The sequence below is a fragment of the Mauremys reevesii genome, linkage group 1 (genome assembly GCF_016161935.1).
Source record: "Mauremys reevesii isolate NIE-2019 linkage group 1, ASM1616193v1, whole genome shotgun sequence".
In the NCBI taxonomy this organism is placed as follows: Eukaryota; Metazoa; Chordata; order Testudines; family Geoemydidae; genus Mauremys; species Mauremys reevesii.
In genome coordinates this window covers 224,912,007-225,013,749 of record NC_052623.1, presented here as the reverse complement: position 1 = coordinate 225,013,749, position 101,743 = coordinate 224,912,007, and the positions used below count along the sequence as shown (strand labels likewise).

The following is a 101,743-nucleotide window of genomic DNA, read 5'->3' as shown; positions in this document are numbered from 1 at the left end:
CACACACATGTGGTTGCTGGGTGGAGAGGGTCTATCATAAACTTGTGGACATGGGTCGGGAGCATCTGTCACACAGTGGGGTACAGCAGGTTTGGGAGTGGGATTGTCATCATGGGCATAAGGAATGTAGGGCAATGGGCTGGGTTTCTCCCAGGTCAGGTGGGAGTTGGATGGTGTGTCACATACGGGGGCACAGAATAACAGGCTGGTTGTGTCTCATGCATTGGAGAGGAGGTTACTGAGTTGAGTGTCATAAACAGGGGTGGCCAACCTGAGCCTGAGAAAGAGCCAGAATTTACCAATGTACATTGCCAAAGAGCCACAGTAATACATCAGCAGCCCCCCATCAGCTCCCGCCCATCAGCAGGCCCATTGATCAGCACCTCCCCCGCATCCCCGCACCTCCTGATCAGATGTTTTGTGGTGTGTAGGAGGCTCTGAGGGAGGAGCGAGGGCACTGCAGGCTCAGGGGAGGTGGCAAGAAGGGGTAGAGTGGGAGCAAGGCCTCTGAGCCAGGGGTTGAGCAGTGAGCACCCCCTGGCCCATTGGAAAGTTGGCTCCTGTAGCTCCAGTCCCAGAGTCAGTGCCTATACAAGGAGCCGCATATTAACTTCTGAAGAGTCGCATGTGGCTCTGGAGCCACAGGTTGGCCACCCCTGACTTTGAATGAGGATGCCTGGTGACTATTAGGGTGTGTCATAGCTGAGAGATACGGGCATACATGGATGGTACTGAACAGGGGCTTTTGCCTTGCCTTCTATTTCTTATTTATTATTGTGTCATCCAAACAGGCAAAAATAGTACTATGTTACTTAGGTGACCAACTGAATAGTTAAGGTAAACATTTAACAAGAAGCAACTCATAAGCTGAAATGTATTGGCATACACCTTTGGGCAAATACTTGTGAAAAACAAATGCATTCACCACAATCCAGATCGATTTGAAAAAGATTACTGAACAGACAAAGAAGCATTAATGTATTTCCAATTAACCGTTCCAACATTTCCATCTGTACCAGAATGTACAGACAGGAGTTTTCCACCCCATTTCTTATCAAAATCCCACACATCCAATGATACACACACAGAAAGAGTTTATATATGAAACCTTCTAGCCTTCTGACATACTAATCACACCCTCTACATTTTGGGACTAAGTTGTGTTCCAAAACCAAAGTGCTGTCTTGCATTTTTTGTGAGCCTAGTGTCAAGAGATGTTTCATGAAAGCAACTGTGAAATCTTATTTCAGATACATAGAGGTTCTGGAACAGTCCTTACATTATACATATCAGGCATTATACCACGTCTTGCTCTCAACATAAGCTGAGCAAGGGAAAAAGCAAAAAGGAAGGTGACCATGATGCTCACTCTGCAGTGGGGTCATTATTCATTAATTAGCTTTTGTTCAATTAAAGTTAATAATATTATATTGATTGTCCAAATTGTAAAGCTGACATCATTCTCTGGTGCATTAGCACAGAGGGCAAAGGTTACCATCAAATTTTCTGTTTGAATCATCACCATTTGTTTGACTTAGAACCAGGCCTGTAGTTGCTGAGAGAGACCTCACCTTCATCAGCCTAAAAAGCTTTGTTTTCCTCAAGAGGGAATGTACAACACCCCATCCAGTTCATCTGCCCAGCAGCACAGGAGCCACAAGGACTGAAATCTTCAGGGTCTGTCCATCTACTGCCATGTGTAGGGCCCTACCAAATTCAGGGTCCATTTTGGTCAATTTCACAGTCATAGGATTTTAAAAATCATAAATTTAATGATTTTAGCTATTTAAATCTGAACTTTCATGGTGTTGTAATTGTAGGGAACCTGACCTAAAAAGGAATTGTGTGGGGGAGGAAGGTTGCAAGGTTATTGTAGGGGGGGGGGGTATGATACTGCTACCCTTACACCTGCACTGCTGCTGGCGGCGGTGTTGCCTTCAGAGATGGGCAGTTGGACAGTAGTGGCTGCTGGCTGGGAGCCCAGTGCTGAAGGCAGAGCCACCACCAGCAGCAGCACAGAAGAGGATGTCATGGTATGGTTTTGCCACCCTTACTTCTGCGCTGCTGCCTGCAGAGCTGGGCCCTCAGTCAGCAGCTGCCATTCTCTGCCCGCCCAGCTCTGCAGGCAGCAGCGTAGAAGTAAGGGTGGCATGGTATAATATTGCCACTTTACTTTTGTGCTGCTGTTGGCAGGGTGCTGCCTTCCGAGATGGGCACCTGGCCAACAGCCGCTGCTCTCTAGCTGCCCAGCTCTGAAGGCAATGCAGAAATAAGGGTGGTGATACTGCTAACCCCCTGCAACTCCCTTTTGGGTCAGGACTCCCAATCTGAAAAAAAGCTGGTCTCCTCCATGAAACCTATATAATATAGGGTAAAAGCACACAAAAGATTAGATTTCATGGTCCATGACACGTTTTTCATGGCCATGAATTTGATAGGGCCCTAGCCATGTGCCAGGGAACAAGATTGTCAGATAGGACCCTCTGGCCTACCATCCTGACAAACAGCAGAAACACCCTAAGACTGTCTCCAGACAGGAGTTTAGATCCCAGATAGTGAAAAACACTCTCCTGAGGACAGACTACCTCAGCCCACCCCAGCACCAGAACAAGGTTGTCAGTCCAGCAATCAAGGACTGTATGTAAGAAAGTTCAATTCACCTCAAGTCTAGCAGCCAAACAACAGGTAATAAGTATCTCCATCTTAAGGCTACATCTCCCATTCCAGAGAGACAGGGAGGTAGGTGGTGGACGGATGGGCACAAGTTTAGTATCAGAACACAGCTTGTGGGTGATGTCCAGTAGTAACTCCCAGACTTGGGCTCTCACCTAAGGTCAGAAGACCAGACTGGGGGATCCCAGCAGGCTTGAGAGGGAGCTCAGCAGCTTTGTGTTCACCATACTGAGATTCTTTCCAATACTCAGAGCTCCTTCTCCTTCTCATACTCTTCATAAGCAAATTTACATACATATAGACAGAACTCCACATATTCCATGATTTCCTCACTGTGGAATTCATCCCTTGCCACAAAATTTTGCTCCAGGAGCTCAACTTTTATTTTTAAAACAAACATGGTTTTAGCCATTAGGATTGCAAAGACAACTTCAGAAATGTGAACCAAGTATGAATGGATGTAGTGACACCTGCCTTAGGGCTTATATACATGGAGAAATTTACTGGTGTAATTATACCACTACCAATACGGTAGAACCTCAGAGTTACAAACACCAGAGTTACAAACTGACGGGTCAACCACACATCTAATTTGGAACCGGAAGTACACAATCAGGCAGCAGCAGAGACAAAAACTATGTACAGTATTATGTTAAATGTAAACTATTAAAAAAATGAAGGGAAAGTTTAAAATAAAGATTTAACAAGGTAAGGAAACTTTCTGTGCTTGTTTGATTTAAATTAAGATAGTTAAAAGCAGCATTTTTCTTGTACATAGTAAAGTTTCAAAGCTGTGTTGTCAATTTTCAGTTGTTAACTTTTGAAAAAAACAGCCATAACCTTTTGTTCAGAGTTACGAACATTTCAGAGTTACGAACAACTTCCATTCCCAATGTGTTTGTAACTCTGAGGTTCTACTGTATAACCAGTAGAACTAGAGTGCTATAGTTATTTTTCCCAGTGTTGACAGGCCCTTAGACTGCAGACAGCCTGAAATGATAGCTCTGAGAGGTGTGAACTCAGTGCAGTGCTCAATTCCTAAAAACAGAAGTGCTGGAATGCACAAATTCATTACAGAGGCTGACTACGCATACTGCAAAATACAGAGGGAAATAAATAACCAATAGTCATTAGTTTACTTAAAATTCATCAGAAGCACGAATGCTGTTCCAGCTCCCCAAAAAAGTGCTTAGATGGCATCTGGAGCATTCCTGTATGCCTTGAACAGTGATTCAGTGCAATCATTAACTCTGTTTTTCCAAGATGCAACAGAATTCAGCAATTTTGTCACATAATTTGCCATTTTGTTGCAGCCAGGTGCCCAGCATTTTTGTTTTTGTTATTGTTTGTCTCCCTACCCTGCTGGGACTTGCCTGCAGCTGTCTTTTGCTCTTCAGCTTTCCCCACAGTGGTGAATTAAATGGATTATATAGTACATCTTTCCTGTACTGCTAAATGGAGCAAGGCAGCAGGATGCCATGGAGACAGAACTGGCATTCAATTTGCAGCCATGGAATAGGGGAAACTGGAAGTGTAGGCAGGCAACCTGGGCTGTCTGGAGGTTTGGAGAACAGTGCTTCAGATGAGGCCAGGGCAATTAGGGAGACAGGCCACTGAAGTCAACTAAGCTCCCCTCTTCTATGGCACACATTTGGAAGGAGGTTCTGAGCCAGATTGCTTGGACAATAAATAGCCTGGGAGTTGGGGAGTGGAGCCAGGCTGCTTCTGTGAGCCCAGCAAACAAACATCCTCAAAAAGTCACCCTTGAAAATAATCAACAATGTTTACATCAGTGAGTATTTTTAACTGTGAGACATACATCTGGCTGGGGGAGGCAGGGCAGAAGGGGAGGGGCTAGGAATAAAGGCTATTGCATGGTAGTAAAATAAATTTGCATTGCAGCAAAGTTAGGGGTTTCTGCCAGATAATTTGGGGGTTGCTGCTGCAGAAAATGGGCCCATTGTGCCACAGAGTACATCGGGGTTTTTTTGTATGGAATATGCATGACACACCCATATCCAGGCGATGCCTGAGGCTTCAGGATTCACAGCTGGACTGGCTCTGGGCGTGTCATATGTGCTGATGGTACGTGGAATGGGTTTTTCATCCATGGGGACATAGACAGCATCAGTCATTCACGTGGAAGAGCAGGGCACTTGCTTGAGATGGGTCTATCACATGCTTGGGAGGGGGAGAGAAGCAGGTTGGGCATGTTACATGCATGGTAGTGTGGCTGTTTGGGTGTATCACACATTGGGGACAAGGCATTGAGATAGGTATGTCACATTTGTGAATGCTAGAGATGGCAGGTTATGTGTGTTACATCTTTGGTGGAGCCAGGCAGGGATTGGGCATACTTGAGAAGGCACAAGTTGAGAGTATTACACATGCAGGCTGGTGGGTTGGGAATGTCACACATGAGAGCAAAGGGCGGTAAGTTGGGCACATCAGATGTGTGGTGATGAAGGTCTGCCATCTGGATATGTCACATGCAACGGTGTCCAGAGGTAGGTTGGTAGGAATGTTATCTCTGTGAGAATGTGGGGCCGTGGGACGGGTGTGCATGTCATGGTTTTGATAGTGTGTTAGATGTTAGACACGAGTGGCCAGTTAAGTGTATCATATACTCATTGTGATGCAGTGCAGTGTATTGGATGTTTCAGATGTGAGGCAGCATGGAACAGCTAATGTTTTGGGCATGTCACACATGTGAAGGGAAAGGAGGGCAGCATTTGTGTATTGGATGCATCACACATGGGATAAAAGGTATAAAGGAGGGATGATACATTTGTATGGATGGGCCTGGGACAGCATGCTGGGAGTATAGGTTGGTGCGAGCGGGAGTGCATGGGATAAGAGGCGATGCGTTAGGTGTGTCATGTGATGGCAAAAGGTATCTGGTGTATTTATGTTTGGGGATATGGGTCAGGACAGTCAGTATGTTAGGTGTGTTGTATGTATAGTGCATATAGGGCAGACAATTAGGTGTATCACAAGTGTGGGTATGAGGGGAAGCATGAGAGGCATCACACATATTGATGGGCAAAGGGTTGGCTGCTGTGTTGGGTGTGTCAGAACCATTTATTGCCAACAGTATTACTGTCTGACACATGGGGGAAGTGGGATGGGGTCAGTGTGTCACGCTCATGTCACCCAGTCTGGGTATGTGGTGGCAGGTGTATTGGGTATGTCACTCACATACGGGTAAAGGTGAGTGTGTGTGTCGTGTCAGGGCAGCAGGATGGGTGTCTCACACTTGTGTTGGCCATGCATGTTGGTGGGCTGGGAGTGCCCAGCACTCAGGGCAGTGGGATTAGTGTGTCAGGGGGGCAAGAGTGTCACACGCACTTTAGCCACGTGTCTCGGTTGAGTTGGGTCAGGCGTGTCCCACATGTGCAGGGCGTGCAGGGTAGCATGTCACACACACTTAGCCTGGCGCCTCACACTCAGAACAGGCCTGTGACGGACAAGCGGGGTGACCACGAATACCATGGGGCTACTCTGGGTTTGCAGCTGGTGCGAGGAGAGGGGAGGGGCAGGAGTGGGCACGGCACAGAGCGACGGTTATTCCCGCCCCCGGCTCTGTTGCCCTGGCGCACTTTGGCGCGTGGGCTGTTTGAGGCAGCGCGGGCTGGAGGAGGGGGGCGGGCCCCTCTGCGCGTCTCGCGCAACCCGAGGCAGCAGCAAGTCGCTGCTGCGCCGGAGGCGGGAGGGGGATTCTGCCCAGTGCGCGTGCTCGCCCGGCGGCCACCCCTTTCGTATGTCAGCGCTCGGGGCCTCGCGCACTCCCCCGGGCTGGCTCAGTCGGGCGGCAGCAGGCGCAGGAGGCGGCGGCGGCTCTGCGAGTGGAGCATCCGCAGCAAGGGGAGGGGGGCGCAGCAGGGAACAGCCGAGTCCGGGCTGCCTCCTCTCCCCGTCAGAGGGGGCCGAGGGCAGGGGCGACCGTCACCCCCTCATCCAGCGTCGCCGAGCGACTCCTGCTCGCGGGGGGCGGGGGAGTCTCCAGTGGGGCCCCTCCAGCAGCCCGGCCCCCGCGCCGCCCCCCAGCCCGGAGTGCGGGCTGGGCCGGGGGGCTCTTGGCGGGCGGTTATTGTTTTCAGCCCGGTTTCAGCGGGTGTGAAGGCCAGGGGCGTGTGTGGCGGGGAGCTCAACTGCTGACCAGATGGGGGACGTTTGAGGGGGTTGATTAGCTGCCCTAATTAGCATGAATAATTGGGGGGGCTGCCGTGGATAGCTATTGCTGGGGGCATGGTCGGGAGCCTCCTTTCCTGTGGGTGGGTTAATTAGTGGCCAATTTTCTCGGGATTATCCCTCTTGTCTCGCCATCCCCCCCTGGTTTCCACTGGTTTAGTTGGGTCCCATATGTATATTTTACACTGTCCCTGGCGGAGAAGGGGAGAATTTTAAACCCTCCATCCCCAACTTTCTAACCATCTCACACACTCCTGCCCGGGAGGACTGAAGCAGCGGTCAGGTTTGTGTCTTTAAAAAACACACGTTTCTTCTGGCTTGAATTTGAAATCGTGCTGTGTCCTTCACCCCAGACTCATGTCTGCTGTGATAATTCCGTATCTGTGTGGTATTTATTTGTGTACTTTAATATCTGCATTTACACGCTCGTGCTTGCGGGCGTCTGTGTATATTCAGATGCACCAACGTGTAAACAGATATTAAAACCTTTTTGGACATAAAGATATGCAAAAATCGGGGGTGCTTTTGTATGGTTTTAATATGTTTGTATTGTATCACATACTCCTAACAAAACCCTTTTAACTGGGTTTTTTTCTCTTTTGTTGCCTTTTTGATTTTTAAAAGGATAATTGTATATTGTTAACTTCTGCGATCAGGCATTTATGATATATAGTGCCAAGGACGACCAAAGTGCTGTACAATCATTAATTTTATAATAATTAAATGTATTACATCATGGAAGCAAACACCTTTTAGAAATGGATTTTATCTTTTGGTTATTTGCTTCTGTTTAGAAACCACTGGGCTTTAGGGGGCTGTGATTTCATTCACATGAGCATGCTTCTGACCTTAACCGTGGTTCTGTTAATCTCATTTTTGTCTTGACCGGGTTCACAATGTGATATTTAAAGTGTGTAGAATAAAATTTTATTCTTTTAAAGCATAGAATTTTCTGCCTGTATTAAGATACAGAGATTGACTTATCTGTATTAAACACACATTTGCCCAAGTGTAACGTCTTTTAAGACTTTTTCCTTTTAAGACTTCTAATTTCATATATTTTATGTAAATTATTTTGTTTTACTTACAGTCCCCCCCAAAATTATATCCATCTGATTTTTGCTCTGCTTTTTCTTAGTGTCTTGTGTGTCTCATTCTCTTTTCTCCAGGTTGCAATCTCATTCCCTGTTTAATAGGTTGGGTTTTTTAATGTCTAATATGTCTTTCTTTCCATAGGTGTTGGTGATTCCAGACTCAGACAGTTAGGGGTTCAGTTCTGAGGAAGCAGAGACTCGAGGGGCTTATTGGATTGAATCTATTTTGCGCAGGCTGCCACAGCTCTACATCAGTATCCTCACTTCTCTTCCCCACCCTCCTCTCCCCCGAGGGGGGGGAGGAGCTGGAATCACTTCTAATATCCCCCACCCCCTTCCCCAACACACCTTGGTCCCTGGGGGCACAAGCCAGGCATCACCCATTGTAGTACCCGCTCCTTTCCTGGCCTTGGGGGCTCCAGCAGGACTCTGCTCCCTCCCTTGGAGTGCAGATCAGAGAGGCCCTGAAAGGACTTCATTAGCACCCTCTTCTCAGGGGGCACCAAGGGTACCAGCAAGCCTTCACCTCACTGAGAGAGCCAGGACTGAAGCACCAGTTACTGGGGGCACTGAAAGAATCACCCGTCTTTGACATCCGTTCATCTCTTACCCCTTGGTCCCCAAGCCTCTGGTAAGTCATACCACATTCATTCATTCAATGCTTTTTTTCCCCTCCCCCACTGCTACAAGAGAGGCATGCACAGAGATTGAGAGCAGAGTGGGGGAAGGGATCTGAGAGAAGTGGCTATGTACATGGATCAGGAAAGGGGGGTTTATATCACACACCCACTCTGCGGGAGAGGGGGATAAGGACAGAGGCATGCTGGCCTCAGAGAAAGCAATAGGGAATTTATACATTATGTGCACACTAGAAAGGAGTGTAATAGCTGAGTCTGAGAGAAAGAAGATGGATGTAACATGTTTACAGATCAAGTGGTGGGGGGAGTTAATGTTGACCAATATCAGCTTTGTGAGGCAGGGGAATAGATTCCTCACTGGAGATCAGAAACTGGGATGTATGGGTGAAGAATGTTATCACCTACTTGCAAGCCTGGAGAGATGAGGAAAGAAAAGGGGCAGGGATGTCTGTGTCTGAGCGGGATTGTGGAGAAGGGCTGCTGGTATCTTTAAGATTACTCAGTTGAAGGGAAGAGATTGAGCAGATAAAAGAAAAAAGTAGTATGGGATTCAGTCAGAGGATCCATTTGAGTATTTGCCTATCTGCAGGAGAGGGCATACTGGGAAGGAATTGGGGGAGGGGGTGCAGAAGGAAGATGATTTTATTTTTTACCCTTCTGCAGTCTGTTTACCAATATGCTTAACATATTCCTTCCTCCCTTGACTGCAGTGGTCTCTACAAATATCCAAAGGGGACGGCGAAGAGGGGTGTGTGAATACAGTGCTTATGCTTTCAAAGAGGTGTGCTTTGGATTCACCTGCCTGCAGTGATTTTAAATTGTATAATGTGTGTATGGGGAAGGCAGATGACATGCAGGAGTGATGGACAGATTGCACTGCTGCTGTTCAGGATACCATAGCCTTTATTTTTTTTCCGATTCCATTGTTTTTGTAGTCTTTTGTTCTCTCTAAAGCCCTTGAAACAGTCATGTTTGTACATGACGTTCTTATAAAAACTACAAGTAATGGTCAAAAGCTTTCTTTTTAATAAGTCCTTATCTGTGTATATCTCTCTTATTGGATATACTCTTGATACATAACTATTTCTGTAATTTTTTTCTTAGATACCAAGGTAATCAGTGCCTATGTACAGAAGGCAGAATTAGCTGCGTTTTGTACTTCAGTTTAAAATTGTTTTTGATAGTGTTCTCTTTTCAGCATGACATAAGGAGCAGTTCTGGTTCTGTAATGTCAAATACCACTCTGCTCCCCTTGCACAATAACTGTAAAATTCAGTCACAGTCTGTCCACCAATGTATGATAGATGGTATTTTGCTAACTGCCCCACCCTATCTTATCCCTGACAGAGTCATAATAATTCTGATCAACCATGGGCTAACCATCTTCCTTACTGCTATTTATGACAGTCTCTCAAAGGTCCTTTGCTAGTCTTGTAGCTATTGATCCCACTGTCTTAAGGTGTGGCTTCCGAAATAGAGTTGCAGAAATTGCCATCATGGAACAGGCACTTGTTCTGTTTAAAGTGTAGTCCAGCATCAGCTAATTCATGATGATTTTGTGGAAAGTAAAATACCCTTCCTCTCCCCAATAATATTCCAACGAGAGCATAGGTGCTTTGTTACAAATCATAAACAAGAGTGCAATGCTGTACATAGTAAAGGGCGGTGAGTGGTTTTTTTTTTTCCTGATTACCTCCTCCTCGGGTTGATCAGATTTCCCCCCCCCCCCATTATTGATTAACATTGTATCCCTCAAATCTGAGCTGACAGGGATCAAACAGACCTGGAGATCTATTAAAAATTAGATTCTGCTCTCCAGTTATTAACTCTGGAGTTGCTTTGGATACATCGTGATGTAACTGAGACCGGGATCTAACCCAAAGACTAGAAAAGAGTTAACGAGAGAGATTGTCTCCAATATCTTGTGCCCCAGACCATTCTGTAATCAGTAGGAATATACGGTAACCGCAGATCACAAGCCAGATAATTGAGGCTAAATGACATGGAGTCTTAATGTTGTGAAACATCTGGAATTTCATTCAGCATTCCTGCAGGGAAGAAATTAAGTGTGGCTTTTTTTTAATGCAGCAGCTCTTGTGACAATGGCACTTTGAGGAAAAGGGCTATGGAACAGTTTACTTCTTCACTTAGACGACTGATTCTAATTCAGCCATTTGTCAGTAATACCTAAAGGAGTTACTAGTTTGACAGTTGTTCAGTTTGCACAATATAAAATGAGTTGTTGGATTCTCATCTTCTAAAGGAAAACTCTTCACATAAAAACAAACAAACAAAAAAACCCCACAATTGTCCCGTTTGTTGGCTGTCACTAGTCTGGAGACAAGGAATGAGTGGTCCATGGAGATTGAACTCCCCTCTCGCTCATGGAAGTACTACCTTATGTGCAGGGCAAGGGTGTATTGGTGGGGATAGGAAGCTTTTGCCGTATCTGTTCTGAGTGTAAACAGAGGACTTCGGGTTTCTAGGACCAGCCAGTCTGATCTGCCTACTTTCCCTTCATGCTTAGTGAATAAAACCTTATATGATTTGAGGCAGAATAGGTGTGTTCCACTAGACAGTTGCAGGGAACAAGATAACAACCAGGGCATGTTTACACAGCAATTAAATGCCTGCGATACAGTCTTTGGTCTTTTATTCCAATATAGAGATGTACCCTGAGGAAGACTGCAAATGAAGAGAAAAGGAGCTGGTATGGAGATGCTAGAGTGAAACCTAGCATCAGCAGTACTGCAGTACTAGAGCTAAAAGTTGAGATGGCACTTCCATTCCATCCATAATCAAGTCACTGGAGGGTTTGTGACTGATTTAATCTCTGAAGCAGATGCAATCCGTGATTGCAGGGGTAGTCTGACATTCATTTAGCTGTTGTCCTTGATGGTTTTTTTTGTTGTCACTTTTGATCAGGTAAGCGGGTTGAGCACCTGCTGAGAGATTGTTCCCAGTTTGGCCATTGTGGCTTTTAGTGCAAAGGCTTTTCAGCCCCTTCTGATCTCTGAAGATGTTTAAACATCTCCTGTTTCCCCTTCCCCCTCATGCATGCATGTTTTGGATTTGGTATTCCCATAGACGCTGCGGAAAATGTTTAACGCACACCCAGCATTGTCTCAGGCTGTGTGTCTGTTAGATCCAGGGGGGTGGGGTTAGTTTCTGGGGAGGAGTTCTGGAAGGCATATCCTACTTAAAAGCTGATGCTGCATGTAGCTGTCTGAAGCTTGGTCTACACTAGTAACTTATGTCAGTGTATAATAACTGTATTGCTCAGGGGAGTGGATTTTTCACAGTTATATGCAATTATAGTGGCCTAGTTCCTGGTATAGACAATGCTATATTGATGAGATGGCTTCTCCCCTCGACATAGCTGCTGCTGCCTCTCTGTGAGGTGGATTTCCTACACTGATGGGAGAAGCTCTCCCATTGGTGTAGGTAGCTTCTTCACTGAATCACTACGGCAGTGAAGCTGCATTAGTGCAGCATAGCTGCATCGGTGATGCGGCAGCCTTTTAAATGTAGACAAGCTCTGAGGCACATTTTCCTCAGAATATTTTTGAGAATATGGGCAGGACCCTTTAGATGCTGGCCTTAATAGAACAAATTATAATATTTTCAGTGTGTCCCTAATAACAAATTTTGACTGAGTGAAGAGTTCTAATGAGAGCTTGAAGCTGAATAGTCCAGACTGTCTTTCTGATCAGAATGCTAAAATAATGGTGATAAGATATCTTTACAACCCTGCCTGGCCTACTTAGGATGTGAAAGAGGGGGTGATCATGTGATATAGTGCTAGCAGAGCAGAGGACTGGGAGCTAGGATTTGTAAGTTCTGTTTCCCATCTCCGCTGGTGAATTGCTTTCTGGCCTTAGGCAAGCCACTTAACTTCTATGTCCCAGTCAGTAAAGTGGGGCTATGTTCTGCCTACCTTACAAGGATATGAGTCTTAATGTTTATAAATTTTATAAACCACTTTGAGATCTTCAGATGAAAGATAGTGTAGAAGGAGAAAGTATTATTTCTAGAAAGGCTGATCTATATTTGTGTAAACAATACTGCAAACTATAAGACATTTCTGATGTGAACATCATTTTTATATATAAGTGACAGTATCTAGATGGCTTTTCTTCCTGGTCATGTTGCAGCTCTGCATGAGAGCTTCTTCAGGGTTTTTTTTTTTCTCTGCCAGCTTCAGCCTTCTTGAGAAAGAAAGAAAGCTGAAATAATCAGGAAAGAGATGGCTGAGTGTCTGCAGCTTTCAAGGGTGGAAGGGGTGTTAGGTTGGGAAGAAGAGATTTGAGAAAGGGGAAGTGCAGGGAAGAGATTCATCTTGGCAGAGGAGCTGAGGGGCACGTTGGTGGCAAGAAGGAGTAGGAAACAAGCACAGGTGAGAGAACTTGACACTGGTTTTGATACTGGGGCAAGGGGATGAGACATAGGACATATATCTATGTAGGGAAAAAGAATGAAGTAGCTGGTGCATGTTAGATATTCTGTACTAACTTACTACGTGGACACTCTCACTGCACGAAGTGTTTTTGTGCATGTTAGTGTAATGCACTTTGGAAGTGTACTAAGCTAAACTGCCTGGGAGCACTCTTAGTGTGCAGTAAGTGTGTCCACATGAGGAATTAGTGTGGGAGTAACAAGTGCACTTTAAATTCACACCCTAGCTTAGCGTGCACTAACTTCCCTGTCTAGACAAGTCCATTGAAACACATGCTGAAGATCTGTAATGGCTTCTGATTGACATGGTCTTAAAAATCAAAACATTTGTCTGTTGTATTCTTTACACACTTAATGCTCTATGGCTGGATTTAAAATGAGATGGGTCTGCATTTCTAATGGACATAGCATGCTTTTGAGGAGAGAGACAGTAAGTAGTCGGTTTCTGTCTGTTGATAGTAAGGAGATGTTTGTAGGGAGCAGAAAGGAGGATAAATTGACTAGAAACCTTCTGAACTTGGCTTTTCCTTTGTTCTTATGTTCTGCTATTTCTGAACTAAGCACTGGAAGAGGATATATAGTTAAGTTCGTTGCCAGCAGAGCTTCAGTAACCTGCTAGCCATAGAAGGAAACCGCAACCTACTTCCTAGAGGCTAATATGAAAGATGAAGTAGGGCAGGGTTGGGGAATTGTGAGCCAGTGAGGCCCAGGCATAAGCCCAGACTTCCCCTGCCCCTTGCCACCTTTTGGTGCCTGGAAGAAGAAATTATTGTTACTGGGATGCAGTGGACATTGCTTTGGGACTTTTATATTGTAACTTCTATCTACCAGGGGTATAAAACTTGAATCCTGCCCCCTTCACTCCAAACACCTTTTCACTGCTGGAAGGAGAAGGTGCTCCCTCTCACACTTCTGCAAGACCTTCTTGTCTGCCACAGGGGGCAGGTCTGCTGCCTTTCTTCCCCTCCCCCAGCAGTTGGTTTTGTCCTTTCTCCTGCATAAAGAGCTCTGGTCCTGTGATGGTGCTGCTGCTCCTGGGTTTCCAAAGCAATAGCAATATTGTGATGTTGATATGGTTCTTGACAGTTTCCTTGCTGTCCCGCTGGGTTCCAAATAGAAGGTGAAGATGGCCAGTTTTAATTTCATCCTGCTGCTGGTTGGGAAAGCCTTTGAGTAGCAGCTTTACCTGTCTACACTTTGAGTGTCTACCAGTTACTGGCCACTGAAGGCTGTTTCCAGGGAAAATCTCAGCATAGGCAAGTCCTTGGGTAGCTAGTACCTGTTTCAGGTCATATTCTGAAGAGTTTTCTTTCTTTTTTTGGGGCAACCATGAGAACAGGAAACTTCATATTTAAACAAACGAAAGTCCAGGTTTTCGTGAATTCTGCTGCTTACCTCATGCTTCCTCATATTAATTAAGGAAGGTTTCTTACACACCAATGGAGTGGATTTTTCAGTCTGCATATCAGTCTTTCTTGATTGCTTTACAGTTTTTAATGATGTTGGCAGGTGGTAAAAGGTCACTAGAGACTGATGTCCTCTATATAGCCAAAGCATGGGGAGCAAAAACGATGCAAATCCATACAGCCTCACTGGTCACCTGGCAGGATCATCTCCACCAACAATGTTCAAATTCAGTACTTTATAGCACTTGTGGGAATGGGTTGGAATCTGCTGATATTTTCTGTGTATGAGGAAGGATGGCCTTGTGACTAAGGAACAGAACTGGGACTCAGACCTGAGTCCTGATTCTGACACAGGCTTGGTGAATTGCCTTAGGCAGGTTACTTCATCTCTGTATGCTTCAGTTTTTCCATCAGTAAATTGGGATAAGACTGAATGTCCTCACAAGGGAGATGTGAAGCTTAATTAATGTTTATAAGACATTAATTGTGTCCTTGAGATCCTTGGATAGGACATGCTATAGAGATTTTTTTTTTTCCTCCCCTCTGAACCAAGGACAGAGCTGTGTGTACAGGGAAGAGGTTTGAGGGGTGGTGGGAAGCATGTGGACAGAAACGTTTGTACTATGATTTCTTATCTTCTCCCTTACCTAGAGTTCCATTAAAAGGAGATCCCAGAGGTTGCAAGACTAGTCAAACAAGATGTGCAGCTCAGTTGCTCCCAGGCTGTGGTTCTTAACAGATCGTCGTATCAGGGAAGACTACCCTCAACAGGAGATCCTGAGGGCACTCAAGGCCAAGTGCTGTGAAGAGGAACTAGACTTTCGGGCCTTGGTGATGGATGAAGTGGTACTGACCATTGAGCATGGAAACCTGGGTGAGGATGAGGTCAAAGTTGGAGTGTGGGCTGGGGAGGGGATCTGACATGCAGATTGTAATGCAGGGGTGGCTAACCTTCGTGACAATGTAGTGCACATATGCCAGGATCAGGACACCTAATCTAAATTAATATTTCATATAAATGCATTGCTCTTGGGTACTTGATCATCAAATAGAAATTGTTGACTGGCAGTTGGATAAGCTTTGTTCTCCCTCTGCTGAATGAGGGGAGCAAGTCTGTTTTAGAGCCATGGGGTCATGCTTTGGCAACCCTGCCTTACTGTATGAGGGAGTTCTCTCCAAGAGACAATAATGAACTAATACAAGGTTAACTACCTCCAGGATTGCTGGGTTAAAGAGAATTGACTTCATTTAATTTTGTGTGGGCTTTGTAAGTTGATTACTTGTGTTTAGGGGAAGCTGTGAGGGTAACACATCAATATCTCTCTGCAGGTTGGATTCTGAACTCAGCCTAGATAGCCAAACAAGCAAGCAAACTGAAAGGGAATTTCAGAGAAGAGTAATATGAGTAGTCATGGGGTTGGAAGGATTGATTTATATTGTGATTAAAATAGTTGAATATCTCTAGCTTAATTAAAAGATGACTAAAGTGTGTCCTCTTCAGATATGATGAGTGTAAACACCAAAATGAAAAGGTATCTGGAAGAAGTAGTGAGTGGTCAGGAAATAAAATTTCAACAATGCACAGCTATTTAGGTTAGTCAAGACTGAGGAAGACAGGACTTAAAAAATAAAAAAAATTAGGTGAGTGGATGAAATTCAGTGAAGTAATGTGAAGTAATGCACATCAAAATAATTTGAACTACTGCTACACCTTAGTGGGTTCTGAATTAGCTGTAACACTTTGGGGAAAAGTTGTTGTTGATGTTGTGGACAATCAATGAATACCTCTTCCATAGTGATCAAAAGGAAAACACGATGTTAGGATGTATAAGGAATGGGTTGTAAAATAATATCGAAAATACAATGCCACTATTACAAGAGGAGCAATAGTGACACTTATGTAAAGTTGTCCAGGAGTTCCCATTATCAAAATCTTTCCAACCTTTAAGATTTCTAATGCTCCAAGATTCGTATGAGGAATGTGAAAGTTGTCAAGGAGATGGTCCTGTGGTCAAAGAGGTGTTTTGTGTTTTCCCCATGAAGTCTGTTCAGATTTGGCAGTTTTAAGTTGTTGATTAACATGTTATGAAAGCTGTGTTACTCCACAGCATTTATGAGAGTCTTACTGCTAAAATTTCAGAACATTCTATCTCCACTGAGCATGCTTCTCCACTGTCTCTGTGCCGGGCTAAGGCAACTACACAGAACCATAGGCACAGCTGCTGGGAAGGATGGACAGAGTGGGAAACATGTTCTGTCCCCCACTTTTTAACATTTTTACTTTGTTTTTCCTTGGTGATGCAAAATACCCTAAATAAGATTTTTATTTGTTTAAAGGAGTGGTATAAAATGTGCTGGAAGGGTGGGAAGAGAAATTTTCTTAGGGCTAGCCTTGTATGTCTAGCCTTCCTCTTCCTTCCTCCTCATTTTTGTCTTTTGCTGAACCACATTCTCCCTCCTGGTCGTCTCTTCCCCTTGCCTTGCAGGCTTTTTCCCTCCCTGTGGTTGCACCTATATATAGAACCAAATCTCCAGATGGGACACAGGCAAAATTAATCTGTTGTCTTCCACTGTTGCTTTTGCCTCTTTCTATCCATCCCCATCAAAATACCTTTTCGCTTAGGGGAAGGTGCACTGGAATAGATCCAGTATAAATGTATTCTGTCCTCATCTCTTATACCAACTGGTGTACAGGGTTGTGAAGGGCACAGAACTATTATTGAACAAGGCATCATACTCCACTAAGAAGCTACAGAAGGTCACTCTGGCAGCCTGGAATGGAATCCACATCTTTAATATGGCAAACCCAAGCTCATTCATTTTATCTCACTGCCTCTGAGAAAGAATCTGCCAGTGCTGTGTGCCTAACTACACTATCTGTAAAATGGGGCAACTCTATATCCTAGTAAAGAGGAGAGGATAGAAGTTGATAAAGTGTACAGGTAGGAGTTGAAGAGAAACAGTCAAATGAGAGTCCTATTCAATTAGATTACATGAAAGCAGGCAACTAAATATATACAAATTTTGTAAGTGCTCATATACAACTGCTAGAAGTACAAATATTCACCTAGGTGAACTTGAGCGCCTGGTGTTAAATGAGGCTATTGATATAATAGGCACCATAGAAACTTGGCGGAATGATGATATCAATGGGACATGGACATGGTAATACCGGTAAAATGTATAAGAATGACAGAATAGGTTGTGCAGGTGGGGGAATAGGACTATATGTGAAAGAAAGCATAGTCAAATATAGTAAAAATCTTAAATGACCCAAATTATACCATAGAATCTCTATGGATAGAAATTCCATGGTTTAATAATAAGAGTATAGCAGTAGAAATATACTACTGACCAAGATGGTGATGGTAATTGTGAAATGCTCAGGGAGAATGGAGAGGTTACAAAAATAGAAAACTCAATAATGGGGATTTCAACTATCATCCTATTGACTGGGTACATGCCACCTCACAATGGATGCAGAGATAACATTTCTGGATACCATTAATGACTGCTTCTTGAAACAGCTAATCTTGAAACTCACAAGGAGTGGGGAAGCAATTCTTGATTTAGTCCTGAGTGGCGCACGCGATCTGATCCAAGAGGTGAATGTAGCTGAACTGCTCAGTACTTGCGACCATAATGTAATTAAATTTAACATCCTTGTTGGGGAGAAAATACCAGAGAAGGCTACCAAAATATCATTTAACTTCAAAAAGGGGAACTACACAAAAATGAGGAAGGTCGTTAAATGGAAATTAAAAGGAACAGTCACAAGAGTGAAATACCTGCAAGTTTCATGGAAACTTATTAAAAACACCGTAATAGAGGCTCAAATTAAATGAATACCCCAAAATAATAATTAAAAAAATAGTAAGAGGGTTTAAAAAAAAGGCCACCATGACTAAACAGAGTAAAAGCATTGGGGCAAAAAGGTGTTCTTTAAAAATTGGAAGTAAAATCTTACTGAGGAAGATAGAAATGAGAGGGCAAGGAAGAAGAGAAGAGCAGCTAGCCTTATAAGAAGAGGGAAAGAGTCAATGGAGATAACACCAAACATGAGCCCCAGGAGGATACGGGATGGGTTGCGGAGGATTGCAAGGGTGAATAGGAATCGAGAGGACTTGCAGCCAGAGGGAACGGGATAGACTGGAGAATCGCACCGTCACCAGGAAAAGGCAGGTCTACGTGATTGGAGACTCCTTACTGAGAAGAATAGACAAGCCTATACCCAGAGCTGATCCAGAGAATAGAAGGGTGTGCTGTCTGCTCGGTGGTAAGATACGGGATGTGGACCTGAGGCTGAAGAGGATCCTGACGGAAGCGGGAAAGAATCTGCTGGTTGTCCTTCATGTGGGAACAAATGATATGGCTAGATTCTCGCTGGAACGTGTCAAGGGAGACTGCCAGGCTGGGGAAGACGCTTAAGAAAAAACGAGGCTCAGGTGATCTTCAGTGGGATTCTGCCTGTTCCTAGAGAAGGGCAACAAAGGTGCGACAAGATTATGACAATCAACAGATGGCTCAGGCAGTGGTGCTATAAGGAGGGCTTTGGGATGTATGGCCACTGGGAGGCATTCATGGACAGAGGACTGTTCTCTCGGGATGGACTTCACCTGAGTAGGGAGGGAAATAGCCTTCTAGGATGGAGGCTGGCACAACCGATTAAGAGAGCTTTAAACTAGGAATTGAGGGGAGATGGTTGGGAGATGTCCAGTTAATCTCCACGCCGGATTTTAACATTGAGAGGGAAGAAAATGAAGAAAGGATACAGCATTGGGTAGGAGAATGGACATAAGGAGAAAGGGTAGTGTAGATATCAGTCTAATAGGTGATACTGGTGGTAGAATGTCTGGGCCTAATCTGGTAAAGAATGTGAGTGAAGCCAAACAGCAAGAATTAAGATGTTTGTACACCAATGCGAGGAGCCTAGGTAACAAAATGGAGGAACTAGAGTTACTGGTGCAGGAAGTGAAACTGGATATTATAGGGATAACAGAAACATGGTGGAATAGTAATCATGACTGGAGTACAGGTATTGAAGGCTATGTGCTGTTTAGGAAAGACAGAAATAAAGGCAAAGGTGGTGGAGTAGCATTGTATATCAATGATGAGGTAGACTGTAAAGAAATAAGAAGGGATGGAATGGATAAGACAGTGTCTGTCTGGCAAAAATCACATTGGGGAAGAAAGCTACTAGAGCCTCCCCTGAGATAGCGTTTGGGGTGTGCTGTAGATCACCGGGATCTGATTTAGATATGGATAGAGACTTTTAAAATGTTTTTAATGAAGTAAATACTAATAGGAATTGTGAGATCATGGGAGACTTTAACTTCCCAGATATAGACTGGAAGACAAGTGCTAGTAATAATAGGGCTCAGATTTTCCTAGATGTGATAGCTGATGGATTTCTTCACCAAGTAGTTGCTGAACCAACAAGAGGGGATGCCATTTTAGATTTGGTTTTGGTGAGTAGTGAGGACCTCATAGAAGAAATGGTTGTAGGGGACAACCTTGGTTCGAGGAATTATAGGATATCAAGGTTGGAAGGGACCTCAGGAGGTCATGTAGTCCAACCCCCTGCTCAAACAGGACCAATCCCCATACAGATTTTTACCCCAATTCCCTAAATGGCCCCCTCAAGGATTGAACTCTCAACCCTGGGTTTAGCAGGCCAATGCTCAACCCACTGAGCTATCCCACCCCCAATGAGGTGAGCTAATTCAGTTTAAATTAAATGGAAGGATAAACAAAAATAGATCTGTGACTAGGGTTTTTGATTTCAAAAGGGGTAACTTAAAAAAATTAAGGAAATTAGGGGAGTGGATTGGACTGAAGAACTTGGGGATCTAAAGGTGGAGGAGGCCTGGAATTACTTCAAGTCAGAGTTTCAGAAACTATCAGAAACCTGCATCCCAAGAAAGGGGAAAATAATCATAGGCAGGAGTTGTAGACCAAGCTGGATGAGCAAGCATCTCAGAGAGGTGATTAAGAAAAAGCCTACAAGGAGTAGAAGATGGGAGTGATCAGCAAGGAAAGCTACCTTATTGAGGTCAGAACATGTAGGGATAAAGTGAGAAAGGCCAAAAGCCATGTAGAGTTGGACCTTGCAAAGGGAATTAAAACCAATAGTAAAAGGTTTATAAATAAATAGCCATATAAATAAAAAGAAAACAGAAAGAAGTGGGACCGCTAAACAGTGAGGATGGAGTGGAGGTTAAGGATAATCTAGGCATGGCCCAATATCTAAACAAATACTTTGCCTCAATCTTTAATGAGGCTAATGAGGAGCTTGGGGATAATGGTAGGATGACAAATGGGAATGAGGATATGGAGGTAGATATTACCACATCCGAGGTAGAAGCCAGACTCGAACAGCTTAATGGGACTAAATCAGGAGGCCCAGATAATTTTCATCCAAGAATATTAAAGGAACTGGCACATGAAATTGCAAGTCCATTAGCAAGAATTTTTAATGAATCTGTAAACTCAGGGGTTGTACCATATGACTGGAAAATTGCTAACATAGTTCCTACCTTTAAGAAAGGGGGAAAAAAAGTGATCCGGGCAGCTACAGGCCTGTTAGTTTGACATCTGTAGTATGCAAGGTCTTGGAAAAATTTTTGAAGAAGAAAGTAGTTAAGGACAGTGAGGTCAACAGTAATTGGGACAAATTACAACATGGTTTTACAAAAGGTAGATCATGCCAAACCAACCTGATCTCCTTCTTTGAGAAGGTACCAGATTTTTTAGACAAAGGAAACGCAGTGGATCTAATTTACCTGGATATCAGTAAGGCATTCGATACGGTTCCACATGAGGATTTATTAACTAAATTGGAAAAGATGGGGATCAATATGAAAATTGAAAGGTGGATAAGGAACTGGTTAAAGGGGAGACTACAAGGAGTCGTACTGAAAAGTGAACTGTCAGGCTGGAGGGAGGTTACTAGTGGAATTCCTCAGGCATCGGTTTTGGGACCAATCTTATTTAATCTTTTTATTACTGGGCAGAAAGTGGGAATGTGCTAATAAAGTTTGCGGATGACACAAAGATGGTGTTGCCAATACAGAGAAGGACCGGGATGTCATACAGGAAGATCTGGATGACCTCATAAACTGGAGTAATAGGATGAAATTTAATAGTGAAAAGTGCAAGGTCATGCATTTAGGGATTAATAACAAGAATTATTGTTATAAGCTGGGGACGCATCAGTTGAAAGTAATAGGAGGAGGAGAAGGACCTTGGAGTATTGGTTGATCACAGGATGATTATGAGCCGCCAATGTGATATGGCCGTGAAAAAAGCTAATGCGGACTTGGGATGCATCTGGCGAGGTATTTCCAGTAGAGAGGAGGTGTTAATACCGTTATATGAGGCACTGGTGAGACCTCATCTGGAATACTGTGTGCAGTTCTGGTCTCCCATGTTTAAGAAGGATGAATTCAAACTGGAACAGGTACAGAGAAGGGCTATAAGGATTCGAGGAATGGAAAACCTGTCTTATGAAAGGAGAATCAAAGAGCTTGGCTTGTTTAGTCTAACCAAAAGAAGGCTGAGGGGAGATATGATTACTCTCTACCAATATATCAGAGGAATAAATACCAGGGAGGGAGAGGAGTTATTTAAGCTCAGTACCAATGTGGACACAAGAACAAATGGATATAAACTGCTCATCAGGAAGTTTAGACTTGAAATTAGACACAGGTTTCTAACCATCAGAGAAGTGAAGTTCTGGAACAGCCTTCCAAGGGGAGCAGTGGGGGCAAAAGACATATCTGGCTTCAAGACTAAGCTTGATAAGCTTATGGAGGGGATGCTATAATGAGATTGGTCTTTGACTATTAGCGGTAAATATGTCCAATGGCTTGTGATGGGATGTTAGATGGGGTGGGATCTGAATTACTACAGAGAATTCTTTCCTGGGTGTCTGGCTGGTGAGTCTTGTCCACATGCTCAGGGGTTTAGCTGATCACCATATTTGGGGCCAGGAAGGAATTTTCCTCCAGGGCAGATTGGCAGAGGCCCTGGGGTTTTTTCACCTTCTTTTGCAGCGTGGGGCACGGGTCACTTGCTGAAAGATTCTCTGCACCTTGAAGTCTTTAAACCATGATTTGAGGACTTCAGTGGCTCACAGGTTTGATACAGGAGTGGGTGGGTGAGATTCTGTAGCCTGCATTGTGCAGGAGGTCAGACCAGATGATCATAATGGTCCCTTCTGACCTTAAAGTCTGTGATTATGTGATTCTATAAACTCTGGCATGTCAAGTTTAAAAATATAATTAGGCAAGCCAACCAAGAATTTGAAGAGTAGCTACCAAAAGACACAATTTTCTTTTTAAGTATGTCAGAAGCAGGAAACCTGTCAAACAATCAGTGGGACCCCACTGAATGATAGAGGTGCTAAAGGAACACTCAAGGAAGACAAGACCGTTGCAGAGAAACTAAATCAATTATTTGCATTAGTCTTCTCTGCAGAGGATGTGAGGGAGATTCCTACATTGGAGCCATACAATGTAGGTGACAAATCTGAGGAACTGTCCTAGATTGAGGTGTCAATAGAGGTAGTTTTGGAACAAATTGATAAATAAAACAGTAACAGTTCACCAGGACTAGATGGTACTCACCCAAGAGTTCTGAATGGACTGAAATACAAAATTATAGAACTACTAACTGTGGTATGTAACCTATCACTTAAATCAGCCTCTGTACCAGATGACTGGAGGATAGCTAATGTAACGACAATTCTGAAAAAATGGGTACAGAGGTGATCCTGGCAATTACAAGCTGGAAAGCCTAACTTCAGTACCAGGCAAATTGCTTGGAATTGTAGTAAGGAACAGAATTATCAGACACACAGGCGAACATGATATGTTGGGGAAGAGCCAACGCAGCTTTTGTAAAGCGAAATCATGCCTCACCAGTCTATTAGAATTCTTTGAGGGAGGTCAAACAAACATGGGCAAGGGTGATCCAGTCATATTGGGGTACTTGGATTTTCAGAATGTCTTTGACAAGGGCCCTCACTAAAGGCTCTTAATCAAAGGGAGCAGTCATGGTATCAGAGGGAAGGTCCGCTCATGAATCAGTAACTGGTTAAAAGATAGGATAGAAAGGGTAGGAATAAGTGATCAGATTTTAGAATGGAGAGTGGTAAATAATGGGGTCCCCCCAGGGTCTGTACTGGGCTCAGTGCTGTTCAACATATTCATAAATGATCTGGAAAAGGGAAAAAAAGTGAAGTGGCAAAATTTGCAGATGATTCAGAATTACTCAAGATGATATCTATAGCAGACCGTGAGAGTTAAAAAGGGATTTCACAAGACTGGGTGACAAAATGATAGATGAAATTCAGTGTTGATAAATGCAAAATAATGCACATTGGAAAGCATAATCGTAACAATACATATGAAATGATGGGGTCTAAATTAGCTGTTACGACTCAGGAAAGAGATCTAGGAGTCATTGTTGACAGTTCTCTGAAAACATCCCATCAGTGTGTGGTGGCAGTCAAACTAACAATGTTAAGAACCATTTGGAAAGGGATAGGTAATGCCACTTATATGAATCCATGGTACGGCTGTACCTTGAATACTGCATGCAGTTCTGTTTTCCCTGCCACTTTGTACTTTTTCTAATTGTAATATCTTTTTTGAAAGCCAACAAAAATGATTAGGGATATGGAACAGCTTCTCTATGAGGAGAGATTAAAAAGACTGGGACTGTCAAGTTTGGAAAAGTGACGATTAAGGGAGGATGTGATAGAAATCTATAAAATCATGAGTGGCATGGAGAAAGGGAATAAGGAAGTGTTATTTACCCCCTCGTATAACACAGGAAGCAGGAGTTGTCCAATGAAATTAATAGGCATCGGGTTTAAAACTAAACAAAAGGAAGTATTTCTTCACACAACACACAGTCAACCTGTGGATGTCATTGCCAGAGGTTGTTGGGAAGGTCAAAAGTATAACTAGGTTCAAAAAAGAATTAGATAAGTTCATGGATAGGTCCTTCAATGGCTATTAGCCAAGATGGTCAGGAACACAACCCCATGCTGTGGATGTCCATAGGCCTCTGACTGTTAGAAGCTGGGCCTGGATGACAGGGGGATGGATCACTCAATAACTGCCCGGTTCTGTTAATTGCCTCTGAAGTATCTAGCATCAGCCACTGTCAGAGGAAAAGATACTGAGCTAGATTAACCCAGTATAGCCATTCTTATGTTCTTCCTCCCTGCAGATACAATCCACTGTTTCTTCTCAAGTGACTGGTCCACAGAGGATAATGACCTACTGCTGCTGCCAGCTCATATTATTTTAGCGCAAATCATAGATGTCTATTGCAGGGCTGGAGGTGTAGGGTTCAAATGCTGCTAACAATGCATGGTGTGGGGAAGGTGATGGTTACAATTGTATTTAATGGCATTTGTTTGCATTTTTCTTTGTTAAAAACATAAGACATTACATTTGAAAAGTCAAGAACCCACAAGTTAGGAAGTGCCAGAATTAAGGTTGCAACTTTAAAAAAAAAATTCTTTCAGCATGTTATTTTGTATAATCAGTGGCACATTTTCACTCTGCTTGTGCGCAGTTGTAGTTGTCCTGTCTCAAAAATCTGGCAGAAACAGCAGAAGTTCAGAGAAAAATGATCAGCAACAAGAAAAAACTTGCATATGATGAGATTAAAAAGACTAGAACTGGTTGGGGTCAGGAAGGAATTTTCCTCCAGGGAAGATTGGCAGAGGCCCTGGGGTTTTTTAGCCTTCCTCTGCAGCGTGGGGCACGGTGTCACTTGCTGGAGGATTTTCTGCACCTTGAAGTCTTTAAACCATGATGTGAGGACTTCAGTAGCTCAGACATAGGTTAGGGATTTGATACAGGAGTGGATGGGTGAGATTCTGTGGCCTGTGTTGTGCAGGAGGTCAGACTAGACGATCATAATGGTCCCTTCTGACCTTAAAGTCTATGATTCTATGAAGAGATGAGTAACAGAGGATATAATAAGCTGTCATACAAAATAATGAATGCTACACAGAAAGTAGATTGGACCCTTCTGTTCACCATTTCTCACAAAACAAGAACAATGGAGCATTAAATGAGATTGAAAGGCAGCAAGTTGAAAACTGATAAAAGGAAATACATTATCTGTTTACGCAGTGCACTAACTGGAACTCCTTGCCATAAAATACCACTCAGGTCAAAAAGTTACTAGGACTCAAACCAGGATTGTATATTTATATGGAAATTGAGAACATTCAGAATTACTGTAATAAAGTTTTTTTTAATGTTTGGAAGGGATAGAAACTTTTCATGAGTTGGGGCATAAACCACACTATAAAGGAAACAGAGGATGATTTTTTTCCCTATGGGCAGGATACTCCATAACTTGCAACTTCAGGGTTCTTGTACCCTACATGGAAGCATCTGCTGCTGGCCACTGTTGGAGATAGGGTACTGCATTATTAAACTAGATGGACTACTGAGCTGATCTGGTATGGCAATTGCTGTGCTCCTCTGAAAGTGATTAGAAGTATATGGGATGAAATTGAGCAAAGCTGTGTGACTTTAGTCTGGGTATTAGAAAATCTTTGCTAACACTAAGAGTTCTGTTAAACTATGGAATAGTCTTACCCAAGGGTAATGACGGAACATTCCTCATGCCCAGTTTGTCCCTCTTTCGTTTGGCTGGGACCTTTAAAACTAGACTAAACAAAGCCCTGAAGAATAGACTATAGGGAAAACAATTTTGCTATGAGTGGAAGCGGGAGATGGACAAAGATATATAACCCAACAATTATCTGTATAGAATTGAGTAGGTTTTTGTCCCTTGCCTGTGTATAGGTCTTGCATGACTACTACTTTAATTTATTTTTTTTAAGAAAGAGGCTGGCCAGCAGAGAAATGGAGCATAGGACCTAGATGCTGGTAAGAGCATCACTAAGGAACTCTGAATCCCTCTTCCACCAAAATTGTTCACCTGAACATCCATCTTTGAAAATCTTGCTCTGTATTTATTAGCAGTTTGATAGGAGTAGCTCCTCCTTGCCTCTGATATTGGAGGAGAGAGGTTGTGAGGTAGACCAGAGAGGCTCTTTCATGAGCTTTTCATCAGTTAGAGCTGTTGGATTGAATGGAGGTGGTGTGTCCTAAAAAGTGTTTGGTCATAAAACTAAGACTGCAGTCTTTAGAAGATCTTCTGGGCTCCTGCACAATTGGGGATGCAAAAATGAATGAGAACCAGGATTGGGGATTACAGGAAGGGAGAGTAGTGGTATGTGCATAAGTGAAAAGATCCAACCTGTGGTTAGCTAGCCTATTTGTTGCCAGGTGGCTGATGTCTGGGAAATGGCTAAGGGTTTTTATTTCTATATTTTGAAAGGGAGATATTAATAAAACGGAGATGTTGGGTTGCAGAGAATGGCTTGTCCCTACAGTCAATAGAAGATGCTGATCCAAGCATCTGAGGTTTCTTTGAGAGCTGCGACCAGGAAGGATGAAGTCTAGTGCAAGTCCACCCTGACCTACCTCTCCACCACATCCTGGGACCTGATTCATTTCCCCTCATGCAACCTGTCCCTTGTTACTGAGTCAGCCATTGAATTGGAAACCAGTAGTTGAGGTCCTGTCTCGCCAAGTTCCTGTGGTGGCGGGTGAAGATGCTAAAGGGAATAATGAGACCAGGACATGTGGGCATATCTTCAGGTTGAGAGAACTGGAAGGAACAATGAGGATTAGAGGATGACTATCCTCCTTTTCAGTACAACATAAGGGGTGGCCTTGGATCATCTCTGGTGGAAAGATGTTTTCTTGTTGTGTTTTAAAGAGCTGCCATTAAATCTACCAAGAGGTGTTTTCATTTCTGCCTCTTTTTCAGTTAGCTCGATGTCCAGATGTTTTGCTACTGCTCCGTTCAGCATCTTTCTGGTATTAGTCATACAGCTCTGTTTGAGAGCCCTCCCTATAATATGCAGCAAATGGCTCTGGAAATGATGGAACGGAGGCCAGCAGCCTTGTCCAGCCTTGCCCAGCACTGCAGAATTGGCATGTCTCCTGCTGCTGGCAGCAGCCATCACAAACTGTCTTCTTGATGATGTGTGGATGATGTAACTTCACACTAGAGACTGGAGAGAAAATTGCAATGAGCACAAAATACCAAACAGTGACTAGAAATTAGGTGAATTTAGTGCTCATGAAATGTGCTGAGATTGGGTGCCTATTAGAGCTGCTGTGGTCTTTATTCCATGAGCAAGAACAGCAAAGGTGCAAGAGTTCTTGTCCTCTTCCTGGCGTGCCTCAAATTTGACTAGTCAGGGCCATCTCTAGGAGGAAAAGCAAGGTTAATCTGTGGTTTATTCAATCCTTGGTTTCCCTGCTGACATTACCAATGTTTAAAAATTCAATTAAAAATTACAGGAGTACTTGTGGCACCTTAGAGACTAACAAATGTATTTGAGCATAAGCTTTCGTGGGCTACAGCCCACTTCATCGGACACATAGAATGGAACATATAGTGAGGAGATATATATACATACAGAGAACATGAAAAGGTGGGAGTTGCCCAACCAACTCTGAGGCTAATCTTTGCTTACCTGATGAAACCTGGTATTTGCTTTCCTGACAACTATATCTCAGAATTGGATAATTAGTAAAGCAGTGCATTGGAGAGCAGGTTCCTTTGCTGCTTGTTACATTAGCAGTTGTGCAAGACACTTGTAACTACTGACTTGGGTCTTGGCAAATAAAAAAGCCGTTTGTTTGCCTTTTAGTAGTGTGGCAAACCCAGGACTAATAGCTACCAAGGGAGGGGTAGTAATTAGTCACAGAGGGGTTAAAAGGCCTCTCCCTATTCATTGAGGAGAGATAGCCGTGGAGAAATAAGGTTCAGCTGGAACAGGGGTTACCAGGGAACTAACTAGGTTCAGCTGGCCCCAATTGCTGGAGACCTTTTTAAACCCTCCCTGGCAGGGAAGCAGGGGGGGAGTGAGAGAAGCTGCCAGCGAGTAGGTGCAGCAAGACTCTGAACTCTTCCAGCAAGGAAGACTGCACCCTGTCCCCAGAAGGGGAGAAAAACAGCAAGGGACTGACTGAGAAAAGGATCAGCCAGACCCTGTGCGACCGGGAAGGACTTTGCTTTGCCCAAGCCTGTGTCTCCAAGGCAAAAAGGGACTGAGCCAGTCAAGGAGAAGCAGGTACTTTGCCACACGTGGTGTTAGAAGTGGGATGTCATAGTGAGTGAGGCTCTGTGGCAAGCTATCTCAGGGCAAGGTAAAATAACAAAAAAAAAAAAAGATGGAGGACGTAGTGAAGGCGTTGATACAGGCCACTGCGGCTCAACAAGAGGCTACCAGAGTACAGGTGGCGGCCCAGCAAGAGTCAGTACGTGTCCAACAGGAGACAAACCAGCTGCTGATGAGCCAGGTGGCCCAAGATCGAGCCACCCTGAATGAAGTAGTGAACCAGTTGAAAGCCCTGACCACGCTGATGCACGGGGCCCGGCTGCTACGGGCGAGCAACTATTTACAGAAAATGACAACAGACGACGATATAGAGGCATATCTCCTTGCATTCGAGAGGACGGCACTGCGGGAGGCCTGGCTCCAAGACCAGTGGGCAGGCCTCCTGGCTCCATTCCTGTGTGGGGAGGCCCAGAAAGCCTACTTTGACATGACCACAGAAGCAGCTATGGATTACCCCCAGCTGAAGGCGGAAATCTTGGCGAGGACAGGTGTGACGCAAGCCATAAGGGCCCAGCGCTTCCATGAGTGGAAGTACCGGGATGACAAAGCGCCAAGGTCCCAGCTATTTGACTTGATATACCTCGCTCGGAAGTGGCTCCGCCCCGAGACCCATGGGCCAATGAAGGTAGTGGAAATCCTGGTATGGACAGGTAAATGAGGGGGTTGCCACCGGACATACGAGGGTGGGTCCGCCAAAATGATCCCTCCTCTTATGATGATCTAGTTGCTCTTGTGGAGAGACACTTAGCAGCCCAAGAACTTTCTCGGACCACCGGGGAAGGAAGGCGCCAGGAGACCAGTCTCTGCGCTGAGGCCCCGGTTTGCCCTAGCGCCAGGCCGGACAATGGAGGGGAGGAAGGAGGCGGAAGAGCAGCTGGCAGTCCCGGAGAGACTGGAGGAGAAAGACTCGGGGGATAAATCCCAGCAGCCCAAAAAATAGGGGGCTGCCCCGAGCAGGGTACCGATGTTATGCCTGTGGCAAACTGGGGCATATTGCTGCCCAATGCCCAAATCTAGGAGAGCCTATGCAATGTGAACTGGGAGATATAGGGGGACCATGCGATCTAATAAGTCTAGTCGGGGTTGCGATGGTCCCTCATAGATACACTAGGCCCGTTAAGATGAACGGTATAGAGACCACAGCATTAATAGTCTCGGGAAGTGCAATCACATTAGTCTCAGGGAAGCTGGTCAGGCCGGGCCAACTATCCCAGGCCAAACGCTCGGGAATATCCTGTGTGCATGGGGATGTCAACTATTATCCGACCATCCCCGTAAGCATAGAAGTTCTCGGAAACCCCACTAAGCTGACGGTGGGAGTCGTTCCGAAACTCCCCTACCCTGTCCTTATTGGACGAGACTTCCCGGGGTTTGATGACCTACTCCCCGGGGATGAGGTAGAAGAAAATAATGACCCTGGGATCCAAGGTGTGGCCCAGATAGGTGACCCTCCCCCCGCCTTCCATGAGTTTAGCCGGAATTTGTTCTCCCTGCCGGGGAAGTCCAGGAAGACTCGGAGGGAATGGAGGGCAGATAAAAGGAGGGGGACGAGGATCCTGACCCAGTACCTGAAGTCTACGCTGGCAGGGGAAAGAAGGGTCTTAGCTGACAGCAGGATTGGGTTGGCCATCAACAACTCTATTGTTGGACCTGGTTCCCCAGGGGCTTTCCCCGAGGGGGAGACGGAGGTAGACCCCCCGAATTTGGACAAATGGGGACTGCACGCGGGAATTTTGGTCAGGATCAGGCCAATGATCCCATATACCACAATATTCATAAGGAAGTAGTTGAGGTAAATGGGGTCCCAGTGGAGGGGAGAGTTAAGGGCCATGGGGCATATTATATGATTAAGAAGGATCTGCTATATAGAGTAGTTCGCATCCAAGAGCAAATCATAGAACAATTCTTGGTCCCCCGGAAGCATCGGAGAGCGGTAATGGATCTGGCCCACAGTCATCTGTTCGGGGCCCATCTAGGGGTAGATAAGACCCTCGATCGGATTCTACAGAGGTTTTTTTGGCCTGGCATTTATGCGGCTGTCTGGCGATATTGTACCTCCTGTCTGGAATGCCAAATACATGGGCCCCAACCATACTTAAGGGCCCTTCTGGTACCTCTGCCAATTATTGAGGTTCCGTTTGAGCGAATAGCTATGGACATAGTAGGGCCCGGGGCCATCAGTACATTCTAGTGGTATTAGATTATGCCACCCGATACCCTGAGGCCATTCCCCTGAGGAATACCATGTCCAAGACCATAGCCAAAGAATTAGTCCAGATTTTTTCCAGAGTAGGAATACCTAAAGAGATCCTGACGGACCAAGGGACCCCCTTTGTGTCTAAACTAATGAAGGACTTATGTACCATGCTCCACATACGGACCCTTAGAACATCGGTCTACCATCCCCAGACCGATGGCCTCATTGAACGTTTGAATAGGACATTGAAAAACATGTTATGGAAGGTGATTAGTCATGACGGGAAAGACTGGGATGTCCTGCTGCCTTATGTACTGTCTGCCGTACGGGAAGTTCCTCAGGCTTCCACTGGATTCTCCCCCTTTGAGCTGTTATATGTCGACACCCCAGGGGCATACTGGACCTGGCTAAAGAAAACTGGGAAGAACAGCCGAACCCGGGGAGAAACGTTGTGGAACATGTGCTGCAGATGAAAGACCAAATAGCCTGAGTTGCCCCCCTTGTGCGCGAACACATGGAGAAGGCCCAAGGGGGCATAACGGACATACTACAATCGTCAAGCAATGACCTGGAAGTTTCAGGTAGGGGACCGGGTGATGGTGTTCATACCCACAGCGGAGAGCAAGCTCCTGGCCAGGTGGCAGGGGCCATATGAGGTAATAGAAGCTATAGGAGAAGTCGACTATAAGGTCCGGCAGCCAGGTTGCCGGAAGCTGGAGCAGATCTACCATATAAATCTGCTGAAACCTTGGCAGGATAGAAAAGCTCCAGTGGTTGCGCTGGGGGCACCATCCCCTAAAGGCTATCAGCCCAACCTGGTGGGAATATCCCCGGAGTTGACTCTGGAACAATGATCAGAAGTGATCAGCCTGATCAAACGCAACCAGGGTGTGTTCTCGGAAAAGCCAGGCAGGACTACTGAGGTTCACCATCGCATCTTCACAGAGCCTGGAGTGAAGGTGAACATCAAGCCATACCGGATCCCGGAGGCCAAGAGAGAGGAGATTAGGAAAGGTCAGGAAGATGCTGGCCTTAGGAGTCATCGAAGAATCTCATAGCCAATGGTCCAGTCCCGTGGTTTTAGTGCCTAAGCCGGATGGCAGTATGAGGTTCTGCAATGACTTCCGCAAGCTGAATGAGGTGTCCCAATTTGATGCATACCCTATACTCAGGATAGATGAACTGATTGACAGACTGGGAAAGGCACGGTTTAGGTCTACCCTTGACCTTACTAAGGGCTATTGGCAGATCCCCCTGGTGAAGGCCGACAAGGAGAAGACGGCCTTTGCAACTCCAGAAGGACTATATCAGTACACTGTTCTCCCCTTTGGGTTGCATGGGGCCCCCGCTACATTACAACGGCTAATGGACAAACTGTTACGACCCCATGGAAAGTACGTGGCTGCCTATTTCGATGATGTCATCATATATAGCCCCGACTGGGAGACGCACATGGAGAAGGTAGAAGCAGTCCTAGACACCTTGAGGAAGGCAGGACTGACTGCAAATCTCTCCAAATGTTCGATCGGGTTAGCTGAGGCCAAGTACCTTGGGTATATAGTGAGAAGGGGCGTGGTGAAGCCCCAGCTCAACAAGTTAGAAGCTATACAGAAGTGGCCCCGACCACTCCGGAAAAAACAGGTCAGAGCCTTCCTGGGACTAGTGGGGTACTATAGACGGTTCATTCCCCACTTCGCCACCAGGGCATGCCCATTAATGGACCTAACCAAAGCTCGGGGCCCAGACATAGTAAAATGGTCTGCTGCAGCCGAAGCCGCTTTTGCAGATCTGAGGACGGCCCTCTGCACAGACCCCGTACTAGTAGCCCCAGACTGGGGGAAGGAGTTTATCCTACAAACAGACGCCTCTGAAGTAGGGCTGGGGGCGGTGCTTTCACAAATGGTCGGAGATGACGAACACCCCGTCCTCTTCCTCAGTAGGAAGCTCCTACCTAGGGAACGGAAATACGCCATAGTGGAGAAGGAATGCCTGGCAGTAAAATGGGCCATAGAAAGCCTCCGCTACTATCTACTTGGACGGAGGTTTACCCTGGTCACGGACCATGCCCTTTGCAGTGGATGCACCAAAACAAGGACAAAAATGCGAGAGTAACAAGATGGTTTCTGTCGCTTCAACCCTTCCACTTCACAGTACGACATAGGTCTGGAACCCAACATGGCAATGCGGATGGCCTGTCGAGGGTGCACTGCTTTCTGACCCAAGTAGCCCAACCCTGTAGTGTTGGGGGGGGGGGGGGGAAGATATGTGGCAAACCCAGGACTAATAGCTACCAAGGGAGGGGTAGTAGTTTAGTTCCAGAGGGGTTAAAAGGCCTCTCCCTATTCATTGAGGAGAGAGAGCCATGGAGAAATAAGGTTCAGCTGGAACAGGGGTTACCAGGGAACTAATTAGGTTCAGCTGGCCCCAATTGCTGGAGACCTTTTTAAACCCTCCCTGGCAGGGAAGCAGAGGGAGAGTGAGAGAAGCAGAGAAGCTGCCAGCGAGTAGGTGCAGCAAGGCTCTGAACTCTTCCAGCAAGGAAGACTGCACTCTGTCCCCAGAAGGGGAGAAAAACAGCAAGGGACTGACTGAGAAAAGGATCAGCCAGACCCTGTGTGACCGGGAAGGACTTTGCTTTGCCCAAGCCTGTGTCTCCAAGGCAAAAAGGGACTGAACCAGCCGAGGAGAAGCAGGTACTTTGCCACAGTAGTAACCAATTAACTTCTAGCCCATTAACTTTGAATCTCTTACTCCCTGTAATCTGAATTTCCAAGGACTTGCCAAATTGATTCAGGTTGAACCCTAGGGGTGATTGTCATTACTTGGCAACTATGGACCACAAGTAGTGGGGTTTGTAATAGTAGCTGCTGAGTATAGGCATGAGATTATGTAACAGCAGCAAACTTTAGGTGCCAGGGCCTGAATGACCAAAGAAGTCCTCCATTATTATATCAGGTACATTTTTTAATAGCTGCCACATGAAGCGGTGAACATTGCCGTTTCTCTGCTTGCTTTCATCATCATGGCATTGAACATAAACTTTCCCACGCTGAACATAGAGACAAGAGAGCCTTAAGTTGTGTGCCAGAATGTTGCTGTGGTTGACAGTTTCCTTACTTGCAGGTATTGGAGCTCACAAATGTGGTATTCTGTTGGGGCTAATTCCACATAATGACGGCTAAAAGTGTGCATAGCTATTTTAAAGTTCTTCAGTCACTCCAGAGGATCTCAATAATATTCCACCAATAGTAGAACTGGCCTCACCCTAGAGTATCATCTGTGCATGATTCAGTTAAGCAAGTTAGAAGGACAAGAATCTGTGTGGGGAGTTTTTTCTTCATACATCACTTCAGAAATGCTCTTAGAAGTCAGGCCGTTCTGTTTTACTCACCTTTTAGACCATTGAGCAAGAAAGTCAGAACTAAAGGAAACTGTATCTCGAACCTCCAAACAGGTCACTGTTTGAAAATGCTGAAGAACGTGGCTGAATTTTGGGATCACTGCACGGAATTCCAAGGCTGGGTGTATTGGGGAAAACAATCTTGTGTCAAAATGGATCAAACCTGGATCAAGGATGCTTATCTATGTCATATGCAGAGGGTTGAATTTAAGCATCTCACTAGATTTGATCAGAAAACAACTCTACCCCCAGTCCCTTCAGGGAATGACAGTGGGGTATCTTGGATTTACTTTCACCTTTCCCTAGAGCAGTGCTAGAGGTCATCAGTTCATGAATAATACACATCATTTGATTACGACGTGGAATTGTGGGTGTGGAGGACGGTGGATATTAAGATATCTTGGTTAGGTGGAATACGGTGAAACAAGGTCATTTAGTGCTTAAAGCACAGGATTGGACATTAGGAGACATGGGTTCTATTCCTAGAAGTTCCACTGACTCACTGACTGTGGACAAGTCACTTAGCCTTTTTGTGCTTCAGTTTCCCCATAAGTAAAACGGGGCCAAAATTCTGACTGACCTCGTAAGGTTGTTATGAGGTTTAAAGGGATCTTAGGGCTGGTCTACACTGGGTGGGGGGATCGATCTAAGATACGCAACTTCAGCTACGTGAATAGCGTAGCTGAAGTCGAAGTATCTTAGATCGATTTACCCCCTTGTCCTCACGGCACGGGATCGATGTCCACGGCTCCCCCTGTTGACTCCGCTACCGCCGTTTGCACTGGTGGAGTTCCGGAGTCAACGGGAGCGCTTTCGGGGATCGATATATCGCATCTAGATGAGACGCGATATATCGATCCCCGAGAAATCGATCGTTACCCGCCGATATGGCAGGTAGTCTAGACGTACCCTTAATCTCGTTAATTTCAAAGGCTGAATTAAAAATAGCTTGAGATCTGGCACCTGCTCCTGAGTCACTGTCAATTTTTGTTTTTATAATAACATTTTCCTTTAATTTATTTCCCCATTATAAATAAGGGAAACTGACTATAAGGGGGAAGACTGAAATTGACTAGACTACTGTCAAGTACGCAAACTAGTATATATGTATTTTTTTGCTTTTATCTCTTTCAGCTAGATATTGCAAGTGGTAATAGCATGTACAACATTTTCAGACAGTTGAGATTTTTTTTTAACTTGACAGTGCCTGTAAACGGGTCAGACTCACCCCTGTGGCGCCTCCAGCTGGTGACTCTGGGAATTAGCTCTGTTTGATCTCTGACAGTAACCCCTTTTCTCTCAGGGCTTCCCCTTCTCAGGGAACCCCCTCCCTCTATCCCTACCTTGCCTCAGTGTATGGCCACTGCCAGTCATTGTCTAGTCCCACGTCCTGGGGCAGACTGCAGTATCAGCCAACTCATCACTGGCAAGGAGGGTTTGGACCTGCTGCTTTGGCCTACCCCTGGGCTGCCCTCTGCAACCCCCAGTACCTGTTAGCCCTCTGCTAGGCCGCAGCCTGGGGCTTTCCAGACTGGAGCTCCCCAGCTCCTCAGCCTTTCCCCAGCCCTGCTCCACTCAGGTATCCAGTCTCTAGCTTCCTGCAGCCAGGCCCTTCTCTCTCTGAAGACAGAGAGAGACTGACTGTACTTCTGGCTTCCCTGGCCTTTTATAGGGCCAGCTGTGGCCTGATTGGGGTGTGGCCCAGCTGCAGCCACTTCCCCAATCAGCCCAGCTTTTAGAGCCACCGCTCTCAAGCCCTGCCAGGCCGCTTTTAAACCCCTCCGGGCAGGAGCAGGGATCCACCCTGCTACAGTGCCCTTTTAATGTTTGCACAGCATGTAGAGCTTGGATGGAAGCCACTTTCTAAACATCATGATAGGCAAAATGTACTAATGTTACCTGAGGATGGGAGGAGAAATAGTCTGCTCTCAGTGATCAAGAAAACTGTGCTTGATTACCCTCATTACTGGAATTGTTTCAGCCATAATGTGGAAAAGGCCTCTGACTCAATCACCTCCACTACAGACACAGCCATTCTTGCCATATATTGCAGATAGTGGATTGAAACCAAACTCTGGTTTAGAAGAGAGAGACAGACTCATGCATTCTTAAAATGTGCAAGTCATTGGAATGAATGGGGAATTCTAGTGTGTGCTTGCTTTGTAACTGTATGTTTTATATCCTTAGGGCAAAATTAATCCCTGGTTTAACTCCTTTGAATTGAATGGAGTTGCACCAATAGTGAATTTGGCCCCTAAATTCCAGATCCATGTGTTCACTGACAGATTGGAGGGTAAGAGGAGAGTGTTCCTTTTGAAGGCAAGATGAGAGCTAATCAAATCTCATGCTTCAGCTGGTCACTTGCATGAAGAAACTCCTTCCTCTTCATATACACACTCTCCATCACCTAATTATACGGTGTTACACAATATATCCAAGTGTAGTATGGATTCCCCCCCCCCTCCTTTTACTAAAAATATCCAGCAGAGATTGGATACTGGACTAGACGAATCAGTGGTTTGATCCATTATAGCAGGAAGTGGCATACTAGGACTAGATGGACCAATGCACTCCTCTGGCTGCTGCATCGAGAAGGTAAGAAACTGGATTAGATAGGCATCGTGCTTCTCTAGATCAAGGTCTGGAACAAGCTAGTGGTGTTCTTTGAGTGTGATGGTCCCTATTGTATTCCACTGAGGGTTATACACATGTGCCATGTGTCTGGAGCCGGACAGTTTGAAATTAGTAGCTTCCGTTGAGCCATGCATGTGCCCTTGTTCCACCTCATGGTTTCGACTGAGGCAATAAAGGGTGTGGTGGACAAACTGCACCCTCAGTTTCTTCTCACCACTCTCCAAGTTGGAGTTTCTGCTGTTCTGTCATCCCTTGTGATGCACTTTCCACGTTTCATTGAAAAGGCTTTTATTCTTGTCATCTTTGGCTATCCCTTGATGCGATGATGATGTCTGCTAAGGGGGTTCATTGATGAGTTTTTAAGTGGCTGAGCAGCCCAATTCTTGCCCTGCAGATTTTACCACAAAAGTGACAGTTGTAATCTTGGAGGAGATATAGTAGTTTGGCTGGAGTGTTGTGCCCTTTCTTTGTTCCTTTGTTGCTTCTCTGTCGCATGAGCACATCTGTTCTCAAAGTGAGCTGTGGCTTGGTGTATGGTGCGGCGCCACTGTGTTCTGTTCCGTGCCCAGTCCTCCTAGTTTGTTGGGTTGATGCCTCCCTTTTTAAGATGTACTTTCAGTATGTCTTTGAAATTCTTCTGCTGCCCTCCGTGAGCCCTTCTTCCCTGACTTAACTGAGAGAAGACTACTTGCTTTGGGAGGCAAGTGTCAGGTATATGTACACAATGGCCAGTCCAGCAGAGTTGGTGTTTCATGACCTGCACTTTTATACTGCTGATGTTGGCTGCAGAGAGAACCCTAATGTTAGTGCATTGGTTTTCCCAGCTGATCCTGAGAATCCTCCTGAGGCAGTGCTGTTTGAACCACTCCAGCTGTTTGAGATGTCATCTGTAGGTCACCCAGGTCTCACACCCATAGAGAAGGGTGGGGATGACAACTGCCTTGTAACCCAAGATCTTGGTACCTGTTTGTAGATCCCTATAACTGAAGACTCGTTTGAGTAGTCTTCCAAAAGATGTTCTGGCACAGTGGATCCTATATTCAATTTCTGTGTCAGTGCTGGCTGTTTGGGAGATGTGGCTGCCAACATATGGAAAATGGTCCACATTTTTCCAGGGGTTCTCCACTGATGGTGATTTGTGGAGAGCAAAAAGTAATTTCTGCTGGTGAGGGCTGGTAGAGTACCTTGGTTTTCCCGATGTTGAGAGAGAGACGCTCAGGCTGTGATAGGCATCTTCAAAAAGATTTAGGGTGCTTTGCAGGTCGGCCTCTGTGTGCTAGAATGTCACAGTCATCTGCATACTGAAGGTCAATGATGCCAATTCTCATGATCTTAGATTTTCTTTGGAGACGCTGAAGATTGAGGAGTCAGCCATCCATATGATGATCTTGTATATAAACATTTTATTGTCTTTTGTAGTAGGTTTTAGTGTTAGTTGAGTTTTCGTAGGATTTAAGGACTTAGGGATGTTGGTTTGGCAATTTCCCACCTACCAGTCCCTTCCCTCCCCCCCCGGCACCCACGCATGGGTACTGGATTATGCTGAAGATCTGCGCTTCCTGCCCTTGTTTTCAATCAGCGACAAGTACCAATGCTGCCTTTACTGCTTGGAGGAAGCCGATGTTGCATGCAGGTGCAATATCTGCCTCTCCTTCTCTGCCTATACCTGGGAACGCCGGGCTCTCTGCCTCAAGAAGCACCTCATGGAGTTCACCAGGAGGCTGCTGTTGGATCCAGGCTGGAGAATCCCCCTATACATCGACCTGAGCAGTCAAGGAGCGCGCCTTCTATTACAGAAGTACAGTCCAGTTCCACCAGTACCAATGCTATGGATCCCTCTTCCCATATCTCTGGATGCAGCAGGGTCCTCAACTCCCTCCTCCTCCCTGGAAGACTACTGCCATTTCCAGGAGTTGTTAAGGAGGGTGTCTGAGGCCTTCTGCGTTCCACTGGAGGAGGTGTAGGGCATGGCCAGCATCAGTTACTGGACATTCTGCATACATTGGTACTGGGCAGAGTGGTGCTACCAAGCAACAGTGTAATTCTCCAACTGGCCCACACCATCTGGCATATCCCAGCAACTTGTGAGCCCACTCTGAAGGGGGTGGAAAAGAGATATTACATATTGGTGAAGTCTGTGTGTCTGTTTTCTCACCCCCCCCCCCCCACCCAATTTCCTGGTTATTCAAGTTGCTACTGAGCAGTCCAGGCAGCAGCACCCACGTTCCACTCCGACTGACAAGGAGGGTAAAGAGGCTGGACCTTCTGGGTTGTAAGGTCTATTTGTTGGCCAGCTTTCAGTTCCACATCTCTAATTACCTGGCATTACTGACAAAATTTGACTTTTTGAATTATGGCCAGTTAGCAGAATTTGCAGACAAGCCCCAGCAGAATTGTGCCCATTTCCAGGTTGTTTTACAGGAAGACAAACTGGTTTCCAGGACGACACTCCAGGCTGCGGTAGATTCAATGGACATGTCTTTGGGCACTATGGCCACAAGGATTATTATGAAGAGGGAATCCTGGTTACATTCCTCTGGTTTCCTGAGGGAGGTACAAAACACAATTGAGGATCTTCCCTTTCAACTGAGAATCTCACCTCTTCAACTGGAAGACTGATGATTCACTACACTCAAAGGCTAGAGTCACCCTGCAATCACTCGACATATATACATCAGCACTCAAATGCAAATTCTATCTGCCACCTCCTGCACAACTGTACAGAGCCCCTCAGTTTTTCCATCAGCGGCCCTGTGAGCCTCCTCACAAGTGTCAAAATCCTCAGTGACCCTGTCTGCCTGGCCTGTCACCACACGCTCAACCCTCATATTAGCAATATTTCTGATTGCAAATAGAGAACTGTCAACCACATTGCACCCTACTGTTCTTGTACCCCACTCACATTGTTCTCTTTCTACCAGTCTGGGGTGTGATAACAGATAAGTGGGTCCTGGATGTCATTCAACATAGCATCGTGAACTCGATCGTATAGTCATCTCATTCCCATGACCTATCACACTTCTGGGACCACTCTCATGACGGTATCCTCGTCCTACAGGTGGACTCCCTTCTGCAGAGAGGGGTGATAGACCCTGTGTCCATGGCCTTTCAGGGCACAGTGTTCTACTTCCACCAACTTCCTGGTACTTGAGAAAAAGGGAGGATGGAGAGCAATCCTAGATCTGTCATCTCAACTGCTTCATACACAAGCCAAAGTTTTGTATGGTCATGCTCGTGGCCATCAGACCTTTGCTAGAAAAAGGCATGTGGTTTACGGCTCTCGACATGCAAGATGCATACTTTCACATAAATATCCACCTGACCCACAGATGATTCCTGAGGTTTACAGTGGACCCTTAGCATTTCCAATACAGGGTTCTACCATTCAGACACACCACTGCCCCCCAGATCTTCACCAAGGTCGTCTCTATAGTGGTGGCCTATCTCCAGCATCAAGGAGTCCTCATCTTCCCTTATCTCAACGACTGGCTGCTGTCAGTGCTATCCAGAGTCAAGGCTCAAGCAATCAACTTCCCTGCTGCTTCTATTCCTCTCCTCCTTGGGGGTGAATGTCAATGTTGAAAAATCGACATGGACCCAACACAGTCCCTTGTTTATTAGGGCACACATCAATGCAGTCTCTGTGCATGCCTACTGACCACAGGACAGGTTCCTGACCCTGCTGGAACTGATTGTTTTGGTGACCTCCACTCCTTTAGTTTTGGCCAGAACTTGCCTTTCCCTTCTTGGCCATATGATAGTGTGTGCATACATCACTGCCTTCGCTCATCTTCACTTCCGCTGTCTACAGCTGTGGCTATAGAGAGCCCGCTCTCTGATGCTCCATTCCATGGACATCCTACTGACTGACACCCCCCACCCCACCCCAGAGTTTCTTTCCTCCCTTCAGTGGTGGATGGACCTGGATCAGGTTTGCACTGGAATGCTGTTCCTTCTGTCCTCCCCAAGCATGACGATCATTATGGATGAACACGTGGTGCAAGGGATTTAGTCCGCTCAGGAATCCAGGATGCACATAAACCATCCTAGAACTTCGGGCAGTACGGACAGTGTCACACACTTCTCCTGTCCATATGCTCCCACCATATTCTCATCATGTCGGTGAATATCACTATAGTTTACTACATAAACAAGGAGGCAGGAGGTTGCCAGCACTTTGTGCAGAAGTGGTTCACCTCTGGAAATGGTGCATTGCACACACTATCCTGTTGTCAATGGCTTTATCTCCCGGAGGCTAAGAAAATGGTTACAGATGCTCTCAGCAGGAATTTTGTGGCCGACCACAAATGGGAGCTGCACGACTCTGTGGTCATAGCCATTTTTCACCATTTGGGGACTCCGGTCAGGGATCTCTTTGCCCCCCCCCCCCAAATACCAAATGCATCCAGTACTGTTCCAGGGGCAGGCTCAGAGTCGGCTCTCAAGGTGAGCCTCTAGTTATTGGCTGGTCGGACCAGAACAATTATGCCTTCCCTCCTCACATCCTTCAAGATTTGGCAGGAGACCGCAATGGTCATTCTGATTGCACCATTCCGGCCTCGCCAGTTCTGGTTTCCTTCTCTTCTCTGCATTTTGAAGCATCCTCCTTTCCTGCTAGTGACGTTCCCAGAACTGCTCAGGCAACACAGTGGTGGGATCAGACATCCCAGTGCGCAGATGCTTCACCTGAGAACCAGTTTTTTGGATAGGCATCTTTGCTAGCACGAGAGTGCTCGTCGGCAGTGTGAGACGTCCTCTGCGGTAGCAGGAAGTAATCCATGAAGCGGTCCTACTAAGCCAAATGGAAATGCTTTGCCTCCTGGGCTCAATGCAAAGGTTTTGCTCCTGAGACCATAAGCATTTCTCTCCTCTTGGATTATCTCCTATCCCTGAAGGCATTGGAACTTGCTCTCAGCTCTATCAAAGCGCACGTAGTGAGTCATTAGTGTTTTCCACCCCACTGTGGAGGGGCACTCAGTTGTCACTCACCCATTGACTGATTCTGGAAGGGCTTAATGAGGACGTATCTTCTTGTTCAATTCATTGCTCCTCAGTGGGACCTCAACCTCATGGCATTGATGAAGTTGCCCTTTGAATCTCTGGCCTCCTGCTCCCTTTCCCTTCTTTCCATGAAGGTCGCTTTTGTGATAGCTGTTACCTTGGTGAGAAAGGTAGGTGAATTGGAGGCCATGATGGCGGACCCCCCCCCCCCCCTTCACCATGTTCCATAAGGACAAAGTTTTCCAGTGTTTGTATCCCAAGTTTCTGGCAAAAATGTTGTCCTTCGTTCACCTCAACCAACCCATACACTTACCTACCTACCTTTTTGAAGCCGTATGCCTCAGAGGAGGAAAGGCGCCTTCACTCCCTCATTGTCTGTAGAGCTCTGGCCCTTTACCTGCAGAGGACAAATCTGTTCAGGAAGTCTCCTAGGCTATTTCTCGCTATAGCAGAAAGAATTAAAGGGCAGGCCATCTGTGCTCAGAATTTTTAAGTGGGTTTCGAAATGCATTACGCTCTATCAGTTATTGGGACTGTTTCCATCCCGTGGGGTACAGGCCCATTCCACAAGAGAGCAAGCATCAACTACGGCGACGCTTCATAATGTGGCACTCACAGACATGTTTAGGGGAGCCACATGGAGTTTGGTACTCACCTTCTCTTCCCATTATGCCCTAGTGCAAGACACTGCAAAGATGCCTCATTCGGTGCGGCTGTCCTCCATTCTACGGTTCCATCATCTTCCCTGCACCCTCCTCCTAAAAAGGTACTGCTTGTCAATCACCCTCAGTGGAATACAATAGGGACCATCACTCGAAGAAGAGGAGGTTACTTACGTGTAACTGGAGGTTCTGCAAGATTTGTGGATTTGATTGATTTTCGGTGGCGAAGGAACTGAGGGGACGGTTGGTCTGCCCCACCCTTTATCGCCTAGGTTAAAACCATGAGGAGGAGCAAGGGCACATGTGTGAACCAATGGACTACTACAAAATCTCTAGCTCTGGACGCATGGTGCATGCATATAACTCTGTGGAATATAGATAGGGACAACACCTCAAAGAACCACCAGGACTTCATCTTTGAGTCAATCCTGTTTTCTTGCAGTGCAGCATTTAAAATGATGAATTAGCTCTAGCAGGTGAGGGTATGGGAATTCACAGTATGTCTACTCTTCCCCCTCAGGAGGTCTCAGAGCCCAAGCTGCAGCCCAAGCCCCAATGTCTACACAGCAATTAAACAGCCTTGTAGTTTGAGTCCCAGTCAGCTGACATGGGCCATCTGCAGTTGTTTAAGTGCAGTGTAGACATACCCTCAGAAGAGTAGAAAATGTCTAGCTAGGATTATAGGAATTTGTGTTGGAAAGGATCTGTAATTGGTCATCTAGTAGTCTATTTTCTTGCCTTGTTGGGACCGTACTACAGAACTTTTGACTTGGGACAAAGGGATTCTTTTCAATATCTTTGCACTGACATCACAGAAGTAGGTGGTGTTTGGACTGAGTTGCATATTTAATCTCAATTCTGAATAAAGAACATTTATCTAATTTTGAGAGGCAATTTAACAAATGGAGATAATGGTGTGAATGCCAAGGGCAGAGGTGTAATGTCCAGTCTTGTTTCTGCTTAACCACTGGTGTAATCCAGAGGTAGGCAACCTATGGCACACGTGCCAAAGGCGGCACCCGAGCTGATTTTCAGCGGCACTCACACGGCTCAGGTCCTGGCTACCGATCCAGGGGGCTCTGCATTTTAATTTAATTTTAAATGAAGCTTCCTAAACATTTTAAAAACCTTATTTACTTTACATACAACTACAGTTTAGTTATATATTATAGACTTATAGAAAGAGCCCTTCTAAAAACGTTAATGTATTACTGGCACGCGGAACCTTAAATTAGAGTGAATAAATGAAGACTCGGCACAGCACTTCTGAAAGGTTGCCGACCCCTGGTGTAATCTCTCAGGCCAGTCTGTCCAGGTTTGATGCCTGCAAAGCTTCAAATGCATTACCAGCTTGGTAGGTTCCCTCCTCCAGAGTGAATTATATGTTGCCATTTCTGTGGTGCATTTCCCATGGCTGTATACTGGGAAGAGGATGTGACAAACTGACCTAATGTTTGTTTGAGCACAGGAAATCTGACTAAGTGTAAGAAATACAGGTTTTAAAAAAAAAATCAGTTATTGATTAATTTTGGGCAGATGCAAATTGTGTGCCTCTGCACATAAACATGTAGCCTTCAACTTGGTTATTTACAACTAGCCCTTAAAACTGTTTAGAACAGATAATCAGCAATAAACTAAGGATTTGGTTACAAAAGGGAACATTTCATGGCTGAATTAGAGCCAAGTAGACTTTGTCTGTAATGGGGTGGCACCCACCTCTTGTGAACGCCCCCTGTTCGAGTGTGTGCATGCCTGCAGTTTTTCTCAATTTCCCAGTGCCCCCTGTTGGTTGCTGCACCTGTCAGGCAGGTCTTCAGTGACTCAGGCCTCTGGCCAAGTCACACACATCCATGTGCAAACAGACAAACACCCTTTCTGGGGTATAAGTCCAAAATGTCTAACAGGGAGTTTCACAAGGGAGTTCTCCAGGTGAAGGAGGAGCAAATACAGCATCTGTGGGGTAAGTGACTGTCTGTAGTGTGTTTGTGTTTGGGGGTTACTTGCTGTGTGCTGAGCTTGTGTTTGTCAGTCTGTTTGTTTGATTGGTTGTTTGAAGGACCGTGTGCTCTGGCTGGCAGTTGGAGGCAGGTTTGAAAGCTCGAAGCCTCTGGTAATTGGCTGAGCCTTAATCAGTGGGCGGGGCATTCACTCAGGCCAGGGCTTTATAAAGCTGCGCACAAGCGACCAGGGGCTGCTAACAGGGAGTTTCGCAAGGGAGTTTAGAAGGGGAGTGGGAAGGGAGTGGGAGTCCCTTGTCGGCTCTAACCCTTTCCCTGTAGTCCCCCTAAAACCTATAAACCGAACCACATTTCAAAACCCCTTTCTGTAAACCACTCTTCCATTAACTAGGAGACAATGCAGGCAGAAGCCCAGCAGCAGAGTGGGGGCTATCCAGTTTATTGCACTGAGTGTTGCATGTATGATTACCTGCCCTGTGGGCGGGTGGCGTATGTGTGTAGTCGGTGCAAGGAGCTCCTGGCCCTCAGAGACCATGTACGGACTTTGGAGGCCAGGGTGGCGGAACTGGAGGAGCTAAGAGAGGCAGAGAGGTATGTTGATGAGGCTTTCCGGGACACTGTAGAATTGTCCTATCTCTGCTCAGACAGCCCCTGTGCTGTTGAGGAGGAAGAACGGCCCAGGGAAGCAGAGTAGTCAATGGGAGCAGAGGGAAACCTTCCCGTAGTTGGGACCCTCCTTCCAGATGGTGCTGGGGTTGCCTCTCGCACTGGGGTTGCCTCTCCGGGGGAGGGAACTCCAGTTTCTAGGAAAAGGCAGGTGTTAGTAATGGGAGATTCGATTATTAGAAACGTAGATAGCTGGGTCTGTGATGACCGGGAGAACCATATGGTGACTTGCCTGCCTGGTGCGAAGGTTGCGGATCTCTCGAGGCATCTAGACAGACTTATGTGTAGTGCTGGGGAGGAGCCGGTGGTCGTGGTACATGTAGGTACCAATGACATAGGGAAGGATAGGAGAGATGTCCTGGAAGCCAAATTTAGGCTGCTAGGGAAGAGACTGAAATCCAGGACCTCTATGGTGGCATTCTCAGAATTGCTCCCAATTCCACGTGCAGGGCCAGGTAGGCAGGCAGAGCTTCAGAGTCTCAATGCGTGGATGAGACGATGGTGTAGAGAGGAGGGGTTCACGTTCATTAGGAACTGGGGAAACTTCTGGGATGGGAGGAGCCTATACAGGAGAGATGGGCTCCACCTAAACCAAAGTGGAACCAGACTTCTGGCACTAAACATTAAAAAGGTTGTAGAGCAGTTTTTAAACTAGGAGATGGGGGAAAGCCGACTGCCGCAGAGGAGTGTGTGGATCGGACACAGACTTTTCTTAGGGGAGAGTCTGATGATAGAGAATCTCCAGGTTATAGTCAGGAGCAGAGGATTGAAGAGTATAATGTAAGGGCCGGATCAGATGATAAACAGTCACATAAAAAAGAATCTGGCACATCAGAAAAAGGCAGGCTAATAAACAGGGACAAGTTTTTAAAGTGCTTGTACACAAATGCCAGAAGTCTAAATAATAAGATGGGTGAACTAGAGTGCCTTGTGATAAAGGAGGATATTGATATAATAGGCATCACAGAAACCTGGTGGACTGAGAGCAATCAATGGGACACAATCATTCCGGGGTACAAAATATATTGAAAGGACAGAACAGGTCGTGCAGGGGGAGGAGTGGCACTATATGTGAAAGAAAGTGTAGATTCAAATGAAGTAAAAATCTTAAGCGAATCCACATGTTCCATAGAATCTCTATGGATAGAAATTTCATGCTCTAGTAAAAATATAACATTAGGGATCTATTATCGACCACCTGACCAGGACAGTAATAGTGATGATGAAATGCTAAGGGAAATTAGAGAGGCTATCAAAATTAAGAACCCAATAATAGTGGGGGATTTCAATTATCCTCATATTGACTGGGAACATTTCACTTCAGGACGAAATGCAGAGATAAAATTTCTCGATACTTTAAATGACTGCTTCATGGAGCAGCTGGTACAGGAAACCACAAGGGGAGAGGCAACTCTAGATTTAATCGTGAATGGAGCGCAGGAGCTGGTCCAAGAGGTAACTATAGCAGGACCGCTTGGAAATAGTGACCATAATACAATAGCATTCAACATCCCTGTGGTGGGAAGAACACCTCAACAGCCCAACACTGTGGCATTTAATTTCAAAAGGGGGAACTATACAAAAATGAGGGGGTTAGTTAAACAAAAGTTAAAAGGTAGAGGGACTAAAGTGAAATCCCTGCAAGTTGCATGGGCCCTTTTTAAAGACACCATAATAGAGGCCCAACTTCAATGTATACCCCAAATTAAGAAAAACAGTAAAATACAGTTGAACCCTGTTATCTCGACGGCCTAGGGGTTTGCCAAAAGCCGTCGAGATAACCAAGGATCGAGATAAACCCCTATCCACCCCCCCACCCCCTTACCGCGCTGCCTGCACGTGGCTGGATCCGGCAAAGCGGAGCCGGGCGGGCGGGCGGACGGACGGGGAAGCGGAGCCGGCGGGCGGGCGGCAGGCGAAGCCGGGACCAGGTATGTGGGGCGGGATGGGCGGGACGGGCGGGACCAGGTATGCGGGGCGGGCGGGGCGGGGACAGGCAGGGTATGCGGGGGCGGGGAAGCGGGGACCGGCGGGCGGGGAAGCGGAGCCGGCGGGCGGGCGGCAGGCGGCCGACCAGGTATGGGGCGGGACGGGCAGGGACTAGGTATGCGGGCCGGGCGGGCGGGCGGGACAGGCAGGGACCGGGTATGCGGGGGCGGGGAAGCGGGGACCGGCGGGCGGGGAAGCGGAGCCGGCGGGCGGGCGGCAGGCGAAGCCGGGACCGGGGATGTGGGGCGGGGACAGGCAGGGACCGGGGCTGCGGGGGCGGGCGGGGAAGCGGAGCCGGGCGGACGGGCGGGCGGCGAAGCGGAGCCGGCGGGCGGGTGGGTACACGGGGAACCGCGGGGCTGGGGAGCCGGGGAGCGGGCGGCTGGGGACACGGTGGGTCGGGGACGCGGGAAGCGGGCGGCTGGGGAACCGCGCGGCTGGAGAGCCAGGGAGCCGGCGGCTGGGGACACGGTGGGTCGGGGACGGGCTCGAGATATTAGGGTTCATCGAATCGACATAACGGATGAGAAACTCATAAGACAAAGAGGGAGTTTGGCGGTTCCACTTGTAAACCGTCGACTTAATAGGATTGGCAAGTTAACCGAGGTCGACATAAATGGGTTCGACTGTAACTAAAAAAGAGCCACCGTGGCTTAACAACCATGTAAAAGAAGCAGTGAGAGATAAAAAGACTTCCTTTAAAAAGTGGAAGTCAAATCCTAGTGAGGCAAATAGAAAGGAGCACAAACACTGCCAACTTAAGTGCAAGAGTGTAATAAGAAAAGCCAACAAGGAGTTTGAAGAACGGCTAGCCAAAAACTCCAAAGGTAATAAAATGTTTAAGTACATCAGAAACAGGAAGCCTGCTAAACAACCCGTGGGGCCCCTTGACGATCGAAATACAAAGGGAGCGCTTAAAGATGATAAAGTCATTGCGGAGAAACTAAATGGATTCTTTGCTTCAGTCTTCATGGCTGAGGATGTTAGGGAGATTCCCAAACCTGAGCTGGCTTTTGTAGGTGACAAATCTGAGGAACTGTCACAGATTGAAGTGTCACTAGAGGAGGTTTTGGAATTAATTGATAAACTCAACATTAACAAGTCACCGGGACCAGATGGCATTCCCCCAAGAGTTCTGAAAGAACTCAAATGTGAAGTTGCGGAACTATTAACTAAGGTTTGTAACCTGTCCTTTAAATCAGCTTCGGTACCTAGTGACTGGAAGTTAGCTAATGTAACGCCAATATTTAAAAAGGGCTCTAGGGGTGATCCCGGCAATTACAGACCGGTAAGTCTAACATCGGTACTGGGCAAATTAGTCGAAACAATAGTTAAGAATAAAATTGTCAGACACATAGAAAAACATAAACTGTTGAGCAATAGTCAACATGGTTTCTGTAAAGGGAAATCGTGTCTTACTCATCTATTAGAGTTCTTTGAAGGGGTCAACAAACATGTGGACAAGGGGGATCCGGTGGACATAGTGTACTTAGATTTCCAGAAAGCCTTTGACAAGGTCCCTCACCAAAGGCTCTTACATAAATTAAGCTGTCATGGGATAAAAGGGAAGGTCCTTTCATGGATTGAGAACTGGTTAAAGGACAGGGAACAAAGGGTAGGAATTAATGGTAAATTCTCAGAACGGAGAGGGGTAACTAGTGGTGTTCCCCAAGGGTCAGTCCTAGGACCAATCCTATTCAATTTATTCATAAATGATCTGGAGAAAGAGGTAAACAGTGAGGTGGCAAAGTTTGCAGATGATACTAAACTACTCAAGATAGTTAAGACCAAAGCAGATTGTGAAGAACTTCAAAAAGATCTCACAAAACTAAGTGATTGGGCAACAAAATGGCAAATGAAATTTAATGTGGATAAATGTAAAGTAATGCACATTGGAAAAAATAACCCCAACTATACATACAACATGATGGGGGCTAATTTAGCTACAACGAGTCAGGAAAAAGATCTTGGAGTCATCGTGGATAGTTCTCTGAAGATGTCCACGCAGTGTGCAGAGGTGGTCAAAAAAGCAAACAGGATGTTAGGAATCATTAAAAAGGGGATAGAGAATAAGACTGAGAATATATTATTGCCCTTATATAAATCCATGGTACGCCCACATCTCAAATACTGTGTACAGATGTGGTCTCCTCACCTCAAAAAAGATATTCTAGCACTAGAAAAGGTTCAGAGAAGGGCAACTAAAATGATTAGGGGTTTGGAGAGGGTTCCATACGAGGAAAGATTAAAGAGGCTAGGACTCTTCAGCTTGGAAAAGAGAAGACTAAGGGGGGATATGATAGAGGTATATAAAATCATGAGTGGTGTTGAGAAAGTGGATAAAGAAAAGTTATTTACTTATTCCCATAATACAAGAACTAGGGGTCAGCAAATGAAATTAATAGGCAGCAGGTTTAAAACAAATAAAAGGAAGTTCTTCTTCACGCAGCGCACAGTCAACTTGTGGAACTCCTTACCTGAGGAGGTTGTGAAGGCTAGGACTATAACAATGTTTAAAAGGGGACTGGATAAATTCATGGTGGCTAAGTCCATAAATGGCTATTAGCCAGGATGGGTAAGAATGGTGTCCCTAGCCTCTGTTCGTCAGAGGATGGAGATGGATGGCAGGAGAGAGATCACTTGATCATTGCCTGTTAGGTTCACTCCCTCTGGGGCACCTGGCATTGGCCACTGTCGGTAGACAGATACTGGGCTAGATGGACCTTTGGTCTGACCCGGTACAGCCATTCTTATGTTCTTATGTCCTGCAGCCCTTCCCAGGCTCAGTCCTTTGTCCACCTGGGCCCATCACAGTACCCTTCCATTGGCAACGTTTCTTCAGCTCTCCACTGGCACAGGCCCTGTTGGTCAGACTGAGGACTGATCTCAGTACCATAGTTGGCCAACTTGTGTGTGAAGGTTTTTGCTCTGGGATGGAGCCGCACCGCCAGGGCTTCCTCCCTGGAAGTTCTTCGCCTTCCCTTTAGTCCTCTAACTCTGGCTCTTGAGCTGTGTCAGTTTCAGTTCAGCCTCCTTCCAGAGAAGGGGGGAACATGTGAACATACAGTCCCTTCCTTGGCCCTGTCTAAACTCCCTTCTCTCTGGGCACAGCCACTTCCCCAGTGGCTGTTGGGTGGAGGCTAGGGGGACCCAGGCCCTCCCACTACTCTGGATCCCAGCCCAGGGACCCTCTAAATATCAGCCGCGTGCCACGTCCTTTTAACTAACTGCATTCCCCTGGGCCACTTCCCTGTAGCCCATTTTAACTGAGTCCTGGCAGCCAGCCAGAAGCTGTTCCCTTGCTTTCCTGGTCCCTGACAGCTACTACCTGCCTTAGCCTTTGCAACCCCTGTGGTCAGCCAGGAGCACCTCTTGCTCCCCGATCCTTGCAAGCAGACTGAACTTACTTTGGCCCTGCAGCTCTTCTTATGTGAGCCTACTGGGCCCTGATTGCTCCCTGGAGCCCCTCTCATTGGCTGTGTCCCACACAACGGCTCTAGGCAGCTTGGAGGACCTCTCCACTGCTCCTTTGCTGAGCTCAGTGTGACAGGACCATGAGGCCTCCAGCTGGGGGCCTCTGGGCCTAATCCACCCCCTCACTGACACTCAGAAGAAAGTTGACACACACATACCACTCTGTCAGGTTGAGTAAATTGGAAGAATCAGTTCAAACTCTATTCCAGCTCGATAGGTGATGGTGCTGAATATTTATGTTGGAACAGAAGTGTAAATATCATAGGTGCAGAAGAGTCTCAGTGTTCTGTCAGTAGTAGATGCCTATGTGACTTTGGAAGCTGAAGATCATAAGATCTTGTAGGCTATTAGCCACAATACTCCACATTTATAGAGCACTTTCCATTTCAGGGTCTCAGAGCTCCTTCCTCCAGATACCCTTGTAACATAGATCTGCTGGTATTCCCATTTTCTCAATGCAGAAAATGAGGTTGAGAGAAATTATGGGACTTGCCCAAGGTCACAAAGTGAGTAAGCAGCAGAGGTGGGAATAGAAAATCATCCTTCGTGATTCCAGGCATTTTGCTTCTAAATACTAATATCATTCATATTTTGACTTCTGTATAAGTGACCTAATTTTCAAAGTTGCTGGGCATTGGCAGCCTCAGATGCTTGTCAGGATGAAAATCAGGCCACTTACGTAGCAATCATTTAAGATTTAAAAGCATTAAATGTCCTAAGCCCAACACTGCCATCCTCTCTCACTTCTTAATAAGAGATGAGAACATTGGGATCAAGTCCTTCCTTCCCCTCCTATGGATCTAAAGAAAGATTAGGGTAGCATTCTTTCTACACCCCATATTGGAGGACACTGATCTAAACTGAAGCTTTGCTTAGTTTGAGCAAAGGGGTCCTGGATTCTATTTCTGATTCTGCATTTTGTGGCTTAGTGGACTCCATGACACCTGTATATTATAGGCAGGCAGGTAGCACCATCTGTTATCATGGTTGCCTAAGCAAAGTGGGGGTGGGTATCAGGTCTATTTTAGATCTAAGACAGCTAAACAAGTTCCTAAAGAAAATAAAATGTTGACTGGTCACTCTAGCTTATGTTATCCCTTCCATAGATCACAGGGACTGATATGTTGCCCTTAACTTAAAAGATTTTCACATGCCAATTTACCAGAATCCCTGAAATTTCCTCAGGTTCATGGTCAATGGATCCCGATATCAATTCACAGTGCTGCACTTTACCCTGTTAAAGCTCCTCACATATTCACAAAGTGCATGGCTGTGATAGTGAAGTTCCTGTGAAAGTCAGGAGTCCATGTATTCACTTAGATGACTGGTTAATGAGAGGTTGATTCAGGTCTGAGGTACTGTCCATCATGGCCACTAGACAGTCCAGATTCAGTGTGCTGGGGCACCTAATCAATCAGGATAGATTTCTCCAGTACAAAGAAAAAGAATTTATTGGGGTGGTCCTGAACTCTACAAAGGCCAAGGCTTTCTTGCTAAGATTGAGATTCCAAAAGATGTGGGTCATTTCTCTAGATCAGGGGTGGGCAATAATTTTCGCAGTGGGGGGCCACTCCACAAATTTTGGTAAGATGTCATGGGCCGCACATTCTACTATATTAATGGAGCAGGTGTGGGAGGGAGTTTTGGTGCAGGAGGAAGCTCTGGTCTGGTTCAGAGTGTTGGGGTGCAGGAGAGGGTGTGGGCTCTGGGCGGAAGTTTGGTGCAGGAGGGGATTCTGACCTGGGGCAGGGGGTTGAGGTGCAGGAGGGTACTGCTGAGGGAAAAGTCTCCAGCAACTGTGCACAAGGTGTGCATGCACCTACGGTGGAAGGGACTTGAGCAACGCATTTTGAAGAATAACAGTTACAGAAGTTTAGTAACCTTTTCTTTTTGTGTGTTTAGGTAGCTGTTAGTTTTCAGTTTGCTTTTGATTACACACAGAACTGTTAAAAGGATTGCAAACTCAAGCCCTCAGATGTTAAGAAATGGCAGAATAAAGCAGTGTTCTTCACTGCAAGGCCCGCGAGCCAGTGGGGGCTCCTGTGGACCCTAAGTGCGGCTCCCTGTCGATTCTGGTAGCACAGTGGGGCTGCAGCTAAGGCAGGCTCCCTGCCTACCCTGGCCCCACCCCCCCATGGCCCCAAGGGATAAGGCGGGGAGCAGAGGTCTCTGCGCACTACTGCCTGCCTGCAAACACTGCCCCCTGCAGCTCCCATTGGCCGGGAACGGGGAACTGTGGCCAATGGGAGTTGCGGGGGTGGTGCCTGCAGAGAGGGGCAGTGCACAGAGCCACATGCCCTTCCAGGAGCGGCGTGGGGCTGGAGCCGCCCGAAGTCAGTGTTGCCCCCTTCAGTGGGCAGGTTCTGAATAGCTCTTCCACCACCCAACCTGCAGCCTCTCGGAGCCTGCACCCCAAGCCCCGGCCCCAGCCTTGAGCCCCTCCCAGAGCGTGTATCCCATAACCCCTTCTGCACCCCATACTCCCTCCTGGAGCCAGTACTCCATACTCACTCCTGCACCCCAAGCCCCTGCCCTAGCCCTGAGCCCCCTCCTGGAGCCAGCATCCTGTACCCCCTCCTGCACCCGAACACTCTGCCCCAGCCTGGAGTTCCCTACTGCACCCAAACTTCTTCCTAGAGCTTGCATCCCTCACCCCCTCCTGCACTCCAAGCCCCAGCCCTGAGCCCCCTCCCAGAGACAGCCCCCCATATCCCCTCCTGCACCCCAAGCAATATTACCAATAATGGTAATATTACCCGATCAACCAACAAAGAACTTGGAGTGTTCAACCATCTGTGTTGGGTTGGTGTGGCTCTCATATTGAAGGGTTTTTGCCAAAGTGGCCCCCACTTCAAAAATAGTGAAGAGCACTGGAATAAAGGTTGCCTGTGCAACTTAATTTGGCTTCCTGGTGAGTATGTATTGAAATAGACTTTAATTATATGATCAAATACTATTTTTTTCCACAGAAGCAATGCCTCATTCAGTACACAGAATTGGACATTGCTCACTGCTTGATGAGCGGTTGTTCAGTATTTTGTTTTCTTCTCGTTGGTCGGCCTGTGACCCTATGGTTTATTTACTGCAACCCCTGTTTGGAAGACAGATTTATTAATTTATTCATGGTCTTTCCTATTGCACTGATCACTTCAATATCTGAGTGTGTTACAAACGTTAATGAATTTGTCTTCACAACACCCTGGTGAAATTCACTACATATCTTCCAAGTTCTGCAACAAATGCAACAGGGGGGCTACAGACAAGTCTCCTTCTCTACGCAGCCCTGTTTCATCCCCAGAGCACATCTGTCTCTGCACTGAATAAGGAGAGGAGGTGTGAGAAAAATAGTTTGTGATCATGTAATTAAGACTATCATAATGCATGTGCAAAAGGAGGCCGAATTCCGTTTGCCCAGGCAATCTTAATTTTGCCATTTTCTAACTGTTGAGGGCTTGCTTGCAATCTTAATATTCTTTTAACATATTTTTTTGTGTAATATCACTGTATATATTTTACATGCATCTTAAATAACCAACATGGTATTAGGGCTTTGAAGTCTACAGAGACTTGCTTGAAAATGGCTTAATGAGTAAGGTGCACCAGCATGGTCTGGCTTTACAATGATTATGTAAATGTGGGAAAACTATTAGCAGTGATCATTGAAATGAAGACCTACCATGGGTTAACCAAATGATCACCGACTGTGCTAATAAAGAGGTGAGCAGCTGGGCCTTTATAGCGGTTACATTTGCAAAGAGCTGTACTGCCTGGAAACATGAGTCACTCTTTATGCTGATGAATGTGCTTTCTGCTCTGGGAAAGGTTGCATGGCCAGGAGAGGGAAGGACAGTTGGAGGGAGAGATGCTTGACTGACCATTCTGTTTACAAAATGGATCCTGGGCTAGTGCAGTGAGCATGGATCTGTAAACATAAGGGAGAAGAGGATGGGTAAAATCTCTCTGCAGAGATCTGTGGTCTCATGTGTCTGATTCATTTAGTATCCTTTCCAAATAATTCCTAAAGTATACTCCCTGCCACTCTTCTTTTTGCTGGCTTGACTCTTTCAAGATATAAAATGTGCTGATAAACACTCTTAGAGGAAAGGGGCATAATTTGTTAAGAATATTTAGTGTTGTGGGCACATACTGCATGAGTGAGTATATCCAATTCTGTTGGAAATGGGTCAAGGGCGGGATTCTTTGTGGGTCAGATACTGTGAATTTGAAGATATACATAGTCAAATACCATAATTTCTGTACATACTGTCAAGAGCTTTGGCATTGTGAGGCTTTCAAACTGGCAGTTAGTGGGTTGCATCCAAAATGCTGCCAAATGATGGAGGTCATTGGAAAAATATATAAGCATCAGACATTAAAATGAGCTTCTTGCAGAGCTGGGGTCTTCTGTGCAGAACTAAGGCATGATGGCTGGGGAAGCTTATGGTGCCTGATGTATGTAAACAGAGAACTTCTATCTCTGGGATTCTCCTATTGTCTTGTTTGTGTGACCTTGGTCAAATTGGTGACCTTTCAGTGCTTCTGTTTCTCCATCTATAAAATGGGGATAGTACTCCTCCTCCATCCCAAAAGAGGTAGATAAGGGTGCTTTTAAGGCTTAAAATGCATATGTAAGTGTTAATTTAGCTAGCTCTACAAGTTGATACTTACCAAAACCACATTTTCAAACTTGAAGCCTGGCTGCAGTGTGTCCTCCTGTTTTGAACATGATATCTTCAAAGGCCAAAACTAACTATTTTTGGAAACTAGAGGTTTGGACAGCAGAGCGCTTTCCTTATGCTTACTTTAATTTGCTGACTTTGGAGTGGAGTAATAATAATCTTTGAACCTTTTTCTAATCACAGTTTGAAGAGCTGTATTCAAGTGTAATACCATGGATGGGTTTGTTTTTTTATAAGATAATCAAGGGTTACTCCAAGTTCCTAATTACTGACCTTTGTGTACCTGGTGTGCGTTGGAAGATCCGGCAGCCAGCTCAGATTGAGATCAGTAGTATTGGGGTCACTTGTGTTTTCTTTATAGTTCTGGCAGGGGACTCTGTGTGTGTGGCTGCTGCTGCACTGCAGTGTAAATCATGTAACTTGTGTAGGGAAAACAAGCACATCTTAACAGGGCTAGAGAAAGCTGAAGTCCTTTTGCTGTTTGCCTCATCTCCCATTGCAAATTCTTAATTCCTGCCAGTTGACAATAATCAATTTATAGCTCATGGTCCTGAGAGCTGTTTTCTCTAAGATGCGTGTCCTATGACAAGTCCCAAATCCATGTGCAGTGCACATTTGGGTGCATTGAGTATTTCTCCTTTGAGTGGTGCACACATACATTCCACTGCAGGGGTGTGTGTGTGTGTGTGTGTGTGTGTGTGTGTGTGTGTGTGTATATATATATATATACACACACACACACACACACACACACACACACACACACACACACACACACACACACACCCCTAATGCACTTGTGTCAGAAACTTTTGCCAGTAGTACCACAAAATGGCATGTGCACCTGTTTTCTTTGTGCTCTCAAATGAGGGCAAAAAAGAGGCATCTTCCTTTCAGTTCCTTCTTGCCACCCATGGTGAGAGTTGGAGCGATCTTATTAATCTCATCGTAAAGCCACTCCCAAAAACAGGGAATTCAAGAGATGGGATTTATGTGTTTAAAAGGCTTAGCCTCCCTCTTGTGAAGAGTAATGGTGGAATAACTGTTGGTTTCTCTTGTCTAGATATATATTTTAATTTCTGTACAATTTCTAAGTTTACTGACAAATTGCAAGAGGAATATAAGGCTCCACTGTTATGGCCTCTCATTTAGTAGCCATGGTTTCCATGAGATACTCTTCCTGGCTTCAGGCTTCTGGTGTTTTGGAGAAACTGTAAAATACAGTAGAAGATTTACCCTGTGAAGTGTCTATACTAGTGTATCTCAAACTTTTCTTTTTCGCTGACCACTTGAAAATTGCTGAGGCTCTCGGCTGACCACTTAATGATCTTTCCAAATGTTGTTTTGTATCGTAAAGGGCTTTTATAAGCGCTTTTTTAAAAAACCTTAATTAACATTTTTTTGTTCTACAAATAAAAGCACACAACTCATATTTTAATATCAGTACTCTTACCGTTCTAATGCGATGGATGTGCCCCCTCTCCCCTGCCGTGGCAGCCCCCGAGCTGGGGCTGGAAAGGAGGGGGGCCGCAGTCCTGAAGTTGGGGAAGTCTCCTCTTTCTCTGGCCGCCAGAGCCCTGCACGTCCCAAATTCCCCCCCCCCCCTTATCACCCCACTGCCCCCTCCCACCTACCCTCTATTCCTCCCAAGGCGACCACCTCACTTTAGATATGTGTCTTCTCCAGGGTCCAGGTGTGACATTCCCCTCTCTGGTGTTATCTGAACTGGTGATCTGCTAGGTCACTTCAATCCTTGAGTCTGGGAGCCAGCCACTCCTGGGCTGTTCACGCACAGCCTCTAACATGTAAGCTGCTCCTTGGATTGTGCAACCGAATGACATTAGCCAATGTCTCCAGTCCCAGACACAATTGTAGGAACCTCCGTCTTGCAGTGTCCAGTTATGCCCGCTGGATGCTGCAAGCTTATATGAGTTCATCAATTTAACAAAGAAATTGATATGTACCACGCTTGTTATCCCAAGGGGAGTCTCTGACACACTTCAAACCAAACACATTGCTTCAGGTATAATAAATAAACAGATTTATTAACTACAAAGATAGATTTTAAGTGATTTTAAGTCAAAACATAAGTCAGATTTGGTCAAATGAAATAAAAGCAAAATGCATTCTAAGCTGCTAGTAACACTTTCAGTGCCCTTACAAACTTAGATGCTTCTCACCACAGGCTGGCTGGCTGCCCTTCAGCCAGGCTTTCTCCTTTGATCAGTGTTTCAGTCTCGTGGTGGTGGTGTCTGTCGATGTAGGTGGAAGAGAGAGAGGAAGAGCATGGCAAACGTCTCTCCCTTTTATCATGTTCTTCCTTCCTTCTTGGCTTTGCCCCCTCGTCCCCCTTCAGAGTCAGGTGAGCATTATCTCATCACAGTCCCAAACTGACCAAAGGAAGGGGGGTGACTCAGAGAGTCCAACAGATCCTTAGCTGTTGCCTAGGCCAGTGTCCTTCATTCCTGTGAACTGGGCTGGGTTTGTCCCATACATGCCCTGATGAGGTGTGAACTGCCCCTCTGCTTCTGGCGAGTTTTTGCCTTGGCTTGCTTTAAGCCACGAGGACACATTTTCAGCCTCATAACTACATACATGAAATTACAACCTATAACATTACTATAACAACGATTACCATAATATTATCATAACAATGCTCAGTACATCATGAGCCTTCCGAAGACACATGACAAACTTTGCATTAGATACCACAAAATCATATTATAAGGATGAACATGGGGGTGTACGGTGTTCCCACGAGGTACAGAACGTCACACCGGGCACCTAATTAGTGGAGCCACACCTGCGAGGCTCCACTGATTAGGTGGGTGGCCCTTTATTCTTTCGTGTGTGGCTGCCCAAGTGCACATCTTAGGGGGAACTGTCTGCAGACCACCTGAATGGAGCTTGGTCCACAGTTTGAGAACCTCTGGTGTATGCTGTTTTTCAACAAAACCGATGACGATGCTATGCGCACCCTGCGAGACTCCCATACAACACTTTGTTCACTAGGAGTTTACATTCCAGCTACAAAGAGGAGACTGTAGGCCACACTCTTATTGTAAATCCTCTTTCCGCGAACAGCAGGTCAAGGCCTCCTCCATGTCTCCCACTGCCTTTCTCTCCAGCAGGCACTTCTTACTGCCCCAACCTCCAAGCAGCCATTTTGGACTGCTCAGTTGAGGATAGCAAACTAAGCATATCTCCTCCCTTTGGAATACGCCTGTCCCTCTTCCACTGTGCTTTGGAAGACATCACATCAGACAAGTGGATGCTCAGTGCAGAGGGGTATGTTATCCTGTGCATCTCCCGCCCTTTTTCCAGCTCACCTTCCCCATGCCTTCTCAGTGGGAAATCTCATGAGACAGTATTACATCAAGCAGTACAGAGGAAGTTCCTTACCAACACAAAGGGAAAGGCTTCTGTTTCCGGTTCTTCTTGATCCTGAGGAGATCTAGAGTTAAGGAAGACAAAAGATTTTTCATCAAGAAAATCATGTTCAGGATGTTCACTCTTGCTTCCATTATCTCTTCTCTGTAAATTGGAGATTATTGTGCTGCCCTGAGTTTGCAGGATTCATACTTCCATGCAGCGATGCTTCCTGTGGTCAAGATGCATCTTTAATTCATAGCAGGTAATTCATTCTATTCCCAGTACACAGTACTTGCCTTTAGGCTGTCGTCAGCCCTGTGGGCCTTCACCAAGTGCGTGGCAGTAGTAGAAGCCCACTGGTGCTGTTTGTGTTCAAATATTTCCTTACCTGGATGACTGGCTAGTTCACAGAGCATCAAGCAATGGAGTCCCAAACAGCATCCTTGTCATCAGACAGTTGTTCTCTCATCTCAGCCTGAAACTAAATTTGAATAAATCACAATTACAACCAACACAGCACATAACTTCATTGGAGCTGACCTTGACACTGATCCATTATCGTACAAAGGAAAGGTTTTAGCCCACAGCCTTTCTTTCAGAAAGCCCCAAGTCCAACCCAGCAACATCACTACGTGTCTGCCTACAGCTTCTGGACTACTTGGCTTTGTGCACATATGCAACTCCATATGCCAGACTTCACCGTTGCTGTCTGCAGGCCTGGTTCCATTTGGTGTTTCAACCTTCCAGGCATCCATGGAGATGCAGATTTGTGCTTCAGTCTCCAGATTGGTGGTTGGATCCGTGGAACGTGTGCAAAGGAGTTCCACTTTTGTCCCCAGAACTGACTATGAATCTAGTAACAAATTCATCTACCAAAGGCAGGGGGAGGGGGGGGGTAGGCTCATCTCAATCAACTTCAGGCTCAAGGTCTATGGTCACCTTAGCAAGTTTCACTTTGCATAAATTTCCTGGCGCTTCAAGCTGTTTGTCAGGCCTGCATTATGTATGTTATCATCAAGAACTAGATGATACGAGTTCTTATGACCACACTACTGCCATATTTTATCTGAACAAATAGGGAGATGCAAGATCATCTGAGCTATGCCAGGAAGCTATCTTATGGAATCTAAGTATAAGAAACGGTCTCTCCTTAAAGGCGTTCCACCTTCCAAGAGCGAGAGACACAATTGCAGGTTCCCTCAGCAGGGATTTCATAGACATGGTCAATCAGAAAGGATGTTCTCCTTCAGGTTTTCCATCACTGAGCATACCCAGTAATAGATTTGCTCAAAAGCAATCTGAACAAGTGCGGGAAATTTTGCTCCAGGGCAGGCTGCAGCCTGGGCTCTGTCACGACAGATATCTTCCTTCTCCCTTAGTCCTGTCCTTTTCTATATGTATTCCCTTGAGTTCCTCTCATTCCAGGGGTACTCAGAAACTGAAAAGAGACACAGCAACATTAATCATTGTGGCATTGGTGTGGCCAAGACAGTTTGGTTCATGGACCTACATTAGCTCTCTGCCCAGACACAGATAACTTTACCTCTGGTTGAGGATCTTCTGTTTCAGAACCAGGATGTCTCTGAATCCCAACCGCCAATCTCTCCACTTCACACCAGGGATGGTCTCTGGTTGAATTCTCAGGAGGAATTGTACTCCAAGTTGTACAGGCCAACTTGGTGAGCAACAGAAAAGAATCCACTGGAGCACTTACACAGCAAAGCGGAAGAGATTGTCGATTTTGGGTGCAATCTCCACACGTATTGCTCTATCACACAGAGATTAGACATGTGCTGGGCTATCTGAAATCATTGGGCCTTTCAGTTAGTCCTGTGAGTGTCTATCTGGCTTCCATATTTGTACTACATCCACCAATAGATGGCTTCTCTCACACTCTGATTTCCCAGTTCTTGAAAGGTGTACTCAGCACTTACTCTCTTGTGTCTGAGCCCGTGCCTATGTGGTATATCAGCGTAATCCTCTCAAAATGGATCCTTTTTCAACCAATGGCGACAACCCACTGCCTATATTGTCTGTGAAGATGGAGTTTTTGGTGACAGTCACTTCCACAAGGAGGGATTCAGAACTTCAAGTTCTCCTGGTTGACTCTCCTTTTCACTGTCTTCCATAAAGTCCGTGTTTCCCTTAGGCCACATCCTAAGTTCATGCCTAAGGAGGTGTAAACTTTCCATCTGAACTAAACTATTAATTTTCCAGTCTTCTTAAATGCCATTCTTCCAAAGTGTAAGAGAGGATTTCACACCTTAGATGTCTGTAGAGCTTTGGTGTTTTATTTGGAACACACACAATAGGTCCTTCTGTAGCCTATGCTGAGTGTGTTACAGGCCAATTGATGTCAGCTCAGAGAATTTCACTTTGGATTTCCAGCTGCATTGAGCTCTGCTATGATCTTTCTAAAGTCTCGCCTCCACCTAAAATAAAGTCTCACTCCACCAGGGCTTAGTCCACTACGTCAGCATTTCTGATCAATATTGTGATAGCAGAAATCTTCAAAAAAGCATTGTGGTCGTCTGGACATACCTTTTCCAGACATTACACCATCCTCTAACCTCTCATGACGATGCCAACTTTGGCAAGATAGTATTACGGTCTCTGTTCAGATGATCCAAAGCCTCTTCACTTATAAGGACAATTGTTTGAAGTTCTTCGAACTGTGTTGTGCACATATATGTTCCATGACCATCATACCTTCCCCACTACTTCAGACATTATTACATACAGCAGTGCAGAGGAAAGGAGAGGAAGGTGGCAGACACACCTTTTATGCTCTCATCTGAGAGCACAAGGAGGACAGGAGTGCGTGCACCACCCTAGTGGCACTGTTAGCAAAAGTCTCTGACTCAGGTGCATTGGGCACACATACACCTAAAGGGGAATCTATATGTGCACAACACATCTTGAAGAACAACAGTTACATTATAGGTAAATAGTCATTTTTTCTTTACCCTACCAAAAGAGAGCAGTGGAACATGAAGTCTCGCTGATGAGACAGACTGAAATGGCCTCTTAAATATTAGGGCTAGTCTTCACCCACACTTGCATCAAAATAACACTTTATTTTACATGTTTAAAAAGGACAGATTTATTTCAAACTAAGTGTTATGTACAGACTTGCACTGAAATAAAACGTGAACTAAAATCAGTTTGATTAATTTGGTGCAGACCAGTCCTTAATCCTTGAGTGAGGAGCCGAGGCTGCAAACAGTGGGGAATTGGGGAAGGGGGCATTTGGGCACTGTTGAAAATTTCTGGCAGCATGGAATTGTGTCATATGAGGAGTGTTTCTAGCAATTGGGAGGCAGACACTAGGGGACGACATGTCTCTGATGGAATTTGAGAGGAATATTGACAGTAGAATGAAACGATCACATAGGAAGCATTTATTGGGGAATTAGGTGTGTTTTTCAAGCACTAATGAGGTGAATTACCTGAGATGCATGGAGAGTTTTTGGCAGCAGGGAGGTGATCACATGGGATATTTATGGAAATTGTAAAGGGTTCCAGCAATGGGAAGGTGAATTTCGTGGGATGCACATTTCAGAAGGTTTGGGAAGGCTTTTTGGCAGTAGGTGGCAATATTCCCTCTAATTTTTTCCATCCATGTGCGGAATAAATTTTGTTACGTGCACCAAGGTACATGTGGATGTGCGTCACCAGTAGAAACACAAAACCTAGATATAATATATAGTTTTAAAAAGTTACCATAGGGATAATTACTCCAGCCAGCACAGGTTAGGTATTTTAGAACTCGCTACTCAAAGAATTAAATTTAAGTGTAAGAAATAAAAATTATGAAATGCATAGACCAGTCAAAACACTAAAATAACACACTTTGAAAGAATAAAAGTACAGAGAATATATGTGCACTGCAGTAAGTACCAAGAAGTAACAACGATACAAGTATGTGTTGGGAGGTGAGTGTGAAAGAGACTGTGTGTGTGTGTGTGTGTGTGTGTGTGTGTGTGTGTGTGTGTGTGTGTGTGTGTGTGTGTGTGTGTGTGTGTGTGTGAGAGAGAGAGAGAGAGACCCACGGACTGTGTGTGGGGCTACTGGGGAAGTTTGAGAGATGCTGTGCCCTGTCTCTTTAAGGCACTCACAGAAAGCTCTTCTGCTCTGTCCTGAGCTCTGTTGTCTCCCTTTCTGCGAAGATGGTGTACATGGGCAGGGAGGAGGGGGAGAGAGAGTGTTTGTGTGAGAAAGACAGAGACCGTGTGAGCTGGCTGCTGGGGAAGTCTCTGAAACTGTGTGCTGTCTCTTTAAGAAAGGCACGCACTTACCTTTCAGACCTAAGACCTCAGTGCCCGGCTGTCTCCTCTCCCCTGCTTTGTGGAGATGAGGTACAGGGGCGGGGGGAAGGGGACACCCTGACATCAGCACCCTCCTCCCCAACCCCTACTCTGCACAGCCAGCAGGAGGGTCCTGGGAGCAGCTTCAGGACGGAACAATGTGGCTGCAAAGCAGCGGGAGGAGGAGCACCTGAACACATGCTGCTGGATGTGTGCACTCTGCTAATCAACTGGGCGGCACTTGAATCTCTCCTAGGCAACCGCCCAACCACACAGTTCACAGGGGTGAGTGGGTAGGTTGGGATTCACTCTGCTTGGGGTGGATGCGAAGTCCCTGCCCTTCTCTGTTGTTGGAATCTCTTCTTAATTTTCTCCTACTGTTGGGAAAACCCTCTAAACATCCAGATTTCAGGTGTTTTCAACTTGGAATGGGAACATTTTTTCTATATGGTTTTCTAACAATAGCTGTGGTAGGGTGTGAGGAAATACAAACTGACAGGGGCAATGGTATTTAGGAGGATTGAACTTCCAGAATTTGTATTTAGATTAGCAATATTTGTATCTCTAGTCTTATCCCACAATGCTGAAGACTCTTTGATGCAGCAGTGGGAGAGGTATTTAGGGAGTAGCTTGTCGGTCCAGTTGACAGAACTTTTTCCAACCAATACTTGAAATATCCATATCTGTAAAGGAGAATATTGCTTATATTTGCTTCAGTATTTATTGCTGCTCATCAGGCTTTCAATAATGAAGGGATCTGGAAAGGGCAGAAGGTGAAGATGTGCTGAATGGGTTTTTTTGTGTGTTGAATACCCTGTTATAATGTAAGTTATAATGTACCCTGTTATAATGTAACAAACCAGCTTATGATCGAGTATATATGGTATTTTTTTACGTTAATGCTTTGAGATCTTCAGATGGAAAATACTGTAGAGTACTTTAGTGTAAAGGATAAGAAACTGAACAGAAATCAGTTATGAGGTCCCCATCTAACCTACAAAAAAGCTTAAGGTTCTGGAAGAACTTGATCACGACATTGTGATTCCTTCTATACTCAAAATGGTTTTGATATTGAAGTGTAGGCTGGTCTGAACAGTGGTTTTAATTCCTAGTTATATTTGAGAAATTAATCATTTTAGCAAGAAATGACAGAATTATAATGGAAAAGAAAGAAGTAGAGTCAGTTGAAAGAAGTTCTTAAACATAATCAGTTTAGAGACCCTAGTATCCATTATAGTAGAGCTCTTCAGTGCTTTCTTCAAAGAGGGCAAACACCTTAAAATTGCGGTAGTTCACCTAGTAGTGAAGAAGATTGTGCTTAATCTCAGTAACTTTATCAATTGTTAAACCAATCTCTAGCCCCATCTGGTCGAGGCGGTGTAGGCTTCCAAACTACAAAAGCATCTATTTGCCACCTGGATCCCCACAGTAAGGTTTTTGGACCAGTACACAGCACCAGTACACAGTCATTTCTATTTTTGCTGATCGGTAAACTTATCCTGGCCTTGGATAGTGGGAAAAAAAAGTCTTCTGGGCTTATAATGCTAAATCCCTTTGCAGCCTTTGACATTGTTTATACAGCACTGATGAAGCGCGCACACAATATTTAGGAGCCAGGTGGGGCAGCACTATATTGGTTCTGCTCATTCCTGTCGGACATATCCCACAGTCATGATGATCCCAGACTCCTTTCTTATGGAGTTGCTTAAGCCTCACTGTTCCCTCCCCTTCTCTTCCATATCTCATGAGATCTCAGACTGGTTCCACTAATTTGTAGATGGCACTTACCTATATAGCTCCTCCTTCACTGATGTAGCTACTACTATCGCCAAGATGTCCCAATGCTCAAAAGAGATCAGAATGAAGAGAGTTGGCTTGGGATCAATCCAGCAAAAAGAGATGACGTTAGTGGAGGGGGGGAATACTTTGAGGAATTTGCCAGTTATATGACCTAACCAAAAGACTGAAGGAGTTGGACCACAGATAGTTGAGGTGGTGTGATGTCTCTGTATTGTGCCTGACTCCTAAACTTGCTTACTGCCTCTGTAGTGGGGAGTGACTTGTTCCCCTTTCATCTGGCTAAGAAGTTACACCCTTTCCTTTCAGACAAGGACCTAACCAAGGTGATACATGCCTTTATTTTCACTTCCAGGTTAGACTAATCCAACTTGTTTTACTTGGTTTTGAATGTGACTGCTGCAAGAAGGTTGAAGTTAGTGTGGCACACAGCAGCAAGCCTACAAGCAAGAAAGGCTGATATGATCTTGTCTTTGCTTCACAAACTCCACTGGCTCCCCATTTGCAGAAATCCAAGTACTAATCTACAAAATCCTTTTTTGAAGTAGCCAGCTCTCAATCTGACACCACCTCACATTCTAAGATTTTAAAACTATGTTCCACAGGAACCGGGGCCACTACTTGCACTATCAGGACTGGGAACATCAGCAGGACCCAAACTATGGAACTAGTCAGAATAAATTAATCTGCACCTCAAGTCTGTGTTCCATTTGAAGTTCAAAGGATAGTCCTTTTGATAAAGCCTCTATCAAGTAATTATGACAATTTCTTAAAAATATGCTCCCATACAATATAAATTAATACACCTCTGTAGTGGAACCAACATGGCTACAGCAACATTACAAACACCCCTTTACTGGAATTCTGGGAAACGGAGAGGAAATACTAGATTTTCAGGACTTTTTTTTTTTACTGCTTTTCTTAAGTTTATTTGACACTTACTAGATAACAAGGTGATGGGGAATCTCTATAAATACTCTTAATGGTGGTAGATTTTCAAGGACACAAAAAGCAATTGTGTCCAACCCTCATTGAAAGTCAATGGCAGCTGGGTGCCTAAATCACATTTGTGCTTTTGAATATTTCTCCTAATTAGAATAAACCTTCCATTCGTTAAGATGTTTAGTTGGAGGTAAGGTAGACAAGAAGAATCTTTCAAAACGATTAATATTTGGTTAAAGTGCTTTGTAAAAGCATACTATGTTTTTTTTAATTCAGGAACCTCTCCACAAGATCATCATCAAAACAAAATTCCCTCTGCATGCAGACACTCATTAATGTAAGCTGTTAAAGCCTTGGCTTCATTATAATCAATGAATCCAAATATCTCTTGATCACTAGATACCTTCAACTTATCTGAAGAATTAAATTCAACAGATTTAAATCAATCTCAATATTAAAAGCATTATTTTTGCAGACTTGAGTTCAAGGCTGAGTCAAGAAATTGTATGCTTTCTTACTTAAGAACTCTTTTCACAGAATATCAGGGTTGGAAGGGACCTCAGGAGGTCATTTAGTCCAACCTGCTGCTCAAAGCAGGACCAATCCCCAGATTTTTACCCCATTTCCTTAAATGGCCCCCTCAAGGATTGAGCTTATAACCCTGGGTTTAGCAGGCCAATGCTCAAACCACTGAGCTATCCTTCCCCCCAACTGTGTTGCCTTTTAACTAGTTTCTGATTTGTCAGATTGAGAAGTTAATTTAAATACATCATAAAAAAACTGATTTGTAGCAGTGGCCAAAATGGAATGGTTTCCAAAATGGCTTAGTTATTTGTAATTTGGCATTTGAATCTTTGTTTTGTTATAGTTTCAAATGGAATTATGTAAAAACACGTTTATAAGAAATGTGTGTTAATTGTTACAGCTCTGTGAAGTCTAAGGTGGTGCACTGGTTTGGGAACATGGTTAAACATGGTTTGGTCCCATCTGCTGTAAGAACCAACTATATTTAAATGTGTTCTGGAATATTATAGCTATTGATAGTGTAGGTAGGACCTTTGTTTATTTTACTGTAACTTTTTTTTCTGTAAATGTAACAAGTGTATTTGTTTTAAGATGGAGATTTTTAATTAGGAATCCCATTTTTATTGCTACTGTAGAATTAATTCATAAGATGGGGGTGGGAGAGTGTTCTATAAATTAACTTTTTTTCTTGCAGCATGCCTTTTAAAAAACTCAAAACAACCTGTGCATTTGTTTATTTGGGTCCTTTTACCACACAGGTGGAAATAACCCTCCAGGTTGCTCCTGATCCCAGCTCACATCACTTACAGTATATACTTTTAGTAAAAAAGGGAAGCACCAGAGAAGGGGGTCGGCTTATGAACGGGTATAGAGAGGGAGAGGTGGGACACAGCCCCTCCCCCCAACAGAGGGAGCAAGGAGAGCCAGCACAACCAGCAGAGCCAGATGGGAAGAGGCGGAGCCACAGTCTCTCTGCTTCTGGCCACACTGCTCTCCCCCCCAGCCTCCAAAGAGGCTGCAGCCCATGGGCTGACAGGCTGCAGCCATGCCGCTCAGCCCCGCCCCCCACAGCAGGCTGTGGCCGTGCCGCCCGGCCCGCTGGAGCATGCTGCGGCTGTGCCGCCTGGCCCAGCCCGCTGGAACATGCTGCGGTCGCGCTGCCCAGCCTGCCAGAGCAGCTCCAGCCAGGCCAGAGACATCCTCCCCTGGCCCTCCCCAGATAAGGTGGGAAGGGATGGGATGGGGAGAGTGTGGGTGTTCCGAGCTAGGGGTGGGGTCATGTGGGGTTTGGTCACGGGTTACTCCTGTGACTCCCAGCTTCTCCCCCCCCCAAAAATGTCCCCACCAGTTGCTGTCCCGACCCATCAGGGTAAGCAGCTGGCGGGCCGGGACACTTTGTTTACTTAGGTTTACCTCCGTGCCTGCGGACGCTTGAGGTAAACAAACCATCTCGGCCCACCAGCGGCTTAACCTGGTGGCCCGGTAGCCAAAGTTTGCTGACCCCTGAATTATAGGGTCAGGTTATGAATGGGTTATAAAAATTTTCCATTTTTACTTATCCATCTTGGGGGGGAGTCGGCTTATAAACAAACCAGCTTATGATCGAGTATATATGGTAATTTTTTCCCCATGGCGGGAAACCTGGCTCAGAAGCACAACTCTAACAGTTATCAAACTAACTGTTTTGTTGGTGTGAATGCAGTGCTGAATATGGGCGTGTGATTTCTCCTCACACCTGAAATGAACCCCTATTTAGAGGGGCTAAAAAACAAAACAGAAACTCAGTTACTGTTTTTCATTCTCGTAACACTCCACCCCATGGATTTTTAAGAAGCATATTGCTGTGCCTTGGTTTCCAGAGGAGAGGATGCAGAAAACCGTCCCTACAATGTATTGGGGTAGGAAATGGAACTGTTGCAGCCAGGCTTCTGCTCTCCTATCTGGCCAGAGCTGAAGCCGAACTGAAAGAGGTCTTTTGTCAAGGTTTTCACAGCAAGTTAAACTTATAAACTTGCAAATTGTAATTGAAGCCGCTGCTGTCTCATTTTTCTCCCTTCTTCTCTCCCAGTCCCTACTTTAAAGGAGGAGAATGGAGCAGATGTCGTACTAATGAAAATCGCTTTATTGCATTATTTCTAACTTTATTTGAGCCTTCAAATGATAGAAGTGCCTGCCTAGTGTTTTATAAAGGTGAGGGGTGAGTGGGGAGATCTCATGCTCAAGATGAGCTAAAAATGACATCTTCCATTCTGTAGCTGTAATAAATAAAAGGGTGGATTGACATGGAAAAAGAAATCAAACTAGATCATCCAGCATGAAAGTATTTTGGAAGATCCCATTTCTGTGTACATTAGAGTCATCATAGATGGTGTGAAAGAGGCATGGGAAGGGGAGAAAAGAGCTTTAGAAGAGAATTGAAACAAATTGTCGTATTCTTGAGTTGATGCATTGAGGCTTTTCCAGATGAGAGGAGCTGCAGAGGAGAAGGTTCTTGAGCACTCAGTGAGGAATGAGATTTTTGGGAAAAGGTGGAAAGAGAGCTAGTACAAGATGACTAGATAAGGTTAAGATAGGTAGAAATAAATCCAGAGACGATTTCTAAATAAGTAATACACTTGTATGATCCCTTGAATTCTAACTAATATGTACCAAGTATCAGTGGGGTAGCAGTGTTAGTCTGTATCCACAAAAACAACGAGGAGTCCGGTGACATCTTGAAGACTAACAGATTTATTTGGGGATAAGCTTTTGTGGGTAAAAAACCCAGTTGTCCAAGCATCTGAAGAAGTGGGGTTTTTTACCCACGACAGCTTATGCCCAAACGAATATGTAGTTAGCATCATGCTCCTAGTAGCAAGTTCACATTTTTTCACCCTCTGCCTTTTGTGGTTTGCTCAGGAATGTATGTAAGAAATGTTCTTTGGCCAATTCTTAAGGGGAGAGAGGAAAAACAAAAAACCCACAAGTTGTGAACTCTGAGAACTGCAGCTTGAACTATTCACTTTACCAAGCACAAATCTCTCTTCTCCCTCATAACTTTGGATTTTATATATATATATATATATTTTGGGGGGGGCGGGGGAGACTTTCTGTGGTGGTTCTGAATTGATGAATCAGAATGGACAAAAAGGGCCCAGTGCTTGACTGTGTCCAGTTAAATATACAATGTAAGTGGACCTTTTTTAAAAAAAAAAAAAAAAAAAAAACTTCCATCACTTGAGTCACTTCAAATTAGTGGCAACCTGTGAAAGGTTTGGTTTAAGTGCCTTGGTTGGCTTCACATAGCAACTCGAGAAAGCAGGGGTAAAATCCAGTTCTTCAAGGCAGCATTCAACTGTCTTGACTATGAGGCCTTCCTTTCTTTCCCTGCCTCTTTAACTACATACCTTCCAACTTCTGCAAAAAATGAGGCAGAAGTCCTATAGCCAAAACCTTCCTCCACTACACAACCCTGATACATCTCCAGAGCAAGTCCATCCTGTGCTCTGAGTGAGGCAGGGGTTCTGTCCTTTCCGACTCTGATGCTTTCACTGGTAGTAAAGATGGAGTTTATCCATGGAGCTCAAGAGCTTGTGTGCCTATATCTTTTGTGGGCTTTGTAGATCTAATGGACTTAAAGTCTAGTTTGGGTCAGTGAAATTGGCAAATGTATAAAGTCAGGAAGGTGCATTTTGGGGTGTGCTCATTTTACTGTTGTAATCATCAACTTTAGAGCATTTTTGATGACTTTTCAGTGAGTCAGTCCTGTTCATAACAGGACAAGTGTCTGCATACTCATAATAAGTACACCCCCCACCCCAATTGCATTGGCACTTATTGGCAATTTCAGCAAAGACTCCAAGGATAGAACAAGTCAGAGAGGATGAACTCTGCTCTCACTCCCAAAGATGGTCTCTCCTGGGCAATGATCACTCCCATTGCTGGGATGGTGTGGGAAACTTGCACAGCTATACTATTCTGGGTTAAATAGAGAACTTCAATCATCCAGTTTGTCATTTGGGCACCTTTCATCGTTGGTACGTTCACAGATGAAATTTAGGAAAAAAGTCTAGTTGGAAGCCAGCTTTAAAAAGGAAGGTCCAAGATGCTCAAATGTTCTGTGTTGCTGGATCAATTGCAGCATGCTGAAAAGGGAACTTGCACAACTATGCTCCTTTTGACTTGATGTGTATGTCAGAGACTCCTCCAGGCTTGTTTACATGACACAGATTTTTTTTTTAAGGAAGGCATTTTATTATCAGTTGGTTTTGGGCCAGGAATTCAGCGAGTTTGGCAATACCAAGCCAGGAAATCTTGTGTTGCAGATTTTAACGTTTTGTAAACAGCAATTATGCAAGTGCAAGGTTTCTCATGGATAAAGTTTTTCCTTCCTCACCCTAAATGCATCTTAACCTGTGTGTCTTCCTATACCCTAGAGATGTTGGTGTTTAGAATTTGCACATAACTAGATGTTTGCTTTATGTAGCTACATTGTAAATATATGCCCATACAATACTCCTTGTGTTTGTGTGTTAAAAATTATATTACATGTTTAACTTTATATTAAAATTCTAGTGGTCAAACACTGAACTCTAGGAGTCAGAAAACCTGGGTTTGATTCCTGAGTACCACAGACTTGGATATCCTGGCAAGTCATTTCACCTCTTTCTACCTCAGTTTACCCATCCATAATATAGAAGTGATAATGTGTAACCAGTTTTGTAAAAAGATTTGAGTTTGATAGATGAAGAGTTTTGTTATAAATGTCAAGTATTTGTTATGATGAGAGATAAAACTTGTTAAAATCTTTTGGCAATTTTTGCAAGTCCATGGGGGTGTGGTACCCTTTTTCTGAATAGCTTTCTGCCTCCCTAAAATTCACTCCACTGTTTCAACTGAAAACACAATTCTTCACAACAGTTTAGGACAGGAAGTGTAATGTTGTTGTATCACATCTGAACAGCTACTAGTAAAGTGATTCTTGTACAGTTTGTAAAGGATTTGTGGGGAGAAGGGTGGGCACAGTGAGCTGTAAAGATGTCAGACACTCTCAAATACTTCTGAAGGTGCATGAATTAAGATGATTAGACCTGGACATAGTGTCTTGAAATAGCTTGATCCCATCTGCATTCTCAACCTAGCAGCTTCAGAAGCATGAGAGACACAGCTGGCTGTGAGGCTGAAACACTAACGATAGTTGTTGAGCTTGGAAAGAAGGCAGGTTCAACTAAAGTTGAAACATTTAAACACTGATACATCTTTGGAATAACGAGGAGTCCGGTGGCACTTTAAAGACTAACCGATTTATTTGGGCATAAGCTTAGGTGCCACCGGGCTCGTTTTTGTGGATACAGACTAACCCCTCTGATACTACTTTGGAATGTAATCTTCCCTCTTTAAATATTTCATGTCTTAGGAACAGTTGCCTTTTCTGCAGAAAAGGTGGTTAATGGACGGATGTCACAATGAAGCAGCTAGAAAGACCTCTGGTGTGAAGAGATGGGGAGAAAGCATTCTTTCCTAGAGAAATGCATAAAATGGCAGTCAGTCCAGCTTGTGGCGAGGAAGCTGTGATCCCATCTATCTCACCATCAAAATAGGGTTGGCTGTTATATGAGTGTATTGGTGACTCAAGGAGTGCTCGTCTTACTCAGTTATCAGATGTTGTTTTGAGGGGCCACCCTTCATGTAAGAGCGAGAACTGGAGCTTCAGTGGCTTTTCCCCCCAAGAGTAAAGAATCCTGGCAAAATTCCATCTCAAGTAATTACATTGTGCATTGCTAAAATTCCTTTTGCAGCATCATCTGGATACAGGGAATTAAATTAACTGAATAGAGTTAGAGCTGCCACATTCTATTGTGGAGACATCTGCCTTGCAGAGGAGGGCTAAGGAATGGCTGTATTACTGAGTGTAAAACCCTATTTAAATGTAAGATTGTTGTTTTTTATGGTGCTGTTCAAGCTCATGTGGTCTTAGGTGCTCCTTGTGCCAAAGAATCCCAAAGTGCTTTATATTGATTACATATACAGGAGTTGCTCCTCCCCCCCCCCCCCACTTTAAAGTGAACATTTTTGCGGGCAAGAGGCCTCAAGTGGATACCAGTGAAGTTCAGGAAGTGTCAATACAAGCTTCTCTCCTCCAAATGTGCCTAAACCTGCTAGGGCTGAGGATGAGTGGATAGCTATTTCTACCTGGCCTATTCATTTGTGGGCCTCCACTGAGGCTATGTCTGCATTATCACAGTAAGTTGACCTAAGTTACTCTATTCCAGCTACGTGAATAACTTAGCTGGAATCAACGTAGCTTAGGTCAACTTACTGCGGTGTCTACGCCATGCTGGGTCGATGGGAGATGCTCTCCTGTCGACTTACTTTACTCTTCTCGTTCCTTGTAGAGTACTGGAGTTAACTGGAGAGCATTGTGCCGTCGATTTAGCGGGTCTCACTAGTCCCGCTAAATCAACCCCTGGTGCATTGATCGCAGCAGTGTTGAACCCGCGGTACTGTAGACGTATCCTGAGACTGCCACCAACGCAGCCAGTTAATCATGTTCAGGATTTTTTTTGTCTATGGACAGATGCCTGCTAAATGCTGGCCTGAAACTAATTCATTTCACATAGGATGCCAAATAGTCTGGGAAGTAACTTATTACTTCTGTCCAAAGGCTAGAATGGTACCAGTACCTTAGAGGTGAGATACTCTGCATACTGTTTTCCAATTTCTCAAGCCATTCAGTTACTTCCTATAGCTCTCTGGTATCTTGGTTTGATTTCATATCATATGTATAGATCTATTCTTTGAAAAGCTGATTAGCCATATACATAAACATGTTACTGCATGCCCCACAGCCTAATGAGTGGATTTATAAATCTACTCATCAGGGCATTCAGTTCTCTAGGATGTTCATTTGACTACAAATGACTGCATCTCAGGGCCAATGCTAAATAAAAGCTTATTTTTCAAAATGGCAGGATCTGGCTCTCCCATTTACCTTAATGGAACTGCCTCTCGTTGGAGTACTCCGTTGCTGGGAGACTGCAGCTAATTTTTATGGTGCGCGTCAGTAGCAGTGACTCAAATTATACATTTCATTGAGTGCCTTTTTCCTCTTTGTTTTTAAACTGTCTTCTCTAAAGGGAGAGAAAATGCTTTTTGTTCTGTAGAGAACAGTGTCCAGACCAGTTTGAATCTAAACAAAGGGCCAGATTATCCTCTGGGTTAAATCATTGTAATTCCAGTGTCACTCCATGGGAGCTGATGGCCTGACTGAATTTTCACCAGTTGTAACAGTCAAATCTGGTCCAAAATATTTAGGAGGGCATTGGAGGTGGTTTATACTTCTCCTTCAGATTGCTGCATCCCTTTTGCAACTCCTGCAGCCAAAACCTTCTAAATTTAGTATATTCCATTTTAAAGGGAAAATGCCAAAGTGGATTCAGAGAGATTTTTGTCAGAAAACTGCATAATTCCAATTCACAACACAAAAATATACAACAGCTACTGTTGAAAAAGCGCTTCCCAGTAAAAAACTGTTACTCAACTTGCATGTGTCTCAATACATGCATGTAAATAGGATAACGAAAAGTGGGTGTGAATGGAGATTTAGGCGGGGAAGAGTGTGTCTAATGGAGAATGCTACTATCTAATTGCTCTGACAACATCAAAGTTCTGTGCTTGCCAAATCAGAGTTCCTTTTCATATTGAAGGAGATGGCGACCCTCTCCCTGATGTTTGCATCTCGCTTGGATTTTTTGCAGTGGATATTCTTGATTTTGTTTGAGAAAGCACTGTAAAATGGTGTGTGTGAAGCCTGCTTGCTTAAACACGCAAGTCATGTCAGCTGCAATGCGGCAGTGCTCGGTGCTAATGAGGTGAGCTTTCAGAGCAGCCTTCCTCTTGTGTGCTCGCATGCTGTTTGTGTGTGTGTGTGTGTGTGTGTGTGTGTGTGTGTATATATATACATATATGTATGTATATATATATATATATACACACATACATACATACAATAGTATGTATATATAGTAGGAGAGAGGATTGGAGAAAGGGATCTGTATTGGGAATGGCTCTGTTTCTGCTCTTTCCAAAAAAAAAAAGGGGGGGGGGCGGTGTGGGAGGGCATCCTTCTCCATGCATTGCAGGGCAGAGATGTCTTCTCTTTTCTATTAAAGGCATGTTCTGAAATGTATGTTAGGTGGGAGGAGAGATATGAGAGGAAGAGGAACAGAAAAGACCTGTCTCCAGGAAAAAGCATTAATTCAAGTGCTCCTTAAAAGCAAAATAAAACACAAACTGTTGATATAGCAGTTGTATACGATGAATTGGCACCCCTATTTTAAAAGTAAATACCCTTTTTTGTTATGGGGATAGTCAGCAAATACACTGTACCAGATTTGAATTGTTCCAGCTGGCTTCCACGGTTTATGGAAATCTAAGTGCATTGTCATCTCTCTTCCTATCTCTTCTCTCCTCCTTTAATTATTACGGTATCAATAGCAAGTGCCATCACCTCAGTGAATTGCACAGAGTGATGGGTTTCCATCCGTTTTCACTTTATTGACCTGACAAGATGGTCAAAATGACTTGCTCCCAACCCGCTGTCATCTGCTAGGTCCTCCTCAGGTGACCTGACATCTTCCAAAAGCAACCCCATCATACTTACTTTCCTGGAACTTGTTTCACTCCAACTTTCCCTCCCACCCCATCCCTCCAGACACACAGACTGTTGGATTAGATTGGTATTTTCCCATCTCTAATAATTCAACACTCTGGGGGCTAGTCCAGGATTGTCCAGTCCTAGTTTTAAATATATCAAGGGGGACAGGAAGGATTTTTTTGCCTCTGTGTACAAAGTGGCACAGTTGACCAGGTGCATTATAAGAGTAATGGGGTGCCATTTAAACATAAGGCATTAGACATCTGTTAGATGCAGAATACAGATGGTTTGATGGTGTGATCTAGTATTGTAAGTATTTCTATGCTTTTTTTATCCATCTGTTGTCTTCTTGAGGCCTTGGAGTTGATTGGAATGGCTTTCCTTTCCTTCCCTTCTGTAGGTCTCCGGGTGAATGGGGAGCTCATTACTGCCTATCCACAGGTGGTGGTTGTACGTGTGCCAACACCCTGGGTCCAGAGCGACAGTGACATCACGGTCCTTCGCCACTTGGAGAAGATGGGCTGCCGATTGATGAATCGGCCCCAAGCCATCCTCAACTGCGTCAACAAGTTCTGGACCTTCCAGGAGCTGGCTGGTCATGGTGTGCCTCTCCCAGACACCTTCTCCTATGGTAAGCCCATTGACTGAAAAGGGCAGCATACTAAAAGCACTTATAGCAGGTGGGACATTAGTCAAGTTTGGGAAGGCCCTTATTATTGGGTTGCAGTGTGTAACTGCCCTCTAGGAGTGTTGTGTAGTGGCTAGATTGGGGATTGGGAGTCAGGTCTGCTTGATTGTTCTATTTTGGGCTTTGTTGTGACACCGCGGGCAAATCATTTAGGCTCTGTACCCCACTTTCCCCATCTTTAATGTGGGGTATTGTGAAGATTATAATCTAAAATACTTTGATATCTTCAAATGAAAAAGCTATGTCCCTTGCTCAACACACAGATAACGTGCGGAACTTGATGCATTATTGAAGTCAAGAATTTAGCTGTATCTGAAAAAGGATTAGAAATTTATATGATCAAGAACATCCACAGCTATATTGGATAGGAAAAAATGTATAAGGGTTCAAATCCTCATGCTTTATTACCAAAAATTGCCTGGTAGTAGGAAGATAATTTCCCCTATGGGATGATTATTCAGTCTTTGTCTACAAGGGGGTTTATTGCACCTTCCTCAAGTGTCTGGTACTGGCCACTGTCAGAGACAGGATATTGGGCTAAATAGACTTGTGGTCCGATCTAGTATGGGTACTTCTTTGTTTTTAACTGTAATGTATTTAAGAATGGAAGATTCCCTCTCAGCCTTCCTTTCCGCCAAGGAAAGGGGGAAGCTTATTGTCTCTGTGCAGATACACCAACAGGCTGTAGTAATGGGATCTGTCATACAAGTTCTCCTTGACAGGAGAACTGATTCATGAATAAAGTCTGTCCACCTGTTACATAAACTAATGTGATATAAATAAAACAGATACTTATTTGAAAAGTGACTCTGTCCTTGCATTAGAGATTCAGATGTCCCAACGGTCGAGGAAGGGAAGATGTGTGTTGTTCCTTTGAGAAAGGGGGATGTGAAGCATGAGGGGTAATCAGAGTGTGTCTCCCAGCCTGCACAGCTCTCCCTGTCTGTATAACAAATTGGACTCAGGGTTGCCCCCTCTTCTGTTTTACGTGGTAGGTGGCTTGTAAAGGGTGGCATTGCCAAGAAAAACAGGAGATGTTGAGCTGCTCCTATTCCATTGTGAGCAGTAAAATCCAGGGCAGTGGCAGCTGCTGCTGATTTTCAGACCATCACCCTGACTTGAGTTCTCTGCTTTATTGCACAAGCCTCTGAGCGCTCTCATTCTCTCTCCCTCTAACCCCCTCCTTTCTGTTCCCCACACTACAATCAGCCCTCTGAATGAAGGGTGAATTGAGCTCAGGTAACCTTTGTTAGGCTATCAGGTAAACAACATTTAAAAACTACTCTTCTAGTGGCTTGGGATGGAGGAATGGAAACATTAGTCCCGGAGTTAGGGAGGCAGGCTGAGATGTGAGAAACTCAGATCTAGGAATCTGGGGAGTAGAATGGGATAGGATTTTGGGGGATGTGGGTCCCTATATCACATCTTGTCCTCCTGCTACATGTAGGTGGACCTGTGTCTCCAGAGCATCCCCCTGTTGGTTCCCTGCCAGGTAGATGGGAGGCAGGTAGGCGAGAGTTGATAAACATGGAGAAGGAATAGGGAGCAGGAAAGAGCAATAGAGTTTGGGGCATTCAAATTTGGGGATTGGGTTTATCCTCATGGATAGGGATCAGGAGTTCCAGGGAGTATTGGGGCATATTTGGAAGGAAGATGAGATAAGGGCAACAGTACCCTTTCCCAATTACTAAGGGTTAATGTCCCATAGATGACAAGTGTCAGGGAAGTGCTGACCCTTCTGAATGACCTGCCTTCTATTAACCTTTGGCCTACACTGCTGTCTTCAAGATCAGAGGTGGAAGGTGTGTAGTCTGTATCCAGCAGTCACAGATTAGATTGGTAGTATCCGACTGGCAACATGTAACATTTCTTGGTTCTCTTCTTGTCAGGTGGTCATGAGAACTTTGCCAAAATGATTGATGAGGCGGAGGTGCTGGAGTTTCCCATGGTGGTGAAGAACACACGAGGTCACCGAGGTGGGTGCAGGGATGTGGGGAAGAGGTGTGTGGTGGTAACCAGCATTCCAGGATTCCATATGTGGTGAATGGAAAGGATTTGAAGAGGCTTTATGTTGGGGATTAGACTTTGATTTCATTCTCTGTCTAAATCCTTCCAACTTCTGAATTGCTTCTGAGCGTTAAACAGACTTCAAACTTGGGAGGCAGTTTTTAATACAGCTGGTAACTTGTTCAAGGAGCATAGAATAGAAATAACAGAGGTCCTGCATGTGGTGCATTGGCAGAGCTGTGTGAGGAGCCAGGACTGGAATAGCAGAAGGTTTCTACAGCTTTTGATTGAATGGCATGGGCAAAACTGTGGAGAGAGGCCCCAGGACTTGGAATAGTAGTGGAATTGAGGGGCAATTTCTAAATAGGCTTAAGAGACTACATCTCAGTTCAGTGAACCTTAATATCTTTTTCTTTCTGCTTAGCCTTAGCAAGGCACTAAGTACCAAACTGGACCTAAATTCTACAACAGGATTTCTGATTCTGTGACATCAGTGCAAATTCAGCAGCAGCTTCAAATAACTGAATAAGAACTTCATTTTGTAATTTAAATGTTAAGTGTTAAATCCGTTTATTTTAATGTTAAATCAGTATATTATCAAATGAAGACAGGTGTAAACTGATGTGTTTCCACACAGGTGATTGCACCAATTTAACTGAATTAACTTTTAAAAACTGATTTTAGTTAGTGATGAAAGTTTCTTATGTAGCTAGAGCCTTTGACTCTGGAGCATGATTATGCAGGAAAGGGTGAATTTCATATCTGTGGAATAAGTGGGACCAGGATTTTACTTGACATTATATGGTATTCTGCTGATTAGATCTACTAAATAAAATCAATTAGATAGCTTACAGCTATCAAATTTCTTCTCCTTCACCAACCTGGACTTGCATAAACTCCTGTTTATAAGGGGTACTTTAAAACACACTTAGTCCAGTGTCTCTGTTCAGTGCCGTTTCAGTGGCATGCATTCTTAGATGAAAAGCTTCCCCCTAAATACTTTGAAGTTAAATACAGAAGAGCAGATAGCAAATGATATTTTAGAAAACAAAGGCTTGTATGTTATATATGGTGAATAAATGTAACCACTCAGACCTAAGGCCATTTTCAGTGCAATTTGCATCAGTGCAAATGGGCACATCGTTTTTATCAAAATGCCGCACATCTCTGGTACCACATAATCCCACTGAAATGGGCAATTTCCTACCATCTTCCAAGTCCTCGTTTTTTTCATCCCCATTTTGGGAGCATAGTAGCTGTGAGAGTGGAGAAGTAGGGGATAAGAAGCAGCATGAGGAGAATGAGCTTCAGTGCTGTCTGGGACTGAGTAGGTGGTACCAGTACCATCTTAAATCCTTCAGAAGCAGTGCACCATTACTGCTGTCTTCAGCAGTTCCATGTTATATAGAAGTCTTTTGCTACACAGACCCTAAGCCCTGAAGGAGCAGAGTCTGCTGATGTGGTACCCCCAACACAGTACTTCATCTCCTCTTCCTTCTGCTTTTTTTTTTCCGTTTCTTCATTAAACGAGGCAGTTTATCAAGGGATTTTGTAATGCAGTAATGTTGCAGCATAATTCAGTGAAGTTCTGCCACATAAATTGGTGGTGCCTTACTGCAAAATGTAAATCTAATGTGCCATATAAAACAAAGGGTGTCAACAGAGGAGGAGAGCAAGTAAGAGGTAAGGCTGATGAAGGAAAGGAAATGAGCTGCAGAGTACAGGAGTCTATTCCAGAAGTGCCTTTCACAGACACCGGGGAGGTTACATGCGGGGACGAGAAGTCTCTGTGAGGTGAGCTGAGGAAACAGGGTGAGGAGTAAAAGAACAAATCAGAGATTGGCTGAAGCAAGTCTTTAGAATAGTTTGCTGGCAAGGGGCATTGAATTTCTAAAGAATCAAGCTAGCCCTCTTTCACCAACTGTCAGTATGCCCCACAGGTTCTTATTTTTAATGGAATAAGCTGCTGAAGTTGTCATTTTATCAGTTCTATCAGAGTCAGTCACAGCTACATTTCTGTCTAAACCCTTATGCTCCACTGGACCTCTTGTCACTGCAGTACTGGGTTGTTGTGGGTACAGGGGTGCTGTTTTCCTCCTGTATTATTACAAGGATTTTACAGCAGTGGACTAATGCCATAGCATACTTCCTACAGTGTATCTGGGTAGAGTTCTAAGTTAACTTTGTTTTTATACCTTGAAGTTCCAGCTTTCTGCCTGAAATGGCGGAGAAGTTTTGCTGTTGGTTGCATGTGTGCTTCTCTCTATGGTTTGTGACTCCACTCCTCTCTCACCAGGCACCTGTCCCAAAAGGGGTGGGAGTTACAAGACCCAGTTTCTCTATTAAAGAGCTTTTTTGACTGACTTACCACACTGACTGTCTCAGTACTTGGTACATTCAGCAGCACTGAAGCAGTTGAGTACTGATCTACACAGGAGAATGTGTAAAGGGTTATAAAATATATCTGGCTCATGGTAGGCAGGATTTTTGGGGGGTTTTGGGAAATTCTTCATGTGTTGAATCTATAACTCAACACAAGACAAGTCTAGTGGCTCTTGCCCTCTTTCACCAGTCCCCACTCTCAATGTTTTCTCTTGGAACAGGCAAAGCTGTATTCCTGGCACGAGATAAGCACCATTTGGCAGACCTGAGCCATTTAATTCGTCATGAGGCTCCTTACCTGTTCCAGAAATATGTCAAGGAGTCCCATGGCAAGGATGTGCGTGTCATCGTGGTAGGCGGCCGCGTGGTGGGGACCATGCTGCGCTGCTCAACAGATGGAAGGATGCAGAGCAACTGCTCACTTGGTAGGAATGGCATTGTTTGTGGTCTTGATTGGAATTTGTGGAGCCCAATGGGAGATGAGTGGCAACCCCAATTTAAATGAGAAGTTTGACATATTTTATTTTTTATTTATTGATGTTTATTACAGTAATGCCTAGGGGCCACCTAAGGATGGGACCCCGTTGTGCTAGGAACTGTACAAACAAAGAATGAGACAGTCCCTGCCACAACAAGCTTATGGTCTAAATAGATAAGACCGTGTGGGAGAAAAAGATAGCACGCACAAGCAGAGTGAATGATGCAATAGTGGCAAATGTCATGTTAGTGCCATGGTATTTTTGGTCTTTGAGTGGGGTTATAGTAGAAGGGGATAAGCTAGATCAGGGGTTCTCAAACTTAATTGCACCGTGACCCCCTTCTGACAATAAAAATTACTACAGGACTTGAGGAGTGGGGACCGAAGCCTGAGCCTGCCTGAGCCTGCCCAAGCCTCGCCATTACAGGGGGAGGGGAGGCAAAGCCAAAGCTCCACCTCCCCAGGTGCGGGGGTCAAAGCTGAAATCCAAGGGCTTCAGCTCCAGGCAGGGGGCCTGTAACCTGAGCCCCAGCAAGTTTAAACCAGCCTTGGCAACCCCATTGCGCCCCACAGTTTGAGAACCGCTGAGCTAGATGGAAAGACACAGGAAAGAAGGGGATGGGAGGGATTGGCGCAAACCAACCAGCTCAGGGGGGAGAATGTTAGGAGTGAAAACTGGAGAGAGCTGCCTGACATCAGTGTCTGTCAGCCCCTGCTTAAAGTGTTTAGTGCAGCTACTGGACCAGCTTCAGTCTCTGTCTGGCTTCTCCATGCAATTTCTTCCCAAAGACACCTGGCTCCTAGTGCCCTCAAAGTTGGGGGGTGGAGATGGGAAGGGGTCCTCCCCTGCACAGTTCTCAGTCTGGAGATTGCTGTGGGGGGAGAGTTGGCCCTGACTAGGCCCCATTTTTGCCTCCTCCTTCACATGCAGTACAACTTCAGTTTTCAAAATGTTATGGGAGATCAAAAATGTTTGGATAATTGGGGAATTTTCAGTGTAACAGATAGAAGGGGACATGACTCAGTTGGAGAGATGATTTGAGGAAAGGTGTTTCAGATAGAATGCTCAATAGCTTAATTCTTCCTAAGATGCTGAGCATCCACAGTTTTCATTAAAGCCAGTGGGAGCTTTGAACATCAGGCCATTAGTGTACATGGCACACAAAAGCAAAGATCCCAAATAGCTTGGCAAAACATGTGCACATACATGTCTGAAATCTAGATGTACCTCTGAACACTTACACACCCGCCACTGAAATATAGACATTCTGGAGCAGCTGTTTTAACATTAAACAGCAGTGCTATGTAATATTTTAGTACAGGAAATGAAGAACACTCTATACAATTGAAACTGCAAAGGGAATTGTAGGGAATCAAAATAACTGCTATCCAAGCTAGAATTCAACCTGGACACTGGAGTTAAGAAGTCTGCAAAAGATTTTTAAAATGTTGGGTCAGCAGCACCCCCTTTTGGTTTTTTTTGGGTGGGGTGGAGAGACTGCTTTATACTGAGTAAAGGTGGCCTTAAAAGGTTTCTGTTAAATGTTTTATGACTTTTGACCTTAGCAATATTTGGAATGCTATGTCTGGTCCTTCTTGGTCTTGTTCAAAGGCTTCTTAAGAGTGCTTAGAGATATGTATTGGGAGCCCACACTTTGGCTTAAAGGGTGAGGTGCTAAATCTTCAACAAAGATGCCCTTTCTTTCAAATATTCATTAGGCATTTGAATTAAGTAAGGCATTGTTTGAACTACAGTGGCACAGCAACAGTGCTGCAGTTGTGTTTTTTGTGGTGGTATACTGTAGATCAGGGGTTCTCAAACTGGGGGTCGGAACCCCTTGGGGTCACAAGGTTATTATATGGGGGTTGCGAGCTGTCAGCCTACACCCCAAACCCCGCTTTGCATCCAGCATTTATAATGGCGTTAAATATATTAAAAAGTATTTTTAATTTATAAGGGGGTGGGGGTCTCACTCAGAGGCTTGCTATGTGAAAGGAGTCACCAGTACAAAAGTTTGAGAACCACTGGTGTAGATGCTTCCTATGTCCACAGAAGGGGTTAGGTTGAACTAACTATTTAGGACAGGATGCAAAATTTTTTCCAGCCCTCACTGATGTAGTTAGGTCAATCTAATTTTTAAGAATTGTCTGGCTTAAATGTTAAAAAGAAAAACTAAAAATCCATTTTCCTCTCAATTGCTTAGCTTTCAGGCTCATCTTTTGTGATGTCTTATCACTAATTCTTCAGTTATCATAGTCTTCCAGACTAACGAAGGTCTGAGTAGCTAATAGGAGAAACAAGCAATGCTCTGAGGTGGGGGGCAGAGGAATGACACTCTGTCAGACCACCTTCTAACGGAACAAAGAAGCAAAACAGATACATGGCTTTTTTTTTTCTTCGTCTTCCTTTTTTTTTAAATTTGCAGGTCAACTTTAACACCCCTACAATTAAAAAATGTGTTAATATCCTTTCTGACCGAAAGTGGTCACACCCTTCCCAGCAGCACTCTGGATTTGCCTTGAATGTTTCCCATCCAGGAACTGAGCCATCCTTACCATGCTCAGCAAGTGACTTTTGACCAGATCGCAGCCTGAGGGCTGACGCTTATTTTCCCTTTTGCCAGGCGGTGTAGGGATGATGTGCTCACTGAGTGAACAAGGCAAGCAGCTGGCAGTCCAGGTGTCAAACATCCTGGGGATGGACGTGTGTGGCATCGACCTACTGATGAAAGATGATGGCTCGTTCTACGTCTGCGAGGCCAATGCAAATGTAGGTTTCATTGCCTTTGACAAGGCTTGTAATCTAGATGTAGCTGGTATCATAGCGGACTATGCCGCTTCTCTCCTTCCCCCCGGTCGCTTGACGCGGCGTATGTCCTTGCTCTCTGTGGTGTCCACGGCCAGCGAGACTAGCGAGCCAGAGCTGGGCCCTCCAGCTAGTGCCGCTGTCGACAATATGAGTGCTAGCTCCAGCTCTGTCGACAGCGACCCTGAGACCACGGAGAGAGAGTTGCTCACCAAGCTCCCGGGGGCTTTATTCAACATGAACCAGCTACTAGCCAATGAGATCAAACTCCTTGTGGAATGATGCCACGTGTAAATACATGACCAACAAAACTCTTGTAAATTTTTTTTAAACCAACTTGCAATGCTGTTTATCAGAGAAGCTCAGGGAGATGAATGGAGTAGGGAGAGAATTAGTCAAAAGAGTGAGATTAAAAAGTGCATATTCTCTGATTGCTGCTCTTACTTTTTAATCCTGCAGAACATATGATTGGTTTCATTTTTTGGCAGCCAATCTCTAGTCAGTGATACCCAGTTCAAACCCACATGGGGATTTTATTTATGTGCAGCTGTGGTCCCAAGCTTATCGCAGAACACGTGTATTGATGGGGAGATATTACAGCACAATTCATACTTCTGGTTTTGGAATGTTATCTTGCAATTCTCCAAAAGCATCTGTGAACTAATGCAGCTGTGAACTCTCTCCTACCTCTTTAAGAGCTTGATCTTGTGAATTGCTTGAGTGCCTTTAGTTTCCAAGAGAGCTGAGGGTGCTTAAGGTCTGATATTTCAAAGGTGCTGAGCATCTGCAGTTCCCATTCACGTAAGTGGGAGCTGTGAAAGTTCAGCATCTCTTAAAATCAGCCCATTGTGACCTTACAGGATCTGGCCTTAAGTGATGGGGCAGGGACAGGAAACTTGAGCTTTCAGTACAAACTTGCGACTTCTGCCATCTCAGTATTAACTGGCATGTGTCCACAAAATTGTGTCCATATTTGTTTATAAAGCTTTTGAAAGGGAGTTGTTTTTTAAATTTGTGTTTTTTATCATTTTAAATCCTGGGGCAGGTATGTAGAGGAATCAGTCATGTTCTCATTCATGGCAGAAGTGGCACGTTTTAACGATTTTTGCACGATTGGAGGAGATAAACAGCATTGTAATGTTTGGTGTACAAAATAATGTTTAATCCAATGTGAAAAAGAATTACACTAGTTTAAAACAAATGTGCATTGACTTGTATTTGTTAGTGTTTTAGTCTTTTTGAGAGAGAGATGCTATGTTAATGTTCCATTTTTTAATACATGCTAGTCCAACACATCCTTCTCTATGCCTGCATCTTTAACAGTGGCCAAAGTGAGAACACCACAAACCATTTAACAAAACACTGACTTGAAGCCTGTGAATCATTCTTTTATTTTTGTTGTTTTTTTCCGGGAAATGTGGTAGGGTGTGGAGGAGGGAAAAGGTTGGTTGAAACCTCAAGGACATTTAGGATAAAGCTAAAGTTCCTTCATTACCACTATCACTAGGCATGTATTTTCCACATTGAAAATGTCCAAACTCTGATGTCAGCTGAGTTCCAAAGCATGGATCCAGGGGAAAAATACGCAGTTCTTGGCTTTGGGAAACTATGCAGCAGATTTTAAAAAAATAAGGCTCAGCTAGAATAAAAATATAAAAGGCCACAAGCAATGAATAGATGGATCCTGGACCCTGTGTGTGTGTGTGTGTGTGTGTGCGTGCTTTGCTTTATTTCTTTTTGGTTTTGAGCTGTTCAGTTTCATTTTTTCAGGCTGATTGATTTTCTTTCCTCAGTCCTTCTGGCTGTGCATTTTCTCATTCAATTTGAGCAGTTTTGGGAAACAAAGAACCAAAACAGCAGTGTTGGGTCCATTTTGAAGTCCCCATCTTCCTTCTCACCACCTGCTTGTTCCTTCCCTCCTTCTGGGTTCATAAAGCACTGGAACTATAGATATAGATATATATATATATATAGATATAGATATATATATGCGCCTCTTTTTAGGGAAAAAAAGTAAAACGTTTACGACTGAAAGATGGTTTTGTGAAAAGAGGGTTTGGAGGGGGGTTTGTGTGTGTGCAATGCTGCTGTTATCTGGATACTTTAAAGGAGCATGTCCCATGTATCCGCTGAGGCTCTTCGCTTCCTACCCCTGTGGCCCCTCCTCAACTCTCCGCTGCTCTGCTGCTTTACCATCACTCACTCGGATCTTAAACAAACACAACTCATGGACACTACGGAGAGAGACTTCAAGAGGCAATAAACAGAACAGTATTAACCTGCTTTCATGGAGGTTTGATCATGCTTATTTGTACAGTTTTTTTAATTTTAAAAAGGAATGTAATAAAATGAGGGTTTTTTGTAGAATTAAATATTATTATTAAAAACAAGTGGAAGGTTGATTGTTGATGTTAGCTGATGGAGTGATCCAGATGATCCAGCAACAAAAGAAGTTTCAGCAGTCAAGGTCATCTCTGAGGTTTTATTTCTGAGCCTTCAAGTGCACAGATTATAACAAAAGAACACAAAGTTTTCCCTTGTATAAAAAATCAAAACACCCCAGCACAGGTTACATCCAACCCAACTTTCTAGTTACTGGGTGGGAAAGCTCTGCCTTCTCACAGCTCTTCTCCCCTCATCTGCTTACTAAGGAGCTGTTTTTAAATAGTATTCTGTATTTCCTTTGAGACCCTGATTGAGCCTGCAGTTTCCAACCCTACTTTAATATACACACTGTGAGCACCTGTGGGGGATATAAGTGAGGGACGGCAGACAAGTCAACTCCATGCCAGCTGGAAGTAATCAGCTAGGGCCTCTGCACTACTGTCACAGTAAAGATAACTTGTTGGAAAGAGGCTGGTAATAGCTGTAGGAGCTGAGCTGTCTTGAGTCCCCACATTGCTTGAGGGAATAAGGCTGTGGCAGCAGGGACTTTTTAATGCATCTTGAAGCCTTTAGAATTTCCTACTCACACTTCAGAGTAATACAAATTTGTGAAGTGGTACACATACTTTTATTCTGAAACACACAAGCAAATGGACTGAAGGGTATCCTGTTGTGGCTGGCTCCCTTGTAATGAGATCCTCTTGTGCAATTGGTGCTTCTTTTGCAAGATTGGAGAAAAGTCTATGGGTAGTGCTTGTTATGGGGGAGGATCAGGAGTTAAAACTTTACACACATCCATGTAGACAGTAATTCTTGATATTGCTCACGGAAAGCCTTGCTGAGGATTCAAAGCTTTGTCTATTTGAATCAATCTTGTATGTTCCTCTCCCCAACCTACCCATTGTCCCATGGTCAGTGAGATGTATAAAGTGGGGAAGAAAAACAGGTTTCACATGTAATACAACTAAAAAAATCAAGCCTGTGCTAACCAAGAGATGTCTCCCATCACATCTAAACACTACAGCTCAGCACTATGTGCTATGTTCTCTTCACTTCCACATCCTAAAGAACACCTTCCATACTCCAGTGCTTTAATAGAGCTAACATTACCTGTCATATTCTGCTTTGGAAGCTTATATTGGAAAGGAAACGTAATCAAGATACACTGAGGGTTTTTTTTGTTTTTTAAAAAGGGCTGATACAGATAATGATGGTGCATGAGTTAATGTGTCTATATTTTTTTAAGGGAGGGGAGAGAAACTTTTGTTTGCAGAAATAAGTTTCTTAATTTAAACCTGATGGAATTTGTTATCCTGTTTGTAAGTGATTTGGGGTGGGAGGGTCTGTGAATTTTTCTGCTGTGTGATTTGGTCACATGTTTACAATTCCTTGTTTACTGTGCTTAATTCTGAATTGTCTGTATGGCTTTGTATATTAAGTATTTTTTTAATTTTTTGATGTGTTTTATAAAATCGCCCCTTTCTGGAATGCTACAATGCCTCATCTGTAACACATGATGGAAGAGTGACACTCTGTATACACATGGACTATTTTTGTGTGTGTGTGTGTTCTACCCCCTCCGAGCTATGTGGTCATGCTTTGATGGCTTTTCCACGCCTGCTTCACATTTGCAATCTTTCACGTGTGATATCTGCCCAGGAAATGCCTCTGGAACTACTGTTGGCCAAAAAAAGAGGACACTTCTTCAGATGTTTCACTGGACTTTTAAATCTGACATGTGAAATCAGTAACTCTTTCTAAACCTCCTCTCTTCTTCCTCAAATGCAAAAAGCCCTAGTTGGTTAAATATGTCAGGGGCCTCACGGGCTTAGAGAGACTTTGTGAAAGCAACCCGTGTGCGCAACATCTTTCTCATGGCTCACTCTTTTTGAGAAGGTTTATGGGCTTTATGGCTGGTGTGAGACACACGACCCACTCCTGTTCTCTCTATGGAATTGTAGGTGCTCAGACAGGTAACCTCTGCTGCTACTGTTTTCTCTTCATTTTTAATTTTTCACTGTTCTAGGAATTCCTTTAAAATGTTAACATATTGCAGGATTTATAACCAAGTGTTTTCTGCCTTTTCCTTTTGTTTTGTTTTTCTTTTACGTCTCTCTTGACCCTGGAGAGTGTTCCAATGGCGGCTCTTAGCCCACTGTTGGTAATCTCCAAATCCCTTGTGTTCCAATTTTCAGTTGAAATGTTTGGGTTTTTTTCATTTGTTTAAACCAGTTTCACAAAGTGAAGTGTGGGTTTTGGGTGGGCATTGTAACTTTGTTTAACTGAAATTGTTCTATTTTATGTGTATTATTTTTTTCTTTTAAAAAAGATGTGTTCTAACAGTTCGCACTTTCTTACTGTTCTTTGCAAAACTTTTCAGGAGCCAAAAAAGTCAAACAATCCAGAGAAAAACTTCCCTTCTCCCCTTTCTGATGGCGAGAGTGAGAGCTTATGAAAAGTCCTTGAGAATGTTCCTTCCTAAACTTTTCTCCCCAGTAATGCAAGCTGGTAAAACAGTAAACGCAGCAGTTTGGTGGCATCCAAAACCGACCTGTTGGCAGGTAAATTCACTCTTTCTGCTCTTTTTCTTTTCTTTTCTTTTTTTTTCTTTAACCCTCACGTGTTTGCCTTTCTTCCTTCCCATTTCCCCCCATCCACACCCTAGTTTGATGAAGCTTCTCAAAGGATGTCTTCAGCAATGAGGCTTAGAGAGCAAATCCTACTTTCCTCCCCTTCCCCTCCTTTGTACAAGCTAGATTTTAAGAAAATTTTCAGGGTTTCTCCCTTAATGTGCTCAGGTGAGCCACTGTGAGGGTGGGTTAAATATCATTGCTGTGTCAGAATGATTGGAGGGATGATGTCTAACTGCACAAATCCGACCATCCTCTGTGTGTATCTCTACTTTTTCCTTCCATTATGCTATTCTGGCTTAAGTTTTCACAGGGTTATGGTGCTTCCCCAGGTGCACGGTGAGCACAAAGTTTAACAGCATCAATTAGGAGTTGAAAGGTATGGAAAACTAGTACTAAAAAGGTTGCAAAATTTTAACCTTAATCCAGATATGGGGGACATGGCAAATGGGAGAATACCTCTGCTAAATAGAACAACCTCTGGGCTGACTATCTGTTTCAGGCATTTCTAATGATCCCGCTAACTATAATATCCAAGCAGCAATAAATAATTTGCCCTTCTGTGGTACCTCCCATCCACTGATCTCAAAGCACTTTGCAGATGTTGACAGTTTAGCCTCCCAAATCCTTTGTGGGGTAAGAGATTCCTTGTTCTACAGGTGGAGGCAAAGAGGTGAAGTGGGAATCGGGGGGAGTTTCTAAGCAGGGCGAGTATGACACTTCAGGCTGGCTTACAAGTGCTCCCTCATATAATTTATTTCTAGGTATGCCTGCCCTTCTTCTGAAGATCTTTTGTATATGTGAATAACTCTGATCTTTGTAGGCATTAAAAAAATTCTACTTGTGACCGTCTCAATTTGTTTTCCTCTATGCTCTAGAAAAGAAGAGTGTTTGTGTATTCAGCTCATGTGAGCTGCAATACTCAAAACAAGATGGGGGGGAGGATTTTACATAGAGCCAAATTTTGCTCTGTTATGCTAATCTGAAATATCAGTGAAATGACCAGATTTTCACGGGTATAACAGAGTATAGAATTTGTGCTTTAATTTTACATGCAAGATAATTGTTCAGACCTGTTATACTCACATTTCCAATGCTTTTTCCTTTCAGACACACCCACTTCTCTCGTCTCACCACTGGGCAGGCCTATTCCTTTATTTGTGTATATTTTTGTGAATCAGCTGCTGTAAGACAGAGTGTAACACTTTTCAGGCTTTCAGGCATGTGGCTGGATGTCTTCTGTTTTGGGGAAAGATCTGTGGATTTGTAATATTCTTCTCCCTCCCGTTGCCCTTAAGTTAACCATATCTGAACTTTTCTCTAGACTTTGCAGCTCCGACCCACAGCTAATGCATTTCTTCAAAGGTTTCTTGGTGGTAGAAAATGTTAAGTCCTATAGTGTTTATAAACAGTCTTTGGTGGGAAGTGTAGAAGAGAAAAGCTGTTGCAGTCCATTGAAGCTAATGTCTCAATCCTCTACTCTCCCACCCCGCCCTCATTGCTGGAATGGCTTTCAAAGCCTGATATTAATCTTGCTTGTGTCCAGTGCTTTGCAAAGGGTGTTGGGTGAGGGGAGGATGGAGGAGAAACTTGAATAAGCCGTGGCACCTTAGACAAAGGGATCCCAATTGTGTAATTATGTGAGTGCTGAACAAGAACTTCTTCTATATGCCCTTCTGCTGCAACAGAATAATAAAACTGGTAGGTGGCAGTAGCAGAAGAAGGAACTAATGTGGCTGGGACCTGCGAAACCTACAATTCAAGGAGAGATGGATTGCAAAATGTTAACTGAAGTAAGGGGGACAGAGGAGAGAGGCAGAGTCCTTGAACTGTCACTGAATGGTGAGTGTGATTTTACTCAATTCTTACTCGTCATAGGAATTGTCATAATAGAATGGACACCTTGGCCCTCCTCAATTAGTGTCATCTGACATTCAGCATCCCACTTCCAGCTGCCTCTGACATGGGCTAACACAGTGGTTTTCAAATGATTGTACTGGTGACCCCTTTCATATAGCAAGTCTCTGAGTGTGACCCCCCCCAGTAAATTAAAAACACTTGTTTATATATTTAACACCATTATAAATGCTGGAGGCAAAGCGGGGTTTGGGACTGGAGGCTGACAGCTCATGACCCCCTATATAATAACCTCATGACCCCCGAGGGGTCCCGACCCCCAGTTTGAGAACCCCTGGGCTAACACTTGGATATCTCAGAGGGAGACATAAGCCCCCATAATACTACTTGTTGTTAAAAGGGAAGACAATTTCTTCTTGACCCCCAGCCAGTGATCAGCCCTGAAGCCACAAGACTCATAGCCAATATGCTTAGCTAGTCTGTGTGCTATTCACCTTATATGAATATATAATCCCTTTCTGGAATCTTTCTGACTATTACTCTATAGTAGCAAACACCACTTGATAAATATATTTAGCATTTCCTCCCCACAAATACTTTCCTTTGTGCGTTAAAATCAGTCACCTGTTTAATCTCAAGTGCTCTCATCGTAGTATTCTGACAGGTTTTCATCCATTTAGTGTATATGGGGAGCATTAACTACATATTGTGTAGCAGGCAACTAGCTGTATATCTTAGTTCTATAGTTCATGTTAGAACAAGTCAGTGCCGCCTAGGACACCACAGTTGTCACTTTGCTGCACACCGTGGCCACTCAAAATGTCACAGCAACAGCAGAGATCCTTCAGTAAATGCACAGGTCTCAGCCACTTGAATGGAAGGACAATGCCATTAGCAGCATAGAGGTTGACACACAGTTAAGCCATTCTGATTCCAGCCAGCAGAGAGCAGTGGTGGCTGTACTAGTCAGTTCAGTGCATTATTTCCTTAGAAAAACATTTTTCAAAATCCATCATGGAAAACATTTCTATTCACATTACTTTAATAATAATAATTAATAATAAAAAGTCTCCTTGGGACTTATACTGTCCCCATTACCATTGTACTGGTGCATGTGAATATAAAGTGAAACTAATCCATCCGGTTCAGTGGTGGTGTAGCCATGTTGGTCCTAGGATATGAGTCCTCTCCTCCAAAGGAAACCTGCAAACCATCTTCAAAAGATGAGCCTGGGAAGGTAAATTTTGTAACTCTGCTGGACACACGAAAACCATGGATATAACAGAAACACTGCTTTTATGACTCATTATAACAATTTCTAACATACCTTGCTCCCTACTACCTTCCTTTGTCCTATGACTGCAGAGGTGTTAATTGCCCATTTTATTTTAAGTGGTCTCCTACAACATTTGCCAAATCCTTATGTGTAACAGTTTGTCCCACTTGTATTTAACTTGAACACTGTGGTTACCTTCCCCAGACCTCAGAGCTCCATGTAGCTTGAAAGCTTGTCCTTTCCACCAACAGAAGTTGGTCCAATAAAACATACTGCCTCACCCACCTTGTCTTGATCTAGTTGAGTAAGTCAAGTTGGTAAGTGAAGTTCAAAAAGCTAAGGTGCTTACAAAGTGAAATGTGAAAAAGGCTTCAAAATAATATTTAATAATCGATGATGGAATTCATTTAAAAAGAACAAACTCCTGATTATACTTGTTATATAGAATATCAAAAAGTTTTATATAATAACCAAATACAAAGAATTAATACAGCAACAAAAACAAACCCAACATGGTAAGCAAAAAGCTAATGAACTAGGAAGAGGCTAAGAGCAGAAGCCATAATAAAATCCACTCCCATATCACTATGCAAATGTTAATTACTGCATATGATACTTAGAATACTGTATGTGATAGACACACTAGAAATACAGTGAAAAGGATATTGTGTGGTCTTCATGGACGACAGAAGCGAAAGATACTGGAAACTACCTATTCATTGGCCATGCAAAGCAGGGTTTAAGGCTATGTCTACATTGCACTTTTGTTGGTAAAACTTTTGTCACTTGGGTGTGGAAAAAAACACACCTGACCAACAAAAGTTTTACTGATGAAAAGCACTAGTGTGGACAGTGCTTTGTTGGCGGGAGATGCTCTCCCGCCAACAAAGCTACTGCCCCTTGTTGGGGGTGGCTTTATTTTCTCTCCAGGAGACCTCTCTGCTACTGACAAAGAGCAGGTACACTGTGTGCCTTACAGCAGCAAGGCTTTAGCACAGGGGTGGGCAAACTTTTTGGCCTGAGGGCCGCACTGGGTTTTGGAAATAGTATGGAGGGCCGGTTAGAGGAGGGGGGCGTGGCCTGCCCCCCCATCCACCCTGCCACCCCTCCCCCACTTCTTGCCCCCTGATGGCCTACCCCTGGGACTCCTGTCCCATCCAAACCCCCCCCCCCCATATCCCCTGACAGCGCCCCGGGACCCCTGTCCCATCCACCCCCCCACTCCCTGTTCCCTGACCGCCCCAGAACCCCTGCCCCTGACTGCCCCCTGCTGCCCCATCCAACCACCCCCTCCTTCCTGACTGCGCCTGCAGACCCCTGCCCTCATTCAACCCCTCTGTTCCCCACCTTCTGACGGCCTGACCCCTAGCCATACCCCCGCTCCCTAGGGTGACCAGACAGCAAGTGTGAAAAATCAAGACTGGGGGGGAGAGGTAAACAGGAGCCTATATAAGAAAAGACTCCGAAATCGGGACTGTCTCTATGAAATTGGGACATCTGGTCACCCTAGAGCTCCCTAACCACCACCCCGAACTCCCTTGCCGTCTATCCAACCCCCCTGCTCCCTGCCCCCTTACCACGCTGCCTGGAGCACCGGTGGCTGCCGGTGCTACAGCCACGCCCTGCCCCAGGAGCTCGCAGCCCCACCGGCCAGAGCATTGCGCTGGCTGCGGGGTGAGCTGAGGCTGTGGGGGAGGAGGAACAGGAGGGGAGGGGCCGTAGGCTAGCCTCCCGGGCCAGGAGCTCAGGGGCAGGAGGGTCTGCCCACTGTAGTTTGCCCACCTCTGCTTTAACAGCACAGTGGTGCCACTGTAAGCTGCGGAGTGTAGACATAGCCTAACATTCAGCCTGATGGCATCCATGTTTCTGTCTGTCTTCCTCCCAGACAGAAAGAAAATAAATGAGTGGGGGTGGAGAGAAGGAAGAAAAGGGGGGAACACCTTGCCCCTGGCATAGGGGCAGGAGCTGGTGAGGGTTACAGGGAGTCCCTGAAATAGAGAGAGTGGCACACAGGTAGTTTATGGGGAATAAAAGGATGCAAGGAGAACCTGGTATGTGCAATGCACTCAGCCCTCAGAAGTAACAAAATGTCTGACCCTTTTGTTATAGTGAACACTTTGTAAATCTACAGCATAGCTTACTGCATTTGGCTTCTAAATGAGGTACCTTGGAAGTAACTTGTAAAATGTGCAGCCTGCCTTCTAAAATAGCTCTGTTATTAACTGGCAAGGGAGACTGTTCTGCTGTCAGTCCTGCTAGAATGTCTTAAAGTCCAAAAGAAGTTTCTTGAGGTTATAGGGCATTGATATGGCAGAAATGTTACTTGGATGTGATTAAAATGCATACAGTGAATAATATATCGTCATTGCTTTTTTTTCTTCAGTAAGACTATCCCCTGTTCACTTTGCCCTTAAATATCACGCTTGGTTAAATACTAAGGGCAAAATCCTGTTTGCTTTACTTATCTGAGTAGTCCCATTAAAACCATCTGGAGTACTTACTGTGTGGGAAGTAAGCAGGATTTGACCTGAGGTCATTGCAGAGGGCACAAGAAACTAAGGTCTAGGTGCGAATTGGAAAGGTGTTTTGAGTAGAGATTTGTAAAGAGAGTTCTGTTCAGTGGAGTGATCACAAATGTTGTTCTACATGGCGGGAGCTTTAGAGGAGAAGGCTCTTGTATTTACAGTCAAGAGACTGAAGTGGCGAGAGCAGATTGTGATAGTCAAGGCAAGCGGAGTCAAAAGCATAGGTGACTGTTCCAGCAGCAGTGGAGTAAAGACAGCAAAAGGGAACTTGCTCAGCCTTAGCACTCCCCAACTGTCCATTGAGAGGAAGAAAACAAGAAACATACCCCACCCCCACCCCTCTCCCCTCCCATGGAAAAGGCTTTTTAGCCTTCACAAGATGGAGGAGGAAAACTGAGTGTTGCAGTGGACCTGGAGATGGGCATGGTGTAGAAGCCAGCACAGCTCCTGTCCACAGAGACAAATGGTCATTCTGGTTAAAAATGCTGCTATGTTTCTCGTAGTAAAATGACAATTTTTTACCCAGAGTGTGAGTGGAACAGGAAAACCAAGAGGAGTGAGGAGGGCAGATAATAGTCAGTCCTCTAACCCAAAATGTTTGTCAGTCTCATAACCAGGGCCCTACCAAATTCATGGTCCATTTTGGTCAATTTCACGGTCATAGGATTTTAAAAATTGTAAATGTCATGATTTCAGATATTTAAATCAGAAATTTAACTGTGGTGTTACTGTAGGGGTCCTGGCCCAAAGGGAGATTGCAAGGGGGGTGGGGTGTTGGAAGGTTATTGTAGGCGGGTTGTGGTATTGCCACCCTTATTTCTGTGCTGCTGCTGGTGGCAGTGCTGCCTTCAGAGCTGGGCTGCTGGAGAGCAGTGGCTGCTGGCTGGGAGCCCAGCTCTGAAGTCAGCTCCACCACCAGTGGCAGCAGATAAATAAAGATGGCATGGTATGGTATTGCCACCCTTACTTCTGCACTGCTGCTGGTGGGGCACTGCCTTCAGGGCTGGGCTTCTAGCCAGCAACCACTGTTCTCCGACCATCCAGCTCTGAAGGCAGGTCAGAAGTAAGGATGGCAATACTACGACCCCCCTCTTTTGGGTTGGGACTCCCAGTTCGTGAAACGCTGGTCTCCATGAAATCTGTATAGTATAGGGTAAAAGTACACAAAAGACCAGATTTCAGGGTCCGTGACATGTTTTTCACGGCCACAAATTTGGTAGGGCCCTACTCATAAGGCATCTCCAGCTGCTCTTGGTAGTTGAATTGGGGAGGTAGGGGTATAGAAATGTGAGCCTTGCTCACAAAGGCAAGGTTTGAGGTAGCCATTTTAGGTATTCAGCAAAGGCTTCTGAAATGCAAGAAAAGTGGGGATTAGATTAATGTTTTTCTCCCTTTTTTGCATGTCAACATCTGTCCATTCTGCTTTCCCCACCAGATGCAGCACAGAGCAGAGTGCCCTGTGTTTACTGCAACCCCCCCACTGGTAAAGAGATCCAAGAAGGGAGTGGCTTGTATTTCTTTTCATGGGGGGGGGGAGGGGAGAGGAGGTGCATCCATGAAAAGGGGAGGGGCTTCAGCAACCCTCCCCATTCCTCTCCTCCGACCCCCCTACCTCACCCCGCCAGCATGGATTAGGCTGGGACAAAGAGTGGCATTTACATTGTGCTGAGGCACGGCATTGTCAGGGTATTTCTCCATTTTCCTTTTGTTCTCTTCAGAAACCCTCTTTTTTTCCCTCTCCTCTACAGAATGTCAGATAAAAAGCGCAGGGGCTGTGTGGGGTGACAGAGAGGGAGTGGGGACAGTTTGATAGCAAATCAAAACTCTTTAATGGCTTGACAAGCAATGCAAGTGTTGCCAAAGTATATAAATGACAGTGACAGAGAGGAACAGTATGGAGGAGGCTCAGTAGACTGAATATTTGCCCAGAAGAGGGCTTCGTAAAAAGATATCAGTGGGTTTCGTCCCCTATGTCTGTTTGGTGGTATTGTCCATTTCTGATTTGATGGAAAGTTGCTGAATAGGAAAGACAGAAATAGCATCACTAGGATATGCAGAGGTTTCTCTTTGCTGTAGCACTGTTCCTAAGAGCAAAGTGCCTGGGGGTGGGAGAGCGATGGTTTTGTCACTTCATTGCCCATTCCCAGTCTCTGGAATTTCTCTCCTGTAGGGAGCAGAGTGGGAAGGGGGAGGGGAACATGGCTGCATTTTTGGTAAGCAGTAATTTTGCCTGTAAAATAAAAGGTTTAATCTAGTCTGGTTCCAATCTTGCACTCATTGATGTTGCTGGGAGAGAATCAGATCAGCTGTTTAGTAAGGGAGGAAGAGAGACAGAAGGAGGGGGAAGTTGAAAGTGCTGCCTGCCTTGAATAACTGCATCCTTTGTGGCTGGCTTTTTATAGCTTCCTGGTGTGGTTGTGTATATGTCTTACTAAAAGAATGGCTGACTTGCAGAAAGCCCTCTGCTGTTGAGAGTTGAGATCGGGGAGGGGGAGATTAGATTGAACAGGTACCTAGCCAAAACCTACCTACCAGTGAATTTTAGTTCTAGGGCTTGGCTAGACTAAGACTAAAGGTGTTTTTCTTTTTTTAATGTTAGCTAAAATGTTTAAAATAACATATTTTCAAATGTCTGTAGAGTGGGCAAGTTGTATTTTAACATGCTAGCTGGTTGAGGGGAACTCCCAGGAGGGGTTTTAACACCTATGAAAATACAGCTTGCCTAGTCTACTCTAGAGTTTTAAAATATTTTAGCTAATGTTTTAAAAATACACCTTTTACACTAGTCGAGGCATGTCCTTTCAAATACTGTCATTTAGACTCTCTTTTCTCTCCACCCGAACGCCCAGACTCATTCCACAGAGGGAAAGAGGTGGTGTTTGGGTCCAGACTTTACTCAGTCTGCCTGCATATTTATACCATACTCAGCATAATAGCTGATGGTATGGGGGAGTTCTGTTTTGGGGCACACTACAAAAATCTTTCTTTGAATTTGCAGAGCACTAATAGATAAAACTGCTACAGAAAATGGCAGCTGCTTTCTGACCTCCAATTATTTTTTCGTTGTTTTTTACTGTGGCCCTGTACTGTTATTTCATTTACAGATGCACTGCATTTATGTAGCAATGTTAAATCCTTGGGTTGAACTAGGGCAGTATGAGATGGACCTATATTTTGTGGTTGGGCAGCAAACTAGAATCTAGTTGATAATAGATACTGTTTTATGGTAACATAAAAAGATTTGTATAGTTAGTGTTCAGAGGGATTTTTAGTTCTGAGTCCATCATATGAACTCTTTGTATTATATGGTGGAGTCTTTGGTAAATTGTGTGGTAATTCGAGTTTGACGAGAAGAATGCTATTATGTTAAATCACTTGGACTGGGCGTTAGAAATCCTGGGTTCTATTCCTGCCCTTGCCACAAACTTGCTGTTACCTTGAAGAATTCATTCAATTTCACCACGCAGGCGTCCTCCATTATTCACAAAAGAAGCATGGGGGGAAATTGAGCATACTGACTTCCCTCATGGGGATGTTGTGAGCAGGGGCGGCTCTAGCAATTGCGCCACCCCAAGCAGGGCGGCACGCCGCGGGGGGCGCTCTGGCAGTCGCCAGTCCCGCGGCTCCGGTGGACCTCCTGCAGATGTGCCTGCGGAGGGTCCGCTGGTCCCACGGCTTCGGTGGAGCATCTGCAGGCATGCCTGCGGGAGGTCCACCCGAGCCGCGGGACCAGCGGACCCTCCGCAGGCATATCTGCGGCAGGTCCACAGGAGCCGCCGGACGACCGGACCCTCCGCAGGCATGCCTGTGGGAGGTCCACCAGAGCTGCCTGCCGCCCTCCCGGTGACGTGCCGCCCCAAGCGCGCGCTTGGTGCGCTGGGGTCTAGAGCCGGCCCTGGTTGTGAGGCTTAATGCATTAATGTCTGTAAGCACTTAGATTCTTGGAAGGGAGGAGCTATAGAAGTGCATATTATTCATATTCTTATTACCCAGATAAATAAACAAACAGGAAGTGCTGTGGAGCGCAGCTCCATGAGCCCAGAGACCTAAAACTTCAGCAGAGAGGGGAGTGGGTAGTAGTAGTGTGGGTGGGTGGGTGGGATGGGAAGACAGCTGTGGCTCTGTCTACACCTTATAAAAATGGCAATGAAGTCTTTAAGAATAGGATTTCCCCCAGTGTCCTTGTGCAAAGTTTTTCTTCGTCACCACTTTGATGTGGAATACTGTGTCAGTCAGTCTCCGCTCTCTCCTGTAGGTATTGGCAATTTGCTGCTGTTGTATGTTGTGCACACAAGTTGCAATATACTCTAGATGCCTTAGGAAGACACTCAAGATGAATTGCTCAAGTTTCTTCAGGGGAGTGAGAACACCATACGGCCCCATCCATCTGACAAACACAAGGATGATAGAACCCACACCAGCATTCTAATTACCTTCCCCGCCCAGCTGTGGGGCAGCAAATGGGAGCAGTAGCCCAAAATCACAGTCTGCTGTATGAGGCTTTGTACCCCTCCCTGAATGCCAGAAATGTTTGTCTTCTATGTGGCAGATTCTGAGGCTTTGTCAGTGGGAGAGCTGGGAAGAGAGAGGTTGCAGTTTGACCCTGCTAGACTTTTTACACACATTTCTCTCCATATGAAATATGTCTGCAGGAATGTAATGCTGGTGAATGGTGCTGGATCAGCAGCCCCAGAGACCGAAATCCTCTATCCACAGGACAGGTAACACACAGGCATCAGTGGTCAGACTTCTCCCTCAGGGCACACAGCCTCCACTGCACCTCACCCCCTGAGCTGGAGGGGCCTACCTTAAGGTCAAGAGGGTAGTTTCTGTCTCCGTGGCCTATTTAGTTCTTGGCATGTCTACCAAGACTTGTCAGTTGGTGGTGGTAGTTTTTGTGATGCCTGCTTGAATTTCTGATTGTATATTCTCATGAAGGAGACTGATTTTCTGTGGTTTATTTCTCTAGGCATTGTGAAGCGGCAAGAGATCTTCCTTTCCCCTTTACGGGAACACTTTTCTCTCTCCATTACCCTCTTGATGATGAAGGGATGAGAGAACAGAACTGCATAGGAGTGGAACGACAGCCAGAGTTTGAGATGAGATGATAGCAGCCACAATGATGCTGCCTTTGTTACATGGAAGAACTAAATTAAAGTGTTGTGAATTGTAACTCACAGAAGTGTGAGGTTCTTTTCAGTAGCTGTTTCTCTGCAAACGTATTGTTTTCTTCCCCTGTCTTGTGATTAATTTCTCGAAGCGTCAGCTGATATCAGAAATGTGCTGACCTCACAGCACTAGTACAGTGAAGACAGAAACCCGTAACTAACTCCAAGATCTTTTAAAGATACAGGATGGAGAATTTGTATTTCCCCAGCATGTTTCATTTTGAAGGATGCCAAAACATTTATGGAGTGGGCATGGGGTAGAGTTGTGATGAATTTACTTTCTCAAATGCTTTAGAAACCAAACATCAGGTCTTCAGTTTTATCAGATCTCTGCTATAAATGCAGATAATAAAACAAGTGACTTAAAAGAAACAAACAAACAAAAAAACCCAACATGTTTATTCTAGCAGAGTTTAAAAGGAAAATTAATAAAACCACAATACAAAACATATTGTAATGACCTACGGCAGAATGTGTGTGCACCAGTCAGAACTGCTCAGCTGACACCAAATAGAAATTATTTACATGGTTAGATTAGAGACTCTCTGCTTTTGGAGTAGGAGGGTCTGAGTTTTACCCCAACTGTTGCTATGAAGTTCCAAGCGGCCACAGTAAAATACTTACAACAGTGATGTCCTAGGTAGCCATATACTTACTCCAGTATCTATTTCATGTGATAGTTAGGAATGTGTGTTAAAAAAGAACCTGAGATGTAGAACATGCATATTCTGAACATTTCACCATGGTAGGGAACTGCAAGATATTAATAAAATAGAATATATAAGAAGAAAAGTAAATTTTGACTAATGCTTATTTTATAATTTGCCTTTGGAAAGTTTTAGGAGTGTGTGCTATAAAGATTGAAACAAGAAATCTAAATGGACACAAAGTCAATGAACTCTTTCTTCCTGATAGGAGCCAAGAACGTCAGTTTCACATCCCCCCTTTAAGATCCAGAGCAAAGACTGCAGAAGGTTTCGCAAAGTACTATAAGAATTGACAAAATTCAGCGTTGTACCCCTTTCCTGAGAACTTCTGGACATGCAAAACTAGAGCCAAACTCAAGTGCCATAGCTGACGGCAGCTGTCCTGGGATGTTACAAGAGAGAGGAAGTGTCTGTTCAGGACCTAAAGCACGAAAAGGGCTTTTTAGGTTAAAACTAACTACCTGCATCCGATCAGGTTGGAAGCTGGCGCAGTTTAGGGAGCACCAATGGAATACATTTCATGCAAAAAGCACTACTAAGTAAGCAGGTAAAATGCAGTGTCAAAGTAGTTAAAGTTTCAAAATACAATTCAGGCTGAGGCCAAGAACTTAACAGGACTCAATAAAGGATTAGGCCTTATATGAATAAGAACATCTACAGTTGTTTTAGATAGGATACAAATATCTAAAGGATATAAACTCTCATTGTTCTGGGCATAAGCAATCCCTAACTGCCTGGGGTCAAGAAGAAATTTTCCTTAGGGGCATATTATTCCATAATAATCCATTGTGTGGGTTTTACTCCCTTGAAGCATTTGGTACTAACTACTATCTGACCGTACACAGGATGTGATAGACCACTCATCTGCTCTGGTATGTCAGTTCAACTGTACCCTATGTATGAAGCACCTTGCACTAGTTCAATCTGGGGATCGCCAAGGCACACCAAACTGTGTTATGAGGTCCACGACTTGAGAAGAATTGTTACAAGCTCCCTAGTCAAGTATAGATGGAAGGTGGCAGCAGACTGCTGCCATCTAGACTTTCAGAAGCCTACTAGGTCCAGATGTGTGCATGGTTTGATAGAAATTATCATACTGAAATACTTTTGCAGAGCTTTGTTACAGGCTGGGTAACAGTACATAAAAATGTGCTGAAGTGGGGAGCTGACTGCAGTGCCCCAGCAATTTCATCAGCTGCTCAAAACAAAATCCTAGGTGCAGAAAGTGGCTAAGTAGTAAGTCACCATTCTATGTGAATTCTTTCACTCCTTTCTGTACTGCACAATGGTCCACAATTCTCTTTCCACACGATCCTTTGTGTTGAAATTTGAAAGACACAGTGGTCCCTGGAGGTCCTTTTCCCCAGGGGTCTGTGTTTAGTCAGCATTTAGGTCATTTGACTGTTTTGTGTGTAATCTGTGATTGCTTTGTGGTTATGAGCAGCTATGATTTCATACAGATTGTTGTCGTCTTCCAGATGAGGTTTGTACCAAGAAAACTACCATCATATTGCTCCATGCATGATGAGCTGCATGGTCCAAAGCAAGGGGCATCTGGCAAGGAACCAAGACATTTATGCTCTATTCCTAGCTCTGCCACTGATTTTTCTGTGTGATCTCAAGAAATTGTTTGATACCTTCCTGCCTCAGTTTCCCCTTGTGTAAAATGAGGGGTAATTACTAAGGCTGTCAATCGCAGGTAACTCACACAATTAACTCAAAAAAATTAATTGTGATTAATCATACTGTTAAACCATAGAATACCAGTTGAAATATATTAAATATTTGTGGATGTTTTTTATTTCAATTACAACACAGAATACAAAATGTACAGTGCTCACTTTATATTTTTTATTACAAATATTTGCACTTTAAAAATGATAAAGTATTTTTCAATTCACCT

At 44.7% G+C, this 101,743-nt stretch overlaps 1 protein-coding gene across 5 annotated transcripts; it reads left to right on the top strand.

Annotated features, from left to right (window-relative positions):
• The first annotated feature begins 6,379 nt into the window (after positions 1-6,379).
• RIMKLB (ribosomal modification protein rimK like family member B) lies at positions 6,380-99,553 on the top strand. Of its 5 annotated transcripts, none has more exons than XM_039537341.1 (11): positions 6,380-7,147; positions 8,101-8,589; positions 9,307-9,377; positions 15,109-15,331; positions 75,332-75,562; positions 77,509-77,595; positions 80,230-80,433; positions 83,111-87,650; positions 88,058-90,149; positions 98,618-98,686; positions 98,935-99,553. In XM_039537341.1, exons 4-8 carry the CDS (start codon positions 15,157-15,159, stop codon positions 83,572-83,574), a joined length of 1,161 nt encoding a protein of 386 aa, XP_039393275.1. In that variant the 5' UTR covers positions 6,380-7,147; positions 8,101-8,589; positions 9,307-9,377; positions 15,109-15,156; the 3' UTR covers positions 83,575-87,650; positions 88,058-90,149; positions 98,618-98,686; positions 98,935-99,553. The 5 variants fall into 5 exon arrangements, with proteins under 5 accessions (XP_039393275.1, XP_039393265.1, XP_039393259.1 ...); XM_039537331.1 differs by lacking the exon at positions 9,307-9,377 and adding an exon at positions 91,645-91,757 and having other exon boundaries at positions 6,382-7,147; XM_039537359.1 differs by lacking the exon at positions 9,307-9,377 and having other exon boundaries at positions 6,384-7,147; positions 83,111-83,256; positions 88,058-88,238; positions 89,996-90,149.
• Positions 99,554-101,743: the final 2,190 nt, after the last annotated feature.

Excerpts from the sequence above, each read along its gene's own strand:
- RIMKLB (XM_039537341.1), top strand. The coding sequence starts at position 15,157 with ATGTGCAGCTCAGTTGCTCCCAGGCTGTGGTTCTTAACAGATCGTCGT. Across the intron at positions 75,563-77,508 it reads CCCAGACACCTTCTCCTATG|GTGGTCATGAGAACTTTGCC; the intron begins GTAAGCCCATTG and ends TCTTCTTGTCAG. Across the intron at positions 80,434-83,110 it reads GCAGAGCAACTGCTCACTTG|GCGGTGTAGGGATGATGTGC; the intron begins GTAGGAATGGCA and ends CCCTTTTGCCAG.